Source organism: Anomaloglossus baeobatrachus, chromosome 2, assembly GCF_048569485.1.
Source record: "Anomaloglossus baeobatrachus isolate aAnoBae1 chromosome 2, aAnoBae1.hap1, whole genome shotgun sequence".
Taxonomy (NCBI): Eukaryota; Metazoa; Chordata; class Amphibia; order Anura; family Aromobatidae; genus Anomaloglossus; species Anomaloglossus baeobatrachus.
The window spans coordinates 138,654,105-138,792,870 of NC_134354.1; the positions used below are offsets into that span (position 1 = coordinate 138,654,105).

General features: G+C 45.3%; 1 protein-coding gene across 2 annotated transcripts; it reads left to right on the forward strand.

Moving 5' to 3' along the window:
* The first annotated feature begins 25,364 nt into the window (after positions 1-25,364).
* Positions 25,365-107,771, forward strand: ABHD11 (abhydrolase domain containing 11). Of its 2 annotated transcripts, XM_075335386.1 has the most exons (7): positions 25,365-25,553; positions 43,852-43,987; positions 52,589-52,762; positions 53,240-53,410; positions 65,847-66,028; positions 101,555-101,614; positions 107,182-107,771. In XM_075335386.1, the coding sequence occupies exons 1-7, from the start codon at positions 25,429-25,431 to the stop codon at positions 107,192-107,194; spliced, it is 861 nt and encodes a 286-aa protein (XP_075191501.1). In that variant the 5' UTR covers positions 25,365-25,428; the 3' UTR covers positions 107,195-107,771. The 2 variants fall into 2 exon arrangements, with proteins under 2 accessions (XP_075191501.1, XP_075191500.1); XM_075335385.1 differs by lacking the exons at positions 101,555-101,614; positions 107,182-107,771 and adding an exon at positions 69,516-72,997.
* Positions 107,772-138,766: the final 30,995 nt, after the last annotated feature.

Sequence of the window (138,766 nt, forward strand, 5' to 3'; positions counted from 1 at the left end):
TTTTTACTTCAGTATTTGTAGTCAAAACCAGGAGTGGAACAGTCAGAGGAAAAGTATAACAGAACCACGGGCACCACTTCTGTATTTTCTATTCTTTCCTGGTTTTCGCTTACAAAAACTGAGGTAAAAAAACTCACCATATACCCAATGAGTGCACATGGCCTTAGTCCAGTCAATAAATTGGACCAGAGTAGAGCTTGCAAGTGTTTTTCTCTCACATGGGGTCAATGTGAAAAATAACCCAATCACATTACTAACCGAATCACGTAGGTAGAATTGAGCCTGTATGCTGTCTGATCTCCACACAGAAACAGAGACAGCACATGGACCAAAAATATATTTATCTGCCTGAGGTCAGCTGTACATGTCTGTGAAATGTGGACCGTGTTCAGATTGGAAGACACTGACTGACCGCCAGGACTCCAACCTAACTGACCCAATAGACATACACTGGGTAACATAAGGCTATGTGCCCACGTAGTGTATTTTGCATATGCAGTTACGCTGCGTTCTGCAGTGCAGCATAACTGCATGTGTACTGCGTCCCCTGCACAATCAATGAAGATTGTGCCTAATCCATGCCCACGTGGTGTATTAGAACGCAGCGCTTCGGCTCCTGCCGAAGCGCTGTGTTCTAAAAAGCAAAATGTCACTTCTTTCATGCGCTTTGGATGCAGGTTCCGCTCTGTCTATGGGAGAGGCTGCATCCAGAGCGCATAAAATCGGCTTTTCATTACAGACTGTTTCTGCAGCGATTTGAAGCGCACGTGTGCTGTTAAAATCACTGCAGAAATTTCTGCAGGGACAGAACGCAACGTGGGCACATAGGCTTAGGGGCACTTTGCACACTGCGACATCGCAGGTGCGATGTCGGTGGGGTCAAATTGAAAATGACGCACTTCCGGCATCGCATGCGACATCGCAGTGTGTAAAGGCTGGATGATACGATTAACGAGCGCAAAATCGTCGTAATCGTATCATCGGTGCAGCGTCGGCGTAATCCATGATTACGCTGACGCGACGGTCCGATGTTGTTCATCGCTCCTGCGGCTGCACACATCGCTGTGTGTGAAGTCGCAGGAGCGAGGAACGTCTCCTACCGGCCTCACTGCGGCTTCCGTAGGATATGCGGAAGGAAGGAGGTGGGCAGGATGTTGACATCCTGCTCATCTCTGCCCCTCCGCTCTGATTGGCCGCCTGCCGTGTGACGTCGCAGTGACGCCGCACGACCCGCCCCCTTAACAAGGAGGCGGGTCGCCGGCCACAGGGACGTCGCACGGCAGGTGAGTGTGTGTGTGAAGCTGGCGTAGCGATAACTTTCGCTACGCCAGCTATCACCACATATCGCTGCTGCGACGGGGGCGGGCACTATCGCACTCGGCATCGCAGCATCGGCCTGCGATGTCGCAGTGTGCAAAGTGCCCCTTAGAGTGGAAACCAATTATTTTGGGGTAAAATGTATTTTTACACATATGGAGGATTTTGCTCTAATAGTTCTGTCTGATGCTGCATTTTATACAAGCATTAGTGTTAAACATACTTGTAAAGCGCCATGGAATAAATGTTGCTATAATAATAAATAATAATAATAATAATAATAAACACCACTAAACGTATAGTATGCTTTCATTGTCCTCATTCCAGCCGTTTATGGCACTTTATCTGCCTGCTCCAGGTACTGCAGATCAGTTCTAATTCACCTGAACAGCAGCTGTCCTGATTTACCCATCAATGGCCGCAACACATTGAGCCGAGGTGTGGTATTCTGCCAGGGCCGGATTATAGGCGGGGCAGACGGGGCTCCAGCCCAGGGGCCCCCACCAAAAGAGCTTCTAAGGGGGCCCCCACCATACTTGGCACCTGTCAGCATTTTTTTTTCTTCCCACCCTCTCCCCCTCCGTAAAGACAGTCTAATAAATCAGCTGTGTTTTCGGGGGGGGGGGAGGCGCGGGGTGTTGAAGCACCGCTATTTATTTGTATCTGCGTCTTTAAGACGCAAAAACAAACTGCGGGCACAGGACGCTGATTGACACCGGAAGTACCAGTGGCCGCTTGTACCTCCGGGGTCAGGTGTGCTAATGCTCCCTGCTATGTGCTGCGGCCGTACCCAGCGAGGGGCGGGCAGCTTCCCCCCCTCCCCCTCCCCCCTCCCCCTCCCTAAAAGCAGGGGCACGGTGTAGTGCGCCGCTGTATCTGCTGTCCCCGCTGCGCTCCTCTACACTGTGTGCATGCCAGGCACACTAGAAGGAGGCAGCGCGCTGTGCTCTGTCGGCTCTGCTGTGTGCTGTGCTCGGCATGCACCCAGTGTAGAGGAGCGCAGCAGAGCCGATGACCGAAGCTTCCTCTTTCCGTTCCTATTCAAATGTATTTGCATCTTTCAGACGTAAATACATTTGAACAGCGCGCCGGGACCCGGCCCCGCCCCCGACGTGCAGCAACGTGATGAGATCAGCACCTTGCTGACGTCATCACAGTGCTGCCGGCGCCACACAGGGGACAAGAGGAAGCGAGCGCTCCATGAAGGAGCTGAAGAGACAGGTGTAATTAATGGGGATGAGTGAGGAGGGGCTGAGGACACAACGGTGAACATTTCTGAAGGAACACAGCTCTGTGACAGGCAGAGGAGGAGTACTGTATTCCGAGGGAGGGAGGGAGGGAGGAGTGTGTAGTGATGGGGCAGTGTAATTTGTGTGTGTAGGGGGTGATGAGGGTTGTATTGTGTGTGGGGGGAGGGGTAATGGAGGGTGCATTGTATCGTGTGTGTGGGGAAGGGTAATGAGGGGTGCATTGTATTCTGTGTGGGGAAGGGTAATGAGGGGTGCATTGTATTGTGTGTGGGGGAGGGTTAATGGGGGGGTGCATTGTATTGTATGTGGGGGGAGGGATAATGGGGGGGTGCATTGTATTGTATGTGGGGGGAGGGGTAATGGGGGGGTGCATTGTATTGTGTGTGTGTGTGTGTGTGTGTGAGAGGTGATGTGGGGTGCATTGTGTGTGTGTTTGTGAGGTGATGTGGGGTGCATTGTGTGTGTGTGTGTGTGTGAGGTGATGTGGGGTGCATTGTTTGTGTGTGTGTGTGTGTGTGTGTGTGTGAGGTGATGTGGGGTGCAGTGTGTGTGGGGGGGTGCATTGTAGTGTGTGGTGATGTGGGGTGCATTGTGTGTGTGTAGAGGGTGCATTGTAGTGTGAGTGTGTGTGTGTCAGAGCTGTGTGTGTAAGAAGCAGTACTGTGTGTGTGTATATATGAATTAGAGCAGTCTGTGCGGCCCCCCCCAGAACTATATGGGTCCCCCAGAGCGCTATGTCACCCATCGCAGTAATGAGTACACCACCAGAGCTGTTTGCCACTCCAGTAACGTCTATGCCCCCTGCCCCTCCTGTGATGTATATACAGCAGTGCTGTCAGTGTGCAGTCATGTCTGTTAGTGACAGCCATCGTGAAACACAGCCACATGTCCTGAAGGAGCTGGACGGAAACAAGCGGGAGAGGTGAGTGAGGCTGCTGGCGATTTCCCCATATTAATACCTGTAAGTGCTCATGCACACGTAACTGCTGAATATTCTGCAGCGATTTGACAGCACATGTGCGCGTCAAATCGCTGCAGAAACACTGCATAATGGATGCAGTTTTTCAGTACAGAAAATCCGATTTCATGTGCTATGGCTGCTTCCCCCACCATAGACAGACCGGGAGCTGCATCCATAGCGCACGGAATAATTGACATGCTGCTTTTATGAACGCACAGATTTGGGTCAACATTTTAGCACCCAAATCACTGCGTTCATAAAAGCTACGTGCGCACGTATCATGCACAATCTACATAGATTGTATAGGGGACGCAGGACGCATGCATTTACACTGCAGTGCTATACGCAGCGTAAATGCATGGAATTACGCAACGTGCGCACGACCCCTAATGCGTCTGTGTCTGCATATATGTCAGTGTATATGACTGTGCATATATTTGTCTGTTTATATGTATTTTTATGAATTTGTCTTCAAATATGTATATGTATGCCTGTATGTGTGTGTGCGTGTCTGTGTGTGGATGGGGTCCACTGAGACTCTTTCACCCGGAGGCCACAAAAACCTGGAGCCGGCCCTGGCTGCCTTAACATTGGGATCAGTAAAAAATGTGAGTAAAGCTTTACACGCTACAATATATCTAACGATGTGTCACGTCGTAAGTGACGCACATCCGGCATCGTTAGTGATATTGTAGTGTGTGACAGCTACGTGCGATCCTGATTGTGCGTTAAAACGTTGATCGCTGACACGTCGTTCATTTTCTAAAAATTGAATGTCTGGTTGTTCATCGTTGTTGAGACAGCACACATCGCTCCGTGTGATACCCCGGGAACAATGAACTGCAGCTTACCTGCATACTGCCGGCAATGCGGAAGGAAGGAGGTGGGCGGGATGTTTACGCCCCGCTCATCTCCGCCCCTCCGCTTCTATTGGCCGGCCGCTGTGTGACGTTACTGTGACGCCGAATGTCCCTCCCACTCCAGGAAGTGGATGTTCGCTGCCCACAGCGAGGTTGTTTGGAAGGTAAGTACGTGTGATGGGGGTAATCGTTTGTGCGACACGGGCAACAAATTGCCTGTTCCGCACATACGATGGGGGCGTGTGTGATCGCATACGAGATCGAAATGTGTAAAGCAGCCTTAACTCTACTTTCCGTGTATAAGTGACGGCTGTGAGTGATCCTGGACTGTATCTGTATTGTAGTACTGTAAATCTGAATGTGGCAGAACAGGATAAATGTTCATTGGATTTCTATCTAAATGCTACAGTTCGCGCTCTACTGTTATGGCTAAAACTGTTAACGTTATGGGGCCCCCACCAGATTTTCTGCCCAGGGGCCCCCACCAACCTTAATCCGGCCCTGTATTCTGCTATGTTCAATGTCTACGTCTAACTGCTGAACAGCTGATCACTGGGAATGCCTGATGTTAGACCACCACCACTCTTGTAAGAGAGGAGATAACTTGTGGATTATTGCTAGGACACATAGTGATCCCATGATTGGTGTTCTGGAACCCCCAGAATGGGGATCTGCAGCATAAGAGTGAATAGAGCAGGGGAGTACACGTATAACTTCTGCTTCATTCATTCCCTATGGGACTACTGAGTACTCCTCTATTTCTGACAATCCCATAGATAATGATTAGAGTGGAGGTAATGCATGCACACCCATAAACAATGAATGAGCATGCTAGCGTATGCGCCCTCCAAGAAGTGGCTATAGAGGGTTATTCAATGATTTAAAAATAATTGCCTGGCTAAGGATCTCATCGTTTGGACCCCCAGTAATCAGCAAGTAGTTTACCATACTATGAATTGGGAATAACTTGATATTTTGAGAAAATCCCTTTATAAAAAAAATATACATTCATGGAAGCTCTCAGTGGAGGTTGCGGCACACACTAAGTTTTGCTCTAGGGCTTTTTAATTTCTATGTAAGCCACAGTTGATGCACATTGCTCTGCCTGATAAGAAACTGACACTATGTGAGTGGCCCAATGCTTCACATTCTTGGCAAAATAACATTCACAAATCTCATCTCTACATTGCTCAATCGCTTTCAACAGGGAAGATAGTGTATAGAACAAAGATGCACTGTGGGTGTTATTTTATGGGTGAGTTTACCACCTTCTGTTTTAAAGAGGACCTTTCCTCAGTTTGGGCATATTAAAGTGGGCACATCATGAAATAGTGACTGCAGAGCTGAGTAAAACATAGTTTTTATTTTTTCTTTCACATGTCTGTTTAGGAGATACTGTATTAGCTTGAATATGAAATAAAAAAACTGACCAACCCACCCAAACAGATAAATGTGAACAGGTGCAAACTGAAAAGGCAATGTATTGCTAAAAAATATACAGCTGCACTCTGATATGCACAGGTATGCAAACTGAATATTCGAATTTTGTAACTGCATTACTGCTATTGAAAATAAGTTTTAAAAATTAGATACTTTGTGCATTAAATGGCCAATTTATGACAGCCCAACAGCCAGCGGCAAGGTGTATCTGTTTGTTGGGCCCCTAACCTACTATGCTTCTATCTGGGCTTAAGGCCCCAGTTTCAATTACGTACAAATAATCGCTCCAATATTTGTCCCGAAAAGTAGGAGTTTCATGTGTAGCGAGTGTGCTCAAGCGAGTGTGCTTTGTTTTCTCACCTAGCATCCGTATGACATGCAAATCCTATGTGAGTGTGTAGGTTTTTCTCACCTGACATGCGTATGCTATCCATGTGACATGCGTATGTAATGCCGTGCAATATTTTTTCTCAAACCCATAGACTTGCATTGGCAAGTCTGGTGCGATCTACGCAGCATGCTGCGATTTTATCCCCAGCCTGATTAGAGCTGAAAAAAAATAGAAATGGACACTGCCTGATTGATTAACACTGGTCCGATGTTTTATTGGATTGCACTTGTCCATAAAAATCGCAAGTGGAACCAAGCCCTAAAGCATAATATTTTATGGGCAGGCAGAAACCTACTTAAATTGAAATTGAAAACTGCCTCAAGCTGCTTGTCGGAGTCAGAAAGGAATAAACTACAATATGAAATAAAAAACTGACCAGCACATACAAACATACAAATGTGAATAGGTGCAAAGTGAGAATGCAATGTACTGCTAAAAAATATACAGCTGCACTCAGAAACACCCAAGGTATGCAAACACTGAGTATAGGACTGCATTACTGCTACTCAAAATACATTTTAAAAATTAGATACTTACAGCATAAAATTGCCATTTTGACTTGTAAAATTTAGTCTACCATTTATGTTACAGTTCTACTGGGTGTTAACAGAGATATGTCTCTGGGCGAGTGAACTTCTTCCTCTACATGAAGTTAACCAATCAAAAGCAGGCAGACTCATGCAGAGGTTAAAAGAAAACGCCCGCCTCTCTGATCTTTGCAGCTACTGTATACATCTCAACTCAAGGCAGTGTGGGGGAGGGTCAGAGCTGACAGTACTGCAAAATGAATGATACATAACTTAGCACTGCTGTATGTCTACACAGCAGCTCCAGAAATCAGTGAGGAGAGGAGGGAATGTTTTTTTCTCCCTTGCATGATGCTGCCTGATTATGATTGGTCATCCTCATGCAGGGGAAGAAGCACACGCCCACAGAGACTGGTAATGTTCAGTTGCACTATCACATAAATTATAGAGTAGAGTACAAGCTAATAACTCCACATAGGAGAGCATAAATAATAAAAAAAAGAATCAGCAAAAGCAGAGCACACAACAATCTGTATACAATTACAAAAAAAATCTTTATAGGAAAAAACACATTGAAACCATCTAAAACTGTAATGAGCGCCTCAACCCCACCGTACATATGGAAATCATATAAAACACACAGTCTGAGCAAAGCCTACATGAATGCAATCCAACAAGGACAACAATCACTAGTGTGTATGTATACAAATGTAGAGGAATATGCAAAAGATCTTTCAAGCATGGACAAAACAATGATACACATATAAACATAAACTTTTCTAGAGTATTCACATGGCAGAATTGAGCACCTCTTTTATATATACACTGTGTGTATATATATATATATATATATATATATATATATATATATACACTGTATATTAGGATGTTGCTATGCATCTATGTATTTTTTACTTGATGAAAATGATGCTCTTCTCCTAAATCTGGTAGGTTGTTTTTGCTCCTGTGCCTCTCTATACCTCAAATATAGCCCGTCAGGTAAATCTAATCTTCTTAGCCAAGTGTGCATGGTTATAAACAGGGAAGAGTTAATGGCCACGCCTCCTTGGCTAAAAAGTGATATTTACTTACAGGGAAGAAAGGGTCATATCTCAGGAAAGGAGAGGTCCAGTAAAACAAAAAAAAAAAAAGAAAGAAACAAAGGCAGATTCAGGAGAACACAACACTTAAACCAGTTAAAGAATTAAATATTTGTTGCAAGTGACGGATCCTCATTAAAGAGACCTCCCCCTGGACATAGTGATGGCATACTGAAAGGATCGCTTTCAGATGGTTATAGTTTAGCATCCAAAATGAGAACTTTAAAAAAGATGTGCCGCAGTTCCCTGGATAGCGATGGGATGACTCCCATGCTGCGCAGTGTCTCAGAAGTCAGGTTCCATTAATGTGGCGGCACGGTGGCTCAGTGGTTAGCACTGCAGTCTTGCAGTGCTGGGGTCCTAAGTTCAAATTCCACCAAGGACACCATCTGCAAGGAGTTTGTATGTTCTCCTCGTGTTTGCGTGGGTTTCCTCCCACATTCCAAAAATATACTCATAGGGAACCTAGATTGTGAGCCCCAATGGAGACAGTGTTGCCAATGTATGTAAAGCGCTGTGGAATTAATAACGCTATATAAATGAATTATTATTATTAATCATAAAATGACCATACCTTTAACGCCAGTATTAGTATACACTAGGTGAATGAAATCGCTGTTGCACACGTTTACAAAGTGGAGCCTTAATCAGATGGCCGCCACGTGGATAAATTTTATCATGTTTTTTTATGGCTGCAAGTCCAGTCTGATCACAGTTATATGACCGGATCTAACAGTATCATAGGGATCTAGGAGGCTGCTGAGAGCGAGACTTGTTAAAAATGCTCGTTTCATGAGTATCTTGCAGTGTAAACAGGGAGCAAAACGCTTGTTCATCAGGTGAAATGATTTGTTATGCAGCATAAAAAAAATCATCATTTTTGGGGGTGCATCGTCCTGTGCAAACAAGACTCGCACTGCTGACAATAATGGCAGCCTATGTGCACTGGGCGATCTAGTAAAGATTGCTCCATGAGCATCATTAGCTTTGGTCTGACTGAGTAAACAGACATTCAAACGACCTCCGATTGTTAAAAGTTATGGCTCAGAGGTCATATCGTGACCCTGGACGGTCCATGTAAATGTGATAAACTTTGGTCATTTGACTCACAATTGGACCAGGACTTGAAATAAACTGTGCATACATTACAGCCACATGAATGAGGCCTAATATGTAGAATTTTAATTAATAATTTGTTTATATCATATAATTTCGTATAGTTTTAGATGTATTTGAAATTATGGATAGATAGATAGATAGATAAAGGGATAGATAGACAGACACAGAAAGATAGATAGATAGATAGATAGAGGGATAGATAGATGGAGGGATAGATAGATAGATAGATAGATAGATAGAGGGATAGATAGAGGGATAGATAGAGGGATAGATAGACAGACACAGAAAGATAGATAGATAGATAGAGGGATAGATAGATGGAGGGATAGATAGATGGAGGGATAGATAGATAGAGGGATAGATAGATAGATAGATAGAGGGATAGATAGATGGAGGGATAGATAGATAGATAGATAGAGGGATAGATAGAGGGATAGATAGAGGGATAGATAGACAGACACAGAAAGATAGATAGATAGAGGGATAGATAGATGGAGGGATAGATAGATGGAGGGATAGATAGATGGAGGGATAGATAGATAGATAGAGGGATAGATAGAGGGATAGATAGAGGGACAGATAGATAGAGGGATAGATAGAGGGATAGATAGACAGAGGGATAGATAGACAGAGGGATAGATGGATAGATAGACAGAGGGATAGATAGATAGATAGATAGATAGATAGATAGATAGAGGGATAGATAGATAGATGGAGGGATAGATGGAGGGATAGATAGATGGAGGGATAGATAGATGGAGGGATAGATAGATGGAGGGATAGATAGATGGAGGGATAGATAGATGGAGGGATAGATAGATGGAGGGATAGATAGATGGAGGGATAGATAGATGGAGGGATAGATAGATAGATGGATAGATAGATAGACGGATAGATAGATAGACGGAGGGATAGATAGACAGAGGGAGAGATAGACAGAGGGATAGATAGATAGATAGATAGATAGATAGATAGATACTGTAGCTAGCGAGATGATAGATAAAAAGCTTAACTATATAACCAAATCAAGGTGTTTTTTTTCTGGAAATGTTTCCCAATGTGTATTATAAAATACATTAGAAGAGTGCCCTGGTGGTGGAAAACAGAATTACAAGACATAAGTGAAGGTTATTTTCATATGTTATCAGAAGTAGCAGTGACATCTTGTGGACATCTTTATACTTACACATACGTGCAATTTTGGAGCACAAAGCGTACACTTGACAAGCTACATTTTTAAGCACCTGAAGTCAAGTCAACATCTCCATTACACCACTCCGTGCTGAAACCTTTGTGCAACACAGGGGACATGCAGGAATTCTGCAGGAAATCAGAGCTCATGTACCAAACAATATATTGTAAAAGAAAAAAATATAAATATATATCAATAACCTAATACCAATATTGCTCTGTACACCTTTTTCTGAACTCCATAACAAAATCTAATGGCACTAATATATGACTTTGACAAAGGAACATTTTTATTTTTTAACATTTGTTCAGCATTCTACCACAATAAACTCTTATGGGAATGAATTTGTCATGGAACTTTGAGAGCAACTGTGACCATGAAGGAGGGGTTTCACCGATCCCAGCTTCTACTTCAGCTGGATGTGCGTCAAGGCACATAAATACCAGAATGGACCCAAGATGGGCGACATACACTTGAAGTTTACATACACTATCCAAAAAAAAAAAAAATCACATATGCATGTTTTTCTCACTATCTGACATGAAATCAGAATAAACCTTTTATGTGCCTATATTTTAATGCACATCTGAAATGTATTTTAATGCACACCTGAAACACAATGCTTCTTTGTGTAGCATCATGGGAAAGTCAAATCAGCCAAGATCTCAAAAAGAGAATTGTGGACTTGCACAATTCCAGTTCATCCTTGGGTGCAATTTCCAGATACCTGAAGGTGCCTCATTCATCTGTACAAACAATTATACACAAGTACAAAAAAAAGGGAATGTCCAGCCATCATACCACTAAGGAAGGAGACAGGTTCTGTGTACGAGAGATGAACGTGCTTTGGTCAGACATGTGCATATCAACCCAAGAACAAAAGAAAAAGACCTTGTGAAGACGCTAGTGGACAGGGTCCTCTCTTCTCCTGTACCAGTCTGTTTTGTACTGTTAATAATTGTTGTACTAGTTTTTATGTATACCCTTTTTCACTTGTAAGGCGCCATGGAATTAATGGCGCTATAATAATAACCTTGCAAAGATGCTGGTGGAAGCTGGTAAGATTGTGTCATTATCCACAATGAAACGAGTACTGTATCAACATGGGCTGAAAGGCAATTCTGCCAGGAAAAAGCCATTACTCCAAAAGAAACACAAACAAGCCAGATAAATATTTACAAATGCACACAGGAGCAAAGACCTTCATTTTTGCAGACATATCATGTGGTGTGACAAAACTAAAATTGAACTGTTTTGCCATAATGGCCATCATTACGTTTGGAGGAAAGAGGGAGAAGCTTTCAAGCCTCAGAACGCCACCGCAAGTGTGACAAATGGGGGTGGCAGTATCATGTTGTGGGGTTGTTTTGCTGCAGGAGGGACTGGTGTACTTCACAAAATAGATTGCATCATAAGCAAAGCAACATCTCAAGACATCAGCGAGGAACGTAAAGCTTGGGTGGAAATGGGTCTTCCAAATGGATAATGACCTGAAGCATACTGCCAAACTGGTTACAAAGTGGCTTAAGAATAACAAAGTCAATGTTTTCATAGTCATAGTATCATAGTATCATAGTTTTTAAGGTTGAAGGGAGACTCTAAGTCCATCTAGTTCAACCCGTAGCCTAACATGTTGATCCAGAGGAAGGCAAAAAAAACCCCAATGTGGCAAACAAGCTCCAATGGGGAAAAAATTTCCTCCCTGACTCCACATCCGGCAATCAGACTAGTTCCCTGGATCAATACCCTGTCATAAAATCTAATATACATAACTGGTAATATTAAATTTTTCAAGAAAGGCATCCAGGCTCTGCTTAAATGTTAGTAGTGAATCACTCATTACAACATCATGCGGCAGAGAGTTCCATAGTCTCACTGCTCGTACAGTAAAGAATCCTCGTCTGTGATTATGATTAAACCTTCTTTCCTCAAGACGTAGCGGATGCCCCCGTGTTCCAGTCGCAGGCCTAGGTGTAAAAAGATCTTTGGAAAGGTCTCTGTACTGTCCCCTCATATATTTATACATTGTGATTAGATCCCCCCTAAGCCTTCGTTTTTCCAGACTAAATAACCCCATGTTTAATAACCTGTCTTGGTATTGCAGCCCACCCATTCCTCTAATAATCTTGGTGGCTCTTCTCTGCACCCTCTCCAGTTCAGCTATGTCCTTCTTATATATCGGTGACCAGAATTGTATACAGTAATCTAAGTGCGGTCGCACTAGTGACTTGTACAGAGGTAGAACTATATTTTTTTCATGAACACTTATACCTCTTTTAATACATCCCATTATTTTATTAGCCCTGGCAGCAGCTGCCTGACACTGTCCACTAAAGTGAAGTTTACCATCCACCCATACACCCAAGTCTTTTTCTGTGTCTGTTTTACCCAGTGTTCTACAATTAAGTACATAATCATAAATGTTATTTCCTCTACCCAAGTGCATGACCTTACATTTATCTACATTAAACTTCAATTGCCCCTTCTCAGCCCAATTCTCCAATTTACATAAATCTCCCTGTAATATAAAATTATCCTCCTCTGTATTGATTACCCTGCAGAGTTTAGTATCATCTGCAAATATTGAAATTCTACTCCGCATGCCCCCAACAAGGTCATTTATAAATATGTTGAAAAGAAGCGGGCCCAATACTGACCCCTGTGGTACCCCACTATGAACTGAGACCCAGTCCGAGTACGTACCATTAATAACCACCCTTTGTTTCCTATCACTGAGCCAGTTTTTAACCCAGTTACACATATTTTCCCCTATCCCCATTATTCTCATTTTATGTACCAACCTTTTGTGTGGCACCGTATCAAAAGCTTTTGAAAAGTCCATATACACAACATCCACTGCATTTCCCTGGTCCAGGCTTGAACTTACCTCTTCATAGAAGCTGATCAAATTAGTTTGACAGGATCGATCCCTCATAAACCCATGTTGATACTCTGTCATAAGGTTATTTTTCTTGAGATACTCCAGTATAGCATCTCTCAAGAAACCCTCAAGGATTTTACCAACCATAGAGGTTAAACTTACCGGACTATAATTTCCCGCCTCAGTTTTTGTCCCCTTTTTGAATATTTGCATCACATTTGCTATGCGCCAGTCCTGCGGTACCGAACCTGTTATTAAGGAATCTGAGATTAAAAATAATGGTCTATCTATCACAGAACTCAATTCCTGTAGTACTCTGGGGTGTATGCCATCCGGGCCCGGAGATTTGTCAACCTTAGTGATTTCGAGGCGGCGGCGTACTTCCTGCTGGGTTAAGCAGGTAATATTCAAGGGTGAATTTATGGTATCACTGGTCATGTCATCTGCCATGGTATTTTCTTGTATAAAAACCGTAGAAAAAAAGTCATTCAGCAGGTTGGCTTTACCCTCATCCCCTTCCACCATTTCACCAAGACTATTTTAAGGGGGCCAACACTATCGCTTTTCAGTTTTTTACTGTTTATGTAGTTAAAGAATATTTTAGGATTATTTTTACTTTCTCTCGCAATGAGTCTCTCTGTCACAAACTTAGCTAACTTAATTTGCTTTTTACATATTTTATTTAATTTTCTATAATTATATAATGCCTCATCACTACCTACCCTCTTTAACTCTTTTAAGGCTTTCTGTTTTTCTTTTATTGCTTCCCTTACAGCTCTATTTAGCCATAGGGGTTTCCTCCTATTTCTAGCATGTTTGTTCCCATAGGGTATATTTTCTGCACAAGCCCTATTCAGGATGCTCATAAAAGTCTCCCATTTGCTTTGTGTACTTTTATTACTTAAAATAAGTAATTTTATTTACTTATTAATAAAGTAATTAAAAAATGGCCGTTTTGGAGCGGCCATCGCAAACACCTGATTTCAATCCTATTGAAAACTTATGGGCAAAGCTGAAAAGGCCGGTGCGAGCAAAGCGACCTACAATCATGGCTCAGTTACACCAGTTCTGTCAGGAGGAATGGGCCCAAATTCCTACCAACTATTGTGAGTAGCTTGTGGAAGGATATCCAAAACGTTTCACCGAAGTCATACAGTTTAAGGGCAATGGTACGAAATACACTGTGTGCAGAATTATTAGGCAAATGAGTATTTTGATCACATGATACTTTTTATACATGTTGTTGTGCCGCCCCCACGTCAGCAGTTGGGCTGCTCGGATCCGGATTCGCAGTGGCTCGAGGGGTTTCCGGACCCGGGGGTCGCGCGGACACTCAAATAAAAAAAAGGATGTATATGTACAGGGATTGCTGTAGTTACTTCGTGACGCCACCCACGGTGTGTGGTAATATGGAGTACCACCACTGCTGTTGGGAGGCACCCGGGGGCGATGGATTAGCAGCTGGTTATTTAACCCCTCCGTGGGTAGGAGTAGATGCCCCGGGGCTCAGTGTTCAGGACACGGGGAGTGATGTAGGCCAGAGGTGGTGTGCTGGGCCGGACCGGGAGATGTTGGTGTACTCACTGTTGAATAATTGCATACAAGTCTGTTGGTAAACCAAGGTGTCAGTGGTCGGCTGCCGCGTTCGGGTGTACTCGGGTCCCACACCCGGCTGGTGTACCGTTGTCCCTTCCTCCGACACTCTGTAATTTTCCTCACTTCTAGACAACTCCGTATGGAACGGGGAAGTCCGTTCCCGGTATGTTCTGGTTGGGAGACGTGCCCTGCTCCCAGCCTGGTGAATTAGAGAAGGGGCTTGCAACCGTCTTCTAACTAGGGTCCAGGAACCCCGTCTGTGCACGGTTTCCGGACCGGATCTCCGCTGCCGGTACCGGCGGGCTCCAGCCCTATCCCGGTCCACTTTGGATTTCCCGCGACCGGACTCCCGCCGCCTTTGGACCCGGCCACTGCTTGCCACCTAGCCAGTAGACCAGGGCCACTACCCTGGTACCCTCCACTACTCTCAGCCTTGACCTCCAGAACCTGTCACAGTCACAGACTCCTCTCCACTTGAACTCCAAACTTAGACTCACGTGTTCCCACTCCCGGATCCTCAAGACCGCTAGGTGGGCGCTTTCAATCCGCCTGGTACTGCCCACTGGTGTGTCCTTCCTCCCTGAGGGGGGTAGCTAAGATTTTGTGGCTGATGGGACCTGGTGTGGGAAGGTGTTATGTGGGGTGTAGTATTCTTCTGTGACCACCTGGTGGCGCCAGGGCGTCACATTGTCCTACTCCAAGCTGTATAGGCTTGAGAGACAACTACCAATTAAGTAAATCAGGTGATGTGCATCTCTGTAATGAGGAGGGGTGAGGTGTAATGACATCAACTACCTATATAAGGGGTGCTTAATTATTAGGCAACTTCCTTTCCTTTGGCAAAATGGGTCAGAAGAGAGATTTGACCGCCCTGAAAAGTCCAAAATTGTGAGATGTCTTGCAGAGGGATGCAGCAGTCTTGAAATTGCCAAACTTTTGAAGCGTGATTACCGAACAATCAAGCGTTTCATGGCAAATAGTCAAAAGGGTCGCAAGAAGTGTGTTGGGCAAAAAAGGCGCAAAATACCTGCCCATGAGGAAAATCAAGCATGAAGCTGCCAAAATGTCATTTTCCACCAGTTTGGCCGTATTTCAGACCTGCAACGTTACTGGAGTATCAAAAAGCACAAGGTGTGCCATACTCAGGGACATGGCCAAGGTAAGGAAGGCTGAAAGACGACCACCTTTGAACAAGAAACATAAGATAAAATGTCAAGACTGGGCCAAGAAATATCTTAAGACTGATTTTTCAAAGGTTTTATGGACTAATGAAATGAGAGTGACTCTTGATGGGCCAGATGGATGGGCCAGAGGCTGGATCAGTAAAGGGCAGAGAGCTCCACTCCGACTCAGATGCCAGCAAGGTGGAGGTGGGGTACTGGTATGGGCTGGTATCATGAAAGATGAACTTGTGGGACCTTTTTGGGTTGAGGATGGAGTGAAGCTCAACTCCCAGACCTACTGCCAGTTTCTGGAAGACAACTTCTTCAAGCAGTGGTACAGGAAGAAGTCGGTATCGTTCAAGAAAAACATGATTTTCATGCAGGACAATGCTCAATCACATGCATCCAACTACTCTACAGCGTGGCTGGCCAGTGGTCTAAAAGATGAAAAAATAATGACATGGCTCCCTTGTTCACCTGATCTTAACCCCATAGAGAACCTGTGGTCCCTCATAAAATGTAAGATCTACAGGGAGGTAAAACAGTACACCTCTAGGAACAGTGTCTGGGAGGCTGTGGTGGCTGCTGCACGCAATGTTGATCGTAAACAGATCAAGTAACTGACAGAAAATATGGATGGTAGGCTGTTGAGTGTCATCATAAAGAAAGGTGGCTATATTGGCCACTATTTTTTGGGGATTTTGTTTTTGCATGTCAGAAATTTTTATTTCTAAATTTTGTGCAGGTATATTGGCTTACCTGGTGAAAATAAACAAGTGAGATGGGAATATATTTGTTTTTTATTAAGTTGCCTAATAATTCTGCACAGTAATAGTTACCTGCACAAACAGATATCCTCCTAAGATAGCCAAATCTAAAAAAACACTCCAACTTACAAAAATATTAGGCTTTGATGTTTATGAGTCTTTTGGGTTGATTGAGACCATAGTTGTTGATAAATAATAAAAAAAATCCTCTAAAATACAACTTGCCTAATAATTCTGCACACAGTATACTAATGAAATGTATGTAAACTTTTGACTTTGCAGAAAATAATAAAAATGCCTTAAAACATTCTCTATGCCTTTATTCTCGCATTTGGCAAATATAAATAATTTTGGTTCCTTATTGACCTAAAACGGGAAAGGTTTATTCTGATTTCATGTCAGATAGTGAGGAAAACATGCAGATGTGTCTTTTTAAATAGTTATGTAAACTTCTTTAAGTTACTTCGTTACTTCTTCTTGGTTTCAACTGTATATACCAGGATGCTGGACATAAATAACAGGATGGGGGACATATACAACAGGACAGGGACAAATGTTACTAGAAGATGCCCAGGATATGAGACATACAGTGCCTACAAGTAGTATTCAACCCCCTGCAGATTTAGCAGGTTTGATAAGATGCAAATAAGTTAGAGCCTGCAAACTTCAAACAAGAGCAGGATTTATTAACAGATGCATAAATCTTACAAACCAACAAGTTATGTTGCTCAGTTAAATTTTAATAAATTTTAAACATAAAAGTGTGGATCAATTATTATTTAACCCCTAGGTTTAATATTTTGTGGAATAACCCTTGTTTGCAATTACAGCTAATAATCGTCTTTTATAAGACCTGATCAGGCCGGCACAGGTCTCTGGAGTTATCTTGGCCCACTTCTCCATGCAGATCTTCTCCAAGTTATCTAGGTTCTTTGGGTGTCTCATGTGGACTTTAATCTTGAGCTCCTTCCACAAGTTTTCAATTGGGTTAAGGTCAGGAGACTGACTAGGCCACTGCAACACCTTGATTTTTTCCCTCTTGAACCAGGCCTTGGTTTTCTTGGCTGTGTGCTTTGGGTCGTTGTCTTGTTGGAAGATGAAATGACGACCCATCTTAAGATCCTTGATGGAGGAGCGGAGGTTCTTGGCCAAAATCTCCAGGTAGGCCGTGCTATCCATCTTCCCATGGATGCGGAACAGATGGCCAGGCCCCTTGGCTGAGAAACAGCCCCACAGCATGATGCTGCCACCACCATGCTTGACTGTAGGGATGGTATTCTTGGGGTCGTATGCAGTGCCATCCAGTCTCCAAACGTCACGTGTGTGGTTGGCACCAAAGATCTCGATCTTGGTCTCATCAGACCAGAGAACCTTGAACCAGTCTGTCTCAGAGTCCTCCAAGTGATCATGAGCAAACTGTAGACGAGCCTTGACATGACGCTTTGAAAGTAAAGGTACCTTACGGGCTCGTCTGGAACGGAGACCATTGCGGTGGAGTACGTTACTTATGGTATTGACTGAAACCAATGTCCCCACTGCCATGAGATCTTCCCGGAGCTCCTTCCTTGTTGTCCTTGGGTTAGCCTTGACTCTTCGGACAAGCCTGGCCACGGCACGGGTGGAAACTTTCAAAGGCTGTCCAGGCCGTGGAAGGCTAACAGTAGTTCCATAAGCCTTCCACTTCCGGATGATGCTCCCAACAGTGGAGACAGGTAGGCCCAACTCCTTGGAAAGGGTTTTGTACCCCTTGCCAGCCTTGCGACCCTCCACGATCTTGTCTCTGATGGCCTTGGAATGCTCCTTTGTCTTTCCCATATTGACCAAGTATGAGTGCTGTTCACAAGTTTGGGGAGGGTCTTAATTAGTCAGAAAAGGCTGGAAAAAGAGATAATTAATCCAAACATGTGAAGCTCATTGTTCTTTGTGCCTGAAATACTTCTTAATACTTTAGGGGAACCAAACAGAATTCTGGTGGTTTGAGGGGTTGAATAATAAATGACCCTCTGAATAAACTTTTCACAATTTAAAAAAAAACAAAAAAAAAAACATTCTTTTTTGCTGCAGTGCATTTCACACTTCCAGGCTGATCTACAGTCCAAATGTCACAATGCCAAGTTAATTCCGAATGTGTAAACCTGCTAAGTCTGCAGGGGGTTGAATACTACTTGTAGGCACTGTATATACCAGGATGGGAGGAATATATACCTAGAAGTGGCCCAGAAGGTGAGATATACAGTACAGACCAAACGTTTAGACACACCTCCTCATTCAAAGAGTTTTCTTTATTTTCCTGACGCTAATAATTGTAGATTCACATTGAAGGCATCAAAACGATGAATTAAAACAAGTGAAATGAAATACTTAAAGTGTGAAACAACTGAAAATATGTCTTATATTCTAGGTTCTTCAAAGTAGCCACCTTTTGCTTTCATTACTACTTTGCACACTCTTGGCATTCTCTTGATGAGCTTCAACAGGTAGTCACCGGAAATGGTTTTCCAACAGTCTTGAAGAAGTTCCCAGAGATGCTTAGCACTTGTTGGCCCTTTTGCCTTCACTCTGCGGTCCAGCTCACCCCAAACCATCTCGATTGGGTTCAGGTCTGGTGACTGTGGAGACCAGGTCATCTGGCGTAGCACCCCATCACTCTCCTTCTTAGTCAAATTTCCCTTACACGACCTGGAGGTGTGTTTAGGGTGAATGTCCTGTTGAAAAATAAATTATGGTCCAACTAAACGCAAACCGGATGGAATAGCACACCGCTGCAAGATGCTGTGGTAGGCATGCTGGTTCTGTATGCCTTCAATTTTGAATAAATCCCCAACAGTGTCACCAGCAAAGCACCCCCACACTATCACACCTCCTCCTCCATGCTTCACGGTGGGAACCAGGCATGTAGAGTCCATCTGTTCACTTTTTCTACAAAGACACGGTGGTTGGATCCAAAGATCTCAAATTTGGACTCATCAGACCAAAGCACAGATTTCCACTGGTCTAATGTCCATTCCTTGTGTTTTTTAGCCCAAACAAGTCTCTTCTGCTTGTTGTCAGTCCTTAGCAGTGGTTTCCTAGCAGCTATTTTACAATGAAGGCCTGCTGCACAAAGTCTCCTCTTAATAGTTGTTCTAGAGATGAGAAGGTGTGTCCAAACTTTTGGTCTGTACTGTATATACCTGGAAGGGGCGTAGTATGGGAGACATTAATACAGGATATTACAGTACAGGACATTAGTGGGACATTACAATATAATGAAAGGGAAGGGGGAGCAATAGGTATGTCTTTATAGGATTTAGAACACTACAAGGGCCTATACATCAGACCAACATCAAGGGATGAGGCCCAGGTCTAAATATTTGACCGGGGCCCTTCGGACATCAGTTACGCCACTGCGTCTCAGGACACTTGTTTACATCAAAACTCCACTATAGCTGGTAACATCGCGGGCAGGGTCCTCTCTCCTCCTATACCAGTCTGTCTTGTACTGTTAATGATTGTTGTACGTATACCCTCTTTCACTTGTAAAGCGCCATGGAATAAATGGCGCTATAATAATAAATAATAATAATAATAATTGGTGTCAGACTTCCACTTGTCTATTATTAACACCTCAGTGGTCCGGTTGCCACAGTAACATTGTCCTCCTCACAGGGAGTGATGCTATGCCTAGAAGCAAGGGGGCGGTCTCCCATTCTAGGTACACTAGCACTCAACACTTCCTACTCCAGACCAGAAGGGGGAGCTCGAGAACCCTGTTTGAGGGAAGCTTTCCTATGCATTTTGGCTTCAAGGAGGAGTTAGGAACATACAGACACATGAAAGTGAAACTAACAAACCAAAACAGGTCAGGAGTGGAGAGTAAACGGTCGCTGAGAAGTGAGCTGTGCCATAGCTACCTCAGGGCCGAGCGCATAGCGCCGGACATCAGAGTCCGAGGCTGCATGGGTGCTTAAGTCCCCATAGCAGAATCCGAAGGGCAGGAGACTATAGATTTTCTGGCCCACAGAGTGCCCGGAGCACAGCAGCATACTAGAGCCAGGATCCGTAATAGAAGAAGCGGCACCAGTAAAGGATTCGCGCTGCTTGCCATACAAGTGAAAACCAGAACCAACATAAGCAAGAGGGTCTCAGCGTAGTTTCAAGCTGCAGGGACCCACACATTACAGCGCAAGCAGGAAGGCCTACAACACACCTGACAAGGTGGAACTCCTCATTGCTTCCAGGCTGACCAGACCTCCGTTACCTGCTGGAGCAGTCTCCCGGGCCTGTATCATCAACTACCAAGTAAAATGTAAACTACGGCCCTTATTTTGTCCAGTTATTACCAGCGTCCTCAGTCCTGCACCCCAATGTTAAGTCTTTCCATCAATCACCTACTACTACCCCCATCCGCTCTGAGGCCCAGCTCTGCCTGTGGAGAGCTATACCAACCAAGCTGCATCACCATCTGCCCCAGAGGTCCCCATCCAGCAGCGGCGGCACCTAAATTGCCACATACCACAGGTGGCGTCACCAACTACCATCCCCATCATCATCCTTACTTGTACTGACACCGCTGGGGTCACGGAGCCGGGCCTTGCCACTGCAACATCCCAGAAACAGAGCCACAGCCCGGTAATGAGTAACCCCCAGGCCCCGTTGCAGGCGTGTCATATCTTTGCAGTGAAAAATCATTTTAAAGTCCTACACAGACCATTTAATGGGCTTTTCCCATAAGCGATATGTAACTGATCAGTGAGTGCTCAACTGTTAAAACCCCCAATCACTCACCAAATAGGAGTCCTGTGAACCCATTTAAATGGAGCTATGGTCAAGTATGTGCAGTGTCACTCTATAGGATTCCTTAAGATATCTACACACTATACTGATTAATTGAAGCGACAGTGTGGCTAGACTCTTATCACCAATCGTGTAGATAGGCTATATTTATTGATCATGGGAAAATTCCTTTAAAGCTCAAAATAGCTGTATTCTTAAAGGGTTATTCCCATCTTCATAGATGGGTATTGCCATATAGTACTTGTAAAAACAGACACTAGCAATTTGCTATTTCTTAAAATTTGCAGCCATTCTTGAGATATTACCTTTTCTTATGCTTAAAGCTCGTTGCCTAGGAGACCGACCCCTACTGCAGTCTAGCTTGTCAGCACTTTGTTAAAGCTGCCTGGAATTAGGAGCTCCAGCAATCCTGGGCAGCTGCAAAACAGTGCTTATAAGAGCTCTAGAAAAGAGTATGTAAGCACTGTGCATGTCCTGCTGTCTAGAAGTGGTGGACGGTCTCCAAGGCCATTTAACCTCTTTAATGCCACTGTCAAGAGCAACATCAACATCTAGAGCAGACCTGGGCAAGGGGCGACCCGCGGGCCACATCCGGCCTGCCTACTCTCTGTGACCATCCCACCTGGTTCAGGGCGTCCTTGCTCGCCGGTCAGTAATGAGGTCAATCTGACCTGTTGTCCGGAGCTCCAGGCTCCGGGGGCCCCTGGTCAGATCGCCTTCATCACAAGCAGCGTGCCGGGCAGAGAGCGATCCTGCAACTCCGCATAGTGTAGGCAGCGGAACACAGGAATCTCTCCTCTGTTCCCTGCCCGACACCTTTCTCTATGACACACGCGGGCCCTGATGTCGTCAGTACGGCGCGCGTGTGACATCTGAAAAGTTCCCGTCCTGCAGGAGAAGAAGCTGCAGCAGCCTGGGGCTCCTAAGAAAACAGCATCGGCGCAGCCTGGTCATGTAAAAGAGAACCAGCTCAGCGGGGGGCCCGTACAGAGGTGCCTGAGGAGGGGACAATAAGGAGGGAGAGGTGAGTGGTTACTAGTAACCTGCCGGGACAATGGGCGGATGGGGGGGGGGGCTGAAGGAGGGATATAACTGTTGACAAATATTTGGAGTGTAGTGATGTAGTATATGGGAATGTAGTTTTACAGGTGTAGTATATAGGGGTGTAGTGGTGTAGTATAATACAGGTGTAGTATAGAGAGGTGTAGTATATGTGTATTGGTGTAGTATAGGTGTAGTGGTGTAGAATATTACAGGTCTAGTATATACTGATGTAGTGGTGTAGTATAATACAGGTGTAGTATATACTGATGTAGAATATTACAGGTGTAGTATATAGTGATGTAGTGGTGTAGTATATTACAGGTGTAGTATATAGTGATGTAGTGGTGTAGTATAATAATGGTGTAGTATGTACTGGTGTCGTATAATACAGGTGTAGTGTATAGTAATGTAGTGGTATAGTATTATACAGGTGTAGTATATAGGGGTGTAATTTATCACAGGTGTAGTATATAGTGGTGTAGTATATTACAGGTGTATATAGAGGTGTAGCGTATTACAGGTATAGTGTATAGGGATGTAGTGATGTATATAACAGGTGTAGTATATGGGGGGTGTAGTGATGTAGTGTATAGAGATTGTGTGTATGTATGTATACAGCGTGTGTGTGTGTGTGTGTATGTATGTATATATAAACTCTAAATATATATATGAATATAGCTCAAACATAACTAGTGCGGGTCTGGTACTTAGAATTAGCGCAGAGAAAAGCCCGAAACTGCTAGGGGTACCGGAGTTACATCGGATACCACGCGCCTCCTGCAGCGGCGCACCGTCAGTACAGGGCCTGATCACGCGCCCATCAGCGTGAGGGAGATGCTGCAGCTGGACCCCACATACCTGCCGTGTAGCAGTATCTGCCGGGATCCATGACCTCAGAGATGTCTTTTCCTAAGGCTCCTTTTGAAGTGGTTTAATGAGCACATAAGTATGTAAAGCACATCCAGTAAGTGTGGATACAGGGTGGTTATATAAAACTCATACCCAGATCTGATCATATGCCAGGATGCCGGTCTTTGAAAAACGTACTATTTTTGGTCAAGATGTGATGTTAGTTTTTTAAACACTGTAAAGTTGACAATTTTCTAAAGTGAACAATCACAAGTTCATTAAAGTTCATCATCTCATTAAATAATGATGTAATTAGGTCCTCCACATTTTCATTGAATCTTTGTATCATTTAACTTACAGTTCGTTTATGAAGGGATAGTATATATACTATATACAGTATTGGGTAGAACCAAGTTAATTATATTAGTCTGGCCCTCTAAAACCATCCCAATTTCTCATGCGGCCCCATGGGAAAATGAATTGCCCACCCCTGATCTAGAGGGTTATTTCAGTGAGGGGGTTCCTTTTTTATCCTCATCAGCACCTTGTGATTGTGTGATGCCAATAAAAGAAAAAAAACTTAAAGCTCTCAGAACATGCTGATAAAAAACAAATACATTTTTATGTTTTTAGAGTGCAAAAATAGTAAGTTCTAGGTAAAAAAAAAAAAAAAGCATACTCTTGGCATTGCTGTAATCATACAGGCAAGAAAAATAAAGTTGCCTTATCACTTTTACTGCACGGTGAAAAGTAGACAATGACGTAAGAAAAAAATGCCAATTTAGGATTTGCTGTTTATTTTTGACCCTCAAAAATCAGAATCAAAAGAAAGAAAAAAAGGTATGTACTCCCAACAGAGCTTCTGGAAAAATGCTCGAGTTCCCCATTGGCTTCCATTATACTCAGTACGCGAGTTGCACCCGTCTGAGCATCCCTCTGCTTGTTACGAGCATCTGAGCATGGTAGGACTCACTCATCACTAAAGAACATGCATGGTTGTTCTTATGGCGAAAGGGGACACAAACACCATTGGATGCCGCTCGTGTCCCATAGGATTCAATATGTCAGATCCCCTATTCCCGATATGCCCATTATCCGGGGATGCCCATATACTGATAGTCACTTGTATGCGTGTGCTCAGCTTTCCTCATTGGATACAGCTTTTCTCATTCAGTGTCCCTGGAAGGGAAGACATATTGATTACAGAAGATTTTACCCCCCTCATCCCTGCACTAAGTGTCCTGGAGGCATACGGGATAAGGGAACCTCCGTTTTGGGTATTAATGCCTTCTAATAAACCCCTATAAGGAGCTGCAGATGGTAGATAAGCATACTGTGCGCTGGACAGGGTCAGATTGCTGCTGATCGAGGCCTCTAGAAGAAATGTAGTGGTGACACCTAACATTTGTGAATGGCAGAGACGGGAGGCTTAGCTGTTGGTGGACTAACAGCTACGAGACGTGTATAGCTACCATAAAGGTATATTCCTGCCCGCTCCTGACGTTCCCCAAGGCCCCCGCCAGTCTCTGAGCTTCCTCTTCATGCAAGGGAGGGTATGAGAGGTCACAGGTCTGTACACCCACAACAGGATGTCCAAAGTCCATGCTGCCATTGTTATAAGGACGTGATTGACTGCAGTGGTGACACACTGGTCACAAGCCCATCCCTACCGAAAGGAAGTGTAGGGAACCCTCCCAGTGTCAGGAATGGTGGGCATCAGCATGGGCCTGTACAGTTATACTTTATGTCCTGGCTTTAAAATAAAAAAAAATCAGAAGACAATCCCTTTAAGATGTGCCATTACTGTATCACCAATTGCCGGACCCCTCTATCCTGAGACCCCCTGAAGGTGTTTCAGCGTCAGGTTAGCACAGTCAGGTATACTAGTGTTGTATGTATGGCATAATCCTGTGCCTGGCTTATTAGTTAACATAATAGCAAGGTGCTGAGCTACGGATACTGCCTTTCAAAGCTGCGCATGTGGTACTGTATTCCCGTTCTCCCAGCAGGCCTAGCTCTCCTGCACATGCGCTCAGCTGCCTCTGGATCTGCCAGTACCAAACATGGCTCCAGGGGCTCGCTACCGGCACGATCATGTGACACAAGCGAAGCTCCGCCTACTCTGCCTATCACCGCTGTAGACTCCGGATCTGCCCTCTGTCCGTGCGCTGTCACCGGCCTCCGGAGACTCACAGATGGCGCTGCTGGCGTCTCACGTGTGTGCCGGGGGCAGCCAGACCTGGGGACTTCTAACAAGACTCGCACTGGGCGCTGCAGCCAGACCTTCATTTCTAACACACCGTAAAAGCTGCCATGACGGGTGAGTGCGTGATGACGTCACTACGTGGGCCGGTGTGCGCGTAGTAGTGATCCCTGTCGCTTGCACTTATAACAGAGAATCTTCACCTAGGTGTGCGCGCCCCCTGCCGGGCTGTGTGATGTACTGTCATCCTGTGTTGAGCGGAGAACACGTGTACGGGCCCCGACACTGCGGTGCGCCCTGTCTACACTGCGCTGTTACCATCAGTTATACAGAGCTGCCAGCGCCTATGTCTGGTGGATCTGGCACCAATCATTGTACAAGTGCCTGATTCTCTATACTGGATGGTGGAGCGCAGCAGCCCCCTGTACAGTATACGCGTAGCCTCCCCCCATTCTGCATCCATAGACATTAAAGGGAACCTGTCCGCAGTTTTGGGCCCTATAAGCTGCAGCCACCACCAGTGAGCTCTTGGCTACATGCGCACGCTGCTTTTTTTCCTGCTTTTTTGCTGCTTTTTTGGCTGCAGTTTTGTCAGCAGAACTTTCTGACATCTGACTTCCCAGCAAAGTCTATGAGAAGTCAGATTTGTCATGCGCACATTGCAGTTTATTTGTCAGCGTTTTTTTTGTCAAAAGTTTGTGACAAAAAAAATGCAGCATGTTCATTCTTCCTGCGTTTTTGTCAACATTTGTCACCCATTGAAATCAATGAGGGCATCAAAAACGCAGGAAAAATGCATGCTAATCAAAAGTGGTGCATTTTACCTGCCTTTTACCTGCGTTTTTGCTAGCAAAAACGCAGGTGATTTGTCAGGAAGTGAGGTCAGGCAAGTGGTCCCATCCCGTCCTCCACGTGTTCCCCGAAGTACCGCTGTCCCCAGGGGAGATGATGTGGAGGACGGGGACTATCAGCAGCGGCAGCGAGAGGGGGATGGACATTGGCAGCTGAAAACATTGATTTTTCCCTCTTGCTGCTGCCGCCGCCGCTGATAGTCCCGTCCTCCCCGTGTTCCCCGAAGTACCGCGGTCCCCGCACAGGGGAGATGATGGACCCCTCTCACCGCCGCCGCCGCTGACAGTCCCGGGCTCCACGCTCCTGCCGCCGGCCGGCTCCACGCTCCTGCCGGCGGCCGGCTCCACGCTCCTGCCGCCGGCCGGCTCCACGCTCCTGCCGCCGGCCGGCTCCACGCTCCGGCCGGCTCCACGCTCCTGCCGGCTCCACGCTCCTGCGGCTCCACGCTCCTGCCGCCGGCTCCACGCTCCTGCCGCTGGCTCCACGCTCCTGCCGCCGGCTCCACGCTGTAGCGCGATCAGCTGAGCTGTCAGAGGTTACTCGCGGCCACCGCTGGATCCAGTGACAGTGGGTAACCTCGGTGACAGCTCAGCTGATCGCGCTATTGTCTTCATTAGGTGCATGGAGGTGACCGGAGCGGCGGTGTCTGCTGCTTCTCCGGTCACCTCCATGCAGCACTGCTGGATGCGACGCTGGAGCATGCTGGATTACGCCGGACAAGGAGGGCTTTGTCGGGGTTAATAAATTGGTAATGAGGGAATGTGTTTGTGTTTTTTATTTCTAATAAAGGATTTTTTCTGGTGTGTGTTTATTTACTGTAATTTACAGATTAATCATGGAAGGTGTCTCATAGACGCCTGACATGATTAATCTAGGACTTATTGGCAGCTATGGGCTGCCAATAACTCCTTATTACCCCGATTTGCCAACGCACCAGGGTAAATCGGGAAGAGCCGGGTACAGCCCCAGAACTGTCGCATCTAATGTATGCGGCAATTCTGGGCGGCTGCTGACTGATATTGTTAGGCTGGGGGGCTCCCCATAACGTGGGGCTCCCCATCCTGAGAATACCAGCCTTCAGCCGTATGGCTTTATCTGGCTGGCATTAAAATTGGGGGGGACCGCACGCCGTTTTTTTTAATTATTTATTTATTTCTAATTTTTTTTTTTTCCAATTCAACAAGCTTTATGGCTTGTTTGAACTGAAAAATACATGAAACAATTGTTGACAAAACTGCAGCCAAAAACGCACCAAAAAAGCAGCAAAAATGCACCAAAAATGCACCTACATTTTTTGTGACATTTCCAGGCTCTCTCTGACAAGGTGCAGTTTTGGCTGCAGTTTTGGCTGCAGTTTTGGCTGCAGTTTGTGAACACGAAAAAGAAGCAGCGTGCGCATGTAGCCTTATATACAGCATGTAAGAATACTGTATATAAGAGCCCAGGTCGCTGTGTAGAACGGAAAAATCACTGTATAATACTTACCTAAACCGGTCGCTGCGGTGGAGTTTGGTCACATGGGTATCTCCGTTCTCCGTGTTCCGCACCTCCTCTTTCAGCCATCTTTGTCCTCCTGACGCCTGTGTGTATGACGCGTCCTATGTCATACACACTCGCCGGCATTGAGGTCCCGCTCATTCGCACTACAATACTTTGTTCTGTATTGCTCAGGGCAGATAAAAGTGCGCCTGCGCAGGACCTCAATGCCGGCGAGTGTGGATAACGTAGGACACGTCATGCACCCAGGCTTCAGAAGAAAGAGGACAAAGATGGCCGAGAGATGAGGTGGCGGCACGCACCGGAGATTGGAGACACCCATCTGACCCAACTCCACGGCAGTGACTGTGCCGCCCCCGTGCCAGCAGCCGGCGCCGCTCGGGTCTGGGCCCGCTGGGGTAGTGGCTCGAGGGTCTCCGGATCCGGGGGGTCTCGTGGACACGCCGAACAAATGGGAGAACATAGATGTACGGGCTAGGCCGTAGTAAGTTTGTGATGCCACCCACGGTGTGTGGCGAAGTGGACACCACTGCTGCCGGGCACCCGGGGAAGATGTTGTGAAGCCAGTTGTCAACCCCTCCGTGGGCAGGGATGGTGGCCCCGGGACCTGGTGACTCCGCGCAGGAGATAGCGACCGCAGGAGGTGTTTATGTACTCACAGTTAATAAACCACACAAGTCTCTTACAAACCAAGGTGATGATGGCCGATGCCGCGGCAGTTTGCATTCGGGTCCCCCACCCGGCTGGTGGTCTCTATCCTTTTCTCTGCACTATTTTGTGGAAGGTGGACTTCCTAGCGTGAAACTCAGGAGTCTGCTAACGGCTGGATGTGGCCTAAGGAGCCGTGCCCGCAGACGCTGGCCCGTGGGATCTATGGGCCCTGGCGGTGACCTCTTATCCCTATCGGTGGGCTGTTGTCTTCTATGAGGGACTTTGGGTGGGACAGGACCTCTAGTCCTGGCGTCAATCGGTGAATTAACCAGTCCGCTCGGTTCCGGTTCTGGCTTCAGGGTCCGAGTACCCCCCTTTGTGCTACGGTTTCCGGGTCGGTTCCCCGTGTCGGTACCGGCGGGCTACAACCCTGTCCCGGTCCACCTCGGTTCTGCCGAGCCGTCTTCTCGTCTCTTGCTGATGGAGACCACCGTCTGCCTCCTAGCCAGTGGCACCAGGGCTCCTACCCTGGTACCGTTCAACTTGAACTTTCCTGCTGGAGCTACACTTAGCTCCAGCCCACACTCCTCTCCAACTTCAGACTAATCTGCTTTGTTTTCCCACCCTGGGCTGTGTGGACCCCTGGGTGGGCGTGTCCCAACCGCCTGGTCACGCCCACTGGTATGTCTGTCTTTCCCTAATGGGGGGTGACTAGGGTTTCTGGTTGGCTGTGTGTTTCCTAGTGACGGAAGGTGTTATGCGGGGGTCTATTTGTGACTACCTGGTTTTGCCAGGGTGTCACATGACCGTTTAGGTAAGTATTCTAAAGTGATTTTTACATTCTACACAGCGGCCTGGGCTCTTATATACGGCTTTCTAACATGCTGTATATAAGAGTTCACTGGTGGTGGCCACAGCTTATAGGCCCCAAATCCGATGACAAGTTCCCTTTAATATGTAACCACCTCCACTCTTCTGGGAAGACTTGCTGTAACATTCTGGATATGTCTGTGGTTATGTTTGGCCAGTCATCCAGAAGAGCATTTGTGAGGTCAGAGCAGATGTTAGATGAGGGGGTCAGGCTCATAATCTCTATTCTAGTTCATCTTAAATGTGTCGGAGGGGGTCAGGACTCTGCGGCCAGTCAGGGTCTTCCACACCAAACTGCCAAATGCAAAACAGTGCACACTGTCAGGATCCTCTGGGAGCGGGCGAGCTTATGACTGCAAGTATTTGATTTACATACATGCGGTCACATGCCGACTAGATGTGCAGAGCCTCACTAAGTACAAGTGTATTCAGCTAGGTCAGACACGTCTAGTCAGAATGTGGCCGGAAATATGCAAATGCACACGTGCAGTCACACACTAGCCCACTCCAAGAGGATCGTGACTGTGCGTCTTGTAAGGATTCACATATCTGCCATTAGGCCTCCTTCACATATCTGCATTAAACACACGTATTTCACTGTCCATGGTGTAGGTGTATGTGTTCTACGTGTGTTGTCCAGATAGCTCACGGACAGCATGAGCTGGTATACTTACCTGTCTCCGAAGCTGCTGTTGCTTCCAGGTCCGCACTGAGTGCAGTAAATATGCAATGAGCATAATGAGCAGAGACAGTAGCGTCGGAAGCAAGTAAGTATAAAAATTCTTTATTTTTATGTGACCTCTGTTTTCTCTGGTACATGTCACACTGATATAGTGTGCGGTCCGTGTGACACCCATGCTGCTGGCAGAAAACGGACATGTCCTTCTGAAAACAAGGACGTGTACGTAGAGCCATTGCTTTTAATGGGTCTACGTGTGTCCGTGTCTCCGGTACGTATAAAAACGGGCATCACACATATCAGAGACAGATGTGTGATGGAGGCCTTACATAAAGTGACTGCAGACTTTAACTCCAAGACTGGACAGCTCCTTAAGGCTATGTGTCCACGGTAGAATGTACCTGCGGATTTTTCTGCATGAAAATCCGCGACTTTCGCGGCAAATCCGCACCCGCGGATTTGCCGCGGATTTACCGCGGATTTGCCGCGGATTTTGATGCGGATTTTTTTTTTTTTTTCCCCATTCTATACCCAAAATCCGCACCAAATCTGCAACAAACAATTGACATGCTGCAGATTTTTCCGGATCAAAATCCGCGGCAAATCCGCAGCGGAAAAATCCGCAGCATGGACACAGCATTTCCAAAATGCCATTGAAATGGCTTGGAAGTGCCGCTGCTGCAGATTTTCGGGAAATCCGCGGCAAATCCGCAGCGTGGGCACATAGCCTTAAGGGTTTTGCTTTGTGCACTGGGGCTTAGTCATCCTGAAACAGAAAAGGGTCTTCCCCAAACTGTTCCCACAAAGTTGGAAGCATTACATGTATCTTCACTGAAATAAAGGCTGACCATTGACAACAGCCCCGCTCTCAGGCTGGACTCACACAAACATATGAAAAAACGGTCCCATTCTCGTCCAGGACAGTAGGACGATTTTGTTCTCACTTGTCAACCCTGTGCAATCCGTTTTATTCTCAGCAGCTATTAGTGATTTACAGTCATGCACAGGAGCATTCACAGTGTTCTCTGCTACATGATAGAAGTGTATCCATAAAAACAGACGTCACTATGATGGTCCAAGTGACGTCAGTTTTTTTTCTCGCACCCATAGACTTGTATTGGCGAGTCTCAGACATTTTCTGGATACAATCACAGCATGTTGTGGCTTTTTGTCGCATCCAGATGCGAGAAAAGCTGACCAACTGCTCTCCCTCATTGACTAACACTGGTCTGAGTGTAATGATTTATTTTCTCGCATTGCACTCGTTCGATTTATACGCTCGTGTGAGCGTGCCCTCATCTTCACAGTTGGCACCGAGCAGTCAGGCAGATAACGCCCTCTTGGCATTCAGCAAACTTAGGCTATGTGCGCACTAGTGCGTTTTTGCCGCGGATTTACCCGCGGATTTGCCCCGGAAATTTCTTGAGAAATGTCTGCAATCTTTGTGCAGACATTTCCCATGAAATTCAATGAGAAAAAAAAATAGTTGTGCGCACTGTGCGGATTTTTCTCAAGAAAATTTCTTGAGAAAATTTTCTCGAGAAACTTTCTTGAGAAAATGTGCATGTCCATTAATTTCCGCAGGTACCTGCGGTATTCCGGGGGTATTCCGCAGGTAGCAATGATGTGCGGTATACCACCGGAATAGCCGCGAATTACCTGCGGTAATGCTCATCGCTGCCTGCGGTTTTGCAGGAAGCGATATCATTATGCCAGGAAGAGGAAGCGGAGCAGAGTAAACACAGACGTCGCACTCCCTGGACGCCGCACAGAAGCACTTCCGTGCGACCTCCAGGTGCCCGTGCAGTCTGTGTCCTGCTCCGGCCTCGCGGCTGCCTGCACTGCAGGGTGTCAGTGTCTGCCCGCAGTGTCAGCAGCCTGTCACGCTGCAGCGCAGGCAGACACTGACACAGGCAGACACTGACACTGCACTGCAGGGTGTCAGTGTCTGCCCGCAGTGTCAGCAGCCTGTCACGCGGCAGCGCAGGCAGACACTGACACCCTGCAGTGCTGGGAGCCGCGGAGATGACGATCGCTGCTGTCAGGAGGTGAGATCATTACCTCCTGTGACAATCTCCTGCCTCCTGACGTCAGCGCTGTCACTGCTGTCTATGCCCGTCTCGCGAGCGGCCCGAGACTGTCACTAGCGGTGACGTCACGGGCTCTCGCGATACGTCTGACAACGCGGCGGGCATAGAAGTCAGTGACAGCGCTGACGTCAGCAGTACAGGAGATGATCACAGAAGGTAATGATCTCATCTATGCTCCTGATGGCAGCGCTTGTCATCCCCTGCAGTGACCTGAGCTGACCTATTGATGTTAGCTCAGGTCACTGCATTGCTCTCCCAGCCAATGGGGAACATTCTGTTCTTCATTGACTGGGACAGCGACTATGGTATGGATCGCCGTGCCCCCCCCCCCTTATTGGATTACGCCGGACGTGGAATTGATTGTGCTCTTTTCAATAAATTGGTTAAAGAGGGAATGTTTTGGGGAGTGTTTTTTCAAATAAAACTTTTTTTGTTGTCTATTTTTTAATTATTACTGACTGGGTTGGTGATGTCGGGTATCTGATAGACGCCTGACCTCACCAACCCCAGGGCTTGATGCCAGGTGACATTACACATCTGGCATCAACCCCATATATTACCCCGTTTGCCAACGCACCAGGGCGCGGGATGAGCTGGGGCAAAGCGCCAGGATTGGCGCATCTAATGGATGCGCCACTTCTGGGGCGGCTGCGGCCTGCTATTTTTAGGCTGGGGAGTGTCCAATAACAGTGGACCTCCCTAGTCTGAGAATATCAGACCCCAGCTGTCCGCTTTACCTTGGCTGGTGATCCAATATGGGGGGGACCGCACGTTTTTTGTTTTAAATTATTTATATAATTTAAAATAACAGCGTGGGGTGCCCACTGTTTTGGATTATCAGCCAAGGTGAAGCTGCCAGCGGTGGTCTGCAGGCTGCAGCCGTCTGCTTTACCCTAGCTGGCTACAAAAGATGGGGGGACCTCACGTCGTTTTTTTTTTAATTATTTATTTTATGGCTAAATACAAGGCTAAGCACCCTTTAGTGCCACATGAAAGTCACTAAAGGGTGCCAGCTTAGAAAATGCAGGGAGGTGGAACATTATATAGGTTTTTCTCATCTATCTATCTATCTATCTATCTATCTATCCCTTTATCTATCTATCTATCCATCTATCCCTCTATCTATCTATTCATCTATCTATCTATCTATCTATCCCTCTATCTATCTATTCATCTATCTATCTATCCCTCTATCTATCTATCTATTCATCTATTCATCTATCCATCTTTCCCTCTATCCATTATCTGTCTATCGATTATCTTTATTATTTATTGCAGGGACAAACCTGCGGTAAATCCGCGGCAAAAACGCATGCGGATTTGGTGCGGATTTTTCCGCAGGTCTGGAAATCTTTCACTGGCAGAAGTTTCTCAAGAAATTTTCTTGAGAAACTTCATATTTCTAGTGCGCACATAGCCTTAGACTCATCCATCAGAATGTCAGATAGAGAAGGGAGGTTCATCACCCTACAGAGTCCAATGGCAGTAGTTTTACACCACTCTATCTGAAGCCGGTCATTGTGCTTGGTGATGTAAGTCTTCCATGCAGCTGATCAACCATGGAAACCCCTTATTTTTGTGCTGATATTAATACGGTACAAGAGGTTTTCACTCTGTAGGTTTGCACTCTGTAAGCAGAGCATTTGCTGCATTTATTCACCTTGTACCTCAGGACTTGGGCAACCTCTCACACATGAATGCATTTTGATCTAAACCATTCCAGTTTACGGCTATGTGCACACACTGCGTTTTTTTGACGCTGCGTTTTTGGCCACTAAAAACGCACAAAAACGCACCTGCGTCGAAAAAACGTGGCAAAAAAAGGCACGCGTTTTGCCGCGATTTGGTGCGTTTTTTTGCTGCGTTTTTGCTCACTGCGTCCTTATGCATTTTTTATCAGTGAACAAAAAAAAAAGGTCTGATGTCATTTCCTTCTTCAATGTGTTCTTCATTCTCCACTAGTGTATGCAGAAGAGCAGACAGCTGCAGAACTACAAGGCTCAGCATACTCCATCCAATAGTGTATGCAGGAGAGCAGACAGCAGCTGTCGAACTACAAGGCTCAGCATCCTCCTTCCAGGACTGTATGCAGGATTTCTTTGCCCCCCCAAACAAAAAAAATGACGTGGGCTTCGCCATATTTTTGTATGCTAGCCGGGTACAGCAGGCAGGTACGGGCTGCCCCCAACCCCCAGCTGCCTATTTGTACCCGGCTGGGAACCAAAAATATAGGGAAGCCCTTTTTTTTTAAATTATTTCATGAATTTCATGAAATAATTTTAAAAAAAAAATGACGTGAGCTTCGCCCAATTTTTGAGTCCAGCCGGGTACAACTAGGCAGCTGGGGATTGGAATCCACAGTGCAGGGTGCCCATGCTTTCTGGGCACCCCCGCTGTGAATTGCAGTCCCGCAGCCACCCCAGAAAATGGCGCTTTCATAGAAGCGCCATCTTCTGGCGCTGTATCCAACTCTTCCAGCTGCCCTGATGCCGGGTGGGTCGCCGGGTAATAATGGTGTCACGCCAATATTAGACATGGCCACCATGAATTTCTAGTAAGGATAAAAAAAAAAACACAACACACAGAAAAATATTTTTATTAGAAATAAAACACATCAGATGATGTGTCAGGATCAAGTGCCTGAATCCCATCACACATCACCTGATTGTATAAAAGCCAATTATACAATCAGCTGATGCATCGGTGCAAAAAAAAAAAAATAAATAATACTCACTTATGTGCTGATTACCGGCAGCTCCTGCAGCGATGGGGCGGGAGTCTGATCCTGTCCGATCGCTGCAGCAGCTGCCGGTAATCAGGGATGAAGTCTCCTGACGCATCCGCTGATACCGGCCGGGTGCCCGCGTCACCGCGATACTTACGATCACCTGATGCGTCAGGTGACTGCATCAGGTGATCCATCGCCAGGTCCTGCATCCATCGGAGGTTTCCCAGCCGTCTGCACACAGCTGGAGCGGGGGTGGCGATACCGTGAGAGGAGATGGGAGCGGGCATGGCACCGGGAGGCTGCAGACAGGTGAGTATAACTTTTTTTTTTCTACTGTTAACTTTTGTTTTCGCAGCCGCTTCCACCTCCCGCCCAGACATGGCGCCGCACGGCAGCATACATGCACAGGACGGGAGGTGGACGCGACGGTGACGGTACCGGGAGGATTCACGCTTCTGTATATACTGACAGAAGGAATCCTCTTCCTGTACACGTCACTTTACTACCCACCTCCTGCGTTTATAGCTGCGTTTTTGGTCTTAGAAACGCACCAAAACGCAGCTATTTGCGTTTCTCATTGCGTCTTTCAACATCCCATTGAACTCAATGGATGAAAAGCGCAGTGAAAAACGCGGGAATAATTGACATGCTGCGTTTTTGTGGCACCACAAAAACGCAGCTGAAAAAAACCAGATGTGTGCGGACAGCAAAAATGAAAACTCATAGACTTTGCTGGGGAAGCAAAGTCCTGCAGTTTTGAGGCCAAAAACGCACCCGAAAAACGCCGCGAAAAACGCACTGTGCGCACATAGCCTACCTCTGACAGTATGTTTAGGTTCGTTGTCCTGCTGAAAGGTGAACCTATGCCCCAGTCTCAAGTCTTTTGCAGCCTCTAACAGGTTTATCTCCAGGATTGCCCTTTGTTTAGTTACATTTATCTTCCCATCAACTCTGACCAGCTTACCTGTCCCTACTGGAAAAAAAAGATCCCCACACCATGAAGCTGCCACCACCATGTTTGATGGTGGGGATGGTGTTTTCAGAGTGATGTGCAGTATTCGTTTCGTTTCCCGACACACAGCGTTTTGCATTTAACTTAAAAAGGTTTACTTTGGTTTCATCTGACCAGAGCACCTTCTGTCACATGCTAGCTGTGTCCACTCTTTTTTGCAAACTGCAAGTGTAGCGCCCCTGAGGCTCTGGCCGCTACAGGGTACTGCAACTGAGTTAAGGAGCATTATCTATCTGGGGTAAGTGACAGGTGGTCTGCCAGTGCTCACACCAGACACATTACACATGCAGTTAGGTGCCTTCCACACAGGGGGGAGTGGACTGGGGTGGACAGGGAGAGTTCGCCATCCAGTAGCATTAGACTTCCCAGTCACCAGGACATCCGCTTGGGGGCAGGTGCCACATGGAGTATAAGAGGAGGTAGCCATGACACATAAGGAGCTTTCTGCAGGGACGTCCCATGAGTCCAGACTGGGTGCAGGAGAGCACCAGTGCTGGGGGGGGGAAACAGCTTATCTTTCCATTGTGGATCCTGGGGCTTGTGAGCAGGAGCTCAGCCCAGGTTCCTTCTGCTGATCACTGGACAGCGAGGACAAACAGTACATTTACACTGACACCGGCAACCACCTGAAACTTGCACCGGCTAACCAGAGACTTACCAGCAGTGAACCAGTACGATCCTGGGCAGTCTCCTAACCAGTGTGTAAACACCTGAACCGGAGCTCTTGCTTCATTTCCATTATTTACCGGCAACGCCATCTGGCGTTCCGGAGCCCACGGCCCACTATCAGCTAGCTGGCCATCCTCTCGGGGCAACCACTCCGCCTGTGGGGAGTGACTCTATTTTGGCTGCAAACAACATAGCCTCCCGGTGAGAAGAACCCTGCAGCGGTGGCCCCCTACCTGGCCGCGCACCACAGGTGGCGCCACGACAAAAACTTTATTATTTCTCCCCTGTATATAACCCCCTTTCAAGCGCCCCCCCTCCCCTCCCCAGGGTAACGGAACTGGGTAACGGCCACCCATGTGAACTGTCCCAGTACGGCCCGGGACCGAGTACCCCAAAGCCCTTGAGCGAGTCACAAACAGGACTTATTATGGCTTGCTTTCAAAAATGGCTTTCTACTTGCCACTCTTCCATAAAGGTCAGTTTTGTGGAGTATATGACTAAGGCCTTGTGCGCACACTTCATTTTTACCCACGGTTTTGCTGCAGAAATTTCTTGAGAAGTGTTTGTAATCTTTCTGCAGACATTGCCCAGCAAAACCTATGGGAAAAAAATAGCTGTGCGCACACTGCGTTTTTTTTCTCAAGAAAATTCTTTCTGCAGAATTTCTTGACAAAATGTGCATGTCACTTCTTTTCCGCAGGTACCTGCGGTATTTCACTCCGTTCACTGTAATGTAATCGCGAAATACCGCGGGTATACCGCAGGTAGCAAATGATGTGCGGTATAGCCGCGGTTTACCTGCGGTAATGTTCATCACTGCCTGCATTTTGCAGGGAAGTGATGTCATTATGGCAGGAAGAGGAAGCGGAGCAGAGTAAACACACACGTCACACTCCCTGGACGCCACACGGAAGCACTTCCGTGTAACCTCTGTCGGGTGCCCGTGCAGTCTGTGTCCCGCTCCAGCCCCGCGGCTGCCTGTACTGCAGTGTGTCAGTGTCTGCCCGCAGTATCAGCAGCTTCTCACGCTGCAGTGCTGGCAGCCGCAGGGATGACGAGCGCTGCTGTCAGGTTAGATGAGATCATTACCTGCTGTGACGATCTCCTGCTCTGCTGACGTCAGCGCTGTCACTGCCTTCTATGCCCGTCTCGTGGGCGGCCCGAGACTGTGACTAGCGCTGATGTCACGGGCTCTCGCGATACTGCTGAGAACGCGGCGGACATAGAAGTCAGTGACAGTGCTGACGTCAGCAGAGCAGGAGATCGTCTGCTCTGTACCAGTCATTGCACTGGCTGCCCATATATCACAGGATCCAATTCAAACTGCTTGTTCTCACCCACAAAGCTCTCCACAATGCGGCACCCCCCTACATCTCCACCCTCCTCTCTGTCTATCACCCCCACCCGTTCTCTACGCTCTGCATATGACTTTCGACTAACATCCACACTAATTCGAACCTCCCACTCCCGAATCCAAGACTTCTTCCGAGCTGCACCAAACCTCTGGAACGCTCTACCCCAAGAAGTTAGGACGAATCACATCTTACTCAGCTTCAGACGCACCCTAAAAACGCATCTTTTTAGGGTGGCCTATCACAATCCCTAGCCAAACTAATTTCACCTAATCCCTCCAACATCTCAGAAACTTACCCCAAGTCAAACTCAATGGCACCCAAATGCATCTCAAGGCTCTGGCCAACTAATCCAGGAAGCCATTATCTATCCCCCATTTTCTTGAGATGGCTGGATTGTCATTGTAAATAAGCACTTGTACTTTGTCCCCCTCCCCATCTCATTGTAGATTGTAAGCTCTCACGAGCAGGGTTGTCTTTTTTCCCTTTAAATATTGTATTTTCTATAACTGTTACTTGTTTGTATAGGATCCTCCTGAATTGTAAAGCGCTGCGGAATATGTTGGCGCTATAGAAATAAAGATTATTATTATTATTATTATCGTCACTGCAGGTAATGATCTCATTTAACCTCCTGATGGCAGCGCTCGTTATCCCCTGCAGTGACCTGGGCTGACCTATTGATGTTAGCTCAGGTCACTGCACTGCTCTCCCAGCCAATGGGGAACATTTTGATCTTCATTGACTGGGACAGTGACTATGGTATGGATCGTCATGGGACCCCCTTATTGGATTACGCCGGACCTGGAATTGATTGTTCTTTTCAATAAATTGGTGAAAGAGGGAATATTTTGGGGAGTGTTTTTTAAAATAAAACTTTTTTTGTTGTCTATTTTTTTATTTCTTACTGACTGGGTTGGTGATGTCAGGTATCTGATAGACGCTTGACATCACTAACCCCAGGGCTTGATGCCAGGTGACATTACTCATCTGGCATCAACCCCATATATTACCCCGTTTGCCACCGCACCAGGGCAACGGGATGAGTTGGGGCAAAGCGCCAGGATTGGCACGACTAATGGATGCGCCACTTCTGGGGCGGCTGTGGCCTGCTAATTTTAGGCTGGGGAGTGTCCAATAACAGTGGACCTCCCTAGTCTGAGAATACCAGACCACAGCTGTCCGCTTTACCTCGGCCGGTGATCCAATTTGGGGGGGACCCCACGTTTTTTGTTTTAAATTATTTATTTAATGTAAAATAACAGCGTGGGGTGCCCTCTGTTTTGGATTACCAGCCAAGGTAAAGCTGCCAGCTGTGGTCTGCAAGCTGCAGCCATCTGCTTTACCCTACCTAGCTGGCTACAAAAGATAGGGGGGACCCCACGTGGTTTTTTTTTTTAATTATTTATTTTTTGGCTAAATACAAGGCTAAGCACCCTTTAGTGCCACATGAAAGTCACTAAAGGGTGCCAACTTAGAATATGCAGGGAGGTGGGACATTATATATGTCTTTCTCATCTATTATCTATCTATCTATCTATCTATTCATCTATCCATCTTTCCCTCTATCCATTATCTGTCTATCTATCTATCGAATATCTATATATTATCTATATTATTTATTGCAGTTACAGCATAAAAAAATGCAGGGACCAACCTGCGGAAAAACCGTGGCAAAAACGCATGCGTTTTTCCCGCGGTTTTGGTGCGTTTTTTTTAACGGAAGTGCGGTAATCTTCAACTCCCAGAAGTTTCTCAAGAAATTTTCTTGAGAAAAATCACTTTTCTAGTGCGCACATAGCCTAATAGTTGTCTTGTGGAGAGATTATTCTACCTAATCTGTGGATCTCTGCAGCTTTTCCAGCATGACCATGGGCCTCTTGGCTGCTACTCTAATTAGTGCTCTTTTTGCTTGGGATATCACTTTAGGTGGACAGCCATATCTTGGTAAGTTTCCAATTGTGCCATATTCGTTCTTCAATTTTTGGATTGAACAGTGCTCAATGAGATGTTCAGAGCTTGGGTAATTTTTTTATAACCTTACCCTGCTTTACTCTTTTTCCACAACTTTATCCCTGGCCTGTCTGGTGTGTTCCTTTTTTTCATGGTGCTGTTTGATCCATAATGTTGTCAAAAAAACCTCTGAGGCCTTCACAGAACAGCTGTAATTATACAGAGAATAAATTACTCAATTTACTAATTAGGTGACTTCGGGAGACAATCAGTCACTCAGGATTATATTTAGGGCTACCAGACTACAGGAGACTGAATACAAATGTACATCACAATTTTCAGATTTCTAGTTTTAAAATATTTAGAAAACCATGTGTTACACATCACAGTTCCCCTCCAGCACAGAATGGATCCAGGTGTCTCCAGGTGCTTGGTCTCCCATTCCAGGCCAGCGGCTGGTTCTGCTGCTCAGCATGGACATCGTCCACGGTGCTTGCATGACGTGCAGTTTATTTCTGGTTCTGAAGCTATGCTCAAGAAGGTGACCACTGCACATTGCCGGACAGCATGTTCACGCTCTGAGACTAATGCGGGCGTCACACGATGCGATCTATCGTGTGATCGCATGTGCGATTGTACCCACCCCCGTCATTTGTGCGTCACAGGCAAATAGCTGCCCGTGTCGCACAAAGTCGTTTAACCCCCGCCACACGTACTTACGTGCTGAGCGACGTCGCTGTGGGCGGCGAACATCCACTTCCTGAAGGGGGTGGGACGTTCGGCGTCACAGCGACGTCACACAGCGGCCGGCCAATAGAAGCGGAGGGGCGGAGATGAGCAGGACGTAAACATCCCGCCCATCTTCTTCCTTCCGCATAGCCGACGGGAACCGCGGGATGCAGGTAAGCGGTGTTCATCGTTCCTGGGGTGTCACACAGTGCGATGTGTGCTACCCCGGGTACGATGAACAACCGGCGCAAAGTAAAATAAACAATTTTTTAAAAATAAACGACGAGTACACAATACACGATTTTTCACCGATTTGCGATCTCTCGTAGGTGTCACACGGGACGACAACTAAGCCAGATGTGCCTCACGAAAACCGTGACCCTGACGACCTATCGCACGATAGATCGCCTCGTGTGACACCCGCATAAGTCCTAGAATCAGTCTAGTGCACATGTCTGTGACGTGGTGGCACCTGATTGGTGGTGTGACAGCAGCACGGCTGCTGATGTGAAGCCACCGGATTGGTCCACCGGTGACGTCACAAACTGGGCGTGGTATTTAGGGCAGAGCTAACCTTATTTAAACCGCCCGATGGTGCTGCCATGTGCGCAGAGATAATTTAACTTTGGAGAGTGTGGGTGACTGACAGCATGCTGTTATTGCACCCTGTAGCGCTCATTATCTTAGCGATCAGTTAGTTACACTGCTCACATGTTCTGTAGCCATTACCATTGTAGCCTGGGTCTCTTTGAGGCTGCTCCACTACCTAGACAGGCTGCTCAGAAAGGTGCTGTGCACATAGTGGCCTGGGTTCTGTGAGAGGGCAACTCCACACCCTAGGCAGGCCACTTAGGCAGGCAGGCGCCGTGTATGCCGTAGCTTGGGACTGTGTGAGGTCACTCCACGCCCTAGTCAGGCTACCTAGGAAGGTACTGTGCTCATTGTGACCCAGATCTGTGTGAGGGCTACTCCACATGTTAAATGGGTCACATAATCCTGTTATATGCTCTGTGACCATACACTCCACCTTAGATATTGGGTTGGCGTAACCTCTGTGAGGCTAACATAGGGTACAGCGAGCACCCTCCAATTTGCATAACCTCCATGAGGTCTTCACGGGTTTCTGCTGGTTTCTCTACACTCCTCTGTGACTGAACACATCAGACACCCCCATACTTTGCACTGACGAGGGGCAAGCACCCCGAAACACCGTGTCTGCAAATTGGGATTCTGATCTGGCTTATATATCCTGAGTCATATTGCAAAGGATTGTCGAAAATCCACTTGTGACTTTTAGGATCGCTACTTCCAATAGGTGGCGCTGTGCTAGAGTTTGTCTCCTTTACTGGAGAGACAATTTGAATACTTTTACTTGAAGTTGTTGTGTTTTCTCTGTCCTCTAGCAGCGGCATATCCTGTCCGCACAGTGCACCCCGGGTTGCGTTTGGACTTTATTATTTTGAGTTCAAACCACCAACCCTCCGTAACACCAGGTATTCTTTCCTTTACACTTCACAAATATCACTACTTGGCGTTGGCATATCATATACGTTCCCAATAAAATACATAGGTTTGAGTGCTATGTGGAAAAGTTCATGGGGTTTGAACTAGAGTTGAGCGGGTACATAACTATTCATACTTGCTATACTCATAACGAGTACTGTCTAATACTCGCATATTCATTATGAATAGCGTGTGCAATGCAAGACAATGGGGAAAAGTCGCAATGTAACGAGTAACCCGAATGCCGCACTATTTGCTACTCGCACGAATTGTATGGCATTCAGCAGATTACTCCTTACTTTGGGAGTTTTCCTCATTGACTTGCACTGCACACGCTATTTGGAATGAATACGTGAGTATTAGACAGTACTCGTTATGAGTATAGCGAGTATGAATAGTTAGGTACCCGCTCAACTCTAGTTTGAATACTTTTTCAATGCACTGTATGTGTCCAAATCGCATCATTTTTTTTCCTTGATGCAAGATGTTTTAATGTACATAGAACTTTTTAAAGCTGTATTAATAAATTGGTGTCAATTTATATCCAATGGCTTAATTTGCTTTGTCCCTATGTTACACTGTTGGTCAATCCCGTCGATATCCGCAGGTTTGGCCAGCTTTAATGTGTATGGGGGCCTTATCAGGTAATGTTATGTCTGGGTAACTCCCACCTTTTTGATGTGTCATAGGGACACTTTGACTAAAGGGTGCTTTACACACTGCGACATCGCTAGCGATCTTGTTAGCGATGTGACACGCCAGAACGCAGATGTGACCGGCGCTACAAAACGACCCATGTGCGATCTCCGCAGATCGCATCTGCGATCTCGGCAGATCGCATCTGCGATCTGGCATGTCACATCGCTAACGAGATCGCTAGCGATGTCGCAGTGTGTAAAGCACCCTTAAGGCCTAAGCCACACGGCATGAAAATTGGAGCAAGTGGAATGCAATAAAACTCTGGAACTCGCATTCCACTCTGACCAATATTAGCCTATGTGCCAGCACCCATGAGCGATTATTTTCTCAGCCCTAATCGAACCGAGAAAACAATCGCAGCATGTTGCGACTGTAATGCGATCCTTTTTTCTCTCGCACCCATTTAAGTCTATGGGGCAAGAGAAAAATCGCACTGCACTTGCGGTACACCGGTGTAATGCAAGTACAGAGCGAGAATGGCAATAGCCGGCAACGGAGGAGAGAAGGAGATAAATCCCTCCGTCCCCTCCTCAGCGCCGGCTCTCCCTCCTCAGCGCCAGCCCTGCACTCCTCAGCTCTGGTTCGATCGGACCTCAGTCGCAGTGACACTCGCATGACACTCGGCTCCCGCTGTTCTGTCAGCATGACCCGGGTGTCATGCGAAGATCGCATTAGTCCCCCGTGTGGCCCCGGCCTAAGAGATTCACTAGTTTTGTTCCTGTTGTCCCTCCAAAGGCTCCCCTAGATATTGGTAAGGTTTTTGATGTTCAAGCTATGCAAATCTTTTAAGTGGAGGACATTTATCTAGAGGAGCACAGTGTAGACTGATGTAAATTTGTGGACCACGGGGGAACACTATTCTCCTTAAGGAGACTTTGCAAGCCAGTCTGGCTGCCAGGTAAGGGACTTATAGCTGCAATGCCCCTCTGGGAAATATTCAAATTGTCTCTCCAGTAAAGGAGACAAACTCCAGTAAATTTAAATTTACTCCAGTAAATTTGTGGGGGTTTTCTACTTAACTTTCAACCTTCTCTAAAATCCAATTCCTTTTTTCTGGCTTATAGATTTTAAATATTTTCTCATGAATCCTATTTAACAATTGTGTCTGTTTTTTTCTTTTCTATTTTGCAGCATTGTCCCTTTGTCCTATGACGTCTATGAGGGGAAGGTGCCCGGACCCCCCCTGGTCTTGCTTCATGGATTGTTTGGAAGTAAATCAAACTTTCAGTCTATTGCTCGAGCTTTGGTGCGCCGGACCGGTAGAAAGGTACGTGCTTGTCACGTTGGCATCAGCGTCTCCAGAAGGCCAGTCTCATATGTCAGCTCTAAAATGAAGAATTGGAGAATTAAATTCTCACCTGCATCCACAGCATAAATTGACATGATATGGATCTCAGACCCACAGCTCTTGTCACTTTACGCTATGGATATATTGTTTTAAAATTCCACGCATTTTTACAAGCAAATTTATGGTGATCTGTTGTTTTTGCACTGCAGTAACATAGCCCAAGAATGGCACACTGCTAACAATCACTGCATAGAAAACCCAAATCTAAGGTTTTATGATTGTCTTGTGTTTTTGTTTTTTTTTGTTGTTGTTTTTTTTAATGCCATAACTGAAAATTAGGGTGTCCATACACCTTTTTATATCTATTACCGCTGAAGTCCCCCCTATACACATTGTACACGTGGCAGGGCATCGATGGTGAGAAGGAGTCAACCACTGCCGGAAACCTGTGGTAGTGGGCTGTCCACTGTGATCAGAAGAATGGGCCTTTGACTTCCACTTACCCGTCCTTTCTGTTCTCATCAAAACTGTTTAAAGGGAACCTGTCAGGTGCAATAAGCACCTACAACCAGGAGCAGCGCTAGGCGCATATTGCTAATCGCTGCCTAACAGTCCCTGTATCTAGTAGCATAGATAAAGAGATCTCTAGAAAAAGTATTTTTAAAGATCCTTTATGATATGCTAATGAGCGCGGTGACTAGTTCCAGGAGCATTAGTTCCTGCGCTCATTCCAGCCTCTTAGCATGTTAGCACTCCTACAGGGGCATGCTAACGTGTTATTCAATGCCTACTGCCCAGCGTCATCATTGGCAGTGACGCACGTACCCATGTCCATTGCATTGCCTCAAAACGCTGGGCAGTACGCACTATATAAACGCTGGGCACTTCCAGTCATGCACACTACACCAGTTTGAAGCCGGGACACGTACACCCAGCTTGATAGTGCGCATGACCAGAAGCCTGGGGTTCATGCACACTGAGCCAAACTCCAGCATCGGATCGCAGTAACAGCAGAGGTGAGTGCGACCATGCCTCTGACTCTGCGCATTCATTAGCATGTTCGCACACGCTAAGGCCTTGTGCGCACTAGGCGTTTTTGCCGCGTTTTAGCGGCGTTTTTTACCGCGTTTTTGTGCTGAAAACGCAGTGACATTGCTTCCCCAGCAATGTCTATGGGTTTTCATAAGTGCTGTCCGCACACAGCGTTTTTTTGTAGCTGCGTTTTTGTGGTGACCACAAAAATGCAGCATGTCAATTATTTCTGCGTTTTTCACTGCATTTTTCACCCATTGAGTTCAATGAGATGTTCAACAACGCAATGAAAAACGCATATAGCCGCCTTTCTATGACTAAAAACGCAGCTATAAACGCAATGGGTGGGCAGTAAAGTGACGTGTACAGGAAGAGGATTCCTTCTGTTGGTAAACACAGAAGCATGAATCCTCCCGGTACCGTCACCGCTGCGTCCACCTCCCGTCCTGTGCATGTCAGCTCCGTGCGGCATCTGGGCGGGAGGTGGAGGCAGCGGCGAAAACAAAAGTGAACAGTAGAAAAAAAAAATGTCATATATACTCACCTGTCTGCAGGGTCCCGGTGCCATGCCCGCTCCCAGCCCCTGTCTCGGTACCGCCGCTCTGGCTGTGTGCAGTCTCCCCGGGGCAGGACCTTGCTTGCAGGACCTGGCGGTGGATCACCTGATGCAGTCACCTGACGCATCAGCTGATCGTAGTCTCGCCGGCTTTTTCGCGCCCGGCCGGCTATCAGCTGATCCTGCCGTCAGGGGACTTCATCAGCTGATTACCGGCAGCTCCTGCAGCGATCGGACAGGATCAGACTCGTGTCCAATCAATCGCTGCAGGAGCTGCCGGTAATCAGCACAGCACATAAGTGAGTATTATTTTTTTTTTTCTACTGATGCATCAGCTGATTGTATAAAAGCCGATTATACAATCAGCTGCTGTGTGATGTGATTCACGTAGTTTAACCTGACACATCATCTGATCGCTTTGCCTTCCAGCAAACCGATCAGATGATATTGGATCCGGATTGGACGGCGCGGGACCCTGACCCAGGATTACTGCGGGGGGGGGGTTCTTTATTTCAATAAAGATGGAGTCACTAATTGTGTTGTGTTTTATTTCTAATAAAAATATTTTTCTGTGTGTTGTGTTTTTTTTTTTTTATCATTACTAGAAATTCATGGTGGCCATGTCTAATATTGGCGTGACACCATGAATTTCTGGCTTAGGGCTAGCTGATAATATACAGCTAGCCCTAACTCCATTATTACCCAGCTAGCCACCCGGCATCAGGGCAGCTGGAAGAGTTGGATACAGCGCCAGAAGATGGCGCTTCTATGAAAGCGCCATTTTCTGGGGTGGCTGCGGACTGCAATTCGCAGTGGGGGTGCCCAGAAAGCATGGGCACTCTGCACTGTGGATTCCAATCCCCAGCTGCCTAGTTGTACCCGGCTGGACACCAAAATTAGGCGAAGCTCACGTCATTTTTTTTTTTTAATTATTTCATGAAATTCATGAAATAATTAAAAAAAAAAAGGGCTTCTCTATATTTTTGGTTCCCAGCCGGGTACAAATAGGCAGCTGGGGGTTGGGGGCAGCCCGTACCTGCCTGCTGTACCCGGCTAGCATACAAAAATATGGCGAAGCCCATGTCATTTTTTTTTTCTTTTTGGGCAAGAAACTGCATACAGTCCTGGATGGAGGATGCTGAGCCTTGTAGTTCTGCAGCTGCTGTCTGCTCTCCTGCATACACTAGTGAATGGAGGATGCTGAGCCTTATAGTTCTGCAGCTGCTGTCTGCTCTCCTGCATACACTAGTTCTGCAGCTGTCTGCTCTCCTGCATACAATGAACATTTTGAAGAAGGAAATGACATCAGACCTTTTTTTTTTTTTTTTTTTTTTTTTTTTTTCATCAACAATCTTTAATGGCATTGTGCACTGATTAAAAACGCAGTGAGCAAAAACGCAGCAAAAAACGCACCAAATCGCGGCAAAAACGCATGCGTTTTTGTCGCGTTTTTTAGCCGTGGGTGCGTTTTTTGAGACAAAAACGCACATAAAAACGCAGCGTGAAAAAAACGCCTAGTGCGCACATACCCTAAGGGGGACTACTAGCCAAAGGAACTAACGCCTTTGCGATTAGTAGCTGGCCTCATTAGCATATTATGAAGGATCTTTAGAAATACTTTTTCTAATGATCTTTTCATCTATGCTAGTGTATACAGGGACTGTTAGGCAGGGATTAGCAATATACACCCAGGACTTCTCGTGGTGCTGGGTACATATTGCACCTGACAGGTTCCCTTTAATTTGATGACTATCAGGATAGTGTGTTTAAGAACCCTTGCTGCAGCATTATTGTGCCTAGATAATCCTTGAACGAGCTGGTTCCCACATACCGGCCCATGTAAACATGGCGGTGATTACCAGATGAGCGAGTAATACACTTTTGCATAGGGTTATTGCACCAGTTATACAATCCAAATAATCATTGTTATCGGCAGCACATTGCCCCAAGTAAACAGACAATGTGCTGTTGATAATATGATGCTGTACAGGGACAGAATGATTGTATTAGTGATGTTTTGGTCCCCACCACTTTTTATAGTCCTGTATAAATAGACCTGTACATGAGTGCTAAATTACTTCAATATAGTCTAAAAATATCATTGAGATGCATTGATGGGACCATATCGGCATGTCTAAGGGCTCATGCGCACGTTGCCGAATTTCATGCATTTAGGCTGCGTATTGCACCGCAGCGTAAATGCATGCGACCTGCGCCCCCAGCACAATCTATGTAGATTGTGTATGAGACGTGCGCATGTTGCGTTTTAGAGCGCAGCAATTTGGATGCTAAAATTTTGTTCCAAATCGCTGCATTCTAAAAAGCAACATGTCACTTATTCCGTGCACTTTGGATGCAGGTCCCGCTCTGTCTATGGGAGAGGCATTCAGAGCGCATGAAATCGGATTTTTTTCTCCAGAAACACTGCATCCATTACGCGCTGTTTCTGCAGCAATTTGACGCGCACATGAGCTGTCAAATCCCTGCAGAAATTTCTGCAGGGACACGACGCAACGTGCGCATACAGCCTAAATGTTCCATTAGCGACAGCTAGACCACTTTAAAGGATTCTCTCACAAGGTTTATGCTACCACATCTGAGAGCAGCATGGTGTAAGGGCTGAGACCCAGATACCAGCGATGTGTCACTTACTGGGCTGTTTGCTGTCACATTGATAAAATCTCTGTTTTCTTTGCAGTAGAGCTACCAGTTCTCTGAGCGCTGAGCTCTATAACTCCGCCCACAGCACTGATTGGCAGTTTTCTGTGTCTGAGCGGCTTCTATTTCTTCATGAACATCTTGAATTCCCTAAACTGCAACTGCTGGTATTATTCATGAGCCTTTTGATGGGTCCTACGACAAACTTTTTTTTTTTTTCCAGATTCCAATTTTCTGTGTTAGGATAAGAATTATAATGGCATGGAAATCTATGGATGAACCCTGCATGCTCCATTGGCAGCAATTAATCAATAAATTTAGTCCACTATATTAAGGCCTCTATACGAAAAGGAGATTTGTGTACAAATTTGATAATGTATTGGGACAGTGGTCAGAATAGCAGAGACTGCCCTATAGGATTCCCAGCAGAGCTCTCTGTATAACTAGTTCTATACTATGTCTGCTTTAGGTGACATATTGGGTGATGGGCATAGGGACCAGTATGATGGGGTGCTGTGTTGAGGTTGTATGCAATGGATGTATGGATAACCCCTTAGTGACACAGCCAGTTTTGACCTGAATCTGACCAGCGTCCTTTTATCAATTGTCTACTTTACATATGCATCATTTTTAAAATGTCATTTTAAACTTGATGGACTTAAAGAGTATTTGTCACCAGGTTTTTGCTCCCCCATCTGGATTATGACTCCGCTTTTTCTGAGTTCCTTTAAAATAAATAGGTAGATGCCATAGGGTGCCATTCACACCATTACATGGGATTCACCTCTGTCCGCATAACAGCCTATTTCCAACGCCCCTGCTATTATATTAAATGGGCTGTCAATGCTATATGTACACCCACAGGACAGACACCCCAAATTACCCAGCCACCATTAGAAGGCTTGGATTGCGCAGCCTCTTGCTTAAAAAAAATGTGCAAAAAAGATGTATATAACGCATCAGGTATTGGTTAATTTTTTTGGCCAAAATCCATAAGCTTGCAACCCTCGTCAATGGTCCTCATTATGTTGTGACTCCCTACACTAAATTGAAAACAATTAAAGGTGTGAATGGCACCCCGTGTAGACCGATGTGCATTTAGAATAATAGGCAGACACCCCACGGATGCTTGGTGGGTTACTAAGTGGTTGTATCATGAGTATTGTACACCTGTGCTATATCATTAGGGGGCCTGCCGCATCATATTGTGCATTTGTATCTGTATATGGCAGTGTAAGTATGGCTGTTTTTTGTTGGTTTTTTTTTGTTTTGTGATAGATTAAAAGTGTAGCAGCTATTTCTAATTCTTTTTCAAGATATTTACAAAACCTGTTTCTTTAGTGACCTCTTCAGTTTTGAATGGACTTTAAGGGGCTCTTATACTGGAAGCTCCCCAAAAGTGACACCATTTTACAAACCACCCCGTTAAATACTTCAAAACTGCTGTCAGAACATTTTTCATCTCTTCAGTTCCTGCACAAGAATAAGCGCAAGATGGAATCAAAGAGTAAATTGTAATTCTTCCACTAAAATGTTGCTTTAGCCCCAATTTTTTTCACTTTTACAATGGATAGAACAGGAAAATGGACCCCACAATTTGTTCCCGAGTTTCTTCTGAGTGCGCTGATACCCCACATGTGGTCAGGGGCCTCTGTTTGGACAAACGGCAGGACTCGGAAGCTAAAAGAGCCCAATTTGAATTTTGGAACATTAATTTGGCTGAAATAGATTGCAGGCACCATGTCACATTTGAAGCCCTCTAAGGTACCTAAACAGCGGAAACCTCCCACAAGTGACTATATTTTGGAAACTATATCCCTTAAGGATTTTGTTCAGACATATAGTGAGCATTTAGAACCCACAAATACTACAGAAAATTTGAAAACACTATTGGAGGGAGACACCCACATGCAGTCTACTACGTCTTGCTCTCAGCCTCCATTAGGCGTACTATCCCGAAAAATGGTGCTTGACGGAGCACACGGTGACTCCATCTGCACCATTATAGCCAGTAGCCCCGTCGACACATACGTCCAAAACCCATTTTGCCAGGAATTCAAACAGAAATCCCGATGGGATCACTGAACGCGGAGAGGAATATAGTGTGAAAGTGGCCTAAGATACCAATTTCTAAGCCCATTCATCTGCTCTGTTACAAGAAAAACTGATTAAGGACACGTTCAGTGCGCTGTCATTATTTTACATCAGTATTTGTAAGGCTACTTTCACACATCAGGTTTTTTTTTTTCCATCAGTCACAATCTGTTTTGTATATGGAGATAAGGTATGCACACCAGTGACTATGTAAGGGGAATACATGAAATAGCAGAAACTGCTGTGTGAATTCTGACATGAACAATCCAATAGCTATATGTAAGAATGAAAATGTGAAAAATGGAATCTGTATTACTGCCATGAACATATGAATAAAGAGAAATTTAGCTATTGAATTGATCAATACAACAGAGCCCCAACACTACGCCAAAGTATTTCTCTACGTTGGGGTCCCTAGCTTGTGTGTGTCCTCTCATGCAGTTAAAAAACTTACCGTGTATGGGACGCTGAGACCCAGGCTATATATGCGTATAATGTGGACTGGCAATAGGTGTGGGTGGGGCCGGGTTCACAAACGAAAAACTACTAACATAAGGAATAACGTTTGGAACACCATTCTAAGTCTGAACTGGGTGCAAAAACCTAAAAAAGCATCACTATGGGGAGATAAGGTATGCACACCAGTGACTATGTAAGGGGAATACATGGAATAGCAGAAACTGCTGTGTGAATACTGACATGACAAATCCAATAGCTATATGTAAGAATGAAATGTGAAAAATGGAACCTGCATTACTGCCATGAACATATGAATAAAGAGAAATTTAGCTACTGAATTGATCAATGCAATAGAGCCCCAACACTACGCCAAAGTATTTCTCTACGTTGGGGTTCCATAGCTAGTGTGTGTCCTCTCAATCTGTTTTGTGACTGATGCAACGGATCAGTCGCAAATTGTGGTACAACTAATGGGACGGATCCCTGTAAAAAAAAACGGATCCGTCGTACCAGCTTTGGAGCCTTGCAGTGTGATTGTGTACATACTGGGCATGCTCAGTAGAAAATGACGGAATCCAGCACTGGATTCCGTCGTGCGACGGATTACGGCGGAATCCTGCACCATAGACAACCATTATACCTTTTGACAGATTGTGACGGAATCCTGCGCAGTGCGTCGCTTCGACAATCGAAAAAACGTTACATTGTGCGTTGCTTCTGCCCGACGGTCAGTCGTTTGACGGATGCAACGCAAGGCCATCAGTCGCAACCGTTAATACAAGTTTATGGGAAAAAACGGAATCCTGCAAATTATTTTGCAGGATTCAGTTTTTTCTCAAAGCGACGGATTGTGACTGAGGGAAAATGACGGAAATGTGAAAGTAGCCTAAGCGAGAACCAGTAGTGGAACAATCAGAGAAGTATAATAGAAACACAGGCACCACTTCTGCATTATTCACCCACTCTTGGTTTTGACTTTCAAATACTGATATAAAATACTGACCAAATACTGAACGTGGCCTAATGCTGCTACCCACATTAACTTCTGAAGCCGAGCTAGTAAGTTCTGGACCCTGCAAATTCTCCGGTATCTCTGGCACTAATATCAATCACAATTTTCTGAAGTCAGGGGTGCTAAAGCCTGGGCGGCCATTAAAGATGTAAGAGAGTTTGTTGGACTCTATCTTGCTTGTAGCCTGCTTTAGTAAAATTGGTGGTGGGGAGGCATATAGGTGAAAATGATAGAGCATGGATGCTATAGCCTTTGGGAAACCAAATGATTATGAGCTCTGAGGCAAATTATTAATTTTTTTTTTAATTCTGTATTGTGAGGCCATCTGCTTCTTGTTGATATGGCCTCGGACATGCTGTGCCCCCTCTCATTCATCTATTCTATTTTTTTATGAGGAATGCCAAGTTCTGGGGCTGAGGCATAACTTTTACTGAGCCTTAAAGGGAACCTGCCACTTGGTTTTCCCAGTATAAACTAAGGCAATCGCCTTTACTACCTCTTTTACTACAGTCTACCAACCTGTATATAAGACCCAACCACCTCCACTTACCCTAAAAGAACCCTTTTATGATCCCTTGTAAGGCATGGTGAGTTCTAATTGGCGTTGCTGGTCTTACTTGGAGCCTCCGCTCTCCTTCGAATCACCGTCAAACTTGTTTTTAGCGCAGAGAATTGCTTTAGCTTTTGTAATCTCCTGTTATTAGTGTGTTTGTATTTCTAGGTACTATTACAAATAATACAAGTGTGGCATTTGTTGCATTTTTTGAAGGTGCTGACGTTAGATGCCCGCAACCATGGCAGTAGTCCACATTGTGATATCATCACGTACCCTGCGATGAGTGGCGATGTGCTTCACCTCTTCCAGCAGTTAAACATTTCCAGTTGTGTCTTAATTGGTCACAGCATGGGAGGCAAGACGGCCATGACCTTGGCACTGCAAGAAGTAAGCTGTGCGAATGCAAAGTTTGTCAATTGTCAATATAAAATTACATAGGTGCATGCTGACGTTGTAATAAAAATGTGTATAAAAACACAGAAATAAATAGTGTGTAATTTGATTTCCCACCCCTAGATGGTGAGAATAAACTTTTCTAAAATGGCCAAAAAAAATATCCAAGCTGTCCTCATTTGTACAACGTGTTGCCTATCAGCCACATTTACATAAATGGCACAAAAATGGTGTAATCAGTGCTCTGCTCCCACCCTGAGGGCATTGTCCATTTCGATCTTGTGATTTTACATTAATTTATGATGTAACTAACAAAATGTAGTTAATGCTTTGCTGCTTTTGCAGTTTAAATTAGGAGCCACACACCTATGCATGACTTTTATTAGTTGTCCATCCGTTGCGTGCACGTGTCCAGATGCGTCATCTATACATAATGTATGTTAACAAAATTGATACTGTTTTTGTTCTCAGCCTCACATGGTGGAGCGCTTAGTATCCGTGGACATAAGTCCTTCTCCAGCCGTGCAGCAGACTGGTTTCCCTAAGTATATAAAAGTTATGCAGAATATACGTTTAGAAGGGAAGATGCCAAGATCCACAGCCAGAAGACTGGCAGAGGAGCAGCTCAAAACAACAGTGAAGGTATAGATGGTTTACAGTAACTTTTCTTTCACTTTTATCCCATGAGATTGTGGCAAGGAATGTGATAATTAGGCAACCACATGGAGAAGAGCATATTCTGTTCATTCCATTATATATATTATTTTCCTACTAAATACCCTATATTTTACATCAGATACGGTTGTACTCCTGCATCCACACTATACCCAGTTCATGGTAGCTGTGTCTTACAGCTAACGTCCTAACAGCTCCAATTGCTGCTCTTTAAAGAGGTTTTTAGAGAAGGTGATACAAATGGATGCCATCACATATTTCAAGCTGCAACACATCCGAGTCATGTCAGGACGGGTTGCAGCCTGAAGAAACACTGCTCAAGACATATGTCTCCACTGTCAGAGGAGCACTGTTGTGAACTTACTTGATCTGCTCACTCAGCTGTGGGACAGGACTGAAGGAGTAGAAAAGAAGAAAAAAAAATTGTTTTGGCTGACTGATCACACCAGGCTTTTTCTCTCTAACTTCAGTCTTGCAGCAGCATGCTCATTTGTAAAGATGTTCTGCTGAGTCAGTCTGACAGGTTTACAGCAAGGCACAGAGACTGACTGAGCACACATCTAGAACATTGCTTCTCCAGGATTCAACTTGTCCTGAAACATGAGTAGGAAGGGTTGCAGCTTGAAATACAGTGCCTTGCGAAAGTATTCGGCCCCTTTGAATTTTTCAACCTTTTCCCACATTTCAGGCTTCAAACATAGAGATAAAAAAAATTAATTTTATGGTGAAGAATCAACAAGTGGGACACAATTGTGAAGTTGAACTAAATTTATTGCTTATTTTAAACTTTTACAAAAAATAATAAACTGAAAATTGGGACATGCAATAATATTCGTCCCCTTTAAGTTAATACTTTGTAGCGCCACCTTTTGCTGTGATTACAGCTGTAAGTCGCTTGGGGTAGGTCTCTATCAGTTTTGCACATTAAGAGACTGAAATTCTTGCCCATTCTTCCTTTGAAAATAGCTGGAGCTGAGTGAGGTTGGATGGAGAGCGTTTGTGAACAGCAGTTTTCAGCTCTTTCCACAGATTCTTGATTGGATTCAGGTCTGGACTTTGACTTGGCCATTCTAACAACTGGATACGTTTATTTGTGAACCATTCCATTGTAGATTTTGCTTTATGTTTGGGATCATTGTCTTGTTGAAAGACAAATCTCCGTCCCAGTCTCAGGTCTTTTGCAGACTCCAACAGGTTTTCTTCAAAAATGGTCCTGTATTTGGCTCCATCCATCTTCCCATCAATTTTAACCATCTTCCCTGTCCCTGCTGAAGAAAAGCAGGCCCAAACCATGATGCTGCCACCACCATGTTTGACAGTGGGGGTGGTGTGTTCAGGGTGATGAGCTGTGTTGCTTTTACGCCAAACATATCATTTGGAATTGTGCCAAATAAGTTTGATTTTTGGTTTCATCTGACCAGAGCACCTTCTTCCACATTTTGGTGTGTCTCCCAGGTGCCTTGTGCCAAACTTTAAGCAACACTTTTTATGGGTTTCTTTGAGAAATTGCTTTCGTCTTGCCTCTCTTCCATAAAGGCCAGATTTGTGCAGTGTACAACTGATTGTTGTCCTATGGACATAATCTCCCACCTCAGCTGTAGATCCCTGCAGTTCATCCAGAGTGATTAAGAGCCTCTTGGCTGCATCTCTGATCAGTCTTCTCTTTGTTTTGAGATGACATTTTTGAGGGACGGCCGGGTCTTGGTAGTTTTGCAGTGGTATGATACTCCTTCCATTTCAGTATGATCGCTTGCACAGTGCTTCTTGGGATGTTTAAAGTTGTGGAAATCTTTTTGTAACCAAATGCAGCTTTAAACTTCTCCACAACAGTATCACGGACCTGCCTGTTGTGTTCCTTGGTCTTTGGCGCTTTAAACCGAACACTGAGACTATCACAGAGCAGGTGCATTTGAGTATACACAGATCGATTATATTTATCATAATCAGTCATTTAGGACAATATTGGATCATTCAGAGATGAACTTCTGGAGTACGTTTTCTGCACTGAAAGTAAAGGGGACGAATAATATTGCACAACCCAATTTTCAGTTTATTCTTTTGCACAAAAGTTTAAAATAAGCAATACATTTCATCCAACTTCACAATTGTGTCTCACTGTCTGTTGATTCTTCACCATAACATTAAAATTTGTATGTTTGAAGCCTGAAATGTGGGGAAAGGTTGAAAAATTCAAAGGGGCCGTATACTTTCGCAAGGCACTGTATGTGACAGAGGCCATTTTTATCAAATTCTCGGAGAATGCCTTTAACTATTATTTAAATGTTGCTGTCACGCTTCTCTGAAGTTCAGCAGAGATAATCATTTTCACTATATACTGCAAATGTCGTATTGTAGTATTTAGAACACTTGATCAATGGATCAACAGGTTCTTGTTACTTTTACTTTACTTTAGGAAACTAAACATTAAAGTAATAGATTGCATCTTATCTCTCATCTCCTTTCCCAGTTTAAAAAAAAAGTACAATAAAAATTTGGTATTGGCATTTCTATAAAAGTCTTAATTTATTAAAGTGTAATCAAGCTTGCACTCTGCCTCTCCTTTTAAACTTCTTAGGCGTGACAGCAGCAACTGGTGATTAGGTGATAAATGTACTGTTTGAGGAAACCCGGAAACCCTGTTGTCAAAGTGTTTCCTTTTTATATTAACATTTCAGCAAGAAGTAAAGACCGCAGTGAGAAAGCAGCATGCATCTCTCTTTTTTGTATCAATGCTGCACACTCCCATTCTCCCCTCACACAGTGGTACATTTCAGCGTACAGACAGGAAGTCCTACTCTGCTGTCAAAATAGGGACACAGAAGAGAACTCCATTTCTATTGACTTCTTCAGTCTACTTGTCCTAAAAGGTTAATTACTATTATTACTAAATTATCCAAGAATTTAACCCCCAAAAAATGGCTGAACATTTGCCATAAAAATATACTTGATGTGAAACCAATATAAGGCTATGTGCGCACTAGAAATGTGAAGTTTCTCAAGAAAATTTCTTGAGAAACTTCTGCCAGTGAAAGATTTCCGGACCTGCGGAAAAAATCCGCACCAAATCCGCATGCGGTTTTGCCGCGGATTTGCCGCGGATTTACCGCGGATTTACCGCAGGTTTGTCCCTGCAATAAATAATAAAGATAATCGATAGACAGATAATGGATAGAGGGAAAGATGGATAGATGAATAGATAGATAGATAGAGGGATAGATAGATAGATGAATAGATGAATAGATAGATAGATAGAGGGATAGATAGATGAATAGATGAATAGATAGATAGATAGAGGGATAGAAAGATAGATGAATAGATAGATAGAGGGATAGATGGATAGATAGATAGAGGGATAGATGGATAGATAGATAGATAGATAGATAGAGGGATAGATAGATAGATAGATAGATGAGAAAAACCTATATAATGTTCCACCTCCCTGCATTTTCTAAGCTGGCACCCTTTAGTGACTTTCATGTGGCACTAAAGGGTGCTTAGCCTTGTATTTAGCCATAAAATAAATAAATAATTAAAAAAAAACGACGTGAGGTCCCCCCATTTTTTGTAGCCAGCTAGGGTAAAGCAGACGGCTGCAGCCTGCAGACCACCGCTGGCAGCTTCACCTTGGCTGATAATCCAAAAGAGTGGGTACCCCACGCTGTTATTTTAAATTATATAAATAATTTAAAACAAAAAACGTGCGGTCCCCCCCATATTGGATCACCAGCCAAGGTAAAGCGGACAGCTGGGGTCTGATATTCTCAGACTAGGGAGGTCCACTGTTATTGGACACTCCCCAGCCTAAAAATAGCAGGCCGCAGCCGCCCCAGAAGTGGCGCATCCATTAGACGTGCCAATCCTGGCGCTTTGCCCCAGCTCATCCCGCGCCCTGGTGCGTTGGCAAACGGGGTAATATATGGGGTTGATGCCAGATGTGTAATGTCACCTGGCATCAAGCCCTGGGGTTGGTGAGGTCAGGCGTCTATCAGATACCCGACATCACCAACCCAGTCAGTAATAATAAAAAAATAGACAACAAAAAAAGTTTTATTTGAAAAAACACTCCCCACATAGCCTCTTTAACCAATTTATTGAAAAGAACAATCAATCCACGTCCGGCGTAATCCAATAAGGGGGGGGTCCCACGGCGATCCATACCATAGTCGCTGTCCCAGTCAATGAAGAACAGAATGTTCCCCATTGGCTGGGAGAGCTGTGCAGTGACCTGAGCTAACATCAATAGGTCAGCCCAGGCCACTGCAGGGGATGACGAGCGCTGCCATCAGGAGCATAGATGAGATCATTACCTTCTGTGATCATCTCCTGTACTGCTGATGTCAGCGCTGTCACTGACTTCTATGCCCGCCGCGTTGTCAGAAGTATCGCGAGAGCCCGTGACGTCACCGCTAGTGACAGTCTCGGGCCGCTCGCGAGACGGGCATAGACAGCAGTGACAGCGCTGACGTCAGGAGGCAGGAGATTGTCACAGCAGGTAATGATCTCACCTCCTGACAGCAGCGATCGTCATCCCCGCGGCTCCCAGCACTGCAGGATGTCAGTGTCTGCCTGCGCTGCCGCGTGACAGGCTGCTGACACTGCGGGCAGACACTGACACCCTGCAGTGCAAGCAGCCGCGAGGCCGGAGCAGGACACAGACTGCACGGGACAGACCTGGAGGTCGCACGGAAGTGCTTCTGTGCGGCGTCCAGGGAGTGTGACGTCTGTGTTCTCTGCTTCGCTTCCTCTTCCTGGCATAATGACATCGCTTCCTGCAAAACCGCAGGCAGCGATGAGCATTCCCGCAGGTAAATCGCGGCTATTCCGGTGGTATACCGCACATCATTGCTACCTGCGGAATACCCCCGGAATACCGCAGGTACCTGCGGAAATTAATGGACATGCACATTTTCTCAATAAAGTTTCTCGAGAAAATTTTCTCAAGAAATTTTCTTGAGAAAAATCCGCACAGTGCGCACAGCTATTTTTTTTTCTCATTGAATTTCATGGGAAATGTCTGCACAAAGATTGCAGACATTTCTCAAGAAATTTCCGGGGCAAATCCGCGGGTAAATCCGCAGGTAAAAAGCTCTAGTGCGCACATAGCCTAAGACTGTTTTCACTTAAAGCACCACTCCAGCGTATTGTTTTGTTTTTCAGTGCTGGAGTACTGCTTTAAATCTAAGTACCCTGCCCCCGTTCTTATACTTACCCTTCGGCGGCTTCATTCTTTTCCAGCGTCGCTCCAGTGCAGCAGCGCCATCTTGTGCTCGTAACTTCTGACTGGCCAGAAGTAAGAAGTTACGTCAAAAGCCCTCAGAGCAATTCTAGGAAAACCATAAAGAGGCCAGAATTAGGCTCTCATAAAATTGTATTGATTTGTGACCTCTGGAGCGCTCCAAGTAACTTTAGAGTGCTGTCAGGTCACAAATTGCCTGAAACCGACCAGAGAGTCACTGGAAAAAGATGAAGACTGAAAATTGAAAATCATTTTAAGTGTTTTGTAGCAGAGGCCTGAAAGTTTTGATGCAAAATTTACTGATATTTGGAACTGTTCATAATTCCCTTAACTTTTAATAAAAATACAGTTCCAGCCGCTGAAAAAAGCCCCAAAATAAAATGCTGCCTCCTCCATGTTTAACTGTGAGTATGGTGGTAGGGCAGCCCGGTGGCTCAGTGGTTAGCACTGCTGTCTTGCAGCGCTGGGGTCCTGGGTTCAAATCCCATCAAGGACAACATCTGCAAGGAGTTTGTATGTTCTCCCCGTGTTTGCGTGGGTTTCCTCCGGGTACTCCGGTTTCCTCCCACACTCCAAAAACATACAGATAGGGACTCTAGATTGTGAGCCCCAATGGGGACAGTGTTGCGAATGTATGTAAAGTGCTGTGGAATTAACAGCACTATATAAATGAATAAATTATTATATTATTATTATTTTTATTTTGGTGATGTGTAGTGTTGGCTTTGCACCAAACATAACTTTTGGAATTCTGTCTAAAAATGTAACCTTCGTCTCAATAGACCATAACATGTTTTCCCAAATTATTTTGGCAGACTTGCTATAGGTGTTAGCAAAGCATAGCAGGGTTTGGATTTTTTTCTTTGTAAGAAAATGCTTCTCTCTTTTCACGCCACTCCACAGGCCAGACATATAAAGAATATGGGAGATTGTTGTCACATCCAGTACACAACCAGTACTTGTCAGACATTCCCACAGCTCCTTTAATGTTGCTGTAGGCCTCTTCAGAACCTCCCAGACCTATTCTTCTTGCCTTAAATCAATTTTTGAGGAACATCCAATTCTAGGAAATTTTACTGTTATGCCAAACTTTTTTTTTAAATCAGATCTTTTCTTTATTAAATCATTAGGGATCAATACAGAGAGTATTTCACTTTTCATATAACTGATAACAATAAACAGATAAACACGTGATTCATAAATCAGGTTCTTTCTCTGCATATATGTAAATATAATAGAGTTCTCAAATCATAATTATATTATATAGCTTGAGCCTACAAACCTCGTGGCTCTACAAATAAACAAAACTTAAATTATGCAATAATGCCTCAGACTAACAGGAACACCTCCTCCATCAGCCGTGTCACTCCACATCATATTGCTATACTCTCCCGCCCTTCCCTCTCCGTGCAGTCATCCATGAAACCATTCCAGTCCTCTCTCACCTCTTCATTCAAAGTCCACTTCGTAACAGAAAAAACTAGTTTTAATTCCCTTCCTCACACATGCCATCACTGCAGGCACAACAGTAACCGGTCCAGTATTGCATCCCGAACCAGTGCACTAGAGGGTAGGCCCGGCAACTCCATCCATGGCCGCCAAATGCTGTAAAACTTTTTCAATGTTTTTCTTTTTAAATAAACTCCCCTTTCCAATCTTATGGCGTTATTTAATTTGTTTTTGAGCTCTGGTAATGTTGGTGGTAGAGGGTCTAACCAGTGATATGCAAGTAGCTTTCTTGCTTGGTACAAGATACGGGCTATTCCCAGGGCTGTTGGAGAATCCGGATCCACTTCTCCTTACCACAGACTCAACAGGCACAGGCGGGGCGACGGTTGTATTGTGATATGATATATTTGATCTATAAGTCCCAGGGTTTGGTTCCAGAAATCACCAATGTGTCCACACTCCCACATAACATGCATCAAATGGGCATCATCCTGTCCACACCTAACACACTGTGTGTTTGGTCTGAGTCCCATCTTAAATAGTAGACTGGGAGTTTTATATACCCTGTGGATGAGATATATTTGAGACAGCTTTTGGCACTCCGATACCTCCAGTTTAGGAACTTGTTCCAATATATCAGACCACTGGCCTTCCGTCAGGGGACCGATGTCTCGTTCACATTTGCTTTTAACAATCAATGGATGTGTTTCCAGATGGGCAGGTAGTAATTTTTTATATAGTTCCGAAATAAGACCCTTAGAGGACTCAGATGTAAGCAGCCTATGTAATGTTTGATTATGTGTCACTGTTACCGGGTTTGTCCTCCCCTGTCTTTCCAGTGCGTGTCTCAGCTTAAATACTGATAAAAGAAGACATGCGGAAGGTGAAACTCCGTTCTCAGTTGTTCAAAGCTTTTAAGAGTATTATTTTGTAGTACTTGTGACACTAAATGGATCCCTTTATCCTCCCATCCTCTGAACCCTACTAATATTTTAATTTCTGGCAAGTCGGGGTTCTGCCACAATGGCCAGAGCTCTGTAGGTCCGCTTATCCCCAAAAGAGACTTACCCCTGTCCCACACCCGGAATATCATAGCCAGTGTGGGATATCGTGCCCCATTTATCTGTCTTTGTCCCACATCCAACCGGCAACCTGGGTACTTCCATACTCATCCCTCTCTCACTATATCACCACTGGTATCATACCCTCCTTCTTTGCCCCAACCCCTCAGATGTTGCATCTGGGAGGCTATATAGTATGTATATGGGTTTGGTACCGCCAGTCCTCCCTCCTCCTTTCCCCGCTGTAGCACTTCCAGTCGAATCCTAGCTTGCTTTTTCTTCCAAATAAGTTCCCGGAATATTGTATTAATTTTTACAAAAAATTCCCTACATATCCACACTGGAGAATTATGTATAAGGTATAGTAATTGTGGCATCATTACTATTTTAATTAAATTGGATCTGCCGATATTTGATAGCGGCAAACGGCACCAGGTATGCACTTTTGCTCTGAATCGCTGTAACAGGGGTTCCAGATTTAGGGCCTGGAAATCCTTCAGGATTGGGCTGACAATTACTCCCAGATATTTAAACTCCCGGACCACAGGAACTGGAATCTGTAAGTCCGAAAAGTCCCCCGGAAGGGGGTCCAACGGCATTAAAGGGAACCTGTCATCAGAAATTTCGCCCAAAAGCTAAAAGCTTCCCCCTCTGCAGCTCCTGGGCTGCATTCTAGGAAGGTCCCTGTTATTATTGTGCCCCATGTGAGACCAAAATAAAGCCTTTATAAAGTTCTACCTTTTTGTATGCAGCTTCTGTAAATCCGTCACGGGGGCGGGCTCTCTGCCGTCCGTTATTCTGCCCCCTGGTCCTGTATGCCGCCCCCATCGCTCCTTTCCATATCTGATGCACCGCCCACTGCTCCAGCCATCCCCGCGCATGCCCAGTGCCAGTCTCACAGGACTGAGCAGTGTGACCGCTGGTGACGTGTGCGCAGGCAAGTGATTATGGACGGGACTGTGACTGTTATCAGCAAGTACCCGGCCATAATCTCGTGAGCGCGCAAACCTCTCCAGCATTCACACTGGGCTCAGTGTAGATGCTAGACTGTATGGGCTGCTTCCAGGGATGACGTCCCTTTGTCATGTGATAGGGGCGTGTTCGAAATACTATCACATGACAAAGGGACGTCATCCCTGGAAGCAGCCCATACAGTCTAGCATCTACACTGAGCTCAGTGTGAATGCTGGAGAGGTTTGCACGCTCAAGAGATTATGGGCGGGTACTTGCTGATAACAGTCACAGTCCCGTCCATAATCACTTGCCTGCGCACACGTCACCAGCGGTCACACTGCTCAGTCCCGTGAGACTGGCACTGGGCATGCGCGGGGATGGCTGGAGCAGTGGGCGGTGCATCAGATATGGAAAGGAGCGATGGGGGCGGCGTACAGGACCAGGGGGCAGAATAACGGACGGCAGAGAGCCCGCCCCCGTGACGGATTTACAGAAGCTGCATACAAAAAGGTAGAACTTTATAAAGGCTTTATTTTGGTCTCACATGGGGCACAATAATAACAGGGACCTTCCTAGAATGCAGCCCAGGAGCTGCAGAGGGGGAAGCTTTTAGCTTTTGGGCGAAATTTCTGATGACAGGTTCCCTTTAAAGCCGACTTGGACCAGTTGATTCGTAGACCAGACCTCTGTCCAAATTCCCGAATGATATTCATTGCCGGCAAAATCGAGGAACGTACCCTGTCTAAATATAAGAGTAGATCGTCTGCGTATAATGATATCTTCTGTTCCACGGCTCCACACCGAAATCCCTCTACCTCCCTGGATTTCCGTATTGCCACTGCCAACGGCTCCACTGCAGTCGCGAATAGCAAGGGTGAAAGCGGGCACCCCTGTCTAGTACCTCTTCCAAGAGGAAAAGACTCGGAGACCCTGCCATTAACCCTAACCTTCGCCACCGGTGAGTCATATAGCAGTTTTACCCAATTTATGAATCTATGTCCAAAGCCCATTTTCCGAAGTACAGCCCACATATATTCCCATTCAAGGCTATCGAACGCCTTAGCGGCGTCTAAAGACAAAATTGCCCTTTGTTATGCCAAACTTAAGTCACTTCTTAATGACCATCGTCACAGTGGCCTACAACCTATCTAATGTCTTTAAAAACAAGTTTGTACTCTTCTGACTGAGAATATTCAACAATGATGTCTCTTTGATGTGTTGTAAGCTGTTTATGGACCATGACAGCTGTAATATGCAATCAAAAAATATCAGAAAAATGTTACTAAAACAACTATGCTATATATACAGTACAGACCAAACGTTTGGACACACCTTCTCATCTCTAGAACAACTATTAAGAGGAGACTTTGTGCAGCAGGCCTTCATAGTAAAATAGCTGCTAGGAAACCACTGCTAAGGACAGGCAAAAAGCAGAGGAGACTTATTTGGGCTAAAGAACACAAGGAATGGACATTAGACCAGTGGAAATCTGTGCTTTGGTCTGATGAGTCCAAATTTGAGATCTTTGGATCCAACCACCGTGTCTTTGTAGAAAAGGTGAACGGATGGACTCTACATGCCTGGTTCCCACCGTGAAGCATGGAGGCGGAGGTGTGATGGTGTGGGGGTGCTTTGCTGGTGACACTGTTGGGGATTTATTCAAAATTGAAGGCATACTAAACCAGAATCGCTACAACAGCATCTTGCAGCGACATGCTATTCCATCCGGTTTTCGTTTAGTTGGACCATCATTTATTTTTCAACAGGACAATGACCCCAAACACACCTCCAGGCTGTGTAAGGGCTATTTGACTAAGAAGGAGAGTGATGGGGTGCTACGCCAGATAACCTGGCCTCCACAGTCACCAGACCTGAACCCAATCGAGATGGTTTGAGGTGAGCTGGACCGCAGAGTGAAGGCAAAAGGGCCAACAAGTGCTAAGCATCTCTGGGAACTCCTTCAAGACTGTTGGAAAACCATTTCCGGTGACTACCTCTTGAAAGTCATCAAGAGAATGCCAAGAGTGTGCAAAGCAGTAATCAAAGCAAAAGGTGGCTACTTTGAAGAACCTAGAATATAAGACATATTTTCAGTTGTTTCACACTTTAAGTATTTCATTCCACATGTGTTAATTCATAGTTTTGATGCCTTCAATGTGAAACTACAATTTTTAGAGTCATGAAAATAAAGAAAACTCTTTGAATGAGAAGGTGTGTCCAAACTTTTGGTCTGTGCTGTATGTATAATCATAATAATTTTAAATTTGGTGGTGTTTATGGCGCACAAGGACATTTCCTCTGGCCCCCAAGCAGAATACTGAGGACGGCAGAGCTTGGGCTGCTGTCCTTGTTTTGTAACTCGACGGCCCTTTAATTCCGCCTTAGACTGAGAGCGCATACAGCGTTCACTACCTAGAGTTCAGGCAGCATTCACTACTGAACACTGCAGCGCATGGAGCGAAGAATTGCATCCTGACGCTGGCCACGTAAAAAAATGCATAAAAATACAGTGTATGAACATACCCATCGAGGAGAGGCACACTACAGATGCAAAGAGTGACATATGCAGTTTGCTCACACCATTTTCAGAACAAAATCTGGAGCTCTATATAACATCGCTGTGGAAGTTCCTCTGTGAAATGTCTGAAGCTAAAATACAAATGTGAACATATCCTTATACTGCACTTTGTGCTTTTGTTTGTGCCCAAGGCTGTGCTGAATTTAAGCACAATATCAGTTAGAACGTCTCTAATATGTAAAGTTCATTTGTCTAAGAAGTTTTCATTCAAAGGTAGACTGAGTGTGCTATAAAATAAATAAACAGCACCTACTCACCCGCTGACCACCCGCTGATCTCACCTGCGGATCCTCCACCGCTGCTTTGTCCCACTTCTTTCTCTGCTCTTTGGCTGCAGAAGTCACGTACCGACAATCCGTGCCCAAAGGAGGGTGACCAATACTGGAAGAGAAGGAGAGCAGACAAGATCAGTAGGTGAATACAGGCTGTTTATTATTTTAATTGCACACTAAAGGCCGCTTTACACGCTGCGACATCGCTAGCATTTGCTAGCGATGTCGAGCGCGATAGCACCCGCCCCCATCGCACGGCCGATATGTGGTGATTGCTGCCGTAGCGAACATTATCGCTACGGAAGCGTCACACGCACATACTTGCTCTGCGACGTCGCTGTGACCAGCAAACCACTTCCTTTCTAAGGGGGCGGTCCGTTCAGCGTCACAGCGACGTCACAGCAGCGTCACTGAACCGCCGCCCAAAAGAAAAGGAGGGGAGGAGATGAGTGGCCGGAACATGCAACCCACCTCCTTCCTTCCCCATTGCCGGTGGACGCAGGTAAGGAGATGTTTGTCGCTCCTGCGGTGTCACACATAGCGATGTGTGTTGCTGCAGGAACGACAAACAACATCGTTACTGCAGCAGCAACGATAATTGGGAAGAGGGGAGCATGTCACCGATGAGCGATTTTGTACGTTTTTCCGACGATTCAAAATCGCTCATAGGTGTCACAGACAACGACATCTCTAAAGCGGCCGGATGTGCGTCACATATTCCGTGACCCCAACGAGATCACTTTAGCGATCTCGTAGCGTGTAAAGCCACCTTAAGGCCATAAATAAAAAAGGGATTCAATACCCCTAATTCAATACTAATCTGCATTTTAATATTTTGTTGTTTTTTTAACAGGAAGCATCTGTTCGACAGTTTTTGCTTACTAACCTTGTAGAAGAAAATGGTTATTTTAAATGGAGAGTAAATCTTGATGCCATCTCAAACCATCTCCAAAATTTACTAGATTTTCCAGAGTTTCATTGCTCTTACCCTGGACCTGCGCTCTTTCTGGGAGGAGCGAATTCTCCATACATCAGGTGAACCACCAGGCTTTGTGCTAAATGACAGACATTCATTTTAAATGCATATTCTAGGATCACAATATTGAAGGCCTATTTTAGAATGGGCCATTAATATTAGGGCCTGCCAATGAGCAGTTGTTTACCTTGTTCCATCTATCTGTATGCCAATTGCTGTCTTATGTATTGCAGTGTGATCCTAATAAAGTGCAATGCAGTAATACCCAGCACAGCCATTTCTAAGTAGCCGGCATACTGAGCAGTGTAAAGAAGGAGGCTGTAGCGCTCACTCTTAAATATTGCGTCCCCTTTAAAAAGCTAACCAGCGGGAGTCTAGAGAATCATACCTCTACTTAAAGATAAGCCATCAGTATTGTGATCTTATATAAGCTCTTTAAGGCTGTTATTGATTCATAGATTTTAGCCCCAGACATATCCAAGGGAAATCAGTCTCCGATTACAACTCAACAGTCAAGCACTGCAAATTTACGACACTTGGCCCAGGGTTTTACCCTGCCCCATTCTAAGCTTAACGGGTTATACCTCCTTAAATATAGCAGGGGCCTCTCTGGTCCACATTTTCAGATGCAGTCAGGGACCCTTTAAAGAAGACAGAAATGTTTATTACCACTTCTGTCTTCTCCTTTTCCAGCTACATAGTACTCAATGAGTCTTATGTAGCAAATAAGTATCGCCATTGCCAGTGCTTCTACTGTACCTTGCAGTCACATGATCAATAGGTCTCAGCCCAGCAAATGAGAGCTTACTAGGTCCTAGCAAACCCAGATTAGCTTTGCAATTATGTCACTATAGTAGACTGTTTTTCCCTGTCACTGGAATATCATATGAAGGCCACAGTTGCAGTCGAAAGAAAGATAAGCAATTAAGATAAAAACTATGTTCCTAAAAGATCTTATATGTTCATTTGGGGGTAAAAATTTTTTATATACGCAGTGCCTTGAAAAGATGTTCATGCCCAATTCACTTTTTCATATTTTTTAACATTACACCCCCAAACTTAAATGTACTTTATTGTGATTTAATGTGATATATCAATACTAAGTAGCAAATATTTGTGAAGTGTAAAGTAAATGATACATGGTTTTCTAAACATTTTAAAAATATAAATCTGAAATTGTGACGTGCATTTGTATTCCCTCTCCCAAGTCAATACTTTGTAGACCACCTTTCGCTGCAATTACTGTTGCAAGTCTTTTGGGGTATGTTTCAAACAGCTTTGCACATCTATAATAAAGAGACAGTTGCACTCTGAAATGCTAAGACATGTAAACAATATTATTGCTAAGAAAAAACATGAAAAAAATTGCAGATACTTCGCATATAAAAAAGGCCAGTTATACGTGTGCCCAATAGCCACATCACAGCGTATCTCATTACTGGGTCTCTAACTAAGATAATGCCTCTCTCTGGATTAAAAAAACCCCTCCTATGTATGGACAGACAGGGATCTGTTACTAGAGAATTAAAATAACCTAAGGGTAATGGGAAGGCGTGCATAGCCAGACAGCTAATAATCTAAATAAGAAACTGACAGCACTTTCTACTGGCTCCTATGTGCGCTACTGGGCACACATATAACTAGCCTTTTTTATATGCTAAGTATCTTCAATTTTTCCATGTTTTACCTTAGCAGTAATGCATTTTCAAATTTTTATATTCACTGTTGTTACCAGACTATAAACAAAAAGGGGGGAATTTATCCAGCTCACCTGTCCTCCAATTCCTAGTGATCCTCCAGGGTGCACAAGCCTGCCGGTCAGTCCTGGCCGGTGTACTAGCGAAAAAAGTGGTGAAGGAGTAGGCTCAGCACAGATCCAATAAAATATAAAAAAAACTCTTTATTAATATTTCCTTAAAATTGTCATTCCTGGAAATGCATTGCACAAGGGTATAATATGCACACAGGTGAAACTTAACGCGTTTCGGACCTATATCATAAAAACAAAAGTGTCCTTAGTCATAAGTGTCCTTATGACTAAGGACACTTTTGTTTTTATGATATAGGTCAGAAACGCGTTAAGTTTCACCTGTGTGCATATTATACCCTTGTGCGATGCATTTCCAGGAATAACAATTTTTATGAAATATTAATAGAGTTTTTTTATATTTTATTGGCTCTGTGCTGAGACTACTCCTTCACCACTTTTTTCGCTTGTTACCAGACTAGCCTTTGATGGTGATGGTGTTACAGTGTGGGTAGGTGTCTAGTCAATACAGAATTGCCTTACACAAACCTCTTTTTCCCGAATAACGTAATTAATACAGTCATTATGCCCCTGCATGAACAACACGGGCCTAATTTCCTCTTTGCGGACAGCAATGCTCCAGCTCATCGAGGTTGCATCATTAGGGAATGGCTGCTGGAGACTGGAGTGCCTCAAATGGAGAGGCCTGCACTTTCCCAGACCTGAATCCCATCGAATACCTATGGGACTCGCTGAGTCGTGGTGTAGAGGGTTGTACCCCAAGACCTCAATGACCTGAGGGCCGACTTTCAAAAACAGTGGGATGCCATGCCTCAGCAGACAATAACTCTACTTGTGACCAGCAGGAGATGTCATTGTCAAGCTGTAATTGATACTCAAGGCCACATGACAAGTTATTGAGAAATTTACATTTTTTTGAGGGGATTTACCCACCACTGTTGTTGGCTTTTTTTTCAATAAATTGAGATGAGGAAATCACCATTGATGCTTCTACTTAAATGTCTTAGGGGTACTTTGCACGCTGCAACATCGCTACTGCGATATCGTCGGTGTCAAATCAAAAGTGACGCACATCCGGTGCCAGTAACGACGTCGCAACGTGTAAAGACTAGATGCGCCAATAAACGATCGCAAAAGCTTCGTAAATCGGTGATCTGTGTAGCGTCGGACATTTTCATAATGTCGCACCAATAGGAGATATGTTGTTCCTCATTCCTGCGGCAGGTCACATCTCTGTGTGTGAGGCCGCAGGAGCGAGGAACATCTCCTTACCTGCCTCCACTGGCTATGCGGAAGGAAGGAGGTGGGCGGGATGTTTACGTCCTGCTCATCTCCGCCCCTCCGCTTCTATTGGCCGCCTGCCGTGTGATGCCGCACGACCCGCCCCCTTAGGAAGGAGGCGGGACGGAGGCCAGAGCGACGTCGTAGGGCAGGTAAGTGCATGTGATGCTGCCGTAGCGATAATGTTCGCTACGGCAGCTATCACAAGATATTGGATGTGCAACGGGGGCGGGTACTATCGCACTCGGCATCGCAAGCATCGGCTAGCGATGTCACAGCGTGCAAAGTACCCCTTACTTTCATGAGTATGTGTGTATTTATATTATGATATGAGAGAGTGGGATTTAATGGTCATATGCTACATCTGATATCTAGTATCCAGCATGATCAGCTGAAGTTTAAAATATTTTTTGTATAATATATATATATATATATATATATATATATATATATATATATATATATATTTTTTTTTTTTATTTTGTTTCAATTTGCAGTTCCGAGAATTATCCTGACATAGAACGGCTCTTCCCTTGTGCAAACGTGGAGTACATTCAAGGTGCAGGACACTGGGTACATGCGGAGCAGACACAGGATTTCCTCAATGCCATCTGCAACTTTGTAGAGCCGACGTAACACAAGACAGACTTTTTTGCAGATCCAATATTTGCAATTGGGGATATATATGAAAGATTATTAAAACAGATAAAAAAAACTTGAAAATATATGTACATCAGAAAGTTGAGTAGTAGCCAATGTATGACTTTTTTGTAATTTCAGATTTCCAATTTTGTTTGGAAAGTGGTATGCAAATTGCCTCTTCAGAAAGGAAGAGGACTTGAACTCTAGTGCCACCTATTGGAAGTAGCAATACTAAAAGTCAGTATCGACCCTTTAAATAAGCTTTGCTGTATGATTTAAGATATATAAGCCAAACCAGAATCTCAATTTGCAAAACAGAGATCTGTTTTGGCTAGGTGAGAGGCTAAGACTGGGATCTAAGGGGGACATTTTCTCCTTATGGAGATTGGCACACTAGGTCTGGCATGCCAGTATGAGGAGACATGGAAAAGTAGGTTGGAGAGTAGAAAATTCAGCCATATTTGCTGACAATATTAATATAAATTCCAGGCAACTTTTCACTGTTCCTGAGATGCTAGTTCAATAGTGATAACAATATAAGGTCTTCAATACATAAAGAAATCAGTCAGCCCCAATACACATTTTAAACTATGTACACAGTCATGTAGCGGACTTAGCTCCTAGAAAAATCACACCTATAGTTTTGTAACCTTTCGCTATGTTATGTGGAGAATTTGACTTTTATTCAATATGCTGATTTGGTGCTCGGTGCACCCTTGGCATGGCCACGTTGTTAAGGCTGTCCATACAACATGTAGGAAAGCAAGAGGTAAGGTCCTGAATGGGAGGTATGTGTCACTAAGGTACCTAGCCTCAGTGATGTAAGTCCCAGAGATGATAGCTTTAGCAACAACATTGCTGAGAGTTTTTTTTCTTCATTTGGACTAGATTATGAATCCAGGTTTTAGGAGTGACTAGAAGAGCTTGAGTGGAAATGTCGCACCCATACTTCGAGTCCCTGCTTTTTAGGTCCTATTTAAAGGGAAGGTGTCATCCAAAAAACAAAATTCAATAACTGAAAAAAAATGTAAAGTATTAATGTTTTAATGTTTTGTTTAAATATTATTATTTGTTTTTAATTGAGCAAAATATAAAAAAAAAGTTTGATATTTTTCACTTTTAAACACTGGAGCAGCTGCTGAAATCCTACTGTACAACTAGCTCACATTACAACTGCAGTAAAAGTGGGTGGAATCTGCTCTCCTGTGTGTGATGTCACATCCCCCTCCCAATCTGGGTGTTTGCAAAAGGATAAGGGAAGATGAAGTTTAGGGTCACAGTGCGGAGCCATTTTGATGGTGACTGCAAAGTGATCCTAATATGTCTGAAGGGGCAAAAAGGACACCTGCATAGTGCTCCCCACATAGCGTTCTGCCGCCCTGGTCCAGCAATGCTCTGCCGCATGCACGTCCGCCTGCAATGCTCTGCCACATGCACGTCTACCTGCATTGCTCTGCCGCACGCACTAACGCCACCCGCAATGCTCTGCCGCATGCACACCCGCCCGGAATGCTCTGCCGCATGCACGCCCGCAATGCTCAGTGCGGTTCTGCGATGACTCACTCAGAAACTCAATGAAGTCTCTAAGTTTGATGCCTACCTGATGGCCAGAGTAGATGAGCTTATTGAAAAGCTTTTTTAAACCAGACAGATGTTATCAGTTTGAATGCCTTTTCGGTTGCAGGGGGCCCTGGCCACTTTTCTGAGAGGCAGGCATCAAGTCCTAGGACTACACAAACAGTATGCAGCTGCCTACTTGGATGACATCATCATTTTCAGTCAAGATTTGGGAAGTAATTTGATTTAAGTCCAAGTAATTGACACTCTAAGGAAAACTGAGTTTATGATTAATCTAAATAAATGTGACAAAGCGATGGAGGAAGCCAATTATTTGGGCTACGTTGTAGGAAGGGGCGAGATCAAGCCCAGGTAAACAAAGAGGAGGCAATACAGGGCTTGCCATGACCACTCACGAAAAAGCAGGTTAGAGCAATCCTGGGACTTGTGGGGTATTACAGAAAGTTTGTCCCTACCTTCGCCACGATAACAGACCCTCCTACTGACCTCCTAAAAGCTACAAAGTCGATTATGGCTAAGGTCACCAGAAGCAGAGGGAGCATATCAGTAGCTAAAGGTTGCCCTCTATAGGCAGCCAGTGTTGGGTTGGCGCGCCGGACTTCACAAAAAAATTCATAGTTTAGTTAGATATCAGACTGGGAGCAGACTGGGATGCCCAGGTAACTCTATAGATCTTGAGTTTGCAAGATTTTAAGTTTCATGTGGAATATACACTGGGAAAACTTCATGGGCATGCAGATGCACTCTCAAGGGTTCACTCCGGCATTGAGCATGGGGTATGTAAGAAAACAGGAGGTAAAGTCCTGGATGGGAGGTATCTGTCACCAAGGTATCTAGCCTCGATGATATAAGTCCCAGAGATTAAGGCAAAAGCAACAACAGATTATTCAGTTGTTTTTTGTTTTTGTTGTTTGTTTTTTTTGTCTGGGTTATGGGTCTATGTTTCAGGAGACACCAGAAGAGCTTGAGTGTGAATGGTCACTCCCATACCACCAGTCCGAGCTTTGTAGGTCCTATTTAAGGCAGCTGAGCTGTCTCAGAGGGGGTCTGTGTGTTGGAGGAGGAAAAGACCTGTTTGTGCTGGTCAGTCTGACAGAATCTAAGAGAGCTGAAGATTTATCTGTTTGGGTGAGCAGGTACTGCTCTATGAATTGTGTCCTTTTCTTTTGTTAAATTTTGTGCTGGAAAAAGGCTTTTTTGTTTTGAGTCCTCGGGAGTTTTATGAAAGCAATAAAACTTCACTTTTGGACCACACCACTTTACCTGTGTGAATGCTAATGACTGCCAAAGAGCGTGAAATTCTTACAACTTTTCCAGTAGCTGATGGTCCAGTACACAATAGGCCATCAGCAATCGTACCCAACTTCATCATGCACATGAACATTTGGTTCAGCCAGACATTCTTGAGTTCTCAAAGGAGAGATTGGAGCAGCTAATCTGAAAAATGTCAGGCAATAAAATTCAAACTGCCTGACCCTTATTTCCCACAAGATCAACTATCCACCTGTCAGGGAAGAGTCCTATTAGGTATTGTTTAATGACTAGCTGACTATGCAGGAACATGGTCGGTGGCAGAAAAATATTTTTCTTTCTGTATACTACAAATTACAACCTGTTCTCACATTCAATTCAAGATTCATAAGACACATATACATCAAAGGTGTCGGGGACCAGCTCAAAAAGAGATGGACCCCCCCCATACTAACTGGTATGATGCTCAGAAGAATAACTAGAAAAACAATATAGACGGCCAGAGCAACCAGATCAAATGACCCAAAAATAAAAAATATCAAAATTTTTATTGGGATATGTTAAAAAACACATGACAAACACATGACAAACAATAAATACAATAGAGGTCACAAGGAGTGCATAAGTACACCCCAAGCGAGGGAACAACCAAATGACGATGGTGATTCAAAGTACATATAGTGCAGGTCAAATGAATTACCAAGTGACTGAATAAATGTTTAAATACAAGTAATCAATATAATATATCAGGCATAAGGAATCCATATGTTTATCGCCTAATGCGACCATATAGTGCACAGCTAACCCATGTGGAAGTCCCCACACGCAGCCCAACGCGTGTTTCGCGAGATGCTTTATCAAGGGAGGAGTGACCACCTTGTGACCTCTAATATATTTATTGTTTCTCATGTGTGTTTTTTAAAATATTCCAATAAAAATTTTGATATATTTTATTTTTGTGTCATTTGATCTGGTTGCTCTGGCCGCATATATTGTTTTTCTAGCTGTTTTCACATTGCCTAATAGCTGTTATTAGGTTGATTCCCATGTAAAACGTCACTGGTTGGAATTGAGCAGCCATAAAAAAAGATTTCACAAGAAAAGAAAAACCACATGATCAGCTCATCATTATCAGTCTTTTAGTAAAGAAAATTGCCAAACAAGGTCTATCAGTTCTGCCACAACAAGCACGATAGAGGAGGTGACTGGTATGCTTTGTAATAGAATACAGACGTTAATACAAGCACCATGTGGTGCACGTTACACAACTCTGGGATGGTAGTCCGAAAAAAGGTGAGGATTGGAAGCCTCAACTTCAATATTGTTATAAGAATAGGCTCAAGTTTGCAAAAAAGTACGAAAAGTAGACAGAAGATTTGAAACGGGTGATTTCGAGCGATGAGACACATGTCATTAGACTAGGCTCTGATGAGTGCAAATGGGTCTGGAAGAAACAAGGAAAAAAGAGGCCAACGGATCGAGAAATTGAAGGACTTTTGAAGTTCGGTGTAGGAAGCTTGATGATATGGGGTTGTTTCACAGCCAAAGGCATTAGATAATTGACCATGGTCAATGCTGAGTTAGGGTAAGTTCACACAGTGCGTTTTTCGCGGCGTTTTTGCGCAGTTTTCGGGTGCGTTTTTGCTCAGAAAACTGCATGACTTTGCTTCCCCAGCAAAGTCTATGGGTTTTCATTTTTGCTGTCTGCACACAGCGTTTTTTTTCAGCTGCGTTTTTGTGGTGCCACAAAAACGCAGCATGTCAATTGTTCCCACGTTTTTCACTGCGCTTTTCATCCATTGAGTGCAATGGGATGTTGAAAGACGCAATGAGAAACGCAAATAGGTGCGTTTTGGTGCGTTTTAGTGCGTTTCTAAGACCAAAAATGCAGCTATAAACGCAGGAGGTGGGTAGTAAAGTGACATGTACAGGAAGAGGATTCCTTCTGTCAGTAAACACAGAAGCGTGAATCCTCCCGGTACCGTCACCGCCGCTTCCACCTCCGCTTCCACCTCCAGTCCTGTGCATGTATACTGCCGTGCGGCGCCATGTTCGGGCGGGAGGTGGAAGTGGCTACAAAATCAAAAGTGAACAGTAAAAAAAAAAAGTTATACTCACCTGTCTGCAGACTCCCGGTGCCATGCCCGCTCCCATCCCCTCTCGGTACCGCCGCTCAGGGTGTGTGCAGTCTCCCCGGGTGCGTATGCCTGCAGGATGCAGGACCTGGCGCTGATCACCTGATGCAGTCACCTGACGCGTCAGCTGATCGTAAGTCTCGGGCTGACGCCGGCGCCCGGCCGGTTATTAGCGGATGCGTCAGGAGACTTCATCCCTGATTACCGGCAGCTGCTGCAGCGATCGGACGGGATCAAACTCCGCTGCAGGAGCTGCCGGTAATCAGCACATAAGTGAGTATTTTTTTTTTTTTTTTTGCACCGATGCATCTGCTGATTGTATAAACGGCTTTTATAAAATCAGCTGATGTGTGATGTGATTCAGGCACTTGAACCTGACGCATCATCTGATCGCTTTGCCTTCCAGCAAACCGATCAGATGATATTGGATCCGGATTGGACGGCGCGGGACCCTTGACCCAGGATTACTGCGGAGGGGGAGGGGTTCTTTATTTCAATAAAGATGGAGTCACTTTGTGTTGTGTTTTATTTCTAATAAAAATATTTTTCTGTGTGTTGTGGTTTTTTTATCTTTACTAGAAATTCATGGTGGCCATGTCTAATATTGGCGTGACACCATGAATTTCGGGCTTAGGGCCAGCTGATAACATACAGCTAGCCCTAACCCCATTATTACCCAGTGAGCCACCCGGCATCAGGGCAGCTGGAAGAGTTGGATACAGCGCCAGAAGATGGCGCTTCTATGAAAGCGCCATTTTCTGGGGTGGCTGCGGACTGCAATCAGCAGCGGGGGTGCCCAGAAAGCATGGGCACCCTGCATTGTGGATTCCAATCCCCAGCTGCCTAGTTGTACCCGGCTGGACACAAAAATTAGGCGAAGCTTACGTCATTTTTTTTTAATTATTTCATGAAATTCATGAAATAATTAAAAAAAAGGGCTTCTCTATATTTTTGGTTCCCAGCCGGGTACAAATAGGCAGCTGGGGGTTGGGGGCAGCCCGTACCTGCCTGCTGTACCCGGCTAGCATACAAAAATTTGGCGAAGCCCACGTCATTTTTTTTGTTTGGGGGGCAAAGAAATTCTGCATACAGTCCTGGAAGGAGGATGCTGAGCCTTGTAGTTCTGCTCCCCCTGACTCTCCCTCCAGCATACAGTCCTGGATGGAGCATGCTGAGCCTTGTAGTTCTGCAGCTGTTGTCTGCTCTCCTGCATACACTATTGGATGGAGTATGCTGAGCCTGGTAGTTCTGCAGCTGTCTGCTCTCCTGCATACACTAGTGGAGAATGAGAATGAAGAACATATTGAAGAAGGAAATGACATCAGACCTTTTTTTTTTTGTTCACTGATAAAAAACGCATAAAGACGCAGTGAGCAAAAACGCAGCAAAACGCAGCAAAAAACGCACCAAATTGCGGCAAAACGCGCGAGTTTTTTGCCACGTTTTTTGCCGCGGATGCGTTTTTGTGCGGTTTTTGCAGCAAAAAACGCACAAAAATGCAGCGTCAAAAAAACACAGTGTGTGAACCTAGCCTTATATATGATCATCCTACAAGACAAGTTACTTTATACACTGGGTACTAGGGTAAGAGAGGAAAAATCCAGCATCCAGATCCAATATATAAAAACTTCGATTTTATTTCTGAACATGTTTAAAACCACGGTAAAAATGCTCAATCAAAAATACATGATCATGATACAAAAGATGCGTTTCGGACGCATAGTGTCCTTAGTCATCTATCACAATGAATACACAGAAGGTATAAAAAGACATTCTACCGGAAATGACATACAAGCAAACAAACGAATCACCTGGAGATATGCATTAGCATAATGAAACGGCACATATATAGCTTTACAAAGAATGTATATACAGAAATTAATAAATATTATTCAATTTGTTTCTCAGATTTAATCCTAGGGGCATTGTAGCATTTAAATCAAAGATCCATTTAGCTTCCTTCATATACAGTATAATTAAGCCGCAGGGTTCCCTCCCCTCTTAGGTAAACTGATTTGATCAATTGCGTTGACTCTAAAAGAGTCAGTATTACCGTTATGCACGTGCATAAAGTGCTGGGAAGCACCTGAAGGGCTTCTGCTGCTGGCGTTATTAATGTCATAAAAGTGTTCAGAGATTCTGCGTCTAAAGGGGGCTTTACACGCTACGATATCGCTAATGCGAAGTCGTTGAGGTCACAGAATTTGTGACACATATCCGGCCGCATTAGCGATGCCGTTGCGTGTGACACCTATGAGCGATTTTGCATCGTCGCAAAAACGTGCAAAATCGCTCATCGGTGACATGGGGGTCCATTCTCAAATATCGTTACTGCAGTAGTAACGAAGTTGTTCCTCGTTCCTGCGGCAGCACACATCACTCCGTGTGACGCCGCAGGAACGAGGAAACTCTCCTTACCTGCCTCCCGGCCGCAATGCGAAGGAAGGAGGTGGGCGGGATGTTACCTCCCGCTCATCTCCGCCCCTCCGCTTCTATTGGGCGGTGGTTCAGTGACGCAGCTGTGACGTCGCTGTGACGCTGAACGAACCGCCCCCTTAGAAAGGAGGCGGTTCGCCGGTCACAGCGACGTCGCCGGGCAGGTAAGTATGTGTGACAGGTCTGGGCGATGCTGTGCAGCACGGGCAGCGATTTGCCCGTGTCGCACAACAGATGAGGGCGGGTACCCACGCTAGCGATATCGGTACCGATATCGCAGCGTGTAAAGCGGCCTTTAGTGTGCGGCTTGTACTCCCAACATACTGTAAATTGCATGAAATATAGGTAATGAAATAAATCACGCTACTGGATCCACAATTAATAAAGGATCCTATATTAAACTCTTTTGGAGACACAAGAAAACATTTTTTTAGTCTTATGCATGTGTTTGCACAGACCGCACAATTTATGACCACACCTAAATGAACCCACAGTAGAAAGCCAGGGTTTTTTTTGTTGTTTTTCTTGAAAGAGCTTTTATTGCAATGATCACTAGGAGAGAGTATTGAACCTATAGTGCGGTTTCTTTTAGAAACAATTTTGACAACACCTTTCAAAATGCTTTTCAAAGTTACATCTGTGGTCAAAATGAGCAATAATTTTTTTACAATATTAATCACAGAAAAATAATCTCTGCTAAATTTAGTGGAAAAAAAACACAGAATTGTTAACTTTGGAAACTGATTCCATTTTATTTAGACAAATACTGATCTCTGCTTTTAATATTGGTTTTATCTACAGCTTTTCCAAGAACTGAACTGGAATAACCTCTGTTTTTAAACCTATTTTCAATTCTGTCTCTTTCCACACCAACAGCAGCCTCCGTTGTACAACAGCGTTTAGCTCTAATAAATTCACCTGTAGGGTATAGCTAAATGGATCTTTGATTTAAATACTAGAATAACCATAGGATTAAATCTGAGAAACTAATTGAATAATATTTATTAATTTCTGTATATGCATTCTTTGTAAAGCTACCGTATATATGTGCTGCTTTATTATGCTAATGAATATATCCAGGTGTCCAGGTGATTCGTTTGTTTGCTTCTATGTCATTTCCGGTAGAATGTCTTTTTATACCTTCTGTGTATTCATTGTCATAGATGACTAAGGACACTATGCGTCCGAAACGCGCCTTTTGTATCATGATCATGTATTTTTGATTGAGCATTTTTACCGTGCTTTTTAAACATGTTCAGAAATAAAATCAAAGTTTTTATATATTGGATCAGGATGTTGGATTTTTCCTCTTTTACCTGCTGTGGATTTGACTCCCCATCCGTGCACCGTCCCAGGACTGTCTCTTACTAGTGGTGAGCTGGACTTTCTCCTTTGTTCATTATACTGGGTACTAGGGGTATGAAAAGGCCGACATAGTATTTAGCAGGACAACGACCAGAAGCATACATTGAGATTGGTGAAGAAATGATTCAATCACAATGAAGTAGAGGTCCTGGACCGTCCCCAGCTCTTAACCCAATCTAACACTTGTGGGCAGAGTTGGAGCAAAAGCTTCATACACATTGGGAATGTGTAGCAGAGACCTAGGATCAGATATCGGTCAAGACATATTTGAATCTCATCAAGAGCATGCCCAGATGGATTCAGGCTGCTCAAAGCCAAAGATGGATTTGCAAATACTAACAATACAAATTAAAATTTAGATTTTTAGGAGCAAAACCGTAACAATGCCTTGACCTGACAAGAATCTGCGTAACTAATCATATGCTAAATAGCTGCATGTGAAATTTATGTACTGTGCTGGCCAAAAGTATTGGCACCCCTGCAATTCTGTCAGATAATACTCAGTTTCTTCTTGAAAATGATTGCAATCATAAATTCTTTGGTATTATTATCTTCATTTATTTTGCTTGCAATAAAAAAACACAAAAGAGAATGAAACAAAAATCAAATCATTGATCATTTCACACAAAACGCCAAAAATGGGCCAGACAAAGTATTGGCACCCTTAGCCTAATACTTGGTTGCACGACCTTTAGCCAAAATAACTGCGAACAACCCCTTCATAACCATCAATGAGCTTCTTACAATGCTCTGCTGGAATTTTAGACCATTCTACTTTGGCAAACTGCTCCAGGTCCCTGAGATTTGAAGGGTGCCTTCTCCAAACTGCCATTTTGAGATCTCTCCACAGGTGTTCTATGGGATTCAGGTCTGGACTCATTGCTGGCCACTTTAGTAGTCTCCAGTGCTTTCTCTCAAACCATTTTCTAGTGCTTTTTGAAGTGTATTTTGGCTCATTCTCCTGCTGGAAGACCCATGACCTCTGAGGAAGACCCAGCTTTCTCACACTGGGCCCTACATTATGCTGCAAAATTTGTTGGTAGTCTTCAGACTTCATAATGTCATGCACACGGTCAAGCAGTCCAGTGTCAGAGGCAGCAAAGCAACCCCAAATCATCAGGGAACCTCCGCCATGTTTGACTGTAGGGACCGTGTTCTTTTCTTTGAATGCCTCTTTTTTTTTTCCTGTAAACTCCATGTTGATGGCTTTTCCCAAAAAGCTCTACTTTTGTCTCATCTGACCAGAGAACATTCTTCCAAAACGTTTTAGGCTTTCTCAGGTAAGTTTTGGCAAACTCCAGCATGGCTTTTTTATGTCTCTGGGTAAGAAGTGGGGTCTTCCTGGGTATCCTACCATACAGTCTCTTTTCATTCAGACGCCGACGGATAGTATAGGTTGACACTGTTGTACCCTCGGACTGCAGGGCAGCTTGAACTTGTTTGGATGTTAGTCGAGGTTCTTTATCCACCATCCGTACAATCTTGCGTTGAAATCTCTCGTCAATTTTTCTTTTCCTTCCACATCTAGGGAGGTTAGCCACAGTGCCATGGGCTTTAAACTTCTCGATGACACTGCGCACCGTAGACACAGGAACTTTCAGGTCTTTAGAGATGGACTTGTAGCCTTGAGATTGCTCATGCTTCCTCACAATTTGGATTCTCAAGTCCTCAGACAGTTCTTTGATCTTCTTTCTTTTCTCCATGCTCAATGTGGCACACACAAGGACACAGGACAGAGGTTGAGTCAACTTTAATCCATGTCAACTGGCTGCAAGTGTGATTTAGTTATTGCCAACACCTGTTAGGTGCCACAGGTAAGTTACAGGTGCTGTTAATTACACAAATTAGAGAAGCATCACATGATTTTTCAAACAGTGCCAATACTTTTGTCCACCCCCTTTTTATGTTTGGTGTGGAATTATATCCAATTTGGCTTTGGCAATTTTTTTTTTTTCATTGAAGACAAATTAAATGAAGATAATAATACCAAAGAATTTGTGATTGCAATAATTTTCAAGAAGAAACTGAGTATTATCTGACAGAATTGCAGGGGTACCAATACTTTTGGCCAGCACTGTATGAGCTAGCCAAGATGATTGTCTGTAAAATAATGGTAGTCTCACATTCAAAGCTGTAGGGGATGGTGAGATATGGAGCCTGAAAGTCAAAAGTTCAAACATTGTTACCCTTTTGCTCGTCAGTGTACCTCAGCTCCTGACCAGGGGAGGAAGCAAAAGAGTATACAGACAGAACAGCTGATTTTTATTTCTCTGTGGTACAAAAAAATTTCCTGCCTGTTTTATTACAGCAGTAAATATTTCTGCACATGTTTTAAGCGCATCAAAAATCAAGTCCGCGACATATAAGCTCAATGGCAGCCGGAGCTCTACATCAGTGACTTGATTTATTATGAGCTCAGAGTGCTGCAGACTCTTCAGAAACACACCTGTTTTACCTCAGGCAGGGTAGGGTTTTACATAACAGAAAGTAGCAGTTGCGAGCGATGGCTTGGTCACCTGTATAATCATTTATTCTTCCTCCCCTGGTCAGGAGTTGTGGTATGCGCTGACCATGCTTTTACATGGTCAGACACAGCCATTACCCATTACATAGAGGGGCACATTTTTTAATACATCCAGTTGTCGAATTTGTTTTTATTTCAAGATCTATTGATTTAAAAAGTACTTTCTTAGTGGGACATCAGTCTTCCCATTTTTCAGCTTTATGGGCCTTGCCGCCTCTCTCTGCTATGCTTTCACATGAGATTTCACTGCAGACAGCACTAGCTTCTCTCAAGTCAATGAACAGAGAGGCAGCAAGACATGTAAGGGCGGTGGGAGGAATAGTGCACTTGATGCCAAGGGTGCCCTGAGGAGTTAGCATGCTGGATTACAAAAAGAATGTCAGCACAACATAGGAACAGATTACTAACCTAAAGGTCTGATTATTTTAGGGGCCACGTTCCCTACGTGGCTTTATGGTTAATTAAAAATGTGTTTGCGGCTGACAGACTCCTTATAGATGTATCTCTACCTGACATGTATTGGTTATAATGTACATTGTATCCACTTATCTCATATTCTTTACTTTTCTGAAATTCACATGCAATAAAAATGCAATATATGTTTTATATATACTGTGTGTATATATATATATAAGTGTGAGGTGATGAGTCAAACCTCATCCTCTGTGGTTAAAGCTATGCACTGGCTCATGTGCCTGGCCGTGTCCATATAAATGTAATGCTGTGCTAGTGATATGTCAATTTCCTTGCAGTAGTATCGTTATTTGGCCACTAGGTCCGCTGTCTTATAAGCATAACAAAAAGACTGTATTAATAGGGTTATTAAACACAGGTACAGGTAGTGTGGCCATTTTTGAGGAGGTAGTTTGGCGTTATCTAGGAAAGAAGTGCTGGACAGCAATCAATTGCCATCCGCATGAAGAAGTATCCCTATTGGACAAGAGCTGTGGCTGAGTGCAACTGATCGTGTCCTCATCTGACAGGAGAAGATTTGCTGCCAAGAATGCCAATGTAACGCAGAAAAACACCAAGAACCAGCGTGAGCTGCATTAGACACTTGGGGGGAGCTGAATCATTGCCATATCCATGTTCATTGGCTATCTGTCTGGAGCAGATCCAGGTCGGAAAGACAAGGCTCACTGCATAACTACAGTGAGTAACCGTGCACGCAGCATTATGTTTTGTCGCCAAAAAAAACTCGAGACTTGGCTCTCGTACTTTATGATTTCAATGAGGCAAATCATACCGAGGCATTGGAGATCCCCCTGTACATTGAGGAGAGCAGACTGGGTAGAGGCTATGGATGGCCTGCGGCGTCTGGAGGAGTTGAGAGCGTTTGACGAAGGGAAAGACTCCTTGTGTTTCTCGGTTTGGTATCCGTGGCTTCAGTATAGAGAAACACAGCAATTCCAAATCTGGTTACTCACAGGCGCTCTATCACAATAAATATTCAAGAAGCTGGGATGGGCTCCCGGACACAGGAGTGGCGCGGCATCACAATACAGACCTCCTCCTCCCCCCCATTTCCCCATGTCTTCCCCTCCTTCCCTTTTTCTCTACCTATCTTTCTCTCCCTCTCTCTATATCTCTTTCTCACCTAATTGATATACATAGGGTCATGTTTTCATACCTATTGAACCAGACTATACAGAAGGAAGTTGCCTTTAACACTTTACACGGAATAAATATAAAGATAGTAGATTATTACATGTTAAAATTAAGATGTTCTATAGGATGTTTTACAGATTTTACCTTCCACATGATTTGCGATATATTTCATAGTACCATACGTTTTACGAGACTTAAAGACATAGGTTATTTTATAATCTTCATATACTGTAACATTGGGTAACATGAAAGACCCTTATACATTTTTTTTATCTTCTGTTATATTAAAACTTTTGAAATAATAAAGAAATATTAAACGAAAAAAATTCGAGACTTAGACGTAACCTGTAATTATTTACATAGGTATATTGATTGATTTGGTCGGTGGCTGACCCCCACCTTGCTGTGCACCTCAATTTGGTTTGTTTTTCCACCTGTCTTGATTTTGGCCATTCAGCCATCAAGCCCTGTCCACAAGCTATTTATTTCATGCAGCATTTACTTGGGCCTGTCCCACCCACAGCCATGATTCAGTCATGGGTACTAGATTGAAAAGCACCAGGTAAGTGCTGCTATAAACAGTTCTACGTTTTCATATGTGAGGTCATATGGCACATTTTAAATACAAAATATTTTAGAGTAGGACTGCCCCAAAGAGATTTGCCGTGATGTGGTGGGGTAGCTCAAGAAATTGCAATTTTTTTGCCAAAATTCTCAAATTTATAATAGTACAGATTGGAATTTTTAGTGCAGTGCACATCTTATAATACATGCCATTTTGCGTTTAGCTGAATTTCTTGGTTTGTTGTTTTTTGATACAGAGGTATGATATGAAATTATTTGTACTAATCATAATTAGTACCAATAATTTCATATCATTCTAATGGAATTTTTTTTTTATAAATTCTATGATTAATTGTGGTACTAGCAATGTTATCTTTTTGATCTCATGTGTTGAATGTCGTCTGCAGTACATAGGTAGCACGACAAGCACGTTGAGAAAGAGACTGTCCGAACATTTATACGATGCAAATAACACAACCATGAGAGAGTTGTCTGGAGCATCGCAGCACTTTCTCAATGTGCATGGCGGCAATATGAATTCACTGCAGGTCAATGCAATGGAGAAAGTGTCCCTACCAAGGAGAGGCGGTAATCTTAAAGATATTCTTTGTCACAAGGAAATTAAGTGGATTTTTACAATGGACACTAGAACTCCCTTGGGTATGAACTTGAAAAAAGACATGTTATATGTGTATTGATAAAATTGTTTCATTCCCATGGGTGTGTACCACTTGAATTAATTACCTTGAATCTGTGTAGTCTTCCCTGATCTCATGTCCGATTTCATGTCCTTTTTTAAATTGCTCTGTCAGTGTCCATTTACTAGAGACTGACTAAGAACCATTATGTTCGAAACACTTCCCCTCACTTGTATTTCCCTATGAATTCATGATGGAATCTTTTTAACGAACATGAAATAAAGCACGTACTCATTTTAATCGATTTTTGGACCTGTTTGCTGGATTTTCACTTAATTTTATGTCTATTCTGTTTATGATCTAATAAAAATATGGTTAATAAATTTTGTTATTTTTGCACAATGTCCTCTGGTTCTCTTTTTCTTTTATGTTACTCCAAGTAGTGCATGACACTAGGTCTAGCCTTATCCTGGCTTACCAGTTGTCATTATGAATTGCTTGCATTTGAGAATTTTTTTTTATAAAAATCCGGTAAGAGGAATGTTAAATCACAAAAAGTTTCCCAATTTTGTGATCACGTGTCTTGTTTTGTAGTGATTTTTTTTTTTACAATGAACAAATATGCTTAATTGTTGCCCTGAAAACATTTCAATCCCATTGCAATGCCCTGCACGTGTTGCCCTAGTGTCTGTCATTGTGATTTTACGTATCTAAAGGCCGCGTTACACACTGCGACATCGCTAGCGATTGCACCCGCACTCGTTTGTGCGCCACGGGCAAATCGCTGCCCATGGCGAACAATATTGCAGGTACGCATCACACGAACTTACCTTCCTAACGACGTCGCTGTTGCTGGCGAACAACTTCTTTTTTAAGGGGGCGGTTCGTGCGGCGTCACAGCGACGTCACACGGTAGGCCACCAATAGAAGCGGAGGGGCAGAGAGCAGCCAAATGAACGTCACTCCCAGCTCTTTGTTCGTCGTTCCCGGGGTGTCCCACGTAGCGATGTGTGCTGCCTCAGGAACAACGAACAACCTGCGTCCAAAATGAGCAACGATATTTTGAAAATGAACGACGTGTCAACAATCAACGATTTGGTGAGTATTTGCGATCGTTAGCGGTCTCTCGTAAGTATCACACGCAACGACGTCGCTAACGAGGCCGGATGTGCGTCACGAATTCCGTGAGCCCAGCGACATCTCGTTAGCGATGTCGTTGCGTGTAACGGGGCCTTAATAGTCAGCAGAAAGACTGAATGTGGATGAGAAATGGAGTTATGCAATAAATATACCGTACTTTCTTTTTTAATTCATTTTCATTTTCAAGAATAAGTAATAACTACATGAGTCATATGGAGATCACATGAGACCTGAGAAAGTGAATAGTTTGAAATGAATCTACTTCTTTTTTTTTTAATTCCTCATTGTTTAAGTCATTTCGATATTACATGAGGCCGAGTTGCCAACACAGATCTGAACAGTGTATGGAAACAATTACTAGTCTCTAGTTTCATTTTATAGTACAGTACTGTATATTGTTCTCTCCAGTTTTCAGTCCATGTAAGGAAATCCTGTAAAAGTGAAACATTTGTGGATGGTGACTCCCTCTGCTACATTCATTACATACAATGTATTTCCTACTTCCTGGTCGTTGTCCACACACACGGCTCTGCACATTGCTGCTACTGCTTTCTAAATGGAGGGTAATGTATCCTGTTTAGACGTCCGAAGACTACCATGCCTTCAAAAGCATGTGTTCTATCGGCGGAGAGGTGTAGCTGCTGATACTTTCACCTGGGAATATTTAGGTTAATGGGTCTATAATACGTAGGAGGTGACTAACTTATCACTGTGTTTTTCTTTTTTACTGTTTCACTCCTGTTAGACGTTTATAGATACTGATTCAAAATAGCGCTCTGTACACTTACTGTAAAATCTGCATGTGATGCATATACAGTTGAAACCTGAAGATTCCTTCCACTATAAAGACACATCTGCATGTTTTTCTCACCATCTGACATGAATAAACTTTTCTCATATTAGGTCAATTAAGAACCAAAATTATTTATATTTGCCAAACGCCAGAATAATGAGAGAGAGAAACAGAATGTTTTAACGTATTTTTATCACTTTTGGCAAAGTCAAAAGTTTACATACATTTCATTAGTATTTGGTACCATTGCCCTTAAATTGTATGACTTGAGTGAAATATTTTGGATATCCTTCCACACTGAACTCACAATACTTGGTAGGAATTTGGGTCCTTTCCTCCTGACAGAACTGAGCCATGTTTGTAGGTCGCCTTGCTCGCACCAGCGATAATAGAATTTCAATAGGATTGCGATCAGGGCTTTGTGTTGGCCACTCCAAAACATTGACTTTGTTATCCTTAAGCCACTTTGTAACTGGTTTGGCAGTATGCTTCTGGACATTGTCCATTTGAAAGACCCATTTCCACCTAAGCTTTAACTTACTGGTTGATGTCTTGAGATGTTGCTTCAGTATTGCCACATAATCTTCTTTCCTCATGATGCCATCTATATTGTGAAGTGCCCCAGTCCCTCCTGCAGCAAAACAACCCCACAACATGGTGTTGCCATCCCTGTGTTTCACAGTTGGGATGGTGTTCTTAGGCTTCAAAGTTTCTCCCTTTTCCCTCCAAACATAACGATGGTCATTATCTCCAAACAGTTCAATTTTAGTTTCGTCAGACTACAGGACATGACTACAAAAATTAAGGTCTTTGTTCCTGTGTGCATTTGCAAACATTAATCTAGCTTTTTTATTTTTCTTATAGAGCAATTGCTTCTTCCTGGCAGAGTGGCCTTTCAGCCCATGTTGATACAGCACTCGTTTCACTATGGATAATGACACAATCTCACCAGCTTTTTTATTATTATTATTATTATTATTATTACTATTATTTATTATTTTAGCGCCATTAATTCCATGGCGCTTTACAAGTGAAAAAGGGTATACATAAAAACTAGTACAACAATCATTAACAGTACAAAACAGACTGGTACAGGAGGAGAGAGGACCCTGACCACCAGCATCTTCACAAGGTCTTTTGCTTTTGTTCTTGGGTTGATATGCACATGTCTGACCAAAGCACGTTCATTTCTGGTACACAGAACCTGTCTCCTTCCTGAGTGGTATGATGGCTGGACATTTCCATCTTGTTTGTACTTGTGTATACTTGTTTGTACAGATGAACCAGGCACCTTCAGGTATCTGGAAATTGCACCCAAGGATGAACCAGACTTGTGCAAGTCCACAATTCTCGTCCCAAGATCTTGTCTGATTTCTTTTGACTTTCCCATGATGTTACACAAAGAAGCAGTGTGTTTCAGGTGTGCATTAAAATCCATCCACAGGTGTGTCTCTAACTAACTCAGATTTGCCAATAAACCTATCAGAAGCTTCCAAAGACATGACATCATCATATGGGCTGTCCCATATTGTGTAAAAGCATAGTACTCTTAAGGGTACTTTACACACAACGATATCGCTAACGATATATCGTCGGGGTCACATCGTTAGTGACGCACATCCGGCGCCGTTAGCGATATTGTTGTGTGTGACTAAAAGGAGCGACGATCAACGATCGCAAAAACGTCAAAAAATGTTGATCGTTGACACGTCGCTCCTTTTCATAATATCGTTGGTGGTGCATGCCGCTGGTTGTTCGTCGTTCCTGCGGCATCACACATCGCTATGTGTGACATCGCATGAACAAGGAACAACCTCGTACCTGCGACCGCCCGCAATGAAGAAGGAAGGAGGTGGGCGGGATGTTTGACCCGCTCATCTCCGCCCCTCCGCTTCTACTGGGGGGCCGTTTAGTGACGTCGCTGTGACGCCAAATGAACCGCCCACTTATAAAGGAGGTGGTTCGCCGGCAACAGCGATGTCGCTAAGCAGGTAAGTTCGTGTGACGGGTGTTAGCGATGTTGTGCTCCACGGGCAGCGATTTTCCTGTGACGCACAACCGACGGGGGCGGGTTCTTTCACCAGCAACATCGCTAGCAATCGCTAGCGATGTCGCTGTGTGTAAAGTGGCCTTTAGTGTATGGAAACGTTTGACTTTGCCAATAGTAATAAAAATCCTTTAAAGCATTCTCTCTCTTGCTCTCATTATTCTGGCATTTGGCAAATATAAATAATTTTGGTTCCTAAGTGACCTAAAACGGGAAAGGTTTATTCTGATTTCCTGTCAGATAGTGAGAAAAACATGCAGATGTGTCTTTTTAGATATTGTATGTAAACTTTTGGATTCAACTGTAGATTGTTGGTGTAGTTTTTACCCTACATATTACATACAATCTGTGTCAAACAGGCAGCAGAATAGACAAATTGGGATTTAAAAATCTACAGAATTATCTAGGTCCATTGCTGATTATTTTGTTACTTTTTTTTGTGGGGGGTAGCCATTGAATTTCAGTTTGATATAAAATTGGTGCATAGTTTTGGTACTCATAGTACATATTTACCCTTTAAAGCAGGGGTCTCAAAAATGCAGCCCCCTAAGGCCATCATCTGCAGCGCGCCAGGAACCAGAGCTCCCAAGACATCATGTCAGAGCAGATGTGTCTCTTCCCACACTGCTGGATTGCTGTGGTAGATAGATATGTAACGGAGGAATTTTTTATGTAATTTTTTTTACATCTGCCGTTCATGTATGGTGAAACGGGAGGTGACTTCCTTCAAACCGCTGTACAAGTATGGTGTAATGATAGCACCTGCTCACAAAGGGAGCTGGCACCATCAGCTATATGTGATAGCCGACACCATGCTGCAATGTGGCCTTTTAACACCTTAGATACTTAGTCAATAGCCATAACAATATTTAGGGGGCTCCTTTAAGCCTATCGGCATCCCACGATCATGGCAATCTGGTAGTTGCCATGGCAACCATGGCCAAATAATGGCCTTCAAGTCAGCCAACTGCGGTGGCCCGTAAGGCCCTGCAATAAGCTGGGTCTAATAAGGACAGTGTCCGGAGTACAACCTATATATCCAGGCACAATAAGAGGAAAAATTTCCAGCTCGCCCACCTGGAGAACTACCAAAAGAAACGGTGCAGGGATCAGGAAACAGCAATATATATCTAGTATCCTGGAATACAGAAGTATTGCAGAATATATTAGATCAGTGATCAGTCAAGCAAACGTTGAAGTCACTTATAAAGAGTAATTAAAAAGGAATATAGAAATTGTAAAAATATATTCGAAATAAAGCATGGAAAAGTAATACAACAATGTTTTGCCACCAAAAATGCTATAGTGTGTAACATTGAAAGTGACCAAAAAAAGTATGATTTGGTATCTCTGCAATTAGAATGCCCCAAATTATAATACTATAACCCAGGGGTGGGCAATTAATTTTCCCGATGGGTCACATGAGAGACCATGACTGTTATGGAGGGCCGTACCAGTCGGCCAAACATAATGCTACTCATTATTCTTTTATATCAGTTAGTATTAAGGAGAATTTAGTATGGTGTCTCCCTGCTACCATTGAACTTACTGTAAAATGTATTCTTACTTATAGCAGCAAATAAAAAAATATAGTTTATTGCTTTTTATAAACTTATAAATAAGGCAGCAAATTATTCTGCTCCTCTTATTCATCACTTGTATCTTAATCAACAGTTCCCAACATAATATGATGTCCCCACAACTCCCACACACAGTATGATATCCCCACAAACCATCTCACACTGTATAATGTCCCCTCACATTGTATGGTCTCTATTAAGCCCCCCACACTGTATAATGTACCCACAAAATATAATCCCACAGAGCCCAGGAAGTTGTATGATGTCCCCACACAGCTCTACAACACCGTATAATGTTTCCTCACACAGTATGAGGTCTCCACACAGCCACCTAACACTGTATGTCCCCACAAAGTCTCCCTATGCAGTATGATGTCCCCAAACAGCTCAACACATAGTATGATGTCCCAAAAAGCTCCCCACACAGCCCCCCACGCAATGTGAGGTCCCCACACAGTTTTATGTGCCAACAGAGCCACCCACACTGGATATACCTACACATCATAATATTCCTCACACAGTATTATGTCCCCACACATACCCCTTAGAGTACAGCATTACGTCCCTCTACATGCCCCTTTAGGTGCAGCGTTAAGCCCCCATTCATGCCATTTAGGGTGCAGCTTCATGCCCCTGTTCCCTGTTCCATCATTATATACATTAGTATCTACATCCCGAGTTTGCAGATACTAGTGAAAGTAAAAAGATAGGCAGTATATGTAAATAACGGGCTAATTAGTTGACACTATTTTGATCAAAAGAGCGTAAAAACCAGCCCACTACGACTCAATCAGGATAGACTTTAAAGGGCGCTTTACACACTACGACATCACTCAAGCGGTCTCGTTGGGGTCACGGAATTTGCGACGCACATCCGGTCGCTTTAGCGATGTCGTTGCGTGTGACACCTATGAGTGATTTTGCATCGTCGCAAAACGTGCAAAATCGCTAATCGGTGACATGCCCCCCTATTCCCAATTATCGTTGCTGCTGCATGTACGATGTAGTTCTCACACATCGTTACGATGTGTGAGAACTACATACGATGTAGTCTCTCACACAGTTCTCACACATCATTATCTGTGACACTGCAGGAACGAGGAACATATCCTTACCTGCGGCCGCCGGCAATGTGGAAGTAGGGGGTGGGCGGGATGTTACATCCCGCTCATCTCCGCCCCTCCGCTTCTATTGGGCGCCCGCTTAGTGACGTCGCTGTGACGCCGAACGAACCGCCCCATTAGAAAGGAGGCAGTTCGCCGGTCACAGCGACATCGCTAGGCAGGTAAGTAGTGTGACGGGTCTGAGCGATGTTGTGCGCCACGGGCAGCGATTTGCCCGTGTCGCACAACCGATGGGGGCGGGTATGCACGCTAGCGATATCGGTAATGATATCACAGCGTGTAATGCGGCCTTTATCCTTGGGAAGCTATATGGACAAGATGCACAGCCCAAAAACGGGGAGTCATGCCTATATGTACAAAGTACAAAAACATTAAAGCAAAACCAAAGAAATGAGCGGGAACATATCTTCCTGGTATAAGTGCATTGCACTTATACAAACATATGTTCCGGCTCATTTCTTTGGTTTTGAATAGGATATGTGCTCTACGTGTCAACCAAACATCATGTGTACCACTCACCTATCAATACGTAAGTGAGCAGTGCTGAACGACCCTTTTAAGGTGTGTGTGTAAGCTAAGTACGTTAAGGGGGAGCATTAGGCAGTATTAACATCAACCATTTTTACCATGTTTTTTGCCTCAATTTACTTTAAAATTGGTGGAAGGTCACACGCCTCAATAATTAAATTGTAACACCACAGAGCACCACGGAGGAAACTTCCTGAAATTATGGAATCACAGAATCGCTAGACATGTTGATGATATGGAAGTGAGGAAAAAATGGAAACGAAATCTTCAAAACAAAATGTCAATTAATTCAGTAGCAAGTATTAGTGCCACACACAGAAATGCATGCAGTTACACGTCTTGTCAAGCCATCACTGAAGTTATTAAAAGTAATCTAAGGAATGTTCTGTTACGCTGAATGCAGTTGGGCACACAAATCATCAATACAGTATGTCCTGCTGGGAGCCCCCTGTCCCAGATGTGCTCGATGGGATACCAGTCCAGAGATGCTGCAGGCCTTGGTAGCACTTTTAGGCCCTGTAGGCTGCTCTCAGTAACACAAGCAACATGCCCCTTGGCGTTGTCGTGTTGAAAAACATTTCTTGGGACACTTTAGAGAAATGTCCATTCCATACCACTGGTTCCACCACCAAATGAATGTAATGCTGAGATATTAGTGTACCGCAAATGAAAACTAGAGGGGTTCAGCTACCATCAATAGTCCAACCTACACCATAACCCCAGGAGTAGGACCATTGTGACGTTCCATTGGGAAGACCTCTTGATAGCGTTGCCCTCATGCTCACCAAACCAATCTCAGGCTATTGTGTTCAAGACAAAAATGGATCTCATTGCTGCACAAGATAGGACCTCCTATTAACCCATCATTTCAGTCTTGCTCTGATAGCCTTTGAGAGTGATGGCGTGAGGTCAGTAGAACATTTGTAGCCTAATGTTGGGGAAATGCCTTCTGGTGGTTAGTTTAGACACTATTTTACCCCTTGTGCTTGTTATGTGATGTCCAATTTGATGAATCAAATGTGGAATCAGTGGTACGGTCATTTCTCTAAAGTGTCCCAGGAAGTGCTTTTCAAGAGAACGCCAGGAAACATGTCGCTCGTCCTACTGAAAGCAGCCTACATGGCCTAAACATTCTATCATGGCTTGTGACAACTTGACTCCCAGCATTGAGCGCTTCTGGTACATAATTGATCGGCAACTGGAAAGTGAGCTGCCAACAGCAGATCTTAATGATTTGGATGCCCAAGTGCATTAAGCATGACAGAACATACCTCAACTGACCATTAAAGGGAACCAATCATCAGGATTTTCGTGTATAAGCTGCAGCCAGTGCAGTACTGGCACTATCAGGCACAGTGTGTACATACCATCAGGGGGCAGCTCGGGTGTTTAGGCAGTGAAATACAACTTTATAAAGTTTGAAATTTCGTGCACTTTTTGATTGACGTGTGCACCTCTCTGTTAATGTCCGGGCGGGTTATGCAGGAGTTCCCCGCCCCCCCACCAGCCTGTTCCTCCCTCTCTCCTGATGTCCGGGCAGGTTATGCACGTGTTCCCCGCCCCCCCGCGCCGCCTGTTCCTCCCTCCCTCCCTCTGGCTGTATGTAAATATCTAATCTTCAGAAACATGGCGCCGGAGTGGGCCTCTGCGCATAGCGCTTATCTCCGGCGCCATGTTTCTGAAGCCCCCGCATTACACAACTTGGTGTCTGAGAGGGCGGCGCCACAGCGATGTCACACCGGCTGGTGTGTTGGCCCGGTGTCCTGGGGCGGCACGATACAGGAGCAGCAGGTAATCGCGTCCTCCGATCAGCTGTTCTGCAGTCCTGTTGTGATCGCGCTCGCTCCTGCGGTCACAACGGGATCTGAAGGAGCGAGGGCGCATGCGCCACCCTCTAACACCAAGCTGTGTGATGCGGGCTTCAGAAACATGGCGCCGGAGATAAGCGCTATGCGCAGAGGCCCACTCCGGCGCCATGTTTCTGAAGATTAGATATTTACATACAGCCAGAGGGAGGGAGGGAGGAACAGGCGGCGCGGGGGGGCGGGGAACTCCTGCATAACCCGCCCGGACATTAACAGAGAGGTGCACATGTCAATCAAAAAGTGCACGAAATTTCAAACTTTATAAAGATGAATTTCACTGCCTAAACACCCGAGCTGCCCCCTGATGGTATGTACACACTGTGCATGATAGTGCCAGCACTGCACTGGCTGCAGCTTATACCCGAAAATCCTGATGATTGGTTCCCTTTAAGAAGTATTATTATCTCATTGATAGCAGCCAAGGTGTGCAAGTGTGTTTATTTATTTATTTATTTATTTTGAAAGTTTTGTTCCCATTTTTTACTTATTTGCATATCATTAACATATCTTTTGATTCTGTGATTTACATAACTCCAGAATTGTTCCTTCTTGGTGCTGTCATTTCAATCTTTAATGCATTTTGCTGTCATTTTTTTAAAAAAAAAAATCACAGTTCTGTTGAGTTGTGATTGGACATAGTCCCTGAGCAGAGCTCTGGATATAATCAGTAGAGGTGTTAGAACAGCAGAGCCGACTACAAGTGGCTGTAAAGCAACTTAAGATATTTTCTTAAAAGTTTTGATGTAGTATTACAAGTGTGTATAAGGATGATCTGTTTTCCTCTAACATCCTTTCATTTTGATTTCTATTCTCCAGATATAGTCAGAAATATCCGACCTCAGTTTGTTGAACGATGTAATTCACCATTTTTACACGAATTGTTAGATGATTTGCTCTATATAAAGATACTAAGTGTAGCAGAGGTGGAGCATATCAGGGAAGCTTTCCCGCAGCGTAGAGACAAATGTCGAACATTGATTGATATAGTGATAAAGAAAGGAGACCTCAGCTGCAAGATGCTACTGCAAAAAATCAGAGAAAACGATCCGCCGCTTAGTGAAGCCCTGGGAATAACAGGTAATCATGTCATTGTGGAACATTGCGGTATTATGGGGATGACAACATAATGACGCTATGCCTGATAATGACTCCATTAATCCTCGTCTAATGTAGTGGGGATGGAGTACTGACTAATATTCCCAAGCTTGATCATTTGTTTTAGATTCATTTAGAGAAGTAGGGGGTGCACAGCCACTTAATATTTATAAATGAGAGTGCAGCCTCTTGTGTAGAAGGCAATTATCAATAGGGAAGAGAAAAGGCTACACAAATTCATAGGCACACATCCGGATTATATGAAAAAAATATATCAAAATTTTATTGAATCCATGAAAACACCAACAATTAAAAACATTTAAAACCACACATAAATACGCAAACACGACCTCCATTCAGTATAATCATGGCTTAGTTGACCAGTTGGTCAATAAAATTTTGATATATTTTTTTCATATAATCCGGATGTGCGCCTATGAATTTGTGTAGCCTTTTCTCTTCCCTATTGTTTTAGATTCAAAGGTTTTTTTTTTCCTTATTAGTAGAAATTAAACAGGCGATCATCAGAAAATGACCTATTGGTTAAATCTGGCGTTTGTATATGATGAATTTAACTCAACTTTCTTGCTCTTTAAATAGGGCTTAAGAAGCTCTAACAGGATCAGTAAGTTTTATTGCTATACCTTCTCCTGTTATCGTGTTGTAAGTTCCTGAGAATTCAGTGTGACATAGCAACTAGTCAAGCATTTGTAAATACAAACTGCATATGCACTGCTCACCCCTCCTATCTCTCAGTGCTGGCTTCAGTGATAGTGAATCCAAATTGAATTTACACTGCTGCCCCCATCCATACTCCCTTCCTCTCAGCAGTGATAGTGAATGCACTGGGAGGAGGGTGGGGGAGCAGTGAATATGCCAATTGTATTTACATACATTTGACTAGCAGTCACAAGACACTGAATTCTCAAGAGCGTACAGCAAGATAACAGGAGAAGCTACAGCAATAAAACTTACTGATCCTGTTAAGGTACTGTCACACATAACGAGATCGCTAGCGAGATCGCAGCTGAGTCACCGTTTGGTGACGCAGTAGCGATCCCGTTAGCGATCTCGTTATGTGTGACACTTACCAGCGATCAGGCCCCTGCTGTGAGATCGCTAATCGTTGCAGAATGGTCCAGGCCATTTTCTTCAAAGGCGATGTCCTGCTGTGCAGGACGCATCACTGTGTTTGACACTGTGTGACAGGGTCACAGTGACTGCTGAGATCGTTATACAGGTCGCTACTGTGACCTGTATTGTTCCTGCATCGCTGGTAAGATCTGACTGTGTGACATCTCACCTGCGACCTCCCAGTGACTTACCTGCGATCCCTATCAGGTCGCATCGTTTTCGGGATCGCTGGTAAGTCGTTGTGTGTGACTGGGCCTTTAGAGTTGCTTAAGCCCTTTTTAAAGATGACATTAGTACTGTACTAGAAAATCAGCTTACAGATTCTCTTTAAGCAAAAAAAAAATAATAAAAATAAAGACGAAAAAAATTAAACTTGTGTGTGGCAGGAAGGGGTTAATGAGTGAAACTGCTGTGGGTGAAACTGACTAAATTCAGAAGTCAAAATGCTCAAATTTATAAGCCAAAATTTCTTATTAGACAGAACATTAACCCCTTACCAGCAACTGCTGTACATGTACGGAGAAAGTCGTAGAGGGTGTATGGAGTGAGCTCACGGGGAAAGTTCGCTTCATACATTGTAGGTAATGGCTGTGCATTGCAGCCAGGACCTGCCTCTAACAATCCTGGCTGACGCCCAGCTCCGCCCGTGATTGTTCAACTCTGATAGCGTCATTATCAAAGTGCCAGTATATGAGCACTTCATTCTATGCACTCATCGGCGTGCCTGTGACATAAACGCAGAGCACCGATAAGTTGTTATGACATCCGGAAATCTATTGAAAACCTCTTTGCTTGTTCTTACGGAGCGCCCTTGGAACCTTGACTGTGGCTGGGCTTCTAAGGAGACTGTGATTTTTACTATAAGCAGCAATGCTAAGGTGTTGCTGTATACAATACAAGCGATCAGACAATTACAGCTTAAAGTCACCTAAGAGGACTAATAAATACAGTGAAAAGTAAAAAAAAGGTTTAAACAAAAGTATGAAGAAAAAAAAGTTGTAATCACTCTTTTTTACCCCACTAAAAATAAAAGATAATAAAAAAAAAAACATGTGGCATTGCAGCATTCAGAGTAGTATGATCTATCAAAATATAAAAAAAATAACACGATTCCTAAATGACGTAAACAGAAAACAAGTCAAAAACGCCCCCATAATTTTTGGGTCCTTGCAATATCATAAAAAATTCTATAAGAGCCGATCAAAATGTCATCTATCCCAAAATGGTATTAATAGAAACGCTGTTTTGCCCCAGAAACAATAAGCCATCACACAGATCCATTGGCCAAATTTTATTTCAAAGTTTCATAGTTTCATAGTTTCATAGTTTTTTAAGGTTGAAGGGAGACTCTAAGTCTATCTAGTTCAACCCGTAGCCTAACATGTTGATCCAGAGGAAGGCAAAAAAACCCCAATGTGTCAAATAAGCTCCAATGGGGAAAAAAATTCCTTCCTGACTCCACATACGGCAATCAGACTAGTTCCCTGGATCAACACCCTGTCATAAAATCTAATATACATAACTGGTAATATTATATTTTTCAAGAAATGCGTTCAGGCTCTGCTTAAATTTTACTAGTGAATCCCTCATTACAACATCATACGGCAGAGAGCTCCATAGTCTCACTGCTCGTACAGTAAAGAATCCTCATCTGTGATTATGATTAAACATTCTTTCCTCAAGACTTAGCGGATGCCCCCTGTTCCAGTCGCAGGCCTAGGTGTAAAGAGATCTTTGGAAAGGTCTCTGTACTGTCCCCTCATATATTTATACATTGTGATTAGATCCCCCTAAGCCTTTGTTTTTCCTAACTAACTAACCCCAAGTTTAATAACCTGTCTTGGTATTGCAGCCCCCCCCATTCCTCTAATAATCTAGGTCGCTCTTCTATCTACCTGTAAGATTATGCTATTTATAACCTTCTATACTTTTGCTAACAAGAAATGCATCCATTCCTCTCTTAAATTCATTCAGTGAGTTGGCCATCACCACTTCCTCAGGAAGAGAGTTCCAGAGCCTCACTGCTCTTACCGTGAAGAACCCTCTTCTATGCTGATGTAGGAATTTTCTTTCCTCCAATCGAAAAGAATGCCCCCTTGTTCTTGTCATAGTCCTTGGTACAAACAGATCATGGGAGAGATCTCTATATGGCCCTCTGATATATTTGTACATATTTATTAGGTCTCCCCTAAGTCTTCTCTTTTCTAGAGTAAATAGACCTAATTTTGATAACCTTTCCGTGTATTGTAATGCACCCATTCCATTTATTATTTTAGTAGCCCGCCTCTGAACCCTTTCAAGTTCAGTAATGTCTTTCTTCAGCACCGGCGCCCAAAATTGCACACAATACTCCAAGTGTGGTCTGACTAGTGATTTGTACAGAGGGAGAATGATGTTTTCATCTCGTGCCCCCAGACCTCTTCTAATGCATCCCATCACCCTATTTGCTTTGGTGGCTGCTGCCTGACACTGGGCACTCCAATTTAGATTCTTATTCACTAAGATGCCTAAGTCTTTTTCCATGTCTGATTTCCCCAGCAGTTTCCCATTTAGTAAGTAATCGTAGCATCTGTTTCTCCTTCCCATGTGCATAACCTTACACTTATCTGTGTTAAACCTCATTTGCCATTTTTCAGCCCAATTCTCCAATTTACTCAAATCCATCTGTAGTTGCAAACTGTCCTCCTTTGTGTTAACTACCTTACATAGTTTTGTATCATCTGCAAATACTGATATTTTACTCTGTAAACCATCCACCAGATCATTAATAAATATATTAAATAGTAGGGGGCCCAATACAGACCCCTGTGGCACCCCACTAGTAACCCTGGCCCAATCTGTGTATGCACCATTAATAACCACTCTTTGTTTTCTACCACTAAGCCAGCTACCTACCCATCTACACACATTTTCCCCGAGCCCAAGCTTTCTCATTTTACTTAGCAGTCTTTTATGTGGGACAGTGTCAAATGCTTTACCGAAGTCGAGATAAATGACATCCAATGATTCTCCTCGGTCCATGTGAGAGCTTACATCCTCATAGAAGCTGATCAGATTAGTTTGACAGGAGCGATCCTTCATAAATCCATGTTGATATGGAGTTAAACAGTTATTAACATTGAGACATTCCATAATAGTATCCCTTAAAAACCCTTCAAACATTTTACCCACAACAGATGTTAAGCTTACCGGCCTATAGTTTCCAGGTTCCCTTTTGCACCCTTTTTTGAATATTGGTACCACATTTGCTAGCCGCCAATCCAGTGGAACAGACCCAGTTTCTATAGAGTCTTTAAATAAAAGGAATAGAGGCCTGTCTATCACATTACTTAACTCCCTTAATACCCGAGGGTGAATGCCATCAGGGCCTGGTGATTTGTCAATTTTAATGTTACTAAGTTGGTTCTGCACTTCTTCCTGGGTTAGGCAGGTCATACTTAATGGGGCATTTACATGATCACTCTGCATTTCCCCTGGCATATGCTTTTCCTGTGTGAACACAGTTGAGAAAAAAGTATTTAAAACATTTGCTTTTCCCACATCGCTTTCTATGATTTTACCCTCATTATTCTTTAAAGGGCCAACACCATCAATTTTAATCTTTTTTCTGTTTATATAATTAAAGAATAGTTTGGGATTTGCTTTGCTTTCCTTAGCAATGAGTCTCTCAGTTTCTACTTTTGCTAAATATATTTGTTTTTACACATTTTATTTTTTTCTCTATATATTTTTAATGCTTCCTCGCTGCCTTCTTGTTTTAGCTTTTTAAATGCCTTTTTCTTATTATTCATTGCCCCTTTTACATCCTTATTTAGCCACATTGGTTTTCTCCTGTTCCTAGCCCTTTTATTTCTGTATGGTATGGCTAGCCCGCAGTGGGTGTTTAATACCGATTTAAAAATGTCCCACTTATTTTCTGTGTTCCCATTTTTGAGGACATTGTCCCAATCAATTTGGCGAAGGTCTTCTCTAAGCTGATCAAACTTTGCTTTGCTGAAATTCAGCGTTTTTGTAACCCCCCTCCAAGGCACCTTACTAAAGGACAAGTGGAATTGTATTATATTGTGGTCACTATTCCCTAGGTGCCCATCCACTCGTACGTCTGTTATTCTATCTGGCCTGTTGCTTAAAATTAAGTCCAGGAGGGCTGCCCCTCTAGTTGAGCCTGGCACAAGTTGGGACAGATAATTATCCTTAGTTACTGACAGAAACCGGTTTCCTTTCTGAGATACGCAGGTTTCAGTTTCCCAGTCTATATCGGGGTAATTGAAGTCCCCCATAATAATCACCTCATTGTGATTTGCTGCTTTGTCTATTTGTTTCAATAATATATTTTCAGTAGTTTCTGTTATATTTGGTGGCTTATAACAAACCCCTATGAGGATTTTATTAGTTTTCCCTCCTTGTATCTCCACCCATAGAGACTCCACCTCTTCATTTCCCTCTTGAATATCTTCTCTTAGTCTGGGCTTTAAACTGGACTTTATATATAGACAGACTCCACTCCCTTTCCTTTTTTTACGATCCCTCCTAAACAATTCATATCCTTGCAGGTTAGCCGCCCAGTCATAACTATCATCTAACCATGTCTCAGTTATTCCTACTATGTCGTATTTCTCCTCATACATTACCAGCTCCAGTTCCTCCATCTTATTGGTCAGGCTTCTTGCATTGGTCAGCATGCAGGAAAGAAGTTTTGCTCCCCTTTTCTTAGCTTCCTTCTGATTACCCTGTCTTGGGTCCTCTTTACGGCATCTAGTATCCTTGATTAGTTTGTCCTTCTGTTGCATGTTCTTGTCTGCTGTTTTTTCTCCCATCCCCTCTTCTTCTAGTTTAAAGCCCTCCTGATGAGTGTGGCAAGCCTTCTGGCGAACGTGTGTTTCCCAGGTTTTGTGAGGTGTATCCCGTCTCTTGCGAGAAGTCCATCGTAGAGGTAATTCACTCCATGGTCCAAGAATCCAAATCCTTGCTGCCTGCACCACCGTCGTAGCCAGTTGTTCAAATCTAGTATCCTATTCCATCTTCTGACACCATGGCCATCGACTGGGAGGATTGATGAGAAAACAACCTGTACCTTAATTTTCTTCCCCAGAATTTCAAAGTCTTCACAAATAGTTGGTAGATCATTTCTTGCCGTGTCGTTTGTTCCTACATGTATCAATAGGAATGGGTATTCGTCCTTGGATCCGAGGATAGTTGGTATCCTGTTGGCCACATCCTTGATTTTTGCTCCCGGTAGGCAGCATACTTCTCGTGCGGTTATGTCCGGCCTGCAGATAGTTGCCTCCGTGCCTCTTAGTAGTGAGTCGCCCATAACTACCACTCTTCTTTTCTTTCTGGATGCACTGCATTTTGCTCCTGAGTGTTTTTGAGTGTCTTTTGTTTCTGCTTTTGTTGACAAAGTAACTTCTTTTGATGATACTGTGTCTTCTCCTGTAGAGACGGTATCATCCTGAGCTGTGCCATTTTCGTTCTCCAGCATGAGGGCTTCATATTGGTTGCTAAGCTGTGTGGGTGGTGCCGACCACTTGATCCGCTGGCTTCTTTTGGTCACATGTGTCCACTTTTCAGCCTCTGTATGTGTTCTGAAGCTTTTCTCACTTTCCATATCCTGAATTGTTGCTTCTGCCTCGTCCAAGAAGTCCTCATGTTCTTTAATTAGCTTCAAAGTTGCTATTCTTTCTTCCAGTCCCTGCACCTTTTCCTCTAAGAGGGCAACAAGTTTGCACTTTTGACAGGTGAAGTTGGATTTTTTGTGCGGCAGATCCGTAAACATGTAGCATGTGTTGCAGGTGACCATGTGGATTTTCTTCTCTTCCATAATGCTGAAGTAGCGTATGACAGGCGAAAGTCCTCAAACAGCGAGACCCGGCAAGTCCCAGCAATCGATCAGCTTACGGCGACTCTTCTCTTCTTAAACAGCTACAGTTATCACCACTATGAGATTGTGTTAAAACTATGCCACACTTATCTTCAGTCGCCTCCCTTTACTTCAGTACCTCGCACTCTCCAAGTTCTGATTTTTTTTTCATCATTAAAATAATTAAAAAAATGGCCAGCTTGATATTGCCGTAATCGTACTGATGAGGAGAATTAAACTTCCAAGCCATTGTTACCACAAAGTGTTTGCCGTAAAAACAATTCCCAATAAATAATGTCAGAATTGAGTGGTCTTTTCCCAATTTCACCTCACTTGGATTTTTTTTTCCTTTTCCAGTACACTATGTGGTAAAATGAATGGGGTCATTCAAAAGTACAACTCATCCTGAAGAAAATAAGTTTTTATATGTCTATGTGGACAGAAAAAATCAAAACATTATGGCTGTTGGAAAATGGAGAGGAAAAAACGAAAACACAAACGAAAATTGGTCAAGGGGCGAAAGGGGTTAAAAATTTCCATTTTTCCTATCTATAAGTGAATTTGATTGCGTTTATATATCTGGGTAATATGCCAACTGAAGAATAATTCCCTTTTTTTTTTGTTTCCAGCTATTTTTCCATGACCAATACAGCAAACAAACAGAACCTGAGCCGGACCCATCCAACCAGGTAATGCTGCAGTCCTCGGGTCAGTACATGGTGTGTACGGCCATGACAGCCAGTGTAAATTGTTTAGATTTGAAGAGCTAACTGTAACCCTCAGTTTGATACAGCGCCACACAATCAGCTCTACCCTCACCTACTGTATCCTCACCTATCCCTTGTAGACTGTGAGCCCTCGCGGGCAGGGACCTCTATCCTCCTGTACCAGTCTGTGCCTTGTATTGTTTATGATTATTGTACTTGTCCCTATTATGTACACCCCTTTCCCATGTAAAGCGCCATGGAATAAATGGCGCTATAATAATAAATAATAATAATAATAAAAAAAAAATAATAATAATAACTGGAATTGGCAAATATAAATGCACGTTTGGTCTTTGCCACTTTGGGGCTAGTTTCAAAGCATGCCCAGGGCTATAAACTGTGATACCCGCTAGGCCTCATTCGAAACGGCTTTGAGAGTCAAATTTATAAATTCACATAATTATATTACATAAATATTCCAAATTTCACACAAGTAAGCAAAGTAAAGCCCTGCTTATCCCTATACCAGGAACTGGCCATTAATGTCTGCAGAAATAGAGCCAGGTTCACACCACCGTATTTTCAATCCAAGTCCAGTTCGTGAAACAAACAAACTGCACTTGGGCCAGTATTATTCAATGGGTCAGTGCAGATGACCAATTTTTTTTCACTGCCGTAATCTGTATAAAAGTCAAAAAAGGTCCGTGGAGCCTCTGTTAGGAGTCTCGACACAGAAAATAGCCAGATATTCCTCCGGGAAGGGCCCAGCCAAGGAGTGGCTCTTTTTAGGAAACCACCATAACCACCATATTAAGTGGCCCTTTTAGTCAATATCCTACTCTTTGAGGTATTTAAAGATATGACACATCTTTAAACTCTTCAGAGAGTTGGATATTGACTAAAAGGGCCACTTAATATGGTGGTTATGGTGGTTTCCTAAAAAGAGCCATTCCTTGGCTAGGTCCTTCCCGGAGGAATATCTGGCTATTTTCTGTGTCGAGACTCCTAACAGAGGCTCCACAGACCTTTTTTGATTTGCATACTTCCCAGGGGGCAATGCACCTAGGATTTCACTGTGTTGAGCGCCTTTGCTGGCTGCTGGCAGTGTTTTCTCTGGCTGGTCTCCCCGAGATCAGTGATTGTTTTGTCTTGCTGGAATCAGTATAAGGCTATGTGCGCACGTTTGACAATGTCAAAATTCTGTGTGTCAATAAAACCGCAAGAAATACGCATGCGTTTGGTGTGCGTTTTTCGCGTGTTTTAAGCGCTTTTTCCATGCATTTTTCCATGCTTAAATTTTGATGCGTTTACAAAACTTTGTCAATGGAAAATAACGTTTCTTCAATCAATCAACACAAAAAAAAATCTACTGATGTCATTTCCTGCTTCTACTTATTCACTGTAATGTGAATATTCAGAAAAAGTATATTAAATAATATTTATTTAATAAAATTAATATTAAATATAGTACGACTCTAATTTTATTGAGGGCTGGCTGTGGGGTCAACAGAAACCTCTTGACCTCACTTATTGGCCAAAACGCATGCTTTTTTTATGTCAAAAAAGCATGCGGATTGCAACATAAATGCATGTAAAACGCAATATTTTTGTTTTTGGATGCGTTTTCTAAAATCTCATTGACTTCAATTATACCAAAACACTACCAAAACGGACAAAAGAATTGACATGCTGCTTTTATAAATGCAGAGATTTTGGCAAATTTTTGACACTAAAAACGCTGCGTTTAAAAATGCTTTGTGCGCATGAATTTTGTCAAAATCCCATAGATTTGGCTTGAAAACCAAAATGCATGCATTTTGACAATGAGATCCTGCTGCTTAAAACGCTGCGGAAACGCAAGGAAAAACGCAACGTGCGTATGAGCCCTAAAAAAAGATTGCTGTGATTTTGCTCTGGAATCAGATGAGACTCACCTATTTAAGTCTAAGGCCATGTGCCCACGGGAGCTTGCTCCTGTGGATTTTGCCGCGAAAAACCTGCGGATTTATCTGGATTTTCCAGATAAATCCGCAGTTTTCAGCAAGTACAGACACTCCCCATGTTATGGGGCATGGGGAGTGTCTGTGTCCACTTTACGGAATGTGCTGCTGCGGAATATGCTGCGGATGGGCCGCAGCCGCACAGAACTGCATGTCAATTTTTCCTGCGGATTTACCTGCGGAAATCTGCCTTGGTCCCATACTTACCTGCCTTGATAGCAGACACCTGTCACTTTCTTCCGCTGCACAGGAGCGCGGTGGAGCTAGGAGCAGGAAGGAGGAGGTGGGTGGGGCCTGCACAAGCTCCGGTCATGTGTCAGCCGGAGCTAGTTCAGGCCTGCCCACCTTCTCCTGCACAGTGCAGATGCTGACACAGACGCCGGAAAGTAAAGTGCTGCGTGATGGAGGTAAGTATAAACTCCCCAATAACTCAGCACTTGTTCTGCATTGAGGATGCTGTGCCGAAACCATGGTACTGTATCCTCAATGCAGAATCCACAGGATATTCTGCAATAAAACTGCAGCATTGAAACAGACAAAGTTGTACTGCGGTTTTCTGGGAGCTCCTGCGGAATGTCCTGCGGTTATGTGCCCCCGTGGGCACATAGCCTAAGAGTGCGAGAAAAGAAATCAGAAGTCACAGTATAGAATTCAATTTTTACAAGTGCATAACAGTTTTGTAACATAGGAAACTAAATGGTCCAAGAATGATTAAACAGATTATGTCAGCAGGTTTTTGCTATGTAAGCTGAAGCTAGCATACTGCAAGGGTTAACACAGAAAATTCAGGGATGCCTATCTTGTCACAGTCCAATCTGTTGTTTATATGCTATGTTTGCATAAGCAGGAGAACCCTTATCATTGTCAAAGTCTGAGATTTCTGAAATCTCATGCACACACACAAACACCTGCAGATTTGTTCCCTGACTGTTTTGCAAATACCTGCTTTTTTGGTTAGGTTTTGAAAGAATGAACATGTCAATTCTTTGCAGCATTTTTGGTAAGGTTTTGCATTGAAAGAACAAACTTTGTAGAAAAACAGCAGCAAAAATGCCACAAAAAACTTGTCAAAACCGTACCAAATCCACAGATGACCTCCAGGAGACATTCTGCTACAAAATCAGGTTAAGGTCATGAAAAAAAATGCTGCAAAAATGCCCTGTGTGAACAAAGCCTAAAGGCCGCTTTACACGCTACAATTTATCTGACGGTATGTCGGCGGGGGTCACAGTTTTCGTGACGCACTTGCATCATCGTTAGCGACGTTGTTGCGTGTGACACCTACATGCGACTCTGAACGATTGCAAATAAGGTGAAAATCGTTGATCGTTGACACGTCGTTCAGTTTCAAAATATTGTTCGTCGTTTGGAATGCAGCAGGCATATTGCTATGTTTGACACCCTGCCAACGACAAACAACATCCACACGACCGCCTTGGTCAAACAATATATTGCTGAATGATGTCGCATCGTTTGTGAGATGGGTACATGTGACCGCTACAAAACGACCTATGAGTGATCTCGGCAAATCGTAACAACGATCTGGGCGTGTCACATTGCTAACGAGAGCGCTAGCGATATCGTTGTGTGTAAAGCAGCCTTTACGGTCAATGTACAATCTCTATAGAGAGCCTGGTGTGGACAGGGACAGCTTTTTGGACTCTACATGACTAAAGCTAAAAATTCAGATTGTGTCAGAATGGCTGCACCCAGTAATCTAAGTGATACATCATTGGATTCAGGATCTCTTTGCTTATAGATGAGTTAGAAAAAACCTGCTGACAGATTCAGCTTAATAACTGCTACTGTAAAAAAAACTGATTTCACACTGTTTTCTCACTTTTCTGAATGAAAATCGGACTCATTTTCAATATAGCCGTGCGATCCCAGCTAAACACTCAATTTTTGGAAGCCTCATAATTGATGCAGTCCAGCCTCAGATATCAAGATATCAACAACAGAAAGTGTTTATAAATAGAAATTAATGCTATAAAGATACTTTATGAAGAAATATATATATATATATATATATATATATATATATACAGTCAGGGCCAGAAATATTTGGACAGTGACACAAGTTTTGTTATTTTAGCTGTTTACAAAAACATGTTCAGAAATACAATTATATATATAATATGGGCTGAAAGTGCACACTCCCAGCTGCAATATGAGAGTTTTCACATCCAAATCGGAGAAAGGGTTTAGGAATCATAGCTCTGTAATGCATAGCCTCCTCTTTTTCAAGGGACCAAAAGTAATTGGACAAGGGACTCTAAGGGCTGCAATTAACTCTGAAGGCGTCTCCCTCGTTAACCTGTAATCAATGAAGTAGTTAAAAGGTCTGGGGTTGATTACAGGTGTGTGGTTTTGCATTTGGAAGCTGTTGCTGTGACCAGACAACATGCGGTCTAAGGAACTCTCAATTGAGGTGAAGCAGAACATCCTGAGGCTGAAAAAAAAGAAAAAATCCATCAGAGAGATAGCAGACATGCTTGGAGTAGCAAAATCAACAGTCGGGTACATTCTGAGAAAAAAGGAATTGACTGGTGAGCTTGGGAACTCAAAAAGGCCTGAGCGTCCACGGATGACAACAGTGGTGGATGATCGCTGCATACTTTCTTTGGTGAAGAAGAACCCGTTCACAACATCAACTGAAGTCCAGAACACTCTCGGTGAAGTAGGTGTATCTGTCTCTAAGTCAACAGTAAAGAGAAGACTCCATGAAAGTAAATACAAAGGGTTCACATCTAGATGCAAACCATTCATCAATTCCAAAAATAGACAGGCCAGAGTTAAATTTGCTGAAAAACACCTCATGAAGCCAGCTCAGTTCTGGAAAAGTATTCTATGGACAGATGAGACAAAGATCAACCTGTACTAGAATGATGGGAAGAAAAAAGTTTGGAGAAGAAAGGGAACGGCACATGATCCAAGGCACACCACATCCTCTGTAAAACATGGTGGAGGCAACGTGATGGCATGGGCATGCATGGCTTTCAATGGCACTGGGTCACTTGTGTTTATTGATGACATAACAGCAGACAAGAGTAGCCGGATGAATTCTGAAGTCTACAGGGATATACTTTCAGCCCAGATTCAGCCAAATGCCGCAAAGTTGATCGGACGGCGCTTCATAGTACAGATGGACAATGACCCCAAGCATACAGCCAAAGCTACCCAGGAGTTCATGAGTGCAAAAAAGTGGAACATTCTGCAATGGCCAAGTCAATCACCAGGTTTGGTTTATTTGTCCAATTACTTTTGACCTCCTAAAATGTGGAGTGTTTGTAAAGAAATGTGTACAATTCCTACAATTTCTATCAGATATTTTTGTTCAAACCTTCAAATTAAACGTTACAATCTGCACTTGAATTCTGTTGTAGAGGTTTCATTTCAAATCCAATGTGGTGGCATGCAGAGCCCAACTCGCGAAAATTGTGTCACTGTCCAAATATTTCTGGACCTAACTATATATATATATATATATATATATATATATATATATATTTTATTACCACTACTTTTATTTTTTTATTCTTTGTTTAGAGAATCACCCTGATCTACAATGCCTCTTCCCATGTGCCAATGTGGCATATATTATGTTACAAGCGAAGGACCCCTTGTGAATAAGAAGCAGACGCAGGATTTCCTCTTTGTCATCTGCAACTTTCTCATGATAACCCAATCATTGAGCATTTGAGAAGTGAGGATAAAATAAATGTCTAAACAAACTATTATGAATTGTTAAATTGGAAAAATGACATATTTGCAAGGCTCTTATTCACAGGTCGGTGTTTTTCACCCTAGCGTCACACTGAACGCACACACATTACATTCCTTTTTGCAAACCAATTGTCCGCTTTGGAAAATAAAATGGTGACTGAATGTGACTGGGTCTACGGATTGGTTGCCTGGAGAGTTAGTAAATTGCCTCTTGAACCTCTTAACATTTTTTAATGCTGCGAAATACAAAAAATACTAAGAAAAGACATACAAATTAATAATGAAAGAAAAACTAACACATTTTTGTGAATGCAAAACTTTCACTATTTGAATAAATATTCGGCAACTGATGGTGAGGGGTCACTTGCTGACAATGACGAGCAGGCATTAATTGCAGAGACGCTAGTTCATTGATGATAACCATAAAAGTTCTATAGATTTCTATTATTGTGATCTACATTGGTTATACTGTACATTATATAAACTACTTTCTCATTCATTCTATTTCATTTTACCTTTATTCATAACCAATAAAAATGCAATAAATGTCTTTCTACTGTGTCCAGAATTTTTCTACTCTGTGGATTACGTTTTAATTCTTCTATAATATGTTTGCTGTGCAATTAGCATTAGCGATTAGCATGGAATCAGACTCACTCACCTTTATCAGCTCTCCTGTCCTATATGGGACGCTTAAGCTGGTGTCACACTAAGCGACAGCGACAACGACGTCGCTGTTACGTCACCATTTTCGGTGACGTAACAGCGACCTTGTAAGTCGCTGTTATGATCGCTGCTTAGCTGTCAAACACAGCAGAAGCAGCGATCATAACGTCGCTGTGCTACATGTGCAGAGAGCAGGGAGCCGCGCTTAGCGCTGGCTCCTTGCTCTCCTAGGTACAGTACACATCGGGTTAATTAACCCGATGTGTGCTGCAGCTACATGTCACAGTGCAGAGAGCAAGGAGCCGCGCGCACTGCTTAGCGCTGGCTTCTTGCTCTCCTTGCTACAGTATACATCGGGTTAATTACCCGATGCATACTGCAGCCACATGTCACAGTGCAGGAGCCGGCACTGGCAGCAAGAGCGGAGGCTGGTAACCAGCGTAAACATCGGGTAACCAGGGAAAGGTCTTCCCTTGGTTACCCGATGTTTACGCTGGTTACAGCTTACCGCAGCTGCCAGTGCCGGCTCCTGATCGCTTCATTTCGTCGCTCTCTCGCTGTCACACACAGCGATGTGTGTGTCACAGCGGGAGAGTGACGACCAAAAAATGAAGCTGGACATTCAGCAACGACCGGCGACCTCACAGCAGGGGCCAGGTCGTTGCTGGATGTCACACACAGCGACAGCGACGGGACGTCGCTGCAACGTCACAGAAAATGGTGACGTAGCAGCGACGTCGTTGTCGTCGTCGTTATGTGTGACACCAGCTTTATAGGAAGCCATACACATTAGAAAAAAGCAGCTAAATGTTTGAACAAATGTTTAGTCAGTGCAGCCATACACATGTAAGTCCATATTGTCAGGTACGATCTTTTAAATTTAAATTGGCAATATACACTGCTCACAAAAAGTTAGGAATATTTGCCTTTCGGGTGAAATCTATGTAAAATGTAAAAAGTTTATTCTACAGTGATATTTTATCATGAAAAAGCATTTAACCCCTTCACGACCAATGACATACTATTACATCATTCGTCATGTCCCCTGGGTTACCACGGGCTCCGGTGACGAGCCAGCAGTAATCCCCACACATGTCTGTTGATCCGATTAGCAGACATGTGTGGCTCTGATCCACCCGCGCCTGTGAACACCTTAGATCGCGCTGACAAACCCTGACAGCACAATTGAAAGGTCCTCGGCAGGGATTGGATAGTACCTCGCCACCAACTGCAACCCTGTGACGCGACCACGTGACGCCAATGTGTTACCATGACAGTGCGGGGTCAGATGACGACCCCTGACGCTGTCATGAGTCACTTCCTGTGAGAACTGGCCAAGCGCCCACACAGACAGGAACACAGCATTTCTTCTGATCAGAGCAATGCTCAGGAGAAGCGATCATAGTGTATAGTCATAAAGTCCTCTAGGATAACTAGTAAAATCAATAAAAGAAAATGTAAAAAAAAAAGTTTTAAAATAAAACTAAAAGTTTGGATATGATAAATGTGGACTGAGCCAAAATGTGCGGTACCCAAATAGCATTAGCTCAACCCACGAAAAAAACACAAGTGCCCACTAAGGTCTGTCATCTGTTAACGGAAATATAGGGGGCTTCCACGTTACTGGTAGCACAAAGGCTCTGGCAAAACGCTATGGCTCCGCCTCAAAATTAAAATCCAGAAAAGTCTTCTCTCCAAAATCCAAATGCCCCCCTACCTTCTTAGCCCCACAATGTGCCTACAGCACAGTTAGGGTCCACATGTTGAACATTGTTGTAGGGAAGAAGCCTGCTTGATTTATGTGGTGCAGCTCTCCAGGAGCATGAACTGGGCACAATGTATGGGCACTATAATGTACTGGGCACGATAAGGGCTTATTTGCAATTTTTAATTTTGCAACATTTACTGCGTTTGACACCATGGGCGTTTTCCAGTGACTAAATCGTCACTACACCTATACATGAACTCCCAAAGGGATGTCATATCCAAAATTTGGTCACTTGAGGGGGTGTCATCTGTTGCGGCACTTAGGGGCTCTGCAAATGTGGTCCGCAAACTATTCTAGGAAAATCTGTGCTCTAAAACTCAAATTGTGCTCCTTTCCTCCCAAGCCCTGTAATGCGGCCAAACAGTGCTGTACAGTCACATGTGGAGTATGGGCATGTTCTGAATTTGTGTACAACATTGTGGGGCTTTTTTCACCTAATTCCCTTGTAAAAATTGGAAATCTATGGTTAAAGCAACATTATTATGGTAAAAATTTAATTATTTTTTTATCACTGCCCAATAGTATAACATTTTGTAACACACCTGTGGTGTCAATAAGCTCACTGCACCCCTGGATGAATTAATTGAGGAGTGCAGTTTGTAAAATAGGGTCACTTGTGGGGGGTTTCTGTTATTGTACCTCAGGGACACTGCCAATATAACGTGGCACCCGCAAACCATTAAAACATTCTGTGAAACACCTGGGGATTCAATGTGCTCATTTAAACATCTACCCTACATTTTCCCTGAAAGTAAGACATTGTCTTATTTCTTTTTTTTCCCCGAAAAATGGTTTATTTTTAAGGTAGGCCTTATTCTCAGGGAAACACAGTTGGGGGAAAGTTTACCCCCCAAAAAATGTAGAACCCCCCCTTCCAAGGAGAATCATACTTGCCAGACCCCGGGTATCTACAACCCTCCCAGGTCCTCCTGCGATCTTAGGTGGGCGCTCCAAGCAGGTATACTCTATGCGGTTCTCTCCTGCTTCTAGCTGATACATACATCAGATTGCACACACAGAAACTCATGCGCACACACACACATACATAAACACATCAGATCACACACACACATCAGATAATCGCACAAACACTCACCACATCCGGCAATACTGATTGCTTCCGGCCAGCAAAGGAACCTGGGAAACAGTGCAGTGGAACGCATAGAGAACCTGCAGTGTAACGCATCAATGCGTTCCACCTCAGGTTCTCAATGCATTCCACCGCAGGTCCTAGCGCTCCACTGCACTGCATGCCAGGTTTACCTGCCAATCAGAAGCAATCGGTATCGCCGGAAGTGGTTAGTGTATGTGTGCGATCTAATGTCTGATTGTGTGTGCAATCTGATGTGTGTGCGATCTGATGTGGGAGTGTGTGCGATCCGATGTGTGTGGGTGTGCGATCTGATGTGTGTGGGTGTGCTTTCCACTGTAGGTCTTTGATGCGTTCCACTATAGGTCCTCTCATTCGGTGTCTGGTGAGTATGATTGCAGGGTCTTCTGTATTCTTTCTTCTCTCTTTTGGGGCTGTCTGCTGTCTATAATGAAGTGTCCTGTAGTATCATTAACTTTTTTTTAGCTGCATGGACACTTCATTATTGAACTGTGACTAGGGCTTATTTTCAGGGTAGGGCTTATATTTAAGCCTTACACTAAAAATGTTAAAAATTCCTGCTAGGTTTTATTTTCAGGGTAGGTCTTATTTTCAGGGAAACACAGTAAATAAATTCCTTGAAGGCTTTAGTTTCCAAAATGGGATCACTTGTGGGGTAGTTCCACTGTTTAGACACACCCGGGGCTCTCCAAACGCGACATGGCGTCTGCTAACGACTCCAGACAATTTTGCATTCAAGCACTCCTTCCCTTCCGACCCCTTCCGTGCGTCTAAACTGTTGATTTCCACCACATATGAGATATCAGCGTACTCAGGAGAAACTGCACAACAAATTCAATAGTACATTTTCCCTTATTGCACATGTGAAAATAAAAGATTTGGGGTTAAAGCACCATTTTTGTGGTAAACATATATGTTTTTATTTTCACTGCTTAATGTTCTAGAATTCTGTGAAGCACCTGGGGTGCAAGATGTTCACCCAACATCTAGATAAATTCCTTGAGGGGTCTAGTTTCCAAAATAAGGTCACTTGTGGGGGAGCGCCACTGTTTAGGCACATCAGGGGCTCTCCCAACATGACATGGCATCTGCTATATCTTCCAGACAATTTTGTGCTCTAAAATTCAAATGGCGCTCCATCCCAGCCCCACAATGCCCCCAAACAGTTGATTTCCACCATATATGGGGTATCGGCGTACTTAGGAGAAATTGCACAAGAAATTGTACCATGCATTTTCTCCTGTTAAGCGGGGTTTACACGCTACGATATCGTTAACGTATTATCGTCGGGGTCACGGTGTTTGTGACGCACATCCGGCGAGGTTAACAACATCGCAGCATGTGACACGTACGAGCGGCTTTAGTCGATCGCAAAAGTGGCCAAAATCATTCGCCACGGAGAGGTCTTCCTGAATCAAAAAAATTGTTAATTGCATATTAGCGATGTTGTCCGTCGTTCCTGCGGCAGCACACATCGCTATGTGTGACACCGCAGGAGCGACGAACATCTCCTTACCTGCCTCCACCGGCTATGCGGAAGGAAGGAGGTGGGCGGAATGTTACGTCCCGCTCATCTCCGCCCCTCTGCTTCTATTGGCAGGTCGCTTAGTGACGCCGTAGTGACATTGCTATGACGCCAAACGCACCTACCCCTTGAGGGAGGGATTGTTCGGCGGTCATAGCGACGTCGCTGCACAGGTATGTGCGTGCGATGCTGCCGTAGCGATAATGTTCGCTACGGCAGCGATCACACAATATCGCATGTACGACGGGGGCAGTTGCTATCGCGCTCGACATCGCTGGCTGATGCTAGCGATGTCGCAGCGTGTAAACCCCGCTTTACCCGTGAAAAAATGAAAGATTTTGGGTTAAAGCATTTTGTGCTAAAAATGTATTTTTTTTATTTTCACGGCTCTACATTATGAAATTCTGTGAAGCACCTGGGGATTCAAGGTTTTCACCAACCAACAAGATAAAATCCTTGAGGGGTCTAGTTTCCAAAATGTGGTCACTTGTGGGGAGCTCCACTGTTTAGGCACACCAGAGGCTCTCCAAAGGCAACATGGCGTTCGCTATCCATTCCAAATAATTTTGCGCTTTCAAATTCAAATGGCGCTTCTTCCTTTCCAAGCCATGCCATGCTTTCAAACCATAGATTTCCACTACATATGATGTATGGTATGCTCAGGAGAAATTGCACAACAAATTGAATGGTGCATTTTCTGTTGTTACCCTTGTGAAAATGGAAAATTTGGAACTAAAGTAACATTTTTGTGGGAAAAAGTAACATTTTCATTTTTTCCTTCCACATTGCTTTAGTCCCTGTGAAGCACCTAAAGCAGTGTTTCTCCACTTCAGTCCTCAAGGCCCACCAACAGATCATGTTTTCGGGATTTCCTCAATATTACAGAGGGAATAATTCCATCACCTATGCAATACTAAGGAAATCCTGAAAACCTGATCTGTTGGTGGGCCTTAAGGAATGGAGTTGAGGAACACTTCTTAGATGTGATTGTGAGTACTTTGAGGGATGCAATTTTCAGATTGGTGTCTCTTCAGGATATTTTCTGTTACCTAGGCCTCTCAAAGGTACTTCATATGTGATGTGATCCCTAAAAAAAAATGTTTTGGAAATTTTGTTGGAAAAACGAGAAATTGCTGATAAACTTTGAACCCTTCTAATTTACTAACAAAAAAAAAATATGTTTCAAATATTGTGCTGCTAAAAAGTAGACATGTGAGAAATGTTATTTAGTAACTATTTTGTGTGATATAACTGTGGTTTAAGGGTTTAAAAATGAAAAATTGCTGCATGTTCATCAAATTTCTGTTATTTTTAAAAAAAATAAAGTAAAAAATAGTATCATCCTACATTTACCACTAACATGAAGTTCAATATATATTGAAGAAACAACCTTGGAATCACTGGGATCCGTTGAAGCGTTCCAGAGTTATAACTGCAGAAGGTGACACTAGTTTAAAATTAAAAGAAAATTGGCCAGGTCATGAAGGTGAAAACAGGCTGGGTGGTAAAGGGGTTAAAAAGAATCGATCCTAGCACAGATCCAGTGGCGTAACTAGAGTTTGATGGGCCCCGGTGCAAAGTTCATACCTGGCCCCCCCTCCATGTACACCAACACTTGGGGTATGGCATAATGATACTGATACTCGGGCTACGGAATAATGATGCTGACACTTGGCTCTTACCCTTAACACCCAGGTTTCCCATTAACCGAAATCCCTCTATCAGCACCCAGCTTTCCTATGTTCTGATATCCATCTTGTCCTTGACAATCATCTTCCCCATGCTCTGCTATACATCTTCCCTCAGCACCCAGCTTTCCCATATCAGAGCAAGGGAAAGCTGGGTGCTGAGGGAAAGAAAGAAAAATTCTTCAGCTCACCTGTTGCCCGGACTGCTGGACCTTGCGGGTGCCTAGGATCCGTCGGTGAGTCCCAACCGATTAGTGGATGAAGGAAATAGGAAAAATGATCCGGCACTGATTCTCCTTTTAAGATAAAATCTCCAAAGTCTTTATTAGAAATATTAAAAACATTGTGAAGGCCGAGTATGAATCTTTACATGGAAACATGGAAACATCAGTGCCGGATCATTTTTCCTATTTCCTTCATCCACTATCCGCTGAGGGAAAGAGCCTTTTTCCCTCAGCACAAAACATTCCCATCCCCTGTTTGTATCTTTGTCCCCGTTGTATACAGTTTTCTAAATACTATAATGGCCCCACATAGCCTTGCATATAGTATAAAGGGTCCCACATAACCCTTCATATATTAGAATGCACCTCCATAGTGCTCTATGTATTATAATGCATTTCCCATAGTTCTCCATGTATTATAATTCACGCCATAATCCTCCATATATTATACTGCACCACATAGTCCTCCATATATTATACTGCACCACATAGTCCTCCATATATTATAATGCACCCCCATAGTTCTCCATGTACCCCATAGTTCTCCATGTATAAAGTAGCCCTCATAGCCCTCCAATTAATATGGGCGGCACGGTGGCTCAGTGGTTATTTCTGCAGCCTTGCAGCGCTGGGGTCCTTGTTTCAAATCCCACCAAGGACACCATCTGCAATGAGTTTGTATGTTCTCCCCGTGTTTGCGTGGGTTTCCTCTGGTTTCCTCCCACATTCCAAAGACATACAGATAGGGACTCTAGATTGTGAGCCCCAATGGGGACAGTGTTACCAATGTATGTAAAGAGCTGTGGAATTAACAGCGCTATATAAATTAATTAAATTATTAATTAATATAATGAATTTCTCATAGTTCTCCATATATTATAATTCACCCCATAATTCTCCATATATTATAACTCACCCCATAGTACTCCATATATTATACTGCACCACATAGGACTCAATGTTTTATAATGCACCCCCATAGTCCATGTATAAAGTAGGCTCCATAGTCCTCCATATATTATAATGTAGCCCCCATAGTCCTATATGTATTATAACGCAACCCCATAAAAGTTCATATTGTATTGTGTAGCCCCATACTCCATGTATAATGCACCCCTATATTCCATGTATAAGGTGTCCTTCATTTTGTATAATGCATCTGTGGCGCCCTGGACTAGCCCTGGACTAGCACAACACCCCCACCCCGAGATAGCCACATCAGTCAGACACAAATCCTTGTTGCCTCCCTCCAGGGGCTGATGTCCACACCAGGTGGGGTGGAGCCAGGCGGTTGGCCCCACCCACTGAGGATTTCACAGTCCTGGAGGCGGGAGAAGGAAGTCAGTTGAGAGGAGTTAGGTAAGTGAGAAGGAGTGAAGGAGTAGTAGATGAGCAAACTGACTGTGTCCGGGTACGTGGCCCGGGCACCGAGAGCAAGGTTGGCAGACGGTGGTTGCCGTCTGCAGGAGAGGCAGATCGACGCGGAACCGTAGGATCGGGGACGGGCGGTGGCCCGCCGGTACCGAACTGGGGAGCGAAGTGAAGCCAGCACAAACTGGCAGGGCCTGCGGACCCTGACCAGGCTTGGAGTCACCGTTAAACAGGTCAAATCCGTTAGTGACCGGAACCCCAGGGGTTTCCAAACAGCCAAGACCCGATTGAAGGCAACCGTCCAAACAGCACAAGGGAAATACAGCTACCGCCACAGCTAGAGTTCCCAGGGCCAGAGCCTGTGGGCAAAAGGGCTCCTCCAGCCCATATACACGCTGGGGAGCGGGTTACCGGTGGGAAGCCATCGGGACCGAAGATACACAAAAGGTGCAGGGAAAGGCAGCCACCACCAACCGTCCAGGAGAAACCACAGCAGCCGGCTGCGGGACCCGTCCATCCAGCCGTTTGTTTTACCAGAGACTTGCATCCGTTTGTGGCTGAGTGAGTACTACAGTGCCGTCTGGCACCACGCTGCACAGCCAAGCGACCCTGCACCTTGCCAACCCTGCCTCCCCGTCACCTCTCCGGGCCCCGGGACCACCAAACCCCCCTACCCACGGAGGAGAGAGAAACATCCCAGCTGCTCCCTGCCATCGCTCCCGGGATCCCCGTCAATAGCAGCGGTGGTGCTCCAACCTCACCACAACCCGTGGGTGGCGTCACGGGCCAAATCCCCAAACCAAACTACTCCCCTTTCACTCACGGGCGAGGAGCGCCGCTCGAGTCCCCGGATCCGGCCCACCGCTCGAGCCACCGAGCAGCAGCAGCAGCGCCCTCCCCGCTCGCGACAACTTGGCGTCACGAACAGGATCTTACCGTTCTACCGGCTGGTAGAAGTGCGCCTTGTGTCCCGCCGGCGGTATCCGGCCGACAAATTTCAGAAGCCACCATCTTGGGCACGAAGATTTTCCCGCTCGAGCGTCTTCTCAAGCAGTGGAGGCACGAAAGCCGAAGCTCCGCCCCTGAAGAGGAGGTGCTGAAAAAAGACCAAGGGGGGACGGATGGCGTTCGGCCGCATGTAAACCGAGGCCATAGAAGCAGGGACGCCAGGACTCTGCCGCTATTTGGTTCCTGGAAGATACCGCTGCCAGTATGCACCGTCCGTCCAGTAACACCGAAGTCCCCGCACCTGGTACCGCGGCGTGGGTGGAGATCCGGACCGTTTAGCTGAGCAGCCGCCTGCAGGTCCGAATGCAGCTCCTCCTGGAGGAGTGGGAGGCCGACATGGCGGACGTGGTGGCGGCCATACGGAGACGCGAGGTGGAGGAAGAATTGGAAGAGCGGGTAAGCGACCCATGCCCCTGTGTTCCTACAGGATCGGTCAATGCGGCTGAGGGGCCCGGTCTGCGCCCCGCTCGCCCTGCTGCCTCCCCCGCTACCCATGTTGGCTGCTGCTGCCCCGCCACTAAGCCCGCTACCCCCACAACCGGTAGCGGAACCCTGCCTGTCTGCCCAAGCGGACCAGCCTGCAGCTGAAGCCCGTAGCCGCCCCGAGCCGCTTCCCTGGAAGCTCCCGAAGACATCACCCGTCGGCGAAGACGTACCAGTGGCACCAGAAGTAACCGTGCCTAGTCCCATTCCGGCTCCGGTGATCCGTCCCGTGCAGGAGGAGGCGGAGGTCAAGCGGGAGAGGACCCCTGTACCCATCCCCCATGCCTCGGCTGAGGCTGCGCCGGGTCGTTGCTGCGAGGCAGCGCCCCAGGCCATGTCACCGCGGGATCTTCCACCGAGGGCGCCAGTAGTGGGCAGTGTAGTGGAAATCCTGCGGGGCCCAACCCGCGCGTAGGGGCAAGCAGCAGCCCCTTACTGGGACAGCGAACCGACCCCGCTGGGCCGAGAGATTGCGGAGAGGGAGAAGCGGAAGGCTGAGCTGATAGCCTGCATCATACAGCAAAAGGAGAGCCTCCGCAGAGCCACCTTCCAGGTACGGGGCCCGATCCACGAGGGGCAAGTAAGAAGGTTTGATATCCGTCAGGGATATGGATTTATTTTTGAGCCGGGCCTGGAGGCCGAGGTGTTTGTGGCCCGCCGGGACGTTAATGCTCATTTGCCAGAGGGCCACCCGGGCCGCAACCTGCTCCCAGGCGACTTAGTCACGTACACGCGGCACTGTGGAGAGAGGGGCTGGTTTGCCCTGGATGCCAAGTTGAGAGGAGGCCAGGAGGCCCAGGAACCGGCCCAGCCCCCTCATCCGGCCTGCATTGTGGATCTAAAGTAAGGCAGCGGTCCCTCCGTTGCACCGTTGTCCCCGTTGGGACCACCAGTACCGTTAACCTGTTGAATGAAAGTAATCAACCGAAGATGTTACCTGATTGTCGACAGTGATTGAATCGGCCGTTGCCGGCAAGTAGTCCCCGTAGGGACCCTTTGTACCGTGCATAAGAAACCGCTTATGGACACGCCTGAGAACTTGCAGGGCACCCACAAACTAGTGGAAATGTAAATATGTTGGCATGTTTCCGTTGACGCCTCCGGAGAGGCTGATTTGGAGGATGGGCCTGGAGGAAAGGGATGGCCCAGGCCCACCCCTACTGTAACCAATGGCGATCCTCCGGGGGTCAGGGGTCCCCCATGGACGTGGGGTCCCCTAAAGTGACCGTAGGGTACGAGACACCGTACCCATTCCCGCTCGGGCAGCATGGATCTGGACTGGGGTCAAGGGGTACTGCCCACTTCTTAGGGGCAACATCAGGGCCAGGTTATTTGGGTGGGAGAGCGGAAGCCGACTGTTATTATTAATAAAATTGTGTTTGTAACGTTAAAGTACCGTGCCTCGCGTTAAGGGAAGATCCATAAGAATGCTTTGTTGAATGTTTTTCATATGTTTTTCTACCTTTTTCAGTTAAAAATAAAACCGGTGATGGACGGGCAGCCCGCGGACGGTCTGCATTTAACCAAGGGGAAATGTGGCGCCTTGGACTAGCCAGGTCATCACAGGTACTACAGCACAACACCCCCACCCCGAGATAGCCACATCAGTCAGACACAAATCCTTGTTGCCTCCCTCCAGGGGCTGATGTCCACACCAGGTGGGGTGGAGCCAGGCGGTTGGCCCCACCCACTGAGGAGTTCACAGTCCTGGAGGCGGGAGAAGGAAGTCAGTTGAGAGGAGTTAGGAAAGTGAGAAGGAGTGAAGGAGTAGTAGAGGAGCAAACTGACTGTGTCCGGGTACGTGGCCCAGGCACCGAGAGCAAGGTTGGCAGACGGTGGTGGTCATCTACAGGAGAGGCAGATCGACGCGGAACCGTAGGATCGGGGACGGGCGGTGGCCCGCCGGTACCGAACCGGGGAGCGAAGTGAAGCCAGCACAAACCGGCAGGGCCTGCAGACCCCGACCAGGCTTGGAGTTGCCGTTAAACAGGTCAAATCCGTTAGTGACCGGAACCCCATGGGTTTCCAAACAGCCAAGACCCGATTGAAGGCAACCGTCCAAACAGCACAAGGGAAATACAGCTACCGCCACATCTAGAGTTCCCAGGGCCAGAGCCTGCGGGCAAAAGGGCTCCTCCAGTCCATATACACGCTGGGGAGCCGGTTACCGGTGGGAAGCCATCGGGACAGAAGATACACAAAAGGTGCAGGGAAAGGCAGCCACCACCAACCGTCCGGGAGAAACCACAGCAGCCGGCTGCGGGACCCATCCATCCAGCCGTTTGTTTTACCAGAGACTTGCATCCGTTTGTGGCTGAGTGAGTACTACCGTGCCGTCCGGCACCGCGCTGCGCAGCCAAGCGACCCTGCACCTTGCCAACCCAGCCTCACCGTCACCTCTCCGGGCCCCGGGACCACCAAACCCCCCTACCCACGGAGGGGAGAGAAACATCCCAGCTGCTCCCTGCCATCGCTCCCGGGATCCCCGTCAATAGCAGCAGTGGTGCTCCAACCTCACCACAACCCGTGGGTGGCGTCACGGACCAAATCCCCAAACCAAACTACTCCCCTTTCACTCACGGGCGAGGAGCGCCGCTTGAGTCCCCGGATCCGGCCCACCGCTCGAGCCACCGAGCAGCACCTGCAGCGCCGGACCCGAGCGTGGTGAGCGCAGCGCCCTCCCCGTCCGCGACACATCCCATAGACCTCCATGTATAATGCAGCCCCATAGACCTCCATGCATGCATAATGCAGCAATCTAGACCTCCATGTATAATACACCCCTATAGTCCATGTATCAGGTATCCTTCATGTTTATTATGCAGCCCCATAGACCTCCAGGCTTTTTTACTTCATGCAGCATTTGCTTGGACCTGTCCCGCCCACAGCCATGACTCAGTCATGGGTACGGGATTGAAATAGACCAGGTGAGTGCTGCTAAGAGCAGTTCTACTATTCATATGTGAGGCCATATGGCACATTTTATAAAAATATTTTAGTGTAGGACTGCCTCAAATGAGATTTGCCGTGACGTGGCGGAGTAGCTCAAGAAATTGCAATTTTTTGCCAAAAATCTCAAAATTTTACAAAATGTACAGTTGGAATTTTTAGTGCTGGAGTGCACATTTGGTGCTGGCTTTTTGTTTTTTCTCCATATATAATGCAGCCCCCTTGGCCTCCATGTATAATAATGCAGCCAGCGTCCCCAGGCCTCCATGTATAATAATGCAGTCTGCCTCCCCAGGCCTCCATGTATAATAATGCAGCCAGTTTCCCCAGGCCTCCATGTATAATAATGCAGCCAGCCTCCCCAGGCCTCCATGTATAATAATGCAGCCAGTCTCCCCAGGCCTCCATGTATAATAATGCAGCCAGCCTCCCCAAGCCTTGATGCATAATAATGCAGCCAGCCTCCCCAGGCCTCCATGTATAATAATGCAGCCAGTCTCCCCAGGCCTCCATGTATAATAATGCAGCCAGCCTCCCCAAGCCTCCATGCATAATAATGCAGCCACCTTCCCCAGGCCTCCATGTATAATAATGCAGCCAGCCTCCCAAGGCCTCCATGTATAATAATGTTGCCAGCCTCCCCAGGTCTCCATGTATAATAATGCAACCAGCCTCCCCAGGCCTCCATGTATAATAATGCAGCCTGCCTCCCCAGGCCTCCATGTATAATAATGCAGCCTGCCTTCCCAGGCCTCCATGTATAATAATGCAGCCAGCCTCCCCAGGCCTCCATGCATAATAATGCAGCCAGCCTCCCAAGGCCTCCATGTATAATAATGTTGCCAGCCTCCCCAGGTCTCCATGTATAATAATGCAGCCAGCCTCCCAGGCCTCCATGCATAATAATGCAGCCAGCCTCCCCAGGCCTCCATGTATAATAATGCAGCCAGCTTCCCAAGGCCTCCATGTATAATAATTTTGCCAGCCTCCCCAGGTCTCCATGTATAATGCAGCCAGCCTCCCCAGGCCTCCATGTATAATAATGCAGGCAGCCTCCCAGGCATCCATGTATAATGATGCAGCCAGCCTCCCAGGCCTCCAATTATAAAAATGCAGCCAGCCTCCCCAGGCCTCCATGTATAATAATGCAGCCAGCCTCCCCAGGCCTCCATGTATAATAAGGCAGCCAGCCTCCCCAGGCCTCCATGTATAATAAGGCAGCCAGTCTCCCAAGGCCTCAATGTATAATAATGCAGCCAGCCTCCCCAGGCCTCCATGTATAATAATGCAGCCTGCCTCCCCAGGCCTCCATGTATAAAAATGCAGGCAGCCTCCCCAGGCTTCCATGTATAATAATGCAGCAAGCCTCCCCAGGCCTCCATGTATAATAAGGCAGCCAGTCTCCCAAGGCCTCCATGTATCATGCAGCTCCCCAGGCCTCTGGCCACCGTGTACTCACTAATTTATATAAAAAAAAACCCAAGTACTCTCCTCTCTCCACGTTCCCCCGCTGCTCCGTCCTCACCTCTCCTTGTTCCCCCACTGCTGTTCTCACCTCTCCTTGTTCCCCCAGCTGCTCCGGTCAGCTTCCTCCCGTCCTGCGCTCTGTGCTTTCAGCACAGCAGTCGCACAGGAATGACGTCACCACACAGGCACAGGGGGAGAATGATGATGCATAGAGCGGCGCCGGACGCTCTCTATGCTTCCACATTTCTGTGCGCAATGACGGGGGACTGGGCCCGGTGTCAGCAGCGGCACCGTGTCATATAGCGGCCGTGTGGTGTGCGTCAGCGCAGCTCCTCTCTCATTGAAAGGAGATGGCTGCTGATCTGCCAGGTGAACGCGGGCCCCTAACCTGTGTAACGTCCGGGTGGTGGAACCTCTGGATCGTACACCGGTTTCCTCTGAGGAGGCAGCCAGGCAGGTCACCCCACCAGAGGGTCTGGGTGCACGGCAGCCGAAGCACTATTGGTAGCCGGACAGTCCGTATGAGAGCAGGAAAGGTGGATGGAGTTCTGGACGGTGGTCCGGGTGACGAGGCTCAGAGTCCGAGGCCAGGTGGTAAGGTCAGGCGGGATCCGGGACTTGCTGATCGATGGAACGGGTCACCAAGCGGAGCCAGGGACTGGAGACTGGCGGAGCTGCAGAGATGGTGGAACATCCGCCGAAGTCACCGTCAGGTTATAGGGATGAGCGTGGTTCGGAGCGGCTGGCATGGCAGGACAGGCTCTACGAGACAGGACAGGGTTAATGCAGGCAAGGTACAAGGCAAAGCAATAGGGGACCTGAACACTAGCTTACTAAACACGTAGAACAGGCCCCGCCCACCAGGAAAGAGAACCCTTACATACCCTGTACCTTTCTATGCAATATCCTGTTTCTGGGTGCTGGCCCTTTAAGAAAGGGTCAATGACCGCGCGCGCGCCCTAATGCGCATGCGCGAGGCCTGTGTGCCAGAAGCCAGTCCAGGAAGCGGTGAGGAGGAGGCAGGAGCGCCCGGCTGGGAGTCCCCCCTCGCAGAGGAGCGCCGGGAGCGGGGAGCTGGACGTGTGGAGGCTGCAGGCGGGGACGAGGAGGCTGGAACCGGAGTGGTGAGCAGGGGACGCCGCCGGGGAGCGGGAAGCGGGCCACGGGGACCGGAGAACGGGACAAGGGGACCGGGAAGCGTGACAACCTGTCGGGCCCGGTCGCAATGGCGACCGCTGCGACAGCGGTAGTTACTTACGCCCCGCACAGATCCCTGCGGTAACCCACTGCTGACTATATCCCATTTAGAGAAAGAACCACTTAAGATGACACTTTGTTTCCTATCTTTTAGCTAATTTCTTACCCATCTGTGTATAATTTCCCCTAGTTCCTGCTTCTGGAGCTTTAGTATATGGTTGTTATGTGGTACAGTATCAAATACCTTTGCAAAATCCAGATAAGTCACACAGTCTGCATTAGCGACATCCAGATTTGCACTTACCTCCTCATTACTTATCTTTCCTCCTTATACTTTCGTGAATCCATGCTTGTTGTCAGTTATTATATTATTCTCCACAATTTATTTTTGCATGTCATCTCGTAAAGTGCTCACAAAAATTCTGCATATCACTGATTTCAGCCTTACCAGACAGTAGTTGCTTGGATCCACCTTTTTACCTTTCTTAAATATCGGTACCACAGCCATCCTTCAAACCTGAGGCACCAACCCTGTTGAAAGAGAGAGTCTAAAGGGTGCTTTACACGTTGCGACATCGCTAACGATATATCGTCGGGGTCACATCGTTAGTGACGCACATCCAGCGCCGTTAGCGACATTGCAGCATGTGACACCAAGGAGCGACGATCAACAATCGCAAAAACGTCCAAAATCGGTGATCGTTGACACGTCGCTCCTTTCCTTAATATCGTTGCTGCTGCAGGTATGATGTTGTTCGTCGCTCCTGTGGCACCACACATCGCTATGTATGACACCGCAGGAACGACGAACATATCCTACCTGCGTCCACCGGCAATGCGGAAGGAAAGAGGTGGGCGGGATGTTACTTCCCGCTCATCTCTGCCCCTCCGCTTCTATTGGACGGCTGTCATGTGACGTCGCTGTGACGCCGCATAAACCGCCCCCTTAGAAAGGAGGCAGTCTGCCAGCCAGAGTGACGTCACAGAAAAGGTAAGTCCGTGTGACGGGTGTATGCGATGTTGTGTGCCACGGGCAGAGATTTGCCCATGTCGCGTAACCGACGGGGGTGGGTACACTCGCGAGATCGCACCATGTAAAGTACCCTTAAGATTATGAGATAAAGCGCCTGTTAATTACTGAGCTCAATTCCCTCAATATCCGTGAATGAATGCCATCTGTCCAGTAGGATTTGTTAATGTTTAATTTGCTCAGACACAGGCATATTTCTTCTTGTGTTAAATTAGTTATATCAAGTGGCGAACTTTGAATTTTGTCTTGTTGTCTTGTTGAATGGTCACTGGAACAGTAAGCTCCTTGGTGAACATGGATGAAAAGTGCCTGTTAAATATCTCAGCTTTTGCTTTGTCCTCTATAATTATTCTGTTCCTGTCTTTTAAGGGGGCAAGCCCAATACCATCCTTTGTTTTGTTTTTGGCATTGATGTATTTATGAAACAAAACATTGATTTAATTTAATGTCGTTAGCAATTTGTGTTTTAGTAGCTACTTTTGCTAGCTTGATTTCTTTTTAACATTTCCTATTGAGATTTTTATACTCCTAAAATACAATTTCTGTATTCTCAGCTATCAACATTTTGAATGCCCTTTGTTTTTGTCTTATTACAGTGGGTACGGAAAGTATTCAGACCCCTTTAAATTTTTAAATCTTTGTTTCATTGCAGCCATTTGGTAAATTCAAAAAAGTTCTTTGTTTTCTCATTAATGTACATTCTGCACCCCATCTTGACAGAAAAAAACAGAAATGTAGATATTTGTGCAAATTTATTAAACTAAAAAAACTGAAATATTACATGGTCATAAGTATTCAGACCCTTTGCTCAATATTGAGTAGAAGCACCTTATTGAGCTAGTACAGCCATGAGTCTTCTTGGGAATGATGCAACAAGTTTTTCACACCTGGATTTGGGAATCCTCTGCCATTCTTCCTTGCAGATCCTCTCCAGTCCCGTCAGGTTGGATGGTGAATGTTGGGGGACAGCCATTTTCAGGTCTCTCCAGAGATGCTCAATTGTATTCAGTTCAGGGCTCTGGCTGGGCCAGTCAAGAATGGTCACAGAGTTGCAATCCTTTGTTATTTTAGCTGTGTGCTCAGGGTCTTTGTCTTGTTGGAAGGCGAACCTTTGGCCAAGTCTGAGGTCCAGAGCACTCTGGAAGAGGTTTTCTTCCAGGATATCTCTGCACTTGGCTGCATTAATCTTTCCTTCAATTGCAACCAGTCATTCTGTCCCTGCAGCTTAAAAACACCCCCATAGCATGATGCTGCCACCACCATGTTTCACTGTTAGGATTGTATTGGGCAGTTGATGAGCAGTTCCTGGTTTTCTCCAGACATACAGTGTAGAATTATCAGCAAATCTTCGTCTCATCAGACCAGAGAATCTTATTTCTCATAGTCTGGGAGTCCTTAATATCTTTTTTGCAAACTCTATGCAGGCTTTCATATATCTTGCACTGAGGAGAGGCTTCCGTCTGGCCACTCTGCCATAAAGGCCTGAATAGTGGAGGGCTACAGTGATAGTTGACTTTGTGGAACTTTCTCCCATCTTCCCACTGCATCTCTGGAGCTCAGCCACAGTGATCTTTGGGTTCTTCTTTACCTCTCTCACCAAGGTTCTACTCCCACGATTGGTCTGTTTGGCTGGATGGCCAGGTCTAGTAAGAGTTCTGGTGGTCCGAAACGTCTTCCATTTAAGGATTATGGAGTCCACTGTGCTCTTAGGAACCTGCAGAAATTCTTTTGTAACCTTGGCCAGATCTGTACCTTGCCACAATTCTGTCTCTGAGCTCCTTGGGCAGTTACTTTGACCTCATAATTCACATTTGGTCTGATATGCACTCTGAGCAGTGAGGTCTTATATAGACAGGTGTGTGCCTTTCTAAATCAAGTCCAATCAGTTTAATTATACACAGCTGGACTCCAATGAAGGAGTAGCACCATCTCAAGGAGGATCACAAGGAAATGGACAGCATGTGACTTAAATATGAGTGTCTGAGCAAAGGGTCTGAATACTTATGACCATATGATATTTCAGTTTTTCTTGTTTAATACATTTTCAAAAATGTCTAAATTTCTGTGCTTTTCTGTCAAGATGGGGTGCAGAGTGTACATTAATGAGAAAAAAATTAACTTTTCTGAATTTACCAAATGGCTGCAATGAAACAAAGAGTGAAACATTTAAAAGGGACAAAAAGAGAAACTTTCAGCTCACCCATTCCATGTGCTCAGATTTCCTTCTGCTGCTCGGGCTGCAGGTGCTGTTACCTGTGTATAATGAAGAGGGAAGAGTTCTGCCCAGCACAAGAAGGAGAACTACGTCAGTAAATTTCCAGGTGCTTTATTCTGCTTGGTTTCCAATAAAAACGGTCATATAAACATATGAACAGTTAAGACATAGTCCTCCATGGATAATGACACAACAGCGACGCGTTTCGGCTACTTGAGTGTAGCCTTTGTCAAGTGGCTTTACTATGTGAACTGAGTCCTCTTTATACCCATACATGGAAAAGGCCTCCAAACAAACAGGTGCAGGTTCTTGCTGAAATCCTCAGAATTAACCCATGATCCACTGGCTCAAGATGTATCACAGCACATTACAGGTACATGGGTTCAAATACAATATAAAAACAAAAGATAGGCACATTATATAACAGTTCTCTCATATCAAAAGACACTGCTTGAGAGTTACATAATAATATTCATATAATAAAAGTTACATGAAAAATACATGAATACATAACAATCAGAGTGATGTGAACCATTACCAAAGAGAGTGTGTCACAATATAGATGCATTGTTATAATTGCCCTGTTCCTTAGAAATGATGGAATAGCATATGTAGTAAATATTCCATACCCAACGATCAATGCACAAATACAATTGAATTTGAACCCATGTACCTGTAATGTGCTGTGATACATCTTGAGCCAGTGGATCATGGGTTAATTCTGAGGATTTCAGCAAGAACCTGCACCTGTTTGTTTGGAGGACTTTTCCATGTATGGGTATAAAGAGGACTCAGTTCACATAGTAAAGCCACTTGACAAAGGCTACACTCCAGTAGCAGAAACGCGTCGCTGTTGTGTCATTATCCATGGAGGACTATGTCTTAACTGTTCATATGTTTACATGACCGTTTTTATTGGAAACCAAGCAGAATAAAGCACCTGGAAATTTACTGACGTATTTCTCCTTCTTGCGCTGGGCAGAACTCTTCCCTCTTCAAACATTTAAAAGGGGTCTGAATACTTTCCGTACCCACTATATATTTTGTACCATCCTACTTATTCATAGGGGTTTCTTTTTATTCCTAGATGTTTTATTATATATATATATATATATATATATATATATATATATATATATATATATATATATGCAGTCATATGAAAACGTTTGGGCACCCCTATTAATGTTAACCTTTTTTCTTTATAACAATTTGGGTTTTTGCAACAGCTATTTCAGTTTCATATATCTAATAACTGATGGACTCAGTAATATTTCTGGATCGAAATGAGGTTTATTGTACTAACAGAAAATGTGCAATCCGCATTTAAACAACATTTGATCGGTGCAAAAGTATGGGCGCCTCAATATAAAAGTGACATTAATATTTTGTAGATCCTCCTTTTACAAAAATAACCACCAGGTGGTGCCTCTGGTAACAGCTCCGCTCTACTATATCTGGAACCTGCACCCAGCTACCAGCATAACAAATCAACATACACAGTTAGCAACAGGCATAACACGTTGCACTCTTTCTATAAACATATACTTTACATTGCAGGGCTCGGCCACCTCCAACACTTGCATGCGAGCCTCGCCCTTGAAATTAACGGAAGTTACAGGAATGACCGAGCGATCTGTTTATTACACTGCAGCAATATAATTCTTTTTTCCAATGATGAGTGAACACTTGTGAGCGTTGTGCTGTAATTCTTGTCTCCTCTTCTCCATCTTCATCACCAGAGCAGGGACAACTCCTGGGGAAACTCGCACTCACTGAGTAGGTGAGGGTCCTGTGTGACCGGCAGATGTCCAGCCGTATGACTATATAATATGTGATGGACCCCGACTCCCAAACACAATATGTGATGGACCCCGACTCCCAAACACAATAAATCAGACAGACGCACGCAAAATAAACACACCAAGCATTGCAGTTAGGTGTCAAACGTTCTCAAGTTTATTTAAATTTACAAGACACCAAAAATGGCACCCCCCGACTCACGGAGAGTCACCCCCCAGCACTCAGGAGAGGAAAAACCCCCTGTGGAGGAAACCTCTAGAGAACCATGGCTGGAGGATTGCCCTTCCCTTGGGCTTAGAGAGTTAGTGCCGATATATACAATTTGTACAATTTACCAGATTTACAGAGAACGACATAATAAATCTAGACTATAAGGGTACGCTCACACGAGCGTATAACTCGCATGAGTATCGGACCGCATCACTCGGTGCGGCCGCACACTCTCCGGACAGGAGCATGTCAGCCGCATAGAAATACATGCAGCTGAGCCGCTCCTGTCAGCAGAGAAGCTAGGCGCGCCGGGTGATGCGGTCCGATACTCATGCAAGTTATACGCTCGTGTGAGCGTACCCTAAATGTGATAAATGGATGTGGAGAGATCTGGCTGCGATATCTGTCACCACAGTGATTGCTGGAATTAATTTAATTGATCCAATTGCCCAGATGGATGAACCATTGCTCCCTTACAGATCCAGGTCCAAATCTCAAGGAGTTGGACACTTTATTACAGGGGTTGTTTGTTATGGATAACCCCTAATCAGATAAATACCCCCCCCCCTCCCCATTATACCTCCCCCCACGGCACCCATTAAAGTCATAGGTCCGTCCATGAACTCCCAAAGCAGAGCTGCTCTTTATAGAGGGTAACAGAAGGGGATCCTGTCCCGGGGACCCCCCTCTGTTACCTTCATATACCCTGGGGGTGTCTAAATCAGACAACCCCTTTACCTGCTAGAACCTCCAAATTACACCAAGGTCGGCACATTACGTGGGGTGGTCAAGCTCAACGTCCTCAGGCGCATCAGTAATGGCACTGATCATGGCAGCGCAGCCTTCCTTTATGGAATCTTCTTTATGACATTTATTTATGACCTCATAACAGTTGTCATGGTTACTACAGGGGCCTATTACTGATGCAGGGCCCAAGTATTAACCCTTTCACAGCTGGCAATTCACTCATTATAGAGGCAATGATCTGCACTTGTTACCAAGCAGGAGTCTTATTGTTATGGCTTCCTTTAGGCTCCCTTAGAAATGGATGTTAAAGATTATATGTAAAGTTTTCTTAGGTGTGATATACAGCTCTGAGGTCCAAACACTGGGCTTATATCTAGCACTTTATAAAAAAAAAACATGTAAAGCATAACCTAAAAGTGAGTACACCCCTCACAATTTTTGTCAATATTTTATCTTATGATGGGACAACACTGAAGATATGACACTTTGATACAATGTAAAGTAGTCAGTTTATAGTTGGTATAAGTGTAAATTTGGTGTGTCTAACTCAACACAGCCATTAATATCTAAACTGCTGGCAACAAAAGTGATTACACCCCTAAGTGAAAATGGCCAAATTGTGCCCAAATATTCAGTTTTCGTCCCCAGTGTCATGTGACTCATTAGTGTTACAAAGTCTCAGGTGTGAATGGGGAGCAGGGGCGTTAAATTGGGCTAATACACTCTCTTATACTGGTCATTGGAAGTTCAACATTACTGTATTACGCTAGACCAGTGATGGCGAACCTATGGCACGCGTGCCACCAGGGGCACGCTGAGCCCATTCTGTTGGCACGCGTGCTGTCGCCCGATGCTGCAGGTTTGATCTGCTAGTGCAGTCGCGCCGGCAGATCAAATCTGTGTTGGAGCGGAGGAGACATTTCTCCTCCGCTCTGACACACCTCCTCCCCCAGGCTGCAGGTGTGTTGCCTAGGAGACGGAGAAGCGTCAGAGAGCGGCGCCGGCGCCGTCTGCTGGCCGCGTGGGAACTGAGGACCCAGCAGCGCGCAGCGGTGGAGCGGGTGCAGGTAAGTTGTGTGTTGCTTTTTTTTTTTTTATAACTCGTGTGCGGCAGTACCAGCGTGGGGTGGGAGAGGGGGAACGCACATGGCAGCGTGGGGTGGGAGAGGGGGAACGCACATGGCAGCATGGGGTGGGAGAGGGGGAACGCACATGGCAGCGTGGGGTGGGAGAGGGGGAACGCACATGGCAGCATGGGGTGGGAGAGGGGGAACGCACATGGCAGCGTGGGGTGGGAGAGGGGAAACGCACATGGCAGCGTGGGGTGGGAGAGGGGGAACGCACATGGCAGTGTGGGGTGGGAGAGGGGGAACGCACATGGCAGCGTGGGGGTGGGGGAACGCACATGGCAGCGTAGGGTGGGAGAGGGGGAACGCACATGCCAGCGTGGGGTGGGAGAGGGGGAACGCACATGCCAGCGTGGGGTGGAAGAGGGGGGACGCACATGGCAGCATGGGGTGGGAGAGGGGGAACGCACATGGCAGCGTGGGGTGGGAGAGGGGGAACGCACATGGCAGCGTTGGGTGGGAGAGGGGAATCGCACATGGCAGCGTGGGGTGGGAGAGGGGGAACGCACATGGCAGCGTTGGGTGGGAGAGGGGGAACGCACATGGCAGCGTTGGGTGGGAGAGGGGGAACGCACATGGCAGCGTGGGGTGGGAGAGGGGGAACGCACATGGCAGCGTGGGTTGGGAGAGGGGGAACGCACATGGCAGCGTGGGGTGGGAGAGGGGGAACGCACATGTCAGCGTGGGGTGGGGGAGGGGGAACGCACATGGCAGCGTGGGGGAACGCACATGGCAGCGTGGGGTGGGGGTGGGGGAACACACATGGCAGCGTGGGGGTGGGGGAACGCACATGGCAGCGTGGGGTGGGGGTGGGGGAACGCACATGGCAGCGTGGGGGTGGGGGAACGCACATGGCAGCGTGGGGGTGGGGGAATGCACATGGCAGCGTGGGGTGGGGGTGGGGGAATGCACATGGCAGGGTGGGAGAACACACATGCCAGCATGGGGGGGGGAGAACACGCATGTCAGCATAAGGGGGGGAACATGCATGCCAGGATGAAGGAAACATGCATGCCAGGATGGAGGAAACATGCATGGCAGGATGGAGGAAACATGCCACGATAGGGTACATTTACCAGGAAGGGGTACATTTACCTGGATGGGGTAAATTAACCAGGATTGGGAACATTTACCAGGAATGGGGTACATGCCGGGATGGGGGAACATTTACAAGGATGGGCAATATGTCAGGATGGGGTACATTTACCAGCATGCGGGAACATGCAAGAATGGGTAACATTTACCAGGATGGAGGACATTTACCAGGATGGGGCCATGATGGGGACAAATATACCAGAATGTAGGAAATATATATCAGGATGGGGGACATGTTTACCAGGAAGTGGCTCAGGAAGGGGGACAGAACTACACAATGAAAGGGGAGGGAAGCCACTCGTACATCTTTATGGGATTTCAAGATGTTCAGACTTTGAAATGTAGATGTGGATTACAGGGTGACATCTGATTGCATTCCAGGCTAAAATCTCTGTCTAATATGCTGCAATTTTTTTCCAGAAAGATAAATCCAACTGCTGTGTCTGGAAAGGGCAGGGGCTCAGCTTCAATGTCTGGTAAGCATGCATGAGCGTGATACCCCCTGCTGAGGAGAAGACGGCAAAGGTAAAATTGCAATCAATTCTTTATATAATACTATTGGTTGGCACTTCGGAAAAAAATTGGGTTTAGGGCTACAGTTTGGGCACTCGGCCTGTAAAAGGTTCGCCATGACTGCGCTAGACTGTGGGTTCAGGGGGGCTATTACCATAGACTGGGGTTTAGGGGGTTCTATTACTGTAGACTGGGGAAGACACCGCCGCTCCAGACAGCTCCATGCAGCAACTGAAGACAGCCGCGCGATCAGCGATGATGATGTCACTGAGGTTACTCGCGGCCACCGCTGGATCATACAACTGTGACAGCAAGTCGCCTGAGTGACAGCGATGAAGTCACAGGTGAGTTGCTGTCACAGTTGTATGATCCAGCGGTGGCCGCGAGTTACCTGACTGATGTTACCGCTGATCGCGCGACTCTCTTTGCTGCATGGAGCTGTCAGGAGCGGCGGTGTCTTCTGCAGCTCCTGTCACCTCCATGTAGCAGAGCTGGAAGCGACGCTGGAACTCCGTGGATTACGCCGGACATGGAGGGCTTTTTCGGGCTGAATAAAGTGGTGAATGAGGGTATTTGTTAGTGGTTTTTATTGCAAATAAAGGATTTTTTCAGGTGTGTGTATTTATTTACTGTAATTTACAGATTACTCATGGAAGGTATCTCGGGGAGACGCCTGACATGATTAATCTAGGATTTAGTGGCAGCTATGGGCTGCCATTAACTCCTTATTACCCCGATTGTCAACGCACCAGGGCAAATCAGGAAGAGCCGGGTACAGTGCCAGAACTGTCGCATCTAATGTATGCGGCAATTCTGGGCGGCTGATGACTGATATTGTTAGGCTGAGGGGCTCCCCATAACGTGGAGCTCTCCATCCTAAGAATACCAGCCTTCAGCCGTGTGGCTTTATCTGGCTGGTATTAAATTTGGGGGGGGACCGCACGCCGTTTTTTTTAATTATTTATTTATTTCAATGCTCCATAGTGAGACGCCCACCGGCGGCTGTGATTGGTTGCAGTTAGACAGCTGTCACTCAGCGTGTGGGTGTGTCAGACTGCAATCAATCATATTTGCCAGTGGGCGGGGAAAGCAGGGAATACGAGATTGTTTAATGAGCGGCCGGCTTTTTCAAAATAATAAATGCCGCCAGAGCAGTGTGAATGCCGTGCAGCGCCACGCTGGTGATCGGGGTTCGATGAGTATGAGAGAGGGCTGCTCACTTCCGTCACTCGGGGAATTAGCGGTCACCGGTGAATCCTTCACGGGTGACTGCTAATCATTACGCGGCACACAGACAGAGCCGCAGCATGACAATGAATTCGGGTGAAGTTCACCCGAGTTCATTCTCATCGCGCAACACTGTCTGCTGTCAGCCGACATGTAGTAACGACATTTTGCATCACAAACGCAACATTTCTTACGGAAAACACAAACACGTGTCAGTTAAGTTTCACACGCACACACGGACATTTCACACGCACATACGGCTAGCATACGGGATACACACGCAGGCCACACGTACCATAAAAACAGACACAAACATGGATCACGGACCTGAAAAATGGCCCGTATTACACGTACGTGATTTATCACGGATGTGTGTTTCAGACCTAAAGGGTTGTGCGCCCCTGCACAACCCCAGTATTAGGCTGGATATTAGTAGCGGAGTTCATCCTCGGACCGTGCGTTAGTATTGTATCTGTCGTGCGGTAACATCCAGACTCCATGTGACCAAACATAGTGTGATCCTCTGGTCTCGTAGTATTATGTCCGGTGTCCCACGTGTATAGTGCTAGTTAAATTTACGATCTCCCTTAATCTAAGCTGCTCCTGCCAGGCTTCTCATGTGGGAATTAGTTATATGTAAGGAAAAAGACGCCAGTCTGATGGAGCGCTATATCTGATTAAAGGAAACAAGGGAATGTTTTTTTAGAGATATTTTAAAAAACAATCTTTTTATTAGTAGTCCCTTATAGTGACTATAAGGTAGTACTAATAAAAGGATTGGTTTTTAAAATATCTCTAAAAAAAATTCCCTGGTTTCCTTTAATCAGATATAGCGCTCCATCAGACCGGCGTCTTTTTCCTTACAATCTTTCAGTTATAACTTTCTCTGTAAGTTCCACTCCTGACTTTGGCATGCAAACGCTGATGTAAAATACTGACGTGTAAATGAGGCCTAACAGAGATCTGTAAGGCTGCTTTCACACTTGCATTGTTTTGCATCAGTCACAATCCGTTGCCTTGAGGAATTACAGTATCCTGCAAAATATTTTGCAGGACTACGTTTTTTCCCCATAGACTTCTATTGGCGACGGATTGTGACTGATGGCCCTGCGTGGCATCCGCCACGTGACGGATCAGTCGACAACAAGAAAAGGCAGAAGTGTGCAAACAAGAGGGATACACCAAAATATGTGAAAAAGTGGTCTTTATTACAAAAGGGACACAGTATCACACACAATTAAAAACACTTAAAAAGCATGTAGCCACATATCAAAAAGGTCCAGTTATCTATTGAAGTTGGACTATCCTCTGCTCCCCAAAGGGAGAGTAATACCGTGGAATAGGGCAATATATAGTTAATGTGTGGCGCCCTGGACAAGCCAGGTCGTTATAGAACTACACCAACACACCCCACACCCCAGTCAGGCACACCAAAGCCAAACACAAAATCCTTGTTGCCTTCCTCCAGGGGCTGATGTCCACACCAGGGGGTGGGCCAGGCGGTTCGTCCCACCCACCGAGGAGTTCACAGTCCTGGAGGCGGGAAAAGCAGGCAGATCAGTTGAGTGGTGGAGTTTGAAGTTGGAGGAAGGAAAGTGTGGTAGTGGAGCAACTGTCTGACGGCGTCCGGGTGTGTGGCCCGGACGGAACAGCAAGGTTGGCAGACGGTGGTGACCGTCTGCAGGAGAGGCCTATTGGAGCTAGCCGTAAGGACCGTGGACGGGCGGTGGCCCGGCGGTACCGGACCGGTACGCAAAGAGAAGCCAGCACCATCCGGCAGGGGCTTACGGACCCCGACAAGGCTAGGAGTCGCCGTTGAATTTGTCAAATCCGTTAGCGAAGGGAACCTCCTGGGTTTCCCAGCAGCCAAGTCCCGATAGAAAGCAACAGTCCAACCGTTAGTGGGAAACACAGTCACCGGCAAGGCTAAAGTTCCCAGGGCCAGAGCCTGCGGGCAAAAGGGGCTCCTTCAGCACATATCCAAGCTGGGGAGCGGGTTACCGGTGGGAACCCATTGGAGCCGTCTACACTACACAGGTGCAGGGAAAGGCAGTCACCATCAACCTGCCGGGAGGAGAAACACCGCAGCCGTCTGTGGGACCCGTCCATTCAGTCGTTTGTTTAACTGGAGACTCTGTGTTCATCATTGGCTGAGTGAGTACCACCGTGCCGTGCGGCACAGCGCTGCCCCCGCGACCCTGCACCTCACCAGGCCCCGTAACCTGTCTGCCATCCATCCCTACCCCATTACCGGGCCCCGGGACAACCAACCCCCTACCCACGGAGGGGAGAACCAACATCCAAGCTGCTCCCTGCCATCGCTCCCGAGATCCCCGTCCAGAGCAGCGGTGGTGTCACCAATCTCACCACAACCGTGGGTGGCGTCACGGACAATAAATCCCCAAAACCAAACCCCTTTTCACTCACGGGCGAGGAGCGCCGCTCGAGTCCCGGGGATCCGGCCCACCGCTCGAGCCACCACCGAGCAGCAGTAGCAGCAGCAGCCGGACCCGAGCAGTGGGAGAGCGCAGCGTCCCCTCCTCCGCCCGCGACAACTTGGCGTCACGAACAGGATCTTACAGCTCTGCCGACTGGTAGAGGTGCGCCTTGTAACCGCCGGAGGTGTCTGGCCGAAAATTTGGAGAAGCCGCCATCTTGGGCGCGAAAAATTCCCGCTCGAGTGTCTAATCGAGCAGTAGAGGCGCGAGGGCCTAAACCCCGCCCCTGTAGAGGAGGAGCCGGACAGAGACTAAGGGGGACTGATGGCGTCTGGCCGCATGTAGCCGCGGCTGTGAAAGGCAGGGACGCCAGGACTCTGCGGCGATCTTCAGGTTCCTGGAAAGTACCGCTACCGACATGTCCGCTCCGTCCAACTACGCAGAGGTTACGGAGCCGGTGCCTGGGACAGCGGCGTGGCTCAGGGCCCGAACGGCGGGGATCTGCCAACGCTACCGTAGTTAGATATGTCTGCTGATGGAGCAGTGGACCGCGGAGGTGGAAGAGGTAGCTGCGGTCACCCGGGTGTACGGAATGGAGGCCATGATGGAGGAGCTGGTGAGTGACCCACGACCCTGTGTCCCCGAGGGACCGGCCACTGCAGCTGAGGGACCCGGTCTACCCCTGGCCCCCATGCTGCCCCCGTCTTCCCCGCCCGTGCACCCTGGTGATACTGGTCCGTCTGGCGTACACCCCCTCGTAACAGTAGCCAGAAGAGTGGCGAGCCCGGAGACTGCGGCAGCTGGCGGCAACCCGCCTGGCGCAGGGTAAGATGATAGTGACTCCGGACCTGACACAGAGCCTGTTTCAGAGGAGGACGAAGGAGTCGTCGCCCTGGATGGCATGGAGGCCACTTACATTCTCCGGAGCGGAAATAACGGATACCGGGCGGCCCTTCCTCGTCGCGCCTGCTATGCGCTGGAGGGGCTGGTGCCTGTGTTCTTCCACCCAGGGCCGGCGGAGGATGATGAAAGCGAGCAGTGAAGTCGGCGGTCCTCCACCTAAAAAGTTGTCCCTGTTGGGACCACCAGCAACATTGTTTAAAAGTTTTAGCAAATGATAAGAAAGAATGATTAACCGAAGATGTTACCTGATTGACCAACCCTGATTAGAACCGGTCGTTGCCGGCAACTGTTGTCCCCGTGGGGACTGTTTACAAGTTATGCGTAGAAACTACTACGGACAAGCCCGAGAACTGGCAGGGCAACCACAAACTTGTGGTATGTAAATAAAAATGTTTTTATGGCTTTACCGTTACTGCCTCCGGAGAGGCTGATTTGGAGGATGGGCCTGGAGGAAAGTGATGGCCCAGGCCCGCCACTACCGCAACCGGTGGCGATCCTCCGGGGGTTTCAGGGGTTCCCCATGGACGTGGGTTCCCTGAAAAGGACAGAACCCGCTCGGGTAACTTGTGCTGGACTGGGGTCAAGGGGTGCTGCCCATTTGCTTAGGGGCAGCATCAGGGCCAAGTTGCTTGGGTGGGAGAGAGCGGAAGCCGTTACCGTTAGCAACGTTTAAGTAATGTACCTCCCGATGTGGGAAGATTGAGAATGCTTATTTTTATATGTTACCGTTTTATCTCTTTTCAGTTGTGAAAATAAAACCGGTGATGGACGGGCAGCCCGCGGACGGTCTGCATTTTACTAAGGGGGAATGTGGCGCCCTGGACAAGCCAGGTCGTCACAGAACTACACCAACACACCCTACACCCCGGTCAGGCACACCAAAGCCAAACACAAAATCCTTGTTGCCTTCCTCCAGGGTCTGATGTCCACACCAGGGGGTGGGCCAGGCGGTTGGTCCCGCCCACCGAGGAGTTCACAGTCCTGGAGGCGGGAAAAGCAGGCAGATCAGTTGAGTGGTGGAGTTTGAAGTTGGAGGAAGGAAAGTGTGGTAGTGGAGCAACTGTCTGACGGCGTCCGGGTGTGTGGCCCGGACGGAACAGCAAGGTTGGCAGACGGTGGTGACTGTCTGCAGGAGAGGCCTATTGGAGCTAGCCGTAAGGACCGTGGATGGGCGGTGGCCCGGCGGTACTGGAGCGGTACGCAAAGAGAAGCCAGCACCATCCGGCAGGGGCTTACGGACCCCGACATGGCTAGGAGTCGCCGTTGAATTTGTCAAATCAGGTAGCGAAGGGAACCTCCTGGGTTTCCCAGCAGCCAAGTCCCGATAGAAGGCAACAGTCCAACCGTTAGAGGGAATCACAGTCACCGTCAAGGCTAAAGTTCCCAGGGCCAGAGCCTGTGGGCAAAAGGGGCTCCTTCAGCACATATCCAAGCTGGAGAGTGGGTTACTGGTGGGAACCCATTGGAGCCGTCTACACTACACAGGTGCAGGGAAAGGCAGTCACCATCAACCTGCCGGGAGGAGAAACACCGCAGCCGTCTGTGGGACCCGTCCATCCAGCCGTTTGTTTTACCGGAGACTCTGTGTTCATGATTGGCTGAGTGAGTACCACCGTGCCGTGCGGCACAGCGCTGCCCCCGCAACCCTGCACCTCACCAGGCCCCGTAACCCGCCTGCCATTCATCCCTACCCCATCACCGGGCCCCGGGACAACCAACCCCCTACCCACGGAGGGGAGAACCAACATCCAAGCTGCTCCCTGCCATCGCTCCCGGGATCCCTGTCCAGATCAGCGGTGGTGTCACCAATCTCACCACAACCGTGGGTGGCGTCACGGACAATAAATCCCCAAAACCAAACCCCTTTTCACTCACGGGCGAGGAGCGCCGCTCGAGTCCCTGGGATCCGGCCCACCGCTCGAGCCACCACCGACCAGCAGTAGCAGCAGCAGCAGCCGGACCCGAGCAGTGGGAGAGCGCAACGTCCCCTCCTCCGCCCGCGACAAATGCAGGTGAAAGTGTAATAGGCTACAGGGGATATACCAAAAAATTCCCAATACAATATATAATACAATACACAGAGTCATACATAGACATAAGTAAGAGTGGTACTTGTACATAGAGAACACAAGTTGGAATTAAACATACAATTGCAATTAATCATATAGAACCACTATTAAATTACTATAAACTCTTAACCTTGCAAGGAGAGAATATCCCCAAGCAGGAGCGTAAATCCCCATAGGTATAAAGACAACCTGCAGATATTGTGCAAATATTATGCCCTAATCACCAGCCAAAGCCGGATTTACCCATCAGAAAGGTAGCAGAGGATGCAGATCCCAGTCGTTTACTGACTGACCGTCAGGCAGGAGCAATGCAGCAAGTAACGTTTTTTGTGTGTGGCGGATCAGTTTTTTATTATGAGCATGCACACAGTAAAAAACCATGATCTACTGTAAATTATTCAGTTCCAGCGTCAGGAACGATCAGCTGATCAGCCGGCGGCCGCCTTTTGTGAACGATCAGCTGATCACCAACAGATCGTTTTTTTCAGTGTCAGTTACATCAGTTGTGCTACTCCGTTGCATCAGTCACACAACTGATTGTGACAGATGCAAAACAACGCAAGTGTGAAAGCAG

Bases quoted from the DNA above. Each gene is read 5' to 3' on its own strand.
- ABHD11 (XM_075335385.1), top strand. From the start codon at position 25,429: ATGGCGCTGCTGGCGTCTCACGTGTGTGCCGGGGGCAGCCAGACCTGG. The intron at 43,988-52,588 runs GTACGTGCTTGT...CATTTTTTGAAG, and splicing joins TGCGCCGGACCGGTAGAAAG to GTGCTGACGTTAGATGCCCG. The intron at 52,763-53,239 runs GTAAGCTGTGCG...TTTTGTTCTCAG, and splicing joins TGACCTTGGCACTGCAAGAA to CCTCACATGGTGGAGCGCTT.